Genomic DNA, 144,179 nt, shown 5'->3' with positions numbered 1-144,179 from the left:
CATGTAACTACGACGGTGTTTGCTAGTTCACCTTACGTGCATTAATTTAATAACGTGGTTAGCCTACTCAACGTAAATTACACACGAACAACATTAAGCTACTGACCCAGAGAAGCACGGCTGCTGCTGCCATCATCATCCGTCATCATTTCTGCTACACTGGCAGGGCTAGGGGCCAGGACTCTCCTCTTCGGGTTTTTGGGGGATGTTGCTAACTCCGGGTCCGATAACAGGCACCACACCCGCAGTAGATGTGCTCGGTGTGAGGTCTCGCAGCAAGCTATCAAATACAGTGCATTTCTCAGCTTTTAAAAAAACGCTATGCGTCGCCAGGTGTTTCATCAGATTCGAGATGTTACCTCCTTTGACAGTATCACAGTATCAGCTTAAAGCACTTGTTGCAGGCTGCTGAGTTTGCATCTTTTGCTGTGAAGTACAGCCAGACTTTTGGCCGCTTCGCCTTGGGCATTTTTAATCTGTAGCTGTGCTCTAAAAGAACGTATGTACCTGGGCCCGCCTACTATCCTTGGAAAGGTAAAATGATTGGCTAGAATCCAAAGTGTATGACATCTCAGGAAAAAAAAGCACCGAAATAAAGCACCGAAATAAAGCACTGAAATGTGCGCTGCTTTTCGGTCTGGTTACTACCGTTTATGTCAGAATGATACCGGTACCCATCCCTATCCTTTAGAGGTTTGGATCGATTGGTGCTGAAAATCAATCATAATCCATTTTTCAGATTTAGACCAAAAACTGGATGTGCAGTTGTACACCCTGATCACTCAAGCACATTCCCCTTACATGTTTATTCATTTAGAGGCTGCAAATGAGGCTTTAATTAGTAACTGCGTTTTTAAGGTCTTGCTTGTTGCTGGCTTTGTCCGGCTTTTAACCAAAACACTTCCAAAAAGGTTGATTCTTTTTAATTACAAGTTCTTTCATGATTGCATTTACTGAAAACAGCATTAAGGATGTTGGGAATCCCCCCACTTCTTACATTGCAAATGCTGCAAAAACACTTTGGTGAATCAATCTCAACCGCAACTGTGTTTGTTAGAAGATGGCCATTTAAATTCTGTTTTTTCTTTTCTTTTCTTTCTTTTTTTTTTTTACCATGGTGCCCAACCCCTTAGACTCAATGCCACAATCTTCCCAGGAGTGGACATCCTAGCAAATTCACCCCAAAGTGAGACAAACCAATGCTTAAAGAAACTGCAAAAGACCCAAGAACAACATCTCAGACTCTACATGGCTTCCATGGAAGGGCTGTGTGGGGGGAAGGTCTCTTCTCTCTAAAAAGAACATGGCAGCATGGCTTAGTTCTGCAAAGTTGCATCTGAAAAAAACCACAAGACTTCTGGAACAATGTCCTTTGGACAGACGAGACCAAAGTGAAGATGTTTAGTCATAATGCACAAAACCAAACTGAGTACATCAGCACAAACATCTCATACCAACAAGGTAATGGAGGGGTGTTGATTTTGGCTTGCTTTGCAGCCACAGGACCTGGACACCTTGCAGTCATTGGCTGGACCATGAACTCCTCTGTACACCAAAGTATTCTAGAGTAGGTGTGAGGCCATCTGTCTGACAGGGTCATGTAACAGGACAGTGATCCTAAGCACATCAGCAAATCTACAACAGAATGACTGAAAAAGAAAAGAATCAAAGTGTTGCAATGGTCTCACTAATGTCCAGACCTCAACCTGATTGAAATGCTGTGGTGCGACCATAAGAAACCTTTGGATAAATGAATGTGTGCAAATCTAAATGAAGGACGGATAAAGCCATAGAGAAAATGAGATATCTACATGACTGTGTGTGAATCAGCTGTTTTCATATTGCACTGTTTGTTCTGATTTCCTAAATCTTGCCCCTGACATCTTGCCCTCAGTATTATAATCATTAAAAACACAATGAATCATGGGATCTATGTGTACTGTTACACATAGATGACTATTCTTGTGACTCCAGTTCCTCCAAAGAATTTAACAATGCTCAGAAAGATTTGCTTGCTTTCCCTGCCAACACTGCTCGCTTACTGACTTGCTTGATCCGTGCAGGAAAATAACAACAAAACAATTCATGCGGAAAGAAATTTCCAGAACAAGCAGGATATCATTGTGTTTACAGGTCAGAGGGTTGACTGTTATTTGTACTTGAAGACAATAGAACTGGACTTTTTTTAAATTAAGTTGAAACTGGCTCTTTTCACCATTTTTATTAGCTCTTGGGCTGATATGTGTTTTATTTATTATCAAAGTAAGCAGATTTTAATTTGATTAACTTGCCCATACACAGGTAAGACTGAACGCGGCCTTCAAAACCTTACTTTTAGGCCTTTGGAGGCCCTAAGAAAGGTCTTTGAAGTTTTAAAGAATGAATGGCGTTACCAGTGTTTTCTTTCTGTAAAGCTCTAAATTCATACATTTTAAAGGGATAAACACTGTGATTAAAAACAAAACAGTTTTTCTAAGTGGCTCCCGCATGTCATGGAAAATGTCTGCACATACTTGCTATCAGTTAATAACTGTTCAATCTGACTGTATACTCAACCTTGTTAAAAGCTTATAGTATATGCTTTTAATGGGGTGATAAAGGGCCTAAAATTAGACTAAAACAAGCCGTGTCAAACAGTCACAAACAGTAAATCCTTCAACTGCCTCCCTCGCGTGTAATCAAGGTGTAATTTGCTCTACGGCTTTCAAACGACTCCTTTCAGTCTGTCTCCACGTTGGCGTGATTGTAGGAACAATGGAACAAGCTGAGAGCAGAAACAAGAAACTCTGGTGAATGCTATTAATAAAAGACACATCTCGTCACTCTCAATATGGCAGGCGAACCTAGCAGGCTTTGAAGTCCTCTCCTCTTGCTTAACTTAACCCAGTCTCCACTCATCTCGCGCTCAAATGCTGCCTTTAATGTGGCGAGCTGGCCAGCCTCCTTCTACCGTCCCAACAATCACGTCACTGGACGTCTTCAGAAACGGGATTATTTGCATTTCCTGGTCCGTTTGAGCTTCAATCACACACAAGGGCCCAGGACCGCTGAACAAAAAAAGAAAAAAAGGAAAAGAGCAGGAAAGAAACCACCCCTAAAGTAATGTGGTGCCGCAGAACTCAAACCAGATGAATCTTCTCTATTTTTACCTTTTCCTTTGCCAAGGAAACATCAGGCACATCCTGTACGCTTCAGTGAAGACGGGCTGGCTAAAGCTTTCTAAAGAGCAGACGGAACAAAGATGTTTAACCCCCCCCAACCAACCCCAGACGCATCTCTCCTTTCAATGTTTGCTCGATTCGTTTGTGTGTGATCTTAGAGATGTGGATATTGAAAAGGATATGACACAAACACAGACTCGCATATGAATCCTTTGGGGATCGAGCCAGGTACAAGGCACTCAAACTGTTTTCATGTGGCATGAAAGCAAAGCAAAAAAGGAGGAAACCTGAGCGTTTTGGACAGATGCAGCTGACGCCAAGTAAGCACTTCGAGGCAGTAAATGCTTTAAACTTGTTGCTGAACACCTGATTTCAGATGTTGTTCATGTTGTGGAAGGCGAGCAGCAATGGTTGGAATAAAACAAGATGCACTTTGAGAGAGATTACTTTATGTCCCGCCAGTTCTCCGTGACATGACAGCACAGTACGAGAGATTCATCATCAAGACTACCAACAGAAGTTTGAAAAATAGCAGATTTCATCTCATTAATCCGCAAATTTATATTACAAGGTTTCCATTGCATGCATTGAGTGTGAGATGTAAGTATGAAGCTCCTACCCTGTGTGGGTCTACAAAGAGGCCCAAACTGCTACAACGTAATATATGTCCTAATAACATATGTCCTGCGTGTTTTGTAGCATCAGCGTTAGTCATGAAAAAGACTGATGGTAACAATGTGATGAATTTTAGGGAACACCTTGAACTGCAGCAGCATCTGATACTGGCAATCACAAAGCAACAAACTGACAGATATAAGCTAAAGTTAATGCAAACATGTCATCTCTCATTAGTCAAGTTATTGGTTGTTCTAATCCACAATTAGAAATGTAACACAGAACTTCTGACTGATACTAAACAGCACTATAGCTCAGTCAAGAAAGCCGAATGGGGGAGTTATAAAAATCTTAAAAGTGGACCGTTAAGGTTAGCCATGTTCAGGGAACAATAAAATGTTTTGTGTTTCAAACACAGACCAACAAGGCCGATCGTTTGGGACGGGCTCTGCTAGTGGAGGATGTTCAGGCCTTAATCACACAGGCCTAGAGAGCAATCAGCAACACTTTGGTAACTACAGGCTCAAGGGAATGTGAATTTTCCAACTTGCTGGTGAGTGGTTGCTGGAATTCACTGGATGGTATGAATGTGCTGCACCGAATATTTCCTGGTGATTGCTTTGATCTCTAGCAGATTGCTATGAGTTTGCATGGGAGTATCCAATTTATCTGCAAACACTCGCTTACTAACACAAAGCGGTAGTGAAATTTTCAAAAGTGTAATGCAAACTTGAACCTGGGAATATTTACCTTCAAAGTAAAACGTGGAAACGTGTTGTCTCTTTGCGACTAATTTCATCCAGCAACTGACACCAACCTTCAGCAACCACAACACCTTTTTCCCTATCAACTGGTGGTTACCATGGGGTCTATGACCAGTCGTTTTAGGCCCGTGTGACTGGAGCTTAGCACTAGCACCACTAGCAGCGGATCAGTACATATTTTCCTCCGAGCCACAGGTGGTTACTATGTCGTCACTGAACAGTTTCTAGGCATTCCTGACAAAAGCCTTAGGCATGTGACTGAGCTTCAATCAAGGGTTGCCCCCTGGATACCTTGTAGATGGTATATCTAAACAGACTTTATAAATGGCAGAGAGACCACCAACGCATCAATCTGCAATCAATCTGAGTCAATCTTTGTCTCTATGCAACTGGTTGCCAACTGGTTGTATTCTGGTTATATTGCCATATGACAGTAAGGTTGCAGAAAGATAAGATTGCAAGTTCATATTACAGTGGTAATAATTTTAGTCCTGCCTCGGTCTCTGACCACTGTTTTCCCTAGTATGACTGTAGCATATGTTAAACACCAAAACAGATAACTGCCAGTCTGGTTTAACTCCGCTAATGAGAATATCACTGCCTTTATGAAATGTTTGTGTAACTAAATCTCTGATCTCTTAATAGCATACAACAGCATTTCATTTTGAAAAGACTTTTGTGTGCTCTCTTCCTGCACAAAGAAAAAAAAATCAAAAGCACTCCAGTTATTTTGCAGCAAGTCAGCTTGATTCAAACAACATGGCACCTGTGACTATTCAACAAGGGTACTTTCAAATTGCCCGTCATCAGTAAAAGCTGCAATTTCTGCCACAAAAAAAGTAATAAAGATGCACAGCCGGTGAAAACAGATATGAGCCTTGATCATTGTAATCAGGTGGAAATTGTAAGGCCAGCGCACACATGCCTTCTGCTGCTGCTCCTGCTGCAGTCCGGAGTGCTGATATACAGCCGGGCTGCACACTTTGAGTTTATTATGATCCCAATAATTATTGATTCTCATCTTTGCCTTATCACTTTTAGATTAAGCTGATAGCACAGACAAACATCCCTTTACAGATTTAAAATGTTACTTTTTCACATTTTACTCAGGATATCAGTGAGTGCTCCGTGCACACACTCATTTTTGTAATTGCTTTTTCATATTTTGGTTAATGGCAGTGGCTGCTTCTGTCCAGAAACGCACACACGCACACTTACTCGGATCCATAAATGTGCGAGCGAGCAGCAGAGATTAATGTGTTGTGTTTAAACCTAACCTTTTTCTGTAAGTCAAGCGTTCTGCCGGGTTATTTCTAATTTAAAACTGGAGCTATAGCAGCCGTTAACATCCTCATCCTTATTAAAGACATTTCAGGACACGCTGTAGCCAGGAGGCACAGTTCAAATATATATGATTCAGTGTCATTTGCAGAGGAAATCTGGGTTTTAGAGGAAGTTAATTCTGCCTTTTGCGACAGTCGCTGTGACAGATGTAGTCTGTGGTCCTAGGATCTTTTTAAACTGTACAGTAAGGCTGCTATAGAGCCTGCAAAGTGTCTCTAATTACTCCATGACTGCACTTAATTCAGATTATTCTCTTTTCATGATTTTCTTTCTCTCCTAATCAAACCATTCGACTATCAGATCAGCTGACAAAGCCACTTTTATTCCCCTATCAGCATAAACATTTTAGGAGGTATTGACAAAAAAGTGCGGCGGTGAAAAAAACAGCAAAGTCAGATCAGAAAATGCTGGAAGGGAAAGATAAGTAACCTATTTTGTCATTTCGGTTCTGGAGGACTTGTTGACGATTGCAGTGATATTTTACTCTGCAGAGAAACCACTCTGCTAATTTATGTCCTCTGCTTCTTGCAAACAACTGGCAGCCATCCATCCGTGACCAAACTTTACTCGCAAAAAGACTCATAATTTAAACTTCTTAGAGAACCCATTGGGTGGAGTGTCTCACTCTAAAGGATTCAGAAATCCACTTTTGCAGTGGCTAGAGAAGGGAGTAACCTTTTTTTTCTTTCTGTAAAAATACCACGATGATAAAATGTTCCATTACGGTGAGTAAATCTAAAAAAAAGGAGTCCTTAAAGCTGTGCTAATCGATATTTTCATATCAAGCTTAATGTTGTGTAGTTTTAGCGTATCTATGAAGCCTTTAAGCATGTTTTAGGTAATTGTTTGGATTTAGTCTCATTGTTCACTCAGTGGTGTCGCTTCCAGCAGCAGCACCCACCATCTACCTGCCATGCATTTTCCCATGTGCTCCCAACCAGCATATGCCGGTGCTTAGTTAGGACTTTTAGGAGTTCCCTATTAGTGTCGTTTTCCAGTGTGCAGGGTGTTCCAGATGACTTCAATAGAATTCCCTAAATGTCTGAAGTAAACATCTGTTCTGCAGGTGGTAACAAAGAAAATGGCAGTTAAGCTTGATGGAAGTTGGCCTCTTCCTGTTTGACTGTGAGACGGTGTGTTTTAACCCAAATTATCATCTACATATATATTTTATATGTCTGTACAGGCTATTGCCATTGACAGCTGACAGCCCCATAAATGTGGACCAACAGGTGTGGGCATGAACTTTGTGGTACAGCATTAGCGTTGCATGTGCCGTTGATGGTTTGCCTCAGTCGTAGTTTGATAGGCTAGCAATTAACAGAAAAAGATAAATGTGAATGCAACGGTCACAGATAGGACTCAAACCATGTGCTGATTGTTTGTGCCAACAAAAAGGTTGTGGAAGAGCGAATCAACACTTTAACACTTTTATTTGACTTAAGTGCTTACACAAACCACTGAACTGCTTTCTGTTAGATAAATGCAAGAGAGTAAAGAGAACAACATTTGACATTTTTTTAAAAAGAGCATAATTTATGTTGAGGTGCTCCACAAAGTCAAGTTCAGTCACAATCTGATCAGCTGATCTCAGTGCCAGTCCACAACAGCTGATGGCCTTCTATGTCCCACGCTGCTGACTTTGAGTCCATTGATCAGCGGTTTCTGCTAATTCCAACCTTCAGACTGGCTTCAACAGTCGCAACTCAGAAACTCTGGTCTTATCTCCCACTTCACATTAGGTAATCTTCCTCAGTAACAGTCTTGAAATCATAACTGAAAAGACACTCTTAACTTTTTCAGCTTTTTAATTTACTGTGTCACTTCCCCCAGCGCATCTCTTTTTATTATTATTTTGCTTTTGTATTATTATTTATTATTTATTCATTATCACTCAGTTCTTTACTTAATAAGCTTTTTTTTTCTCAAATCATTTTTATAGTTTCTTTGATAATTTAACTTGATTTGATGATTTTAGTTCCTGTTCAGCGCTTTAGTCAGTGCCTGCTGTGCTTAAAGTTGATATGTAGATAACCTCTGTCCATCTATGCATCCCAGTCACACCTGGAAACTAGCAGATGTAAGGAAAAAGTTAATGTTTCCTGAATGGTTGGTGAGTAGCTTCTGCCAGTCAGTGGGAGAAATTGGTCACAAATTTAGTGCTGCACCAAAATCGCCGTTGTGATTACTTTGGTTGCTCAAAGTTGCATGGAAGACACCAACTTGTCTACAAACACTCGCTAACTAACCACTGACTGGAAGTTAAACTTTAAAAAGTGCAAAGCAAACCAGAAACGGAGGCCTTCAAATTAAAAGCTGGAAATGTATTGGTTCGCATGCACCTTCATGCTTGGAGGGCCCATCCAGTAAAATTTGTTTCTTGGACTGTGAAAAATACAATCTGCAGGGGTTTTTTTTGAAATATTTCACAGAGGGGACTGTAAAACACCCTTTGGAAACTCTGCTTATTGAGCAGCACATACCTGGAATATTAAGCCCACAGTACTAAGGAGCAAAATTCTTTCTCCAGATGTTTAAAGCAATGGTTTCTAGGGTCTTTTTGTAATTAACATCATGGGCTTTTGTTCTGATATGCGAGTTTTGTAAGAATATGATTTTCCATCCATATACTCATGGCTCTTATCTTTGCATCTTTTGCTTTACTGTCTATCAACCTGATGGGACTGCAGATGAAACTGAGCCTGCATGTCTACATCTGGCATATTTACTGTGCATTATTTACCCAAATGTTCACAGTATGAATGTGCAATGACCCTTTAAATAAATAAAAAAGTTCATATAAATAACAATCTTAGTTTGGCTGGCGAGCTTCCCAAGTATACCTTTTGCCTTACCTGCCAGAACCTGAAACAGCGACATAGGAAACTCCGCCTACCTGGCAACAGGACCAGTTTAGAACAAATGCTATGAATTATTTACAGCTTCTACTTCACCCTGTTCTGGTATACATACCCAGTGTGTTTATTTGAAGTGAAAGGGTGTGGCAAAAGCCGGGTAATGAAACCCAGCTGCAGGCAGCAAAAGACACTGGATGGCTTCCTTGACAGCATGGGCCGGAGAGAGGGCTGGCTGAGAGCGTAACACAACAAGAAAATGGAAAAAATACAAACAAAACGAGTGATTTGCACACAAAAGAAAACTGAATCAAGTGCGGCCCGTCCGCTGGAGAGAGGTTCTTGTAAACAAGTGGCCGTGCTAAAACAATACAGCTGGATTTCCTCTCGGTACGCGACGATAATCATCACTCACTGTTTACCGCAGCAGAGAGAGGTTCCAGCCTCAAACAGCCTCAGGTTCCTCAGTAACACAAACGAAGCTGGATTCACTAACTCTATCTCTATGATGATGCATTTCCACATGAAAATTTGGCACCGAGCATCTCGCTACTGTCCAAACACATCAGGAGAAATGTGAATCATGTGTCCTTTCTGTGCACAGAGAGAAAGTTTAGCCTTAGTGCTGTTTTTTTAATCAGAAAACCTGAGTTTCAACATAATTTTGGCATAACTTACCTCCTAACTATGACAAAATTTCTCTCTTTTTTTTAATGTATTCTAAATGTCCTTAATATCTGAGAACCCAGAACACTTTTTCCCCAGCAACATTTCCTAACCATTCCAAAACTAATCATTTCTCTTTATGGAAAAAGAGCTTATCATATGCAAAGTGCTCAACATCAATGTCTTCATATTCTCGTTTGAGAAATTCATTGCGCGGTGAATTCCCTCGGGAACGCTGCCGCCAAGTTTCTGCCTCGCAAAAGTTTTTTTTTTTTTTTTTTTTTCTCTCACTTTAATTCAACTTGGCACGTTATTTCTCAGAAATACCGTCGGGCTCCGGGGAGAAACATAGACGTGGTCTCACTTGTTAGTGCGGGTTTTAGTGCTGAATAAGGATCAGACAATGGCTGAGGGGAGAGGGGGCTGCAGTCTAGCGAGGTATTGACACAGGAGATATTGCCTGAACAAAGTGGATCCGTGAGAAAAGAGAGCGAGCGAGCGTGAAGGAAGAGGGGGGAAAAAAAGAGAAAGATTATCTTAATTATCATTCAGGAGCTGCTTAGTGCAGCACCTGTGCATGAATAATGTCATTTATAGGCACATTGAGATGTGCATAATTCCCCCTTAAATCATACACATTAGCGGCATAACAAGGGATGAACAAGTCGGCCTCTCGCAGGCTCAACTAGGAGCGAGGGGGTTCATTGTCAGCCCTTCACCTCCCCAATAAGAGTGTATTTCTTTATTCAAAGACTCCACTCTTCTCTCATTCAACACTTGCTATTTGGTCCAGGAGAGCTGTGAGGGTACATATCCTGCTTCATATTAACGTGCTGGATTTCATTTGTGCACTGCGTGACTTCAAAATAGAGGATATTTCAGGGCTCACGGTGTGATTTAACAGGCGAGAGGTATGATCGCACTTGTTCGGAAGAAAAAAATAGAAGAAGAAGGCGGGAGCGTCTGCCAGTGCACGCGAACCAGTGTAAAGCTCCTCAGGGTCAGAGCCTGCATGTAGAAATGAAGCTTAGATGTTTAACAGTGGTTGTTACAGATGTTTTGTGTTTTGAGCTTCTTCCTCTAACACACAGAAAGAAAGAAGAAGAAACACATTGTAATTTCTACCCTAAAAACATGCTTTACAAATCACACGTGCACACGCTGGATATCACAAACCAGAACCTCATCGATGAAGGGCCATGTGTCTCTGGCAATGTTGGCAAGTAACTACACTCACAGGCCAATTTTTTAGAGCAAACTACATTTTAATGCAAATATCTAATGAGCCAATCACATGGCAGCAACTCAGTTAGGCATGTAGACATGGTCAAGATGACATGCTGAAGTTCAAACTGAGCATCAGAAAAGAGAAGAAAAGCGATTTAAGTGACTTTGACTGTGTCATGGTTGTTGGTCTGAGCATTTCAGAAAGTCTGATCTGCTGGGATTTTTCCAGACAGCCATCTCCAGGGTTTACAGGAAATGGTCTGAAAAGGAAAAAAATATCCACTGAGCAGCAGTTCTCTGGGTGAAAATGCCTACTTGTACCTGAAAGGAAGGCAACAGTAACTCAAAGAGTCACTTGTTACAACCAAGGAATGCAGAAGAGCATCTCTGAATGCACAACACACTGAACCTTGAAGCTGGTGGCAGAAGACCACACCTGAAGCCACTCCTGTCAGCTAAGAAACCGAGGCTAAAGTTCACACTGGCTCACCAAAACTGGACAACAGAAGAGTTACCTGAGTGTTGTTGCTGACCATGTCCACCCCTCTATGAACACAGTGTACCATCTTCTGATGGCTGCTTCCAGGATATAACACCATGTCACAAAGCTCAAATCATCTCACTGTACTCCAAAGGCCTCCACAGTCACCAGATTTAAGCCCAATAGAGCACCTTTTGTAGATGTGGTAGAATGGGAAGTTCCCATCATGGATGTGCTGGAGACAAATCTGCAGCAAAGGTGTGACGCTGTCATGTCAATATTTACCCAAATCTCTGAGGAATGCTTCCAGCCCCTTGGTGAATATATGCCATGAAGAAGTAAGGCAGCTTTGAAAGAAAACCAAGGTTGGAAGTGTACTTAATAAAGTGACTGGTGCGTGCGTAAAATTTATAAAGAACTTTAAATATGCATTTTTCTAATGGCCAGCAGGAGCTGTCAACTCTGGTTATAAAGGGTTAGGCTATGAGAAAATGACCTAGGCCGTTTCTCAATTCTCAAGTACGCGAGTACGTACTCGCCGAGAACGCACGGGAGTACGTACCCGCCGAGAACGCGAGCACGGACTCGCGATTTGTACAATTGGAACACCTGCGTACATGATGATGTCACAGGTCCGGAGTTTTTACTGCCGTCCCCTCCTAATTTAACTGTGAGTAACATGTTATGAAGCTTAACTTTAATCACAGCCAAACCGGTTTACTCAGGAACAAATAAAACACTGAAATAAACCAAACATTAACATTTAGAAGTGATCTAAGTGACTTATATATCATTTTTAACCTCAGTAGTGAAACCTCTATTAATAAAAATAGTGTACATGTACATACGTGTACATACCTTAATAAAAACAAGCAGGTGAGATGTTAGAACGCTTTTATTTCTATTCTAGTGGACACTCAATACTATAGACAGCTGCTGGGGTTTCTTTAACCTGAGTAGTGAGAAGACCGCGAGCGGGGGGTTGAAAACGATGTGCCGGGAGTCCGCTGTTGAGTTTTGGACGAAATGCATTCTGGGATATTTAGCTGTCCCAAGTCCACACCGATGCATGCTCGATAAAACGGGCGGAGCGAGAACACATCCGGGACTTTTTCGCGTTCTCGGCTTGATGCGTACTTCGAATTGGAACAGTACTTGGTCTCCGACTGATACAGTACACGAGAACGCAAGTACGCACAAGTACGCATATTGAGAAACGCCCCTAGTCTACGATTCGTGCATGTCATGGAGACCTTCAGCCCTGGTGGATGAACCCAGTGTCGCACTATTTGCATTTTTTGCTAAAAGATCCACGTGGGCACTGAGCCAGTTCACTGACGCCGTGGCCACTCTACACAACGGCCCTCATCTGCATCAGCACTGAATGTTCACATTGAGATCAAAACCACATTTCTCCTAAATGTCACCCTGAATAACAGCCTTGTTGCACCACAGCGTACACTCATTCCATTTTAGAGAAAGTGGAGGACTTCAGATCACTACAGCTGGATGGTATTCGTGACGTCGGGGATGTGAATGCTTACACACGAGGTGCTGTTGTTGGTGCACCACTTGTGTGAACTAAAAAGGAGTCCCCGGAGAATAGATTCACGCCCAGCGTATGTCAAACAACCCTTGAAAATAGCTGCTGAGGCTTCACTGGGTGGAGTTCGCCAAAACAGTCCAGAGCCGGAAAGTATTTGTCATCCAAATCAGATTTTTCTGTTGCCAGGGGAGACGTGGGTCCACACAGAGAGGATGCATACAGCACAAAATGAGAGTAGTAACAAGGCTGTCATCACGGAGAAATGTCAAATATTCCACCCCGCTGCCGACTCCTCAGCGCGGTCCGCTGCTGTCGAGGCCCGGCCCACGCAGTCAAAAGTTCACATCAACAACAGAGGGCATTGTGGGTTCTCTCTAATCAGAGGGGCCTCCCCGTTACAGCCGAGCACTTCTGAATTCTAACTATGCCAACAGAGATATGGAGTAGGATTAAACTCGGAGTGTGTGGACCTCCTCCACGCTGGGGTCAAACTGCAATTTTAAAACACTTTGAGCGCTCGCTTGTAGCCCGGGTGGAGGACGGGGTGGGTGCGCTTCATCATTTTGGGAAAATGTCAGTCGGTCACTGAGAGAGTTGTGATTGGATCTCGGAGTGAACTCTGGGGGAGCAAAGCATGCATTCCCTCACATACAATTATCAAAACAGAGGGCCGCTTCAGCCGTCGTTAAACGTGAAACAACACCATCCCGCAGCCAAGACCCGCAAAACTGAAAACAGGGCAAAAAGGCGAATCGCAGCAAACGTGGAGAAGAAGAAGAAGAAGAAGTGTCAGACACCAGTGAGTCATCGCCGTATTCATTTTCAGACATGAGTGAAAACATACAAAACCGCTGTGGCAAAAACAAACTGACCACACAGGCCCGAACGCTTCCCTCCTCAAAGGGGAAAATGAAGAGTTGCTTGAAGCTGCAGGAAGAATGCAAATGACTCAGACTGCAAACACGATTTGAAATGTTTTCTGAGGAAGTGATAAAATATGTTTTCTGAATTAAACTCACAACACAATTTAAAACAAGCTTTTCCCCCCATTTGTACAAAATGAGACAACCCTGAAAAGAACAATAGTTGTAGCTTTTGAATATTGTGAAAGTAAATAAAGTATCAGCTTTATTCATTGTGGACCCTGTAGCTACATGAAATTTCCTGTAGGTCTGCTATTATAAGGCTTTCACCCACATTGTCTGTGGTCACAGTTTGTGGTGATTAGCCCAACCTTAATCTGAACCCTGTTTTTATTAAATTGTTCTTCGAAGTACTTCTCCAAAACAGGATGAGGGACAGGGATAGCAGCCATGATGGCTTATAGGACGGCTTTGTGGCTTTGGAGGAATAGAACTTTCACTCTAGTTTAAAGCAAGTTATTTACAGCATATTAAGAAGTACAGACACATGAATAAATTCTGATGGTTTTAACGTGCATCTTAAGCAGGACAAGCGATCCCGATCAAATCCTCTGCTATGCTAATCTTCAGTTTCATAGATGAAGACACTTTTAGTGAGTCTAAGGATTCTGAATTTATTAACATATGGACAGAGAAATGCAGATAAACAATTCAATTAATAGACAGGCATTATTATAATTTTACATTTTCAAATTATTATTTTTGGGGGTTTGGATGTAAAGAGCAAACGAAACGTCATGAAGGGAAAAAAAACTGCACAAAGAAGTTTTCTAATTTTGAAGGTTTGATTTGCTAACAACTATAATTAACAGCATATACAAGCAAAAATCAACTTTTCTTAAATGCAAAATATGATTTTTATCCTAAAAAAATGATTTAACTTTTTATTTCTCCCTAAACTGTAGAAAGTGACGTTATCTTTTGTCACTGAACCACAGAAAATAAAGTGTTCTGCTACTTCAAAGAGGCACAAATAACTGACCTGACTTATTTTATCTCACTGAACAAAAGCAGCAAATGTCAGGCACTTTTGGCCTCATCCAGTATGTTTTTAACCTCACCAAATAACAGGACATCAAGCCTTTTTAATTTTTTCACTCCTCTTTATAATTTTGAGTTATTTTCTCAAGATTTGAAGTTAATGACTCCTTTAGTCAATTTCAATTTATTTCTCTGCATTTTGAATTAGTAAGTAAGTAAGAATTAGTAAGACCAACCCTACGCTGATTTAGATAAGTTGAAATTTCAAGATGATGACCCTAAATTTTGACTAAATGATGGCAAAAACACATTTTTATCAGTGAGTCCATAGTAATCTTCTCAGATAGGCAGTAATCTATCTTGATCATGTCTTCAACTCTGAAATAAAACCTCCACATGACGATCTGTCTATCGATCTATTCTTCTATCTAGAGACTTTTAACAGGCAGAACTTGAAATTTTAAATAAATAATCAAAGGGCTGTGGAAGTCATATATCCCACGCCGCCAGCTTCTAGCTATTTCACCCTTATACCTGATGACATGGCAGGTTTACCTCTCCATTCTCTATCCTTGTGCCCCCATTCCCACCATCCCAGACCTCTGGAGCAACACAATCATTCATATTCAGATTATTACTCTTAATACCTCTGAGTATTCTGGTAATATCTGATAATTGCAGTGGAGTGACCTTAGGACAAACGCCATTATTAGTTTAAAAGATGACAACTAATCTGAAAGATGTAATTCCCTCTGAACATTCGGAAGACGCTCGATATGATGTTTGAACTCAAGTTTTATTTATCCGCCATTATTTCAGATATTTAAGATAGGGCAATACAAATAAATTATTCATGTCAATTAGCTTTTCATCTTCCAAGATACGAACTTGTGTGATCCCTATAACAACTATTTATTTCATGCTAAAACAGAGCTCTCCCTGGAAGCCCACTGTTATCGCCCGAGGACATGTCTTTTAAATAAAAGCATCAGAGCTTTGCATACCTACAATTTGCATATTAAAGGCACTGGGAGACAGATGATAGAAGAATTGGGTGAAGCAATCTAATCATCACTCAAGTCTGACTGGAATCACAAACTCTTTTGGGTTTGGCCCTCAGAGACACAGCAGAAGCAAAGAAATGCTCACAAATTAGCAAAAAAAACGTTTCAAGTTGTTATTACTGGAGCTCGGTGGTTGCTCCTGGAAGCGATCGGCCGTGGTGGTGTTTTCTTTGTGTTTGACAGTATTTCTGACGACTCAATTCCTCCAACTGCTCGAGCTTTCAAGGCTCACAATGGGGGATGAAAAGAGCAGACATAAATTTAGAAGATGTTTAAGGATAATTTCTATTACAGCTTTTTCCCGTCACAATGTTTGCAGTACCCTATCTTTGTTGCTTATGGCGTCATAGCACTTGCACATGTACAGATCTGGAAACACAGAAGAGACGTTATGTTACAGATTAGCTAAACCGACGATGAGCACATGTGACTTGGTGTTATGATCGCACGAACAACAGCCCTGGGACCCGTAACTGTGGTAGTTGTTTGGTTTTCTTTTGATTTATCCTTTCTGGTCCTAAAGGTTGGGTCTTCCTACCTCATCTACTTCGTTTATGGCAACAGAGGCAGTTCTAACACATTTCCTAAAAGGTAAAGGCCAGATCTTCACTTTACACATGACATCATGTAGAAGAGGTTTGGCTCATTTTAAGGGGAAGAAAGCAGTGGTTGTATCTGCCAATTATTGGTCAACTTGCTGCATCAGCCTTGTTTATATCTACCGATATCAGGGGTTCCAACTCTGGGTCGAGCCAGCTTTTTGGCATGAAGGAATTCCCTGGACCCAGTTCGAGATTAACTACCAGCACCAGTCAAAGTAAAAGAGGATATTAATGAACTCTATTCCTGTACTAAAAACACTTAAATGGAAGGAGAACTCCTTTAAAGCACCCACCCTGATTGGTATTCAACTCAGTTTGATAGAGTTGCTTTAAGATAAGATTAGCTATAAAGATCAAACCTGTTTTTGTAGCAGGTTGCAAACATATTTATTGCTGTTGTAAAGTTGGGCAGTTTAACATGAGAGTCTACGGGCACCGACTGGTTTTTGGAGCCAACTTCAAGTGCCCACCAAAGGAACTGCAGTTTCCACGTTATGGGCAGTTTACGCTTGCGGCTCTCGCCTTCACGAACAACAAAAGTAACACTGGATCCGCTTCCAGTTTTGACTTCTTCTCCTTCTCCACTAGCACCGATGTGGAGGTTTGGTCCAAGTGCCGGTGGTTCAGGAGAATACTGCAGCGAGTCTACGCACCATCAGCACTGGTATTAATGATATGGCACTGCGGTGACGCCACTGTTTGACTGGTAAGCAGTGAACGGGCACTCACTTTCATTTTCCCGCCCTGGAGGTTTCTGCATGTAACTAACTGATGTTCACTGTGACAGATTGCTGAGATCCAACAGTGTGTAAAACATAAACAGTTCCTTTCTTAATATCAGCGGTTTTACATCAGACAGAGATGGGTTTGCGTGTCTCCGGAGGTCGTGGAGTTGGAACTGAATTTGAGTACAACTCTGCAACAGATCCAAAGTAAAGCTGAGTGTGTGTGTGTCTGTGTGTGTGTGTGTCTGTGTGTGTGTGTCTTCTCAGCCTGCATCATCCTGATCACCTCTGATATGCTGCTGCCCCGTGGCTACACATGCCCTGTTTAGTCAGAGACAAGAAGACACCAGCTTATATCATGGTCAAAGACTTAGAGGACTGCAGTTTTAGACTGAATCCAACACGCAATTTGGCTGCATGTGGAGTAAACTGATACTGAACTCATGCAGATATGAGTTTTATGCCATGCGTGTTCGGTTTAGGGAGTATCAGTGTAGGCAAAGGAGCTCTGAACGGAAAATCTGCATGCTGGTGTTAATTAAGAAAATCTTGGACTGAAGCATCTCAAAAAGAAATGTATGGCTAGATGAAAGAAGATGGCAAATCTAGCGAGAGGAAATCAAATAACCGAATTGTAAATTAATAGGACCTTGAAGTCTGATTTTTTTTTTTTATTCACAGAAGCTACAGAAAGAAGGGAGTCAGGAGTGGATGGAAGAAAGTGAAACTTTAAAGGATTCAAGAATTAATGCCAGAAATATAGAAAAAGAAAGCAGGAATAGAAGATGAGGAGGGAAGGCAGACCTAAAGAGGAAAATAAAAGAGAAGCCAAATGAAATAATTATCGGATCGAAACGTCTAATTCTTTTGAGAAATTTGCCGCGGAGCTGCGGCTCCACAGTTTCAGAGAGTGGAGATGAAGTGCAGCGAAGTGCAGGGTAGTAAACTCAACCAGCGTCACTCTGACTTCCTCTGATTTGTTTGCCCCGTGGCTACCGGCGTCCTGCATCGGCCTGGACAGCCAGGACGAGAGCTGCCCTCGAGTCCCTCTACGCCACCGCTAATGGGTCACATCACACGCCGGTGTCACTCGCATGTCCACTCGCTTCGGACCTGACCCACTTCACCAAGTCCACTCCAGCCACCGCAGTCATCATCGTTATCTTCCCTGGATCGGCCGATAGGCCCTGACACCCTCCAATCTGAGCCGAGCGGATAATTAAAGCCTTCAGAGGCAGTAGCCCCCCGTATCATGGACATCGTCACCGACAGCAGATTGATGCTTGGCGAGATCACGCAAATGAGGGTGGCGGGGCGTTTATGAGAAACAGACCGATGTAATAAAGAAAAGTTCTCTGACAAACTTCCGGGAAAGGGCATCAATGAAGGAGGAGAATCAAGTACTATCGGACTCACACGTGTATACCTTTTAGCTTTTTACGGTTACAGATCGAGCCGATCTTGTTCTCTGAGTTTGACGCCAAAAAAAACCACCATGAACATTTAAAATGAACAAAACTCCAGTAAAGGAAACAAAATCTTCATCCATCTCATTGTCACGTCTCGTGTGACACATCGGCCAGACGCCCGGGCTGCATGTTGAGGTCCGAGTGGCGCGCAGGCTTCCTCAGCACACATGGCGGCCATCGCTGCCACCCTCACCCCTCAGCGGCGTCCATTTAGAGCCTCTTTCCTGGAAGGTTGCACCTCGCTTCGCCCAGGGGACAAATGTGAAGCGTTTTACAGTCAGACGGGCTTTTGTTACAAACACTACGGTCTCACTGCTAGCATGCCGGCTGGGCCCTGCTGATAGCTAGTGCCACTGCCAAGGTGGGCTCCAACACACATACACACACACACGCAGTTACACTAGCGAATGCCACAAACTCCTCCAAGCTGCCCAAGAGCACACAAGGCCTGAATGGAGATGTGCAGAAGGAAGCCAAGTACATGTCGACCCTAACGAGAACATTGCTTTTAAAAATCTGAACCAGTGTCCAATTTGGTTTTTAAAACGGAATCAGAAAACAGCTTTGGCACATAAATACAATGTTCAGTGTTTTAAAAGGAGGCACGACAAAGAGAGCGGAATTAAAAATTATCTACTCTGGTCTAATTTGCTTTGCAGGCATTGATAGGAAAGAACAAAAAAGGCAACTCAATGCAAGGTAATTAATCTTTCAGAAAAGAACATAACAGTGTAATTGGTCTGCAGAGATAGTAGCAGGAAATGGAGATGAAACACGAGTTAAAGAGGTGCAAAGTAAAGAAAAAAGAGAGAATCAAGCAACGGAGCTTGTGTGTTTAAAATGGAAGTTCGATATGTTTTGATTGCAACGGCAGCTGCAAAATACTCTGAAAATATAAACACAGGAGATGTAACAACGTTAGATTTATACTAATATACATCTCTTTTTTTCCCCTTAATCAGATACCTCTCATTACAGATGCCATGATAACACAAATGTTTCCAATAACAATACTTTCAGGATATGTAGAGGGGAAAAAAGCAATAGTGCTGTCAGTCAACATCACCTAAAATTTGTGTTTGTTGTGTGTTTTGCACATAAAGTTGTACGGTGATGTGGAAAAGTGTTTCCCTCTTTCTGATTTCTTATTTGTTTTTCTATTTTTGTCACACTTACATGTTTCAGATCATCACATTACAAAAAGATATAAAAAATATAGTTTTTAAATGACCGTTTTATTTATTAAGGGAAAAATCCAAACCTACTTGGCCCTTGTGTAGAAGAATTAACTGCCCCTCTTGTTAAATCATGAATTACCTGGAACTAATTGCATTTTTGGAAAGCTGAGTTCAGTTTCATTTGTCACACTCAGACCTGTTGAGTCAATAAATCACTTAAATAGAACCTGTCTGACAAAGTCAAGCAGGCTAAAAGATTTCAAACACCAACACCTCACGCCACAATTTAAATAAACAGCTGAGAAACAAACTCACTGACATCTATCAGTTTGGAAAGGGTTACAAAGTCATTTCTGAGTCTTTGGGACTCCAGTGAAAACTTGAAACAGCAGTAAAAGGTTACCAGGAGGCCAAAATTACTCCAAGAGTGCACTGATGACTCATCAAGGAGGTCACAAAAGAACCCAGAACAACATTAAAGAACCACAGGCTTCACATCTCTCAGTTAAGGTCAGAGTTCATGATTCAACAGTAAGACAGAGACTGGGCAAAAATGACATCCATGGGAGAGTCCAAAGAGAAAACCATTGCTGACCAAAAAGATCACAAAGGCTCGTGTCACAGTTACCAAAACATCTTGATGATCTCGAAAATATGGGAAAATATTCTGTGGACTGAACTTTCTGGAAGGTTTGAGTCCTGTTACATCTGACATAAAACTAACATAGCGTTTCATAAAAAGATCATCATACCAACAGTCAAACATGGTAGATCCAAGAGCAGAAAAACCTGTGAAAATGAGTGTTTAGAGTAGCCTGAAGTCGAGCTTCTGACTGGTATTAGATGTAGATACACTTATTATGATATGAAATTACACCACCTATCCAGTCCCAGGTTGTGGAGGTAGCAGTATAAGCAAACATGGCCAAGACCTCCCTCTCTGGCTGTTCAGTGAACCTCCAAAGGCCCTCCCAAGCCAGCCAAGAGACATAATCTCTCCACTATATCCTGGTCTCCCCCCAAAAGCACTTCCCTGAAACCCGTCACCTAGGAGGAATCGTAGTCAGGTACCCAAACCTGGGCCTCTGACCATCTACAACTGTACATATAATAGTACACATAAGACAAAGATAAAACAGGATAGGTCCACTCTGAACAAACAAAGTGAAGTCTACCTAACATTTCTTCCAGCAAACTCTTGTATTCAATGGTGTATAATTTGGTGGAGACGTGTCCCAAACAATATCCAGCAGCTATCTTATTGTCTGGAGCAATAATTTTAATATTACAATTACAATTAAAATATTGCAGTGAGTGGTGACTCACTCTCTCTTGAGATCAGAGATATAACGTCTCTCTATTGTTATTTGGGCATTTTGTTTTTATTGAACAGTGAAAATTAAAAAGGAGAGAAAATGCAAGGGGAGAGGGAGCAGGGTTACCACATGTCAACATCCAACCAACCAGGGCCTGAACCAAGAGATCAGCGCTGATGGCAGCTTGGCTATCAGCTCTATCTGAAGACTACACAAAAAACATCTGGTTTTAATAATGTGGTAATGGTTATTAACAGCAACCCACTGCACACATAGTGTCAGAAGTTGCTGACACGCCGACACAGGATACCACAGAAAAACCACTGTTTTAGTGAATTAAAACATATGATGATGAATGTGTGATGTGGTACGGACCATTTGCTATTCTTTACGTACAACTTTGTTGTATTTATGTTGATGACTGTTGATGACTCACCTACTACAAACCGAAACGATCTACCAGTCCAAATGAAGTAACCTGAACCCGAACACCATCTCTAGAATGTGTTCTGTTCTGTATTGTACACTATACAGAAACAGGGGGAAAAAAGGCTCATGTATGACAAATTACACATGAACTAGACTGAAAATCAGTGGCTACAGGTCGGATGGAGTAATGAATCCAACTGAGTGTCTATAGCCAGCTGTAAAACACGGTGGAGGCACTGTCATGGTTTGGAGCTGCGTTTCATCGAGCGGTGTTGAAGATTCATTAAAGTATCATCACATTTGGATCGACCATGGAATACCATCTGGAAAGCATCTGATTGGCTTGTTAGAAATGTAATTGTTTTCCTTGTATATCATATACTATCCTTACATACTACACATTCAGGTATGTTTGTTAATGTGTCAATAAATCGCTGCAGATTTCTCAGCAAAATGTAAATAAATTAGGGTTGGCCACTACTAAGTCACGATTGATACAATCTTTAATACTATGTTGGTCAACTTTAAAATTCTGTTTGTAACTGCACTATTTTGGAAGTAACACGCAACTAAGTCCAAACATGAGGTAACATGGTTGTTTAAAAAGTTAAGTGAGTTTCAATCAAAAATAGATGCTTGAAATTGTTTAAGTCTGGCAGATCTGCCAATCAGCAAATAAGAAATACCCAGGTAAAGCTTAAATTATTTTGAATTTACTTGTAATTTACTTGTAAACTTTAATGTAGGTTTCTTATACAAATGATACTTTTATCATATACTAATGTAAATTGTACAGGACCAATTTACATTAGTAAATTTTTCTGTTTTGTAAGGACGAATTGATCACGATTAATCCATTACGTGCTTAAATTTGGGCTCACCTGTTAATGACTAGTACACCCTCAGACACTGGTAAAAATTAGCAAAATATATTCAGATAAAACAGCATAAACAGCTGCTGGAGGAATTCATTCAAATATTTCTGGATATTTTCTGCAACCTCTTCTTCCTGCAAGTCGTTCAACTTGTTTTTACCAATTACCTTCAAGGCTTTCTACCAGCGAGGACTTCTCCCTGCATTCTTTACATTTATAGTTTATGTACTTGTTATCTGGCAGAGACAGCCTTCCTCTTTCCCCGAACAAATCTTCACTTTTAGTTGGAAAAAAGGACAGAGGAAAATGTTTTTCGAGCTCCGTGTTTGAAAGTTTGAAAGGCTTCAGAAGGTGATTTGGATCTCGGGCGTCTGAGATCGGCGGTAATCAGAAGCGGGTTTTGTAAGAAAAAACAAAAAAACCAAAAAAAAAAAAAAAACAGAAAACACCCACACAAGTTCATATGGCTCTCCCCTTCCCCCTGCCTTCCTGTGCAAATTTGGACATGATTACAAGTGAGAAAAGCCGAGGGGGGTCTGGCTTCACGGCGGAGATGGAAGATACCGCGCCGAGTGTGTGTTTTTGTGTATGCAGAGTTTTGCATGCAAGTGTGTGTGAGAGAAAAAGATCCCCATGCACACACAAATACACACACACATGCACTTCAGCCACGCAGAACAGACAGTCCCAGCAACATGAAATTCCAAGTAGATTTAATATGCACAGTTGCACAAATGGCATGACTCGGAAAGCCTCCAAACCTCTCTTTCTGAGGTGAAAAACCTCCTGTAAGTACTTTAACAATGGCATTTTGCTGGTTTAACATACCAGTTATGATTGAATAATACTTTCTCGTGAGTCTTTGATCTGGAAAAGGCAAGGCAAACCTAAATTTTGTACAGATTAAGGGTTGTTCAAAGCTGCAGAATGACGGCGGTTTCTCTTTTTCCCTTTTTTCCACCTTTTAAGTCGCCTGAGTGGAGAATCATTACACTTCAAAAAAAGTACTGGCCCTTGCTGTAAAAGCCAATCATTAAATAAAAACTTGGGGAAGAAATACACCTAATTACAGGCAGACAAATGCACATAATTCCCCCTGTTTTTTTTTTTTTCTTTACCCTCCCTCCTCCTGGAAGGAGCTCAGAAATGCTTAAAAAATGCACGTCGTCAACCGTTTGGGGGATTAAAACATACAACAGCTCAAGTACTTTTCACTTTACGTGTTTCACCAGCTTGAAGACGGGAGAGAAAGAAAACTAATTCCACGGAGGACAGGAGTTGTAGCCGAGTGAGCGGAGGCGTTGGGAAAAGTGTCTCTGCAACACAGACGGTGAGACTCACTGCAGCGTGGTGCGGCCAACTCATCTCCTCGTGCAATTGTGAATGTACTACGAGCATGTCATGATGGATAAACGCTGTCACGGAGAAAGGTTCGGTGGATCAGAGTCTACACTTCCAAGGATCCTTTTCCATAGTTATTGCCCAACTACAAAAAGAAATGTATAGACCTGTAGAGTTTGACCTAAAGCCTAAGGTTAACATGATTCCACGGCATAAAATATGTATGTTTCCACCACAGACTGAGGGCTCCACTTCGGCTCTATGGCCGGCACCATCTTGTCATCATGATTAACTGCAGAGCAAGTTGTTTTGTCTGTCAGATAATACCATTAAAATGCTCCTCCAGTGGATGTGAGGCCTAGCAGATAGCTAATGGCTACAGCTAACCGCACCCCTAAATTCTAATCCTTTAATTCATCCTGCGTAAATACGTGGTCGGTGTGAACGGCTGCATTAAGAATAGGTGAGTCTGAAACATTTTTTTAGTGCACAAAATGTTTGCGTGAATTTAAAGGCCTTTAGTGTAAATATGTTCACCGTTCTCAGAAGGTGTTAGCTAACATGTTGATTTTCAGGTCTGGTAGTCCTGGTTGTTAGGTGGCCACACTTTTGCCATCAAGCCTCTTAGGTTCAGTACCCGCCTTCAAATCATTCACACTTGCTTGTATTGTATGTATGTAGATTCATCCTTTGTCGCCTATTGTTTTTTATTATCTTTTTAGTCTTTTACTGGTGTTTATGAGCAACGCGTTACTGTAATCCGATTACTTTTTTCAAGTAACTTGACCAACACTGTTTATGAGTCATGTTCTGTTTTGAACTCCATACCTATGTTTTTGCGATTTTCTGTTTTAATTTACTGTCTGAGTATTCTGGTCATGATTTTCCAAGCACTTTAAGATTCATATTATTGTAGTAGTACTGTTATAAGAAACTAAATGAGACTATAGTTGTCAGAGACATTCTTATCATCAAACACAGGAGGTTACAGACGCTGAAATCACGTAACCGTGATGCTGTTGATTACTAAGTAATTTAGGCATAAAGAAACCTGTAAAGTGCAATTAAATTATTAAGGAAAGAATAAAAAACTATCATAAACACTTGTTTGCTGTAGAGTTTCTTTACTTATTTTCTTTTTTCAAAAACCAGAGCACCAACGCAGTGCTGATTTCGTTTGCACAAGCAAAGAAGGAGACGGACCCCTCCGCTGTGAACGCTTCTCTCTGCCTGGTGCTCTCAAAAGCTGTTGAAGCACTTCCATAGTGAATTGTTCGCCTTTCATGTGTGCAACTGACCAAAATACTGACCACACAAAAGCGCAACAACTGCCCCCGCGTTCCCACAATACCGCAATCTGAATATCACATTACTGATTTTACCCACAGACCATTAACCGCTGAACTCCGAAAAGTTCCTTTCACCCATTACTCCTGTCCCACATGTTCATTTTCTTAAGATATTAGGCAATTTAATTACAGTTAAGAGCATTAAGGAGCAATTTTAAGTATAATTTGCAGTTCATGAACTGTTTTTGAAAATTACTCTTAATATAATTAACTTCTGTCATTAGGCCTAATCCCTGCAGGCTACAGAGAGAATGCTTCCTTTAAGAAATTACATACATGTAACGCCACATTCATTCCTTTTCACCAGGAAGGTTGGACTGCGAAAGGTTCGTCTCCTCAATGGAGTAATTATCTATTTCCAGCGAGAGAGTGCAAAACAGTGCTAAGTCCATTAATGGCTGGGAGTCTCTCTAGCATGAATAATCATAAACCAAGCTAAAAAAGTAATTGGACTGTTCGCGAGGCAAAAGAAAAAGAAAAAATACACACAGAAAAAGGGCGTTTGAAGCTTGAGAATTTAGGGTGGAAATGCCCCCTAAAAAAGGAGGGCAAAGGGTAAGATATCATGGATTTTTTATGACCACATTAACCCAGCGTTGAATTGCACTGTCTGGGCTTTCTCTGGTGAAGTATACTGCTTAATTAGAGCAGATATTTCCTTGTCAAAAATAGTGGGGGCCAACGTCTAATTAAATCAAGAGGACAGTGGCGTATTAGTGATGGGAACGCCCAGGCAGGCAGCCATCCACCATTGGCCATGATGCCTTCATAAAAAATGCATGCAGCACCCTGTGAAGAAAGCTCTAATTTACAAAAAAAAAGGAGAGGAAGAGGATGAAAATTCATTCAGGGCTGAGGGTCTCGGCGGGGTGAGCCTCGCACCTTGACGGGTAAGTGATGGTTTGCTTAACGTCTCCTCTGATGAGGTTAAGGACGTGTCACTTTGTCTTTGGCCGAGCTTTAATCAGGCTCCAGCCGGCCCTCTGGCACGAGCCGAGGCTTTGCCGGTGCGTAACTGACCGGTGATTTAGAATGATATGATTACACCTACACCGGCATGCTGCGCAGCCGTGTGAATTAGCCTTCCCCCTTCTAGAAAATGTGTAATGAGCGATGTTCCCCGCGCCCAGCTGGGGCCCCGCAGATTCAGCCATGAGCCGGCATCCTAATCAGCCGTCAGCCAAAAAGCCTGCTATTGCAGGCGCATTAGAATCTGTGTTTGTGCATATCAAAAGATTTCCACAAACGCATTGGCAAAACACATAATCACTTATCCCTCAGAGGGAGGGCAGGCGGAGGGTGGATGGACGACGGACACGCCGACAGAGATCGTTTCCTTTGAGTGTTGGAGGAAATCGCTGTTGTCACGTGACGAGCCTGCAATGACTGCTGGCCGTGCGTGTATGTGTGTGTGTTCAATTGAAGGGCCCGGATATTCCGAAATATCTGAGCAGAGGAAATACACTGAGCTCATGAAAGTTCAGGAATTCCAAAAGCACAAAATAATCAAATCGACTCATTGTTCCTGACATAACCTACAAATTCATGCCATTCCCTAACAGCTGCTTTTCTTTTAATAATAAGAAATGTGATTGGTAGATTACAGCCTATCACTCACTCCCAGCCTTCATATAAACTGACAATAAGATGCAATACAAGAGAGCAACAAATAAAAAATACACATTTTGAAAGTGGTATTTTGTAACCTAGCAATGAGATGTCAGCCCCAAGTCCAGATAAATAGAGAGGGCTGGGTCAGAAAGAGTTCAATACCTGATCAGATGAGGCCCAGGTTCAATATTGGCCATTGGTACTGCAAGGTGCTGGTGGATATAATACAATTCTGTTTCATTTCAGTGTTATTTATGTAGTAGGGGTGGGCAGATCTTTCCAACTATCGATATTATCGATATTAATGCTAGTATCGGTACTGAATCAATAGTAGCACTATAGGATCCATACTACGTATACTCTATGTTCAGTATGTCCCTTATATAAGCTGCCTTTACAGGTTAAAGTATCAGTATTGGCATCCAGGATACTGGTCCTGTATTTACTTTGCATCGGACTGACGCTAAAATTTGCAGTATTGCACAGCAATATTATATAGCACCAAATCACACAACAGCTGCCTCAAGGTGCTTTATTATTGTAGGTTAAAGGACCTGCAATAACAGAGAGAAAAGCCCAACAATCAGCCAAAACCCCTATGAGCAAACACTTGGTGACAGTGGGAAGGAAAAACTGCCTTTTTACAGGAACCAGAAGCAGCCTCAGAGAAGAAAAAGAGCCAGAGTTTAATTATTAAATATGTTAAATAACCAACTATTCAACTGAAATATAATAGGTCATGCATGTACGTTCAAACATTACTGTGTCAACTGCAAAATGAGCTACTTTTCACCAACCAACAGTAATCTATTTACAACTAAACATACTGTGTTTCACCCACATACTTGCACCAAAAGAAGCAAATTATGGGGGAAACGACCACCGATTTCAAAACACCTAAGTAACACACATAAACATTTGTCACTGTCTCTGCTCAGGAGCTCTAGACAATGTAACTGCCACTACAATGCCTAAACCTTTTATAGTATTCAGTGTACTGAATATCTGACTAATAGGACTGTAATAATAGTGACTGTCTTAAAACACTTTCTCTACAAAAGCAGTTGCATTACTACTAGCTTCTTTTTAACCCTTATTTTAACTGCACCTTAACTCGTACAGCTTCTACTTGCTCCGTTTCCTAGACGGTAATTAAAGTTCATCCCAAATGTGACCCACATCACCAATGTTCCATGAGCCACATCTGACCTTAAGTCTGGCTGCCACAAACCATCCACAGGTGCACCTTATATTGCCCAGATGTCGCATGTATTGCAACATTGGGGCAACATCTGGCCCACACAACACTTGCCAGAATCCACATCAATCCCAGCTCACGAGTGTTGGGCCCGTACTTCAGCCACAAGTGCCAAAATAAACCCAGATCTGGCTCAAATGGGTTTTCCTTGTACTCCTATAGTTTTTGCCACGTTCAGTATGAGATGTATCAGCGACCCTAAAGCAACTCACTAGTTTTTGTGGTGGAAGACCTTCTTTTTTCACTTTTCACTGAAATTTCCTCAGTTTTATATCCAAAACTGCCTCAAAATAAACAAAAATCTTGGTTTCCTTTGTTTTGTGTGTGCTACTTCTTTAGTGCCATTTAAAGCAAACCAATAAACTTCCATTGGAGAAGAATTTTACAGGAGCACCAGCAGCAGAGAAGCTATTCCAGATCTCGGCAGGAGCCCTGCCATACCATGACTCCACTGTGCCAAACATGGTGTTTCGGTGGGAGCGAGAGGATAAAACGATAAATGCAAATTAATAAAATTCCACGCGGGGGGTCCTTGCAGAGCTGTCCAACATCACCGCAGTGCACCGAACCCCCTCTGATGGTGAGAGCATTGTTGTCTTTGTGGACGCTCTGCAGCTGCTGTATTCACTGGACGAGGCAGCGATGGCACTCTGTTCCCCTCAGGCTCACACGGTCACCTCCAGCTCGCATGCAGTTCTGCAGAAAATAACCCCAGCACTTCCTAAACAGACACATATATGTCTAAAGGATTTATGTGTAGCGCTTGTGATGGTCCGGACTGTATAGTAAAGACTGAAGCTACCTAGTCACTAAGCATTCTGGGAAACGTAGGACATCAACACTTTAAAAATGAGTATTTGAAGATGTCTTTGCCCCTTACTCCGCAGGAACATGTTTTTTTAAATTAATGTTTGATCAACAACAAGATCAAGAACAGTGACTTGGCTTGGAGATGTTAATCACTACAGGAGCATCAGCCTTTAAAGATACAATTAAAACAGCAGTTCACAACTTTTTTAACCCTGTCAGCGGGAACCCCGACACCACTACTCATGCTCAAATCTGCTCATTTAAATTAATTTTTATAAGGATCTGGATCATGTTCAGCTTACCATTTACTCTTGCTGATTATACCCAACTCAGTATTTACTATTATTATGTTAAGCTACACTGTCAGCTAACATATTTAACAATACTTTTAAACCATTAGTGCTTTTTCTACTATTTAGGCATGCTTTTAGCTAAATATTTAAAGTTTAAAGTGTTTGTTTTTTTATATTTTAGTAATTATTTTAGTTAACCATTTGTCCGGTGTGCTTAGCTAACATTTGTTTTTGTTTTTTTGTTTTTTTTTTTTGTTAATTTATACTGCTGGTTAACAACAGTTTGAACAATTTAAATATTTTATTACTTACAATAATTTTATTTCTCTATTCAGATAGTTCTGGGTTTATTACTTTTACTGTAATTTTAGTGAAACATTTTAACATATACCTATAAAAGTTTCACATTATACTTTCCAGTAATAATGTTGTCATTTTAGCTGGGTATTGATCAACACTGTTAGCCAACAATTTCAACTGCGTATCTACACTCACCTGTGACTTTGTTTGGTTCACCTGTTGAACTGCTGGTTGATGTAATTATCTAATCAGCCATGTGATTGGTGCATTAGGCATGTAGACATGCTCAAGACGACCTGCTGAAGTTCAAACTGAGCATCAGAATTGGGAAAAAAGGTGATTTTAATGACTTTAAATGTGGCCTGGTTGTTTGTCTGGGTGTTTCAGAAGCTGCTGATCTGCTGGGATTTTCTCACAGAGCATCTCTGAATGCACAAACTTGTCCAGCTTTGAAGCAGATGGGCTATAGTGGCAGCAGAAGACTTAGACATGGATACCAAACTTGTCAGCTAAGAACACGAAACTGAGGCTTTAATTCCCACGGGCTCACCAAAACTGGACAATAGAAGATTGGAAAACGGTTACCTGGTGCCCTGCAATATTCAGATGGTAGCGTCAGAATTTGAAACATTTATGAATATATTTTAGCATTCCTTTTACTTTTAGTTAACTCATTATTTTCCATATATTCAAATCTAGTAATTTCTTTAATCAAATGTAAACTCATTTCAGTTTTATTAGCTTTATGTAATGACCTTTTTTATTTTACATTTGTAGACTATGCATGACTCCTGACTCACTTTTACCTTTGCTGTCTTTTACTTAATTGCTTTTTCATTTATGCTCTGTGAAGCATTTTGGACCCATTTCCCAAAATGGCCCATAAATATCTGAGATATTCTTATGTCCCTGGAATATTTATGCATAATAATCGCAGGCAAAGGAAGCACCAGGCAGCCAAAAAAAAAGAAGACACCAAGTCCAAAAGTAATGCATTAACAGCTCTGTATTAGGCAAGGATGGGTTTCTTTTATCGTCATCTTCTTCTTCTTCCCCTCCTTTTTTCCCCTCCTCTGTAGCACCGCTGGCACCGGACTACACCACCTGCTCCACAGCTCTTTTCGCTCCAGCCAGAATGAACAGCTGGCTGCTCTTCTGAAGCTCTGATTGGCTAATCCCTGCTGGTCACTTGCGCTTTTCCTCCCTGCGTGTCATTGAACTTTCTCTCGCCGAGTGCCAGGTCCGAGGAGTGTTTTCTCTCTCTCGTCTTTGCCCAGGCCCGTCCTTCATGTGCCCTGCGAATGGTCCGGGTGGCATATGGGGATATGTAAATAATTTAATGAGGTCAAAAGTGTGAGAGTCTCCTCTATTTTCCCTTCATTCAAACCTTTTTCATGGCATCGATGGCTAAATATGAAACGTGCTTGCTGGGTTGTCAGGAACACCACCTTTACACCTGCTATAACATGCATCTGCATTCACTGGATACTTAATGAAAGCTGTACATGAATGCAAGACCTCCCCCTTCCTCCGCCAGGAAAATTTCAGATGAAAACAGTGTTCAATGCACCTCAAAACACTTCTGAGTTAAGTTGTTTCTAACTTTTTTCACTCAGAGACAAATACAACTCCAATTCCAAAAAAGTTAGGATGCCATTTAAACGAGCTCGGGATCAAACCACCAACCCTCTGGTTAATAGATGACCTCACCCCACCTCCCAAGACACAGCTACCCTGTACTTTACAGCACCTGTTGTTCCCTGAAACTCTCCCATCCAGGTATAAACCAGGCCCGACACTGCTTAGTGTCTGAGATCTGGAGTGCTCAGGGTGGTGTGGCTACTCTCCACTGTGGACATTGATAGCTGGAAATCCGATGGCCGAGTAGTCATTATTGTTGTACTTCTTTGAAGTTCGCCAACTGTCCATGTGGTCACAAAAACAGGCAGGCACCCGGAGAACCACACGGATCCTCGCACTCACCGTCTGATGATGTATGTCCTTTACACAGGAAGTTGTCATCAGCCTCATGCCGATTACGTCCGATCTCTGTTTCTTCACTTGTCAGGCTCACTTGATTTTAACCCCAATAAAACATGTTTCAGTCTCTTTAATGTTGTCTGCCTCGCCAGATTTGAACCTTTACACTACAGCAATGCTCAACAGAAAATAAAAAGCTATTTTTTTAGTGTGTTTTGAAAGTTTGCTCATACTTTAAATGAGCCAACCTGACATGGATGCATTTGGAGCTTTGGGGACTACACAGCCACATTTTCATACTAGTTCTTCTTTACTTGAATTCCAGGTGCATTTCTACTCTTCTTTTGTGCATTTTACTGCCAAGTCTGGATAAATAAAATGACTTAAAACTGTTCTGGACACACCACCGGCTCCAAGGACAGTTCTAGGATCAGCATTAAAAAAGACAAGAGGAGGAGATCACATTTAACTTACACAGTTTTAGATTTTTCCACTGAGGGTGGAAAAACTACAAGAAAGAAAGTTGAACCTGTTTACATGGATGCTAAACCTCTCAGTATCCTTTGCTTCACTTATTGGATTGGCTGGTCTTGTACAGCCTCCACTTCTCCTCATCAAATGCAAAGCTAGCACTGAGTCATATACTCTGAATATTTCAGGGACTAATCTGTTCTCCAGTGGAGCCCAGACTGACTTCAAAATGGAAAAAATGCCCCTCAAATCCTCTGTTGCAACCAAACCTCAAACCTATTTTCATTCACTGGCCTCCGACGTGTTCTGTCATGCTCTATCAGTCATATTTTGTGCATTAAAGCGTGATCTTTTTTTCCCTTACGTCTTCATTTCGCTGTTGATGTTTCATACTCCGGCTCCCTTTTTCCATAATGTAACCCCTCGGCTTCTTAAAGCACATGTACGCGCCGGTTTTGTATTTATAAGCTGGTGTATAAATAGAGTTGATTGACAACCACCTACGGTATTTGACAAATGACCTTTGTGTCTCTCTGAGGATGAGAAATGCAGGTAAAGGAGTGAAGACGATGAATAATACAAGACGGACGAGCATTTTTTAAATGCAAAACGAGTCGATTTTACTACTAAGTGTATCTGTGGAGGCAGCAGAGTAGCCCGAGGCAAAATGTACACTTAGCTTTGGTCTATACAAGGCCCAGCACTGAATCATCAGAGCTCAGCTGTCCAAAATACACCACCAATCTGGCCGAGGCATATGGCTGCATGACACTCGTATGAATTACTACTACACGCTTGTGTTGTTGTTTTTCCTCCCTTTTAAATGTTCTATGAGCCGGGTAGTGCTCCCACCACCGTTTTACATGAGAACAGATCAAAATTGCTGCCCTGATGCCCGAGAAGAGCGGCGAGACAGGTCTGCTTTTTCAGCTTTTTAACACCAGAGAGAGAGAGGTCCGATCAGGCTCAAGGTTTTCACAGATCAGTCTGAAAGATGTAAAAATGAATATTTGTTGGTGATAAAACTGCATTTAAAGCAGCAGTCTTCAAATATGCCTTGATAACAATCGGCCATATTCAGTGACTTTTGTTTTTATTTTTAGGCTCTCTTCATAGTGCATAACTCTGAAGGTCTTTCAATGTTTTTCTCTGCCTTTCTACTCATTTTCAGTCCAGTCCTGATCATCCTCACGTGAATGGTTTTGTTTTTGTTTTGTTTGTTAAGCTATTTTACGCTGACCTATGAATCATTCAAGCATAAGAAAGGCTGATGAACCAGTGTTGTGTCTACACATAACTGCAATATTAGCAAAGAACCAAGCAATAAGGAAGATCTGTAATCACTGGGCTGCCTGCTTTTCTAGCTGTTGTCTACTCTTTACATCTCATGGTATCAAACTCACTGCTGTAGTCCAGCCATCTTCATTCCCACCTTCTACATCCATGCTTGTCTGTCTGTGGTTGGCATCCACGGTCACACCCCTACTACTGCATAATTTTAAGCCCTGAAACAATTGAAATGGGTAAGTTATTAAAAAACTCAAAACCTGTGCAGTTTTCACAAAGATGGGCTTCAGGTATAGAGAAACCTGTTTTCATAACCCTTGTTTTCATAACCCTTTGTAAATGTGTTTATTTCTACTGTAAAGTTGGACCTTTTAACATGGGAGTCTATGTGGAGAGACTCACTGTTGGAGCCAGCCTCTAGTGGCTGCTAGAGGGACTGCAGCTACTGGAATTATTTTCCTCTCTTATTTTTGATTAATTTGTTTTATGTAGTTTTTCTGTGTGATGTGCAGCTTAAAAATTTAAAAGGAGCAAATTTCAATTTTCTGTCAAAACATATTTATAGAAAATTGGTAAGTACACACACACACGAGCATACATACGCACACAGACAGAAAAAAAAAATCAATTCAGGGCACCATCATGCAGCTTGATTGCAATTAAAAGCTGTCCTCCTCTGGGCCCACGGCTAATAGTATGAGACAGTATTGATCAGTAAATGTAAGAGTAGACTGGATCAACATCAGTGTCAGTCAATATTTAAGAGTGACAGCGGGAATTCATACAGATGGAAGAAAAGCGCAGGAACTAGATGGCAGACGCACTTCAGAAATCAGCGGACTCTAATGTAAACAGAAGTGGAAAACTCATCTTCTGCCTTTTGCACCTTTTCCCTGTTTTATTTTCCTCTACACCATCTAATAAGTTGAAATCCTGTCTTTTCGTTCCTCTGTTTCCAATTCACTCTATGCCTCCTTTACTTTAGGGTTGCAGGAACATTTCATCACTCCCATCTCGACCTTTGACCTTCCCCATTAGTGGCTTGTGAAGTCAGAGAGTGGCGAACGCAGTCTTGTATGCAAGTCTAATAGATGTAAAATGCAGAAGTAGAGGAAGGTTGAAAATTTCTCCCTTAATGATAGTGATATACCCCAGAGGATTCCCTCCTCGCCCGCTCATTTTTCCACATGCGTAATTGTCCAGGCGGTTCACGGCACATTATCAAATTCATCAGCTAATCATTTAAGACCCCCTCTTTTATCTGCGAGAAGGTCCGCGCATGATCCGATGGCGTGCCGATCGATAGGAAAATCGGGATATGCAAAGCGCGTTCTGATGTTTGGCATCGCTCAACCTTTGGCGCTTTTATCTCTGCCTTTTGATGTTGCTTTTAATCTGCATAACGCCGCGTGAGTGGATGATAGAAGCGAGCGTCTCCTCCACTGGAGAGGACTCCTCTGCTGGAGTCCACCTGTCAGGGCCGAGGGAAGTTTCAAAAAACAGAGATTCAGGAAATGAGGAGCTGATTTTTGGTTAGGGGAGAAAAAAATGTCAGAAAACGGTGGAAAAATGCAGGTCATGGGTTCAACGTGAAACCTTCAGATGTCTTCTTCAGTCTCGCCACGAGTCCTAACCCAAGAAATCTTTAATGTCATGATAGAAAACAAACAAATACTTACATTTGGCATCCTTGAACCATAATTGCAGTGTTTGTTTTTGTTATATTTAACAAAAACAAACACTTGCAAAAGCTTTAATTTGAAATTGGTAGCTTTATTTTGAAAGGAGAAATTGAGTTAATCCCTGTTTAGAGATCTTTGTAATGTGCCTAAAAAGGTAAAGCCATTTCTTATGTTAGACACGAAATAACCTAGTTAGAAAATGGTAGCTCCACACATTTGATTTGGCAGATTTTTAAAAGTCATTTTTAAACACGAGATATCATTCCAGACGCAGTCCCAAAGGGATTTGCATCTCTCTTCCTGGATCAAACCAGGATCTTTCACTTGTTAGGTGACAAGGAAGACCACCCTGCAATGAACCCCCGGCTAAAGAACCACATTAAGACAGTTAAAATTTGTTGGCAGCTCTGATTTGGACACATGATTTCACAAACTTGTACTTTAATTGTTCAAGCAACTTGCGGGATTGCTCAAGTTTTGACAATCAAGAACGTATAATTAACAGAATATTATGTAATTTCACAACTTTCATATACTGACCCATGTTCAAGAAGCTTTAAAAGAGCTTCTGATTAACCCTGTATGTTGTCTCCATTCAAAATAAATGCTGTCTTGTGCATACAAATAAATATTAAAGGAATAAGTCAGGTGAAAACACACAGTTTCATCAAAGAGAAAGTTTAGTAATTTACCAAAACAGCTGATCACTGTAGTTTACACTTAAGATGAAGTAGTGCGTTTGGACTATTTATAGGTACTGTTTTCAGTACACATGTTATTCTGTAGGCAGTGAATTTAATTATTAGTTGGTTTTTGGTCTTTTTGTTGAATTTTATATTTATCAGTTTGATAGGGTTTAAACCCCGGGTATCAAAAATAAGGCCCGGGGGCCAGAATCGACCCAGCAAAGGCTTTGGAAAATGGGATAAATTTTTAATTTTTACTCTATTTTCTAAGGTTTTACAACTTTTACCTTCTTATAAACACTTCCTTCATGTCCATTCACACTACACCGAAGTAAACAACTGATAGATAAACAATTAAAAGGCAGAAAGCTCCTTTTTTTCACGAGCTGTTATAAAAATGTTCGATTTTTAGAGATGTTTCACTGTAAAACATTACAAAAAATCGAGGTCACAGTGACACTTTTAAATCTGAATGACATTTGTTTGAAGCTGGTAGAACAAAAGCACAAGAGAATTTTAGTCATCAGCTCCTAACATTTGATATTTGAAATAATCCTCACAAAACCATAAAAATCACAGGTTCAGAGTCAAGTGTGAAGCCTTTAAATGTCTCAGTTATTCTTTCCAAGTGTCAACACCCCAAATCTCTTAAGTTTAGTGTGAATATTAAAATTCAATTCAATTCAGTTTTATTTATATAGCGCCAAATCACAACAAAAGTCGCCTCAAGGCGCTTTATATTGTACAATAGATCGCACAATAATAAATACAGAAAAACCCCAACAATCATATCATATGACCCCTATGAGCAAGCACTTTGGCGACAGTGGGAAGGAAAAACTCCCTTTAACAGGAAGAAACCTTCGGCAGAACCAGGCTCAGGGAGGGCGGGGCCATCTGCTGCGACGGTTGGGGTGAAGAAGGAAAACAGGATAAAGACATGCTGTGGAAGAGAGACAGAGATTAATAACAGATATGATTCGATGCAGAGGGTCTATTAACACATAGTGAGTGAGAAAGGTGAGTGGAAAGGAAAAACTCAATGCATCATGGGAATCCCCGGCAGCCTCGTCTATTGCAGCATAACTAAGGGAGGATTCAGGGTCACCTGGTCCAGCCCTAACTATATGCTTTAGCAAAAAGGAAAGTTTTAAGCCTAATCTTGAAAGTAGAGATAGTGTCTGTCTCCCGAATCCAAACTGGAAGCTGGTTCCACAGAAGAGGGGCCTGAAAACTGAAGGCTCTGCCTCCCATTCTACTTTTAAATACTCTAGGAACAACAAGTAGGCCTGCAGAGCGAGAGCGAAGTGCTCTAATAGGGTGATATGGTACTACAAGGTCATTAAGATAAGATGGGGCCTGATTATTTAAGACCTTGTATGTGAGGAGCAGGATTTTGAATTCAATTCTGGATTTAACAGGAAGCCAATGAAGGGAAGCCAATACAGGAGAAATATGCTCTCTCTTCCTAGTCCCTGTCAGTACCCTTGCTGCAGCATTTTGGATCAGCTGAAGACTTTTCAGCGAGTTTTTAGGACATCCTGATAATAAAGAATTACAGTAGTCCAGCCTGGAAGTAATAAATGCATGAACTAGTTTTTCAGCGTCACTCTGAGACAGGATATTTCTAATTTTAGAGATGTTGCACAAATGGAAGAAAGCAGTCTTACATATTTGTTTAATATGTGCGTTAAAGGACATGTCCTGGTCAAAAATGACTCCAAGGTTCCTCACAGTGTTACTGGAGGCCAAGGTAATGCCATCCAGAGTAAGAATCTGCTTAGATACCATATTTCTAAGATTTTCAGGGCCAAGTACAATAACCTCAGTTTTATCTGAATTAAGAAGCAGAAAGTTAGCGGCCATCCAGGTCTTTAAGACATTCCTGCAGTTTAACTAATTGGTCTGTGATACCTGGCTTCATGGATAGATAGAGCTGCGTGTCATCTGCATAGCAGTGAAACTTTATGCTATGTCTTCTAATGATGCTGCCTAGGGGAAGCATGTATAATGTAAACAGAATTGGTCCTAGCACTGAACCCTGTGGAACACCATAATTGACCTTAGTGGGTGAAGAGGACTCTCCATTTACATGTACAAATTGGAGTCTGTTAGATAGATATGATACAAACCACTGCAGTGCAGTACCTGTAATACCTACAGCATGTTCTAATCGCTCTAATAGGATATTATGATCAACAGTATCAAACGCAGCACTAAGGTCTAGCAGGACAAGCACAGAGATGAGTCCACTGTCAGAGGCCAAAAGAAGATTATTTGTAACCTTCACTAAAGCTGTTTCTGTGCTGTGATGAGCTCTGAAACCTGACTGAAACTCTTCAAATAAGCCATTCCTCTGCAGATGATCTGTTAGCTGTTTGACAACTACTCTTTCAAGGATTTTTGATATGAAAGGAAGGTTGGAGATTGGCCTATAATTAGCTAAGACAGCTGGGTCTAGAGATGCTTTTTGAGTAAAGGTTTAACTACAGCCAGCTTGAAGGCCTGTGGTACATAGCCGATTATTAGAGATAGGTTGATCATATTTAAGATCGAAGAATTAATTAATGGCAGGACTTCTTTGAGCAGTTTTGTAGGAATGGGGTCTAAAAGACACGTTGATGGTTTGGAGGAAGTAATTATTGAAGTTAACTCAGAAAGATCAATTGGAGAAAAAGAGTCTAACTTAACATTGATGGTACTAAAAGTAGCTGTAGATAATGTTACATCTGTGGGATGATTATTGGTAATTTTTTCTCTAATGATAAGAATTTTATTAGTGAAGAAGTTCATGAAGTCATTACTAGTTAACGTTAAAGGGATTGTTGGCTCAGTAGAGCTCTGACTTTTTGTCAGCCTGGCTACAGTGCTGAAGAGAAACCTGGGGTTGTTCTTATTTTCTTCAATCAGTGACGAATAGTAAGATGTTCTGGCTTTGCGGAGGGCTTTCTTATAAAGCAGCAAACTATTTCTCCAGGCTAAATGATGATCCTCTAAATTTGTGACACGCCATTTCCTCTCCAGCTTACATGTTATCTGCTTTAGGCTACGTGTTTGAGAATTATACCACGGAGTCAGGTACTTCTGATTTGAGACCTTAGTTTTCACAGGAGCTACAGTATCCAGAGTCATACGTAGTGAGGAGGTAAAATTATTAACAAGATAATCGACCTCTGTTGGGGTTGAGCTGAAATAGCTCAACCCAGCCTAAAGATGATACTTTCTTCCTTAGATGTACTTTCAGCAACTCAGATCAGCTCAAGGTGCTTTAATGTTATGTTGTCATACTTCAAAATAAAAATCACAAAAAAGTTTCTTTACATTTAAAAGCTTCTTCTCTTTTTATCTTGTGTTGTTTCATTGATTTTGTCAGTTTTGTGAAGCCTTTAAAGTAATGTGGGAATGCAGTTGCATTTGCATTTATTTTTTTTATATTGGTTTTTAATTGAAAGTCACATATAGAATATATAGAACTAACCTTTATTCCAAAAATGTGGGGAAACAGCAAAAGATGCCTTTAAATCCCACATCTGTTCTGGTGGAGAGCTATCTGTATATAGTAAAAAATATAGTTAAAGGTTCAATAAACACCATATTTTAATACTTTAATACAAAAACTTCAAAATGTGTTTTGAATTAAACTATTTGTGCCTTTTCAATAATCAGTGTTGATATTGAATGATACATGCAGCATTTTTATTACTGTCATCACTGTAGCTTCTCAGCTGCTTCACTATAACAGGAGGAAGAGGGGGATTTATCATGAACTATTAAATACTATTACACAATCTCATACTTCAAAATAAAAGCTTCGAAAGGAGTTTTAAATAAAACCTTTAAGGGTTTTAAATCCTTTAAATGTGTCTTTGAGTTTTCTTGTAGTAGCTTTTAATCAGTTATTAAGCAGAGGTGGTGTATTTATTTAGAATTAGCAGGGATAAGTGGAGGATTGGTGCATGCTAGATCCTTCAGTTAGTCGGATCACTTCAGTGAAACAACAAGCAGTTTATCAAAAATGTCATGCTTCAAAATAAAAGCTTCAAATGTGCTTTAAAAGCCTTAAATGTGTCTTCACCTTGTGTTTTCTTGCCTTAAACCTGCATTTAAAGTAGTCGTAGTTTTGCTCTGGTGTACATTTGGTCCTCCAATCAGTGGGAGCAACTCAGTGAAACAAAGAAACAAAGCAAATCATTTTCATTCTTAAACTTGCTGACAGCTACATAAGTATATTATCTGCTTTCAGCAATTTGCTCAAGATGCTTTAATTAAAGTGTTAAAATGTCATTCGTTTCAAAAGAAAAGCTTCCAAATATGATTTTAATATTTTTTAAAGGTTTTAAAAAGCTTTTCTTGTCAAAATTAATCATTTGTTTTATAAGTTCAGCATTTTTTAACCTGCAAAAGAACAATTCCAGAACAGCTGGACTCAGCAGATTTCAGCAAATTCAGTAAAAACAGGATGAGACTATTTTCATTGGCAGATTGATTCACATCTAGTTTCCCAGTGACTGGAATCAAAGTTTCAGTCTTTTAATGTGATTTATTAAGACACTAATACAGAATATTTTTGCCTTTATTGTTTAAAGCTTGATTGGTCGTGGCATTTATGTTGTTTTCTCATCTTAAAATAGTGATAATCAGCAGGAGGGCTGGGCTTAGTTGACTTTAATCCATCTGAAAAGAAAGACTTCACCGTGACGACGCCAAGCACACCTCACCGTTTGTGAACAAACACGAAGCCCCGAGGGTTTGGTACTCTGTAATTTGGCTACTTTTATTCGAGCAGGGTCATTTTCAAGAGAAATTACAAATTAAGAATTCAATAATACTTTTACAAAGACATTTCAGGAAAGATTCTTCTTCAGTCATGATATCATACATAGTATTTAACAGTCCCTCTTCATTTTTTTTAGCTTAAAAAAAGAAACAAAGATGAAGAAAGTGGAATTTTTCAGTCGAAAATACAGTGTTTTCACAATTGTATAAAAGTTCCCAAATTTGGAATTTTCCAGTAGCTGGAAAATAAAGGAAAAAAATAAAATAAAATAAGATTAAACTTCGCATTTCACAATGTTTCAAAACACAATAAATGCTCTCTTTACGTAAAATTTGCCCCTATGATCGACACCATGTTCCTTTTTACTAAAATATATCTATATATTGAAGAACTATAGTACTGTACACAACAGTATGAAATAAATAAAATTAGGAAATATAAAATGGGCCACATAAATAATGTTTTTTTTCAACCTACAAATAAATGAAATGCAATTTGTTGTTTTCAAAAAAAAGAGGAAAAAATGGTTTGGTGTAATACTGACAAAGAAAAGAGGTGAGAAAACATTGCACAACATAATGTAAACTAAGGAACTGCTGCCTATAATACTGACACGGGTGCTTCAAAGAACAACGGTGAACCATTTCATCAATACTGAAGCTGGTGAAAAAAAGTAACCTTCCTTTTACACAATACGAGGGTGGCACTTGCAGAAAACACACAGGTTAAAAGGTTTGCATATAAGGCTTCTTTTTTCTTATCAAAAACACCTTACAAAGGCTTCGTCCTTCATTTTTTTTTTGACCCTCCCCAAACGACAACATCTGTCCGTAAAACTGTATTTTCCCTTAAAATGAAGGTCTCTTTTAAAAAAAATAATAAAGAAACAAAAAAAAAACAGGGGAGGGGGGAAAGCTCCTTCACACAGTCTTTGAATTTTAATTCCTTCATTTGATTCAAGAGGCCTAAAACAGTGTGGCTGGAGATGAAAACTAAAGACGACACCGTAGGTAGGTTGGTGATAACAAAGGTAATACCGAAGGACTGTAGTAGTGCAGATCCTACTGCTCTTTTTCCAACACTGTATAAATATATACATAGGCAATACTTTTTATTATTTTTGTTCATGATTATAGAAGCGGAGTGCAATTTGTACAAGTCACTAGTTGTGCTATAAATACTATGGAACACAGGGGTTTTTATTTGAGGAGGTTAGCACCACACATATTTTTAGGCCTTAGTACTGTACATTTTTTGAAATGTATTCATTTATTCATTGTTCGGTTTGCATAATGCAGCTTATTTCACAAACCCAAGCCTCCCCCTTTCCCCTTCAATGCCTCCTTCTTCCTCCTCCTCCTCTTCCGGATTGATTTTTGAGTCCACGCTGAGGAGTCCGTCAAGCTTCCCGGAAGCTTCAGGCACGTGCACGTACAGCTTAAAACACGGCGTTTTAAACCGAGCAGGTAAGAATACTTGAACCGAAAAGAGAGAAACTTAAAAACTTTTTTTCTTTTCTTTTCTTTTGTTTTTTTTTCATTAGTTTTTCTTTTTTTAAACTTCTAAAGATGGGAAGCTTCTGAAGTGTCGCCGTCGATTACACGCCATCCTCCATCGCGTCCTCGTGATCCGATTTGGTTTCCGTTTTGCCGTCCAGCGAGCTATCGTCCATCGAGTGCTCTCCATTCTCCTCCTCGTCCCTCAACGTGTCCGGGTCCGTGTCCATGCTCTTGCTCTCCTCCTCCTCCTCCTCAAACTCGTCATCCCTCCGTCCGATCTTTGCGTACGTTCCATCCACTTCCTTTCGCCCTGCATCTCTGATCCCTCCGTTCACCACGTCGTGCCTCAGGATAGCCTCTCGCTCCGCCAGCTCCGGGTAACCCTGAGGAGTCATGCCCTGCAAGTACGCCCTGCTCATGAGCAGCTCGGTGGGCTCCAGGTGGCCCTTCTCGCGGGCCTCCCTCTCTGCGGCCTCCCGCTCCTCGGCCTCCCGCTTGCAGTAGGAGTAGCGGTGGTTCATGTGCTGCGAGTATGAGCCCGAGTGCGAGAACCTCTTCCCGCACTTGTCGCACTGGTAAGGCTTCTCCCCCGAGTGCAGTCTGGAGTGCTCGATGAGATGGTGTTTGTGTTTGAAGGCTTTCTTGCAGATCTGGCACTGGTGCGGCCTCTTGCCTGCAGAGACACAAAGCAGAGAAAAAAACGAAGGGGACGTGAGAGGCGTCCTGCAGCCACAGCAAATCAAACACACACACACACACAAGTCAGAATCAAAGCAAAATTTTGAGGAAGAACTCTGATGAACTGGATGGCATGGAGTAAAAATGACATCACCGAGCATTAAATCCAACTTACGACTTTGGGCTATTTGTTTATTCAAATTGGGAGCACGATGAGAAAAGCGTGCTCGCATTCACGGGCCTACATTATGGAAATTCCCCTCCCGTGGTTGAAGCATGAAGAAACTGAACCGCAACTACTTATTTTAGGCCCTGCGTGCCACACTGATGAATGCAACATAAATAAACTACTGCAAAAGCAAACAAACAGAGAAGGCGACAAAGGGGTAAACAAACCCGAGATGGGGCTGCGGGGCGGGGAAGGCTCCGAGGGGTAACCCTGCTCATCTCCGATTGCAATTCGAGTTCATGGCGAGGCCTGGGCCTATATTAGGTTTTGAGCTGGAGCTCCTTGCCTACCAAATATGACGGAGCAGCTCAGACGCCAAGGCTCAAAATGAGAAACCCGAGCTGGCCGCGAGTGCGGGGTGAGATAGTTTTATGACACGGGGCCATAAACTCTCTGGCTAAATGGCGCTTTTCCCCCACACTCCTTTACCTAAAAGATACCTGGATTCTTTTTAAGAAGCTACAAAGAAGCCTCTAATTTTGGCATTTCCCTAACTGCTGCTCACCACGTGTGGAAATATGGCTTCCTGCCTCGCACAAATCACATGACTCCCCCCTCTGACAGCTCCGAAACTGCACTCCAGGTCCAACATCTGGCTCGATATTGTTAAAAACACACAGCGACGCATCAGGAGTGGAGATAACGCACCCCCGCGCCCCACCCCATTTTTTTTCTTTTGAATAAAGAGGAGCTCTGACGGTGGAGCCTCCCTCCCTTTTATGTCCAACCAGATAACACGAAGGCTGCGTAAAGTACAGAGCGCTCCTCTACAGATAGTGGATAAAATAAATGATGCAACTTGGTGAAAGAGGATCTCTGTATAATAACTATAATGAAAGACTTGTTATCGGTGCTCTGAAGCTTCTAAGCACTACTCCGCTGATGTGATCTATCGCCAATAATAGGGCCGATAAAGGCATTAAGGGGCTTTTTGCTGGCTTTACATATCTAGGTGAATTGATGTGTGTCTTTAAAGATAGCAAAATGGTTCATACAGGAAGACATGATTGGGAAATAAATGGTACAATCCTGCCTATACCTGCAATAATTACAGAAAAAGAACACACAAAGCCTTTACTCATTCGCTGGATTTCAACCCTGTCAATGAAGAAGCAAGTTAGGTGTGGGTTTACATATATACAACTTAAGGGTTAAACAGAGAAGGAAAGAAGGAGGGAAAAGGGGGATAACATAAAAAAAATTTATATATTAAAATATATTCATACTGATAGGATTTGGCAACACAAACATTTAAAACATAAAAAAAGCATGGGGTTTAAAATAAGGGTCTAGAACAGTATATACCTGTGTGTTCATATTTGTGTCTTAGAAGGGAACTGCTCTTCTGGAATGTTTTGTCGCACAAGTCACACGCGTACATACCACTTTCGGTCTTCTTAATCTTCTTCCGCGACAGACAGGAGTCGGGGTCTGTCATGTCGTCCAGCCCTGACATGTAATCTGGTGTACCGTCGAGCAGGTCCCCCTAAAAAGAAAAAAAATTACAAACAAAAAAAAGGGAGAAAGGATAACACATAAATGAATTTAGTGTGATGAGGAGATGTTGTATATTCTTTTAAAAATGAGAAAACAGTGAGGTGGTCACTGTGTGTGTGGCAAATAACTTGACTCTAGCTTAAGCTAGCTTTATGTAAATGCTAATATCTGTTGCTGACATTATTCCACATGTAATCCCTTTAAATTTTTACTTAAATTATGAGTTTATGTTCTTAATATGACTCAAACACAAATTAATTTATTTATAGTTATGTTTAACCAGAAGACACCCTTTTCTGAAGTGTAAATTGCTAAGCTAACTGTAAATTAAGAGTAAATATCCAAATGCTACATATCGCCTAAAGAGCATACATGTTAAAATCTCAAAAGGTGTGACAATATTTTTTTAGCTAACACAATAAATATTTTTTGAGCTGCTGGGAGTTTTTAACCCATTTAGAAGGGTATTTACCTTATGCCACCGTAGCAAGAAAGCTAATATTAGTTAACACAGTATCTGTTTTTAGTTAAAAGTCGGGTTTATTTTATCTATAAAGCTATAAAACCTATAAGCTCTTTATAAGCAGTGTATATTTTTTTAAATGTGAAAAAAAGTTTATTAGTTGTTTATTTTTTTAGAATATGTATGTTAGAAATGCTAAAGTTTCTTTTTCCTGCTAAATTTATCTTGTTAAAAAAACAACCTTGTAGTAGTAGTTAGATTTTCAAGCTATATAAGCCTTCAATGTGACAGTTAATTATAGCTAAATTAAGGAAAAATAAAATGCCTGTGTTCACGTGCCGGTTTATTAACTCCTAATACTAATTTGACAGAAAGCTAATGTTTACAATTTTAGTTGCAATTTCTTTACATTGATAGTTATATTTAGGTTTGCTATGAAATATCTTGAAAAATTGTATGAAGTTTGGCAAAAAGTTAGCAATTAGGTGTCATGCTAATTGCTAAATTAACAGCTAAGTGTCTGTTAGCTAATTAGTATGCTTTGGGAGTGTCATTTAGCAAAACTACAAACACTTTGTAGCTCAATCTACGTTGGTGGAAAAGCTCATACTTGATACTCATCATTTTAAATGACATTGATTTACATCATTAGCTGAATGTTGTGAGTTTAGGTCATATTACATTAACACAAAGTTGCTGATAGCATGCTAATTTCTAAACTAACTGCTAATTTTAAAGGAAAGTCCAGAAGATCAACGCAAAAAAAAAAAAAAAAGTTATTTAGGGGTGAATATCCTCTTTTCTTTAAACAATAGCTGGTGAAAGATCATAAAAATATCTAGCCTGACACCATTTGTCCACATAGGAATCATTAAACTGAAGCGTTCCTCCCAAACAATCACACAACGCTACATGTTCTCATGCATTTTTGATTACCAGCACATACCGGCGTTTATTTCTTATAAAACTTTCAGCCCTGCAGTAATATCACCCATCTATAACTGACAGGCTCCTCATTATGAAACACCGCCATAATGGTGTATTCAGTGTGGTCTAATTTTGTACACGAGCGTTAATTCTGCACATTCCTTTAAAATTCTCTTTTATGATGAAGATTAGTCTTAAATATGAATTGATGGAGAACAATATTACAACATTAGAGGAGGCACAGTGAGCCATTCTTGACATTGCAAACTCATATAATGATTAAAATCAGAAGGTGCACCTTAATGGCCAATATTGAGCCACCGAAGCTTTCTTTAATGAATATGTGTGTGATAATGTGAGGACAGCGCTGCACTGTGTTTTAAGAAGCGACCACTATCACTCTGCAATCAATTTGAACTAAACGCCTGTAGCTGTATTTTTAAAATCTAATTTAATAACTTAGAATAGGAAACATTATTAATACTTTTTTTCATCAAAATGGTTCCCTCTATGTTAAACAGCCTTCAGCATTCACTGGTAATGAACATGGAGACTGTGCATTATTAATCCACATGTAGAAGCTCATTTTGGCTTTGGCTCTCTTTAAAATGCAGCAAAGTTGCAATGGGAAATTTCAGAGAAGTGCACAGCTCCGGGGCTCACCTTTGTCATTTTTACAAAGGCCTTTCACCCATATTTAATAACAAAATATGTGAGTTCAGGCCAGCTCTGGAGGAGGACTGGAGTCGAGAGCATTAATGTACTCCAGCGGGTAAAATTTACTGTGCAGAGTGGTAACAATTAGAGCTTTAACGAGATTAAACTTTAGGGCCAATATGGGTCCTGTCATATATTTGAACCTGATGCTGTTTGATATTTTGTGCCAGTGTTTTTTTGAGGGTAAAAATTAAAACACCACTAACATTCATAAATCTGCAAATGAAACTCTGGTAGAAGGGCTGGAGGCTCATTAAGACGGGATGAGATAATCCAGTTAAAATGAAGTCAAGGAAGTAGGAGCAATCCTCAAAGCTTTTTCTTTTTCATCACTGAATGATATTACTGCTAAAACAGCTGAACACAGGCTGCACAGGCCCTCCTTTCCTCCCACTAATGACGCCTCACTTTTTCCACCCCGGGGTTGTGTCACAGCTGTTTATCTCCATCGCCTATGCCAGTTCAGTCTACCTCAGGTGAGCGTTTCACTCTCCTAACTCCTGAGTGGTTTTTTAATTAGTACAGAAATGAGTTCAGATCATTTCAGAGAATCTGAGTGAGCCTGGGGCTTTCATAAAACCACAGGTGGCTTATTTACCTGGAAACCTGGTTTCCGCTGGTACTTTCTCCTCTGCTGCATCTCGGCAAGGGTAGCTGCCCCTGCTGCATAAGTGTAGGCCATGTGTGGTAGGAAGCCCATTTGATCCATGCCCGGATAGGGCCTAAGACCTGGTATGCTGGCCTGCATCGGGGGCATGAATGTGGCGGGTGGGAAAGCGCTCTGAGGTGGAAGCGACGTGTACAAGGGTTTGGCCGCAAACGGGTTAATGCCGAAGATGGGGCTAGTGCTTTTTTCTAAGTTTCCATTGTTGGTAGAGCCTGAGAAATCCTTTTTGAGATAGGCCAAGTTCAAAGGCTCTTCGAAGTGCTCTCGGGGAGAAGGGATGCTGTTATGGTCAATGGTAATACTGTTGACTTTAGGTCTGCTTTTGACAGTCAGTGCATGCTTGGGTTCCTTCATGAGTCTCGGCAGAGACAGGTCCAGCGGCTCAGCCTGCAGGTCTTCTGAAGTCAAGCTGTTTGGAGTGTAGGAGCTGCTGTGAGAGTTTTTGGAAGAAGTGGAGGACAGATTTAGCGGGGAGGGGGTGTTGCTGCGGGAGTGGTCCAACTTTTCACCTGTGGGTTTGGTTTGGCTGCCGCTGAACTGGTGGTTTTTCAAATGTCTGAGCGAGTTGTCACAGTTGTTCACGTTGTTATGGAGCTCTGCTATGGAGGGTGATGTGATGCGGTCAGTAGGTTTGATTAGAGACAGTGGCGACCTAGCTGCCAAAGAGTCTTTTGGTGGAGTGTGGTGGTTATTTGTTCCGACAACCATATCCGTGTTGTTCCTGTGCTCTAGTGGTGGGGTCCTGTTAGTGCCGTACTCGTACATCTTTCGCTGCTCAAACCACTCCTTGACAAATTCCTGAGGAAGGCCGACCGCTATGGAAATCTTGAGCAGCTCCTCCGAGTTGGGCTCCATGTTCATGGCAGAGTATGCCTTCAACACAGACATGTGGTCCCTGTAAGGGTTAAGAGGCCCAGTGAGTACCTTGTCAGACAACACGGAGGAGGGTAAGTGAGTGTTCTTCTCCATGAATATCCCTGGTTTATTGGGCATCAAATTCTCACTGGGCTGCAGCACAGCTTTGATCTCCTCGTTCATTTTACACAGGTAGCGTTCGTGCTGATGCAAAGGTATTGGCCCGGGGAAGGTTTCTTTGCAGTATTGGCAAGCGTAAGGTGTAAACATGTTGTTTTCCTGCACCTTCTCATCCACACCTCCTTCAAGCATGTGGTTGGGTTTCTCTCGTTTGATATTGCTAATCTGTCTCTTTGAGTCTGTAGTCAAGCTCTGGAGGCAGGCTTTGGCTTCGTTCACTTTTTCTAATGTGTAGTCGATGATGCTTTTGGTGGCGCCGTTGTGATTGACAAGTGGAAGACCGACCTGAGCCCCGCCTGCCGTTGTCAGCGCTTGTTTCTGCTCCTCTATCTGGCATCCCAGCTCCTTCATGTGGGCCTTGAGCTTGGAGAGCTCTTCTGGCTTGCAGTCCATTTTCTGCCTGCACACAGTGTTGTCCACGATCTGAAGAACCTTCTGTACCTCGCTCAGGTTATTCCCCAGTGGACCCGGGTAGCTCAGGAGCTGCGCTTCAAGTCCGGCCATCCCAAGATGCTGCAAGGGACTCTGGGCTGAGTTGTGGTGGACCCCAAGTGGGCTGTTTCCTCCAACTCCTCCATTCATGAAAGGCCCAGGAGCGGCAAATCCATGAGAAGCCATCATCAGCTTGTAGTCAAAGTCCAGCGGCTCCGTCTTGATGTTCAGGTGGTTGTTGTGCTCGGCGAGGCCGAGTGGCTTGCCGTTCTCGAGCTTTTGCCGCAGCTGGGTGATGGCAGTGTTAGTGGGGGAGGCGGAGGCAGAGGTGGGGGAGGAGCCAGTCTTCATGTTGCTGCGCATCCTGCCATTGACCGCAATCAGGCCAATGCACTTTTTGCTGCTGATGTGGGAACTGTAGGAGCCCGAGTGAGAGAAGCGCTTCTTGCAGTTGGGGCACTCATAAGGTTTTTCACCTGAAACAAGAAATATAGATGGTTAAACAAGGCGTAAAACATGGACTTCTTTTTATTTATAGAGGACACCAGAAAAAAAAACCTCAACATTGACATTTATAGACACAGATAAAAAGACTGATGAGCCCATGACTCCCATCAGTTTTCTGCTGGTTAGCCAAGACCAGTAAACAACCAATTGGCTCAAAGGGGGGTCATGCAATTTTGCTTTTTCACTCATATTATTTTACGGTCTATACCTTACAATATAAAACGCCTTGAGGTGGCTGTTGCTGTGAACTGGTGCTATATAAATAAAACAGAATTGAAATGAATTGAATTGTGCCAAGATATGCAATATGCGCTAGAGCCGGTAATCTGCCAGTGTAGCGTCTGCGTTTTCTTTATTTTCTGCCAACTGAATTGGTTTAGAGATCTTCGCTCTTTTTTTGTACTGCCATGTTTTGAGTTAAAGTAAACCATTCTTTAACATTTATTAGCTTTAAGGTTTTCTGCTCAGCTCAGTGAGCACACAAAGACACTAAACACAAAGGGATGGAAACCTCGCTGACTACTTGTGTTTTGGACGTTTAAAGCATGTTCAAAAAAGTGGGATGGACTTCAAATTATTTTTATTTGATTTTATTTGTAGGAAAAAAGGCTCTCGTCCAATAAACTGTAGGAATTAATTGAAAAAACATTCCTTAAGAGTGGCTGGGACACTGTTAAGAAAATGTAAAAGTTATTTAATTATTCATGTTTTGCTTTGAACCTAAAGTCAATGTAATCTGAGAAAAACTGCATTAAAAATAAATTAAATTATATAAAATAATAAATTATAGTTGAGTAATAGGACTTCCTAGGTAAGGATACTATTTGTTTCATGCTTGTATTACCAGAATAACAGCTCCACAGTACATGAAGTTTTGAAGTAAGTTTAATGTACACATTTGACCTCTGCAACAAAATATTCTTTCTTTAAGGCTGATAAAAAGGAAAGTTTGCGACAAGTAAACAAATAAATTCAATTCAATTTAAAAGCTTCACACACATAACCAAATATTGCACACCCCGAGGACTTCAGTGTCCATTAACAGCCGACGAGTGTCCAAAATAAACCAAAAGGAATTTCTGCGGATCCTTAAATCACCGTTATGAATATTCAAAGAGCAGGGCAGCGTTCTTCCTGCAACTCACCGCTATGAATCCGGAGGTGTTCCTTCAGATGGTGCTTGTATTTGAAGGCCTTGCCGCACTCGGTGCATTTGAACTTGCGGTTGCCGGCCGCTTGGTTGAGCAGTTGGTGCTGCGAGAGAGAAAAAAAAAGAGGGAGAGAGAGAAAGAGATTTTAAAAAAAGAAAAAGGTACAAACATGGAGGGGGTAAGAGTTCAGTTCACGCTACAAGCCAAATGGCTCCTGTCGCAAATGAAGCATCTTGGCTTTCTACTCCCACCTCCGTTGAGCAACTACAGGCAGCGGCGGCGATAACAGAGAGAATCACATACCTTTTAATTTCCTGGCTCCACAGCCAAAGGAGGCCTGCCTTTAGAATTTGGCAGCCCAGAAAATAGAATAAATGAAAAGAGTCTTTTTTTAGAGCGTTTCTCCTTCATTAGAGCTGCCGATGTGATCTACTTTTCATTAATTTGGGGTCTAATCAGTCCAAAATGTATTCAGAATCATCTGTGAGCTCTCTCTCGCCCAGCATACCTGTATTCACACCATCTGAAATGCACTTTTTTTCTTTCCTCCCCTCTGCAAATGTGTTGCAGTAATTAGGTCTTTTTTTTCCCCCCCTAAAACCTCAAATGTCTCTTTAATAATCTTGGGATAAAGAAGCCGGCACATGGGCCCGGCCTTGATTTTGCTGTTCAGAAAAAAAAAAAAAGGTAAACATCAGTTGCAATCCATCACATTTGCAATTCAAACAGAGCCTTCCTCTCTTAAAAAATAGGGAAAGAAAAATCAAAATATAATAATACTCAGCAACAACAACTCGGGGTGTGTAAACCTGGCTCGTCACTCACAAAACAATTAATTCCAAGTGGGAGGTAGGGATGTTAAATGGTTAGTAAATATGGATAAAAAAAAAAGAGAGAGACACATTTTCTCTGAGCTCGCTAGGGGGAAAAGCAGAGCGACTCCCTCCTCCCAGTTCAGCCTTGACAAATGCTGGGGTGTGTGCTGACTCTACCCACATTCCTGGGGAGACAGATGGTGGCGCGCAGGACACTGGGAGGACTGGGAGGAATTGTTCAAACAGCCCCAACCTTCAAAGATCAAGCAGGGAGAGTCGAGGCCCCGCCAAGCGCCGGAGAGGGACCCCACCGCTCGTATGTTGCTGAGTTGCATAAACAAACAGCAACAGCTGCTTCGCTACCTCCGCCCCCACCTCCATTGCCGCCGCCACCACCTTCCTCTTACTTCCCCCTCCCCGAGGACCCCTGCCCGGTAAAGTTTAGTCTCGCCACCACTGCTAATAAGACACAATTGCTCCGCGCTCGTAATTGTGAATGGCACTGGCGAAAACGCTCCGTCTCTGCTTCATGGCTTGTTGTCTGTGTGAACGCCACCACTGCTGTTTGTGGGCGGGGGCCCGACTGGATTGGACTGGATGTTTGCATATGTATAACCTCTAATTAGTCATATTTCAGCTAATTGCTTAAGAGGAGGAGGAGTATTAACGCTTGTAAACATAGCAGACAGAACGGCGCAGCACATGTTTACCTATCAGAACATTACTCTTTATGTTAATCTGACTGCGGCTCGGCTTGTTGTTAATTGCCAAATGTACATCTAATATAAGCAAACAGTGGAGTTTGTCAGTGTCGATAATTAGAGGACAGGCTTAAAAAAACAAGAGCGCCACCTAGGGAAAGGAATCAAAATGAGTAAGACATCACCTCAATCTCATCTGGAGGATTAGCACTTAAACAATCCAGCTCATTTACAAATCAAGATAACCGGCTTTGTAGAAGGAGCCACGGTGCTTGAATAGGAGTCTTTGGCCATTGACTGGACTCCGGAGGGGAGCAGCAACAGCATTGTAATATGAGGATTGGGACAGCGGCTCAGTCGGCCGGCCCATCTGCTCACGTTTACACCCAGCTGGTAGATCAGGTGAAAGTGCTGGCTGCTGACATCTGATCAAATCAGCCACAGTCTGAGCCTGTCATCCTCGCTTCAGAGAGCACAACACAACACCCACGACCTGGGACTGAACACCGCAAAGCATCAGAGTACATGATATCATCTGTTATTGGCTGAATGGCTCAGTTCTTTTTTTATAACTCTACTTGCATTACAAGGTTTTTCTAGCAGAGGAAGTCCAAGAGAAAATTGGACACCGAGACGTGACAGATTATTTTTCTCCAAATGGAGCTGACCCATTTGAGCTGTAGTTTTTCTCTATGTAAAAGAAAAAAGTCTAACATTTTATAATAAACAGCGGTAATAAACGATAAATTGGTAGTTAACTGACCTTTGTGTCTCACCAGGACCAGATCATTCTTCATTTTTCACTTTGTTTGGCTGTTTAAGTACATTACATTCATTTTGGACCCCCTACATTAGTCTAGTTATTATTACTATCCACCAAGTTATTCCTGCTATTAGTTAATAGTAAAATGTTTAACAAAGTTTCTTACTGAGACCCATAAATAATCTGATTATTGGCATGTCTACAATAACCATTGCAACACAGATTTACAACAGTTTTTCTACTTTTAACAAACCACGAAATGACAATATTATTTGCCACTTAATAGTTGGGTTTCTTGTGTTTATAGATGGTTAAACATCATTTCCTGTCTTACTCATTGTTTGGTTTTGTTTGTAGTCTAGGTTCAAATTAGGCTGGGGAAGGCTGTTCAAATCAGGTTGACTGAATCTGTGGTTTTATAGGTGAGCTAAGAAAATGAGGAAAATGATGGTAACATTTATTAATCATTAATAGCTTGTTATATAATCAGAATGTAACTATTACAGAATTGTATTATTTATGTAGTTAAAAATAATAAATTAACAAATTTTAACAAATTATTAGCCAATGATTTCAGGGTGTCTGAGTGAAAAAGTTTTCTGTTCTTTTTTAAAAAAAAATGGCCAATCAGCTGCCTGCTGGAGGTCTCTTCCTGAGAAAAAGGGAGTTCCTTGTCCCCACTTTCATCAAGTGATTGTTCATAGGTGGATCAATGGATTGCTGGCTGAAGTGTCTGTAACTTTTAATACAATACAGTTTGGCATGACTGTTGCATGGCGCTGTTAACATGTCTACATAAGTGGATTCTTTACATTTAGAGATCAAGTCGCAGTCTTTAATAAAGCAAAAATTCTTCAATTATAATTATCCTCCCAAGCAAAAACATCAACTCCATCTACTTTGAAATTTACTGCTCCAGTTTTAGCTTACTGAGAACTTCTAATTATCCCCAAATGTGCAAAAACTCTGAAAGCGTGCAATTTTTTTTGCCACAATCTATCTCACCGCACATCTTCAACTAAAAGCTGACAAGCGAGTTAAACACCCGTAACTGCTGGATGCGTTTTCACCTCACAGAACTTTAAGGTGATTCATGCTAACTGCCAGCGGATTCACATTATATTTCAGACGTACAGGATATAAATCGCGGGAGAAAAAAAATTAAAGTATACACAGATGTTTATGCAGTGCATGAAATTAGAAGTGGAGGGGGTGGAGTTTGATGGAGTGCTACGACTGCGGGCTGCACCAGAAGAACATTAAAGGCCAGGAGTGAAGTGAAGTTAAGGAGCTGATAAAAATTTCCAAATTGGAAATTAACACAATCATTCGATCGTGAACACGAGACTGGAAAATCATATCAGGGAGGGCCATCAAAAAACCATTTAGGGCCTCAATTAAAGTTATTACCATTAAAGGATCTGCATCTTCAAAATGCCATGAAAAATTAATAATGATTGCCAATCAGAAAAAATGATCTCCCTTCTCTGAGGGATCGGGGCACATTAGAAATGAAATGAAACAGGGGACAGACAGAGGAGGAGGAGGAGGGAGGAGGAGGAAGGAGGGAAAAACAGGAAGAAGGGGATGGGATGAGGAAGAAGAAGGAGAAAAAAGAAAGAAAATCCCCCTCACCTGATCCCTCGCAGGCTTGTGTGTGGCCATATGCCGCTCAAGCTGAGTGCGGTAAGCAAACGTGTAGTTGCACAGGGGGCAGGCGAAGTTCTCCTCGTTCTTCTCATGGCGGTACTTGATGTGCTCCTTCAGCGATGTCAAACGCTTGTAGCCCCGGTCGCAGTAGGGGCAGGTCAACAGTTGGGCGAAGGCATCTGGCGTTCCAGGTGGCAGGTCTGCACAGGAGACAGCGGGAGGAGGAGGAGGAGGGAGGAGGAAGGGGAAGGGAAAGCGGGCCAAAAGGTCAGCGAATCAATGGCAACTAACGGGCGGGCTGCCCAGAGTGGTATGGGAGTTATCTCTGCAATCTGCTCCACATGAGAGTCACAGTGTCAGGCTGGCATCCGCTGCACTACGACCTCCTCCCGACTCACACACAGCACTCCCACTCGTTCTCACTTTCCTCCACATAGTTACAAACACGTACACGGTACTGCACGCACACACTATTCCACAGATAGTCCTAATTTCTTTAAACAGCCCTCATTTTCTAGTCCCCCCACACCCAACCACCACCGCTGGCACGTTCATCGTGTCTGCAGCGTGAATCACAATCCCGCTCAAATTCAAGCCCCCCTCTTCCAATTCTTTCCCTCTGGGGAGCTTCAGAGGTGTGCTATCTGATTTCAAGCCCCTGCCCAGCTGTTGCTTAAGACTGTAGGTAAACACCCAGGCATCCGGCGAATCTGTGGGACCAACAGCTGCCCGGTCGTGTCAGCGAGAAGACTTTTTTTTCCCCTTTCTTTTCTTTTTTTTTTTTTTAAACATTTGCTGGGACATTAGCTGAGCAAGCACCCTCAGTTACTGCAGCAGTTATGCTATAAGAGTAGGCCACATGTAAGGCTGGATATCCTTTAAAATGGTCTGGAGTGATAGGAAAGGCTTTTAAATGCATCGGTTTAAAGAACGTTTTAAGACATTCTTCAAGTTTAAAGGTTATTGTGGGTGTCTTTTCTGCAAAAAACATCCACCACGCTGCTGGCAACACATCTAGAGTTAAGAGCAGGGTTTGAGTTAGGTTTTGTCTACTTGGACAACCTTGAACTGAAAAACTATGATGCCAAAACAAATGCATGAGGCTTAATTTGAAAGATATCATATTCTCCTTCCTGAAAATATGCCTGTTTAGCCCTGTGAGGTCTAACCCTAAACCTACTTATGTTTTAGAGAAAAAAACTTTAATAGATTTGATGCTTGCCATCTAGAAGGATCCTTTTTTGTATCCCATGATTGTGAAAATTTGGAGGAACAATTAAAAATCATAATGACAGATTCTGATAGCTTAGGGTTCGGGTTGGGTCAGTGCCAATGACCCCAATGACTTAGACTTTACTTTCTTTTAACACGTGTCTAAAAATAACCTTAACCCTGACTCTGAGAGGTTAAACCTACCTGCAACTCTTCCTTAACACAGGGAACCATAGATAGGTTATCAAAATTAGGTCAAAATTAGCATCAATTCTCAATATTTTCTGAGTCATAGCTGTTCTGGGTTACATCTTATCTTGTTTCCTTCCTCTCACCCTGATCTTTCACCCCAGATCCTTCCTACAAACCCTTGGACAGGACCCGTACCGTTCTCCTCCGGTCCAGTGGCTTCCGGTGTGCCCAGGCGGGACAGCTCCTCGGGGGCTTCCGGGTAGATGATGGCGGTGTCGCCCCGCTGCAGGTACTCGGCGATGCTCACCACGTGGCTGTCGCTGTCGTCCAGCTTCCGCTTGGCAAAGAAGTCCTCCAACTCTGAAGTGCAATCGACGCTCTTGACTGAAGTGACAGAGAGGAAGAGAGAGATGGAGATTGTGAAGGAGGAGACTGAGGACAGGAGGGTGGGGGGGAGGCGAGAGGAATAAATTGGATTCCCTTCGTCCCCAGAGAAATGTCTTACAGGAGGATATTGGGAACATCTTGGTGGAAATGTGATGAGGATAGCCACCCTAAAACATTACAGCCGTGCTTTGGGGAGAATGCATCTAAATTACTGAGCTCGCTTGTCACGCCATGTCGGCTAAAACAAGAACTGTAACTTAATCCGAACAAAAGTTGGGAGATAAACGTGCTACCATGAGCCTCGAAAAAAAACTTCACTGACCTAATTTACACAAATAATTTTTTAAAAAAGAGCCTCACATACATACACATACAGACAAGCCTGGCTTAATCAGCAACAGAGCCACGTTTCTCTGTATCGACTTTCACATATAAGGTCAATCAAGAGGCTGTGGCTTTTGTTGATTCTGTGTTGAACAGATTACCAGGGCCAAACCACAAAAAGAGACGAAAAAAAAGGGAAAGAAAGAGCTAGAGAGGAGAGAGAGTGTGGGGGTGGGGGCGGGGGGCATGCTTTGCCGTAGCTGAGCAGAATGAATCTTAAGCCAACCAAAGTGCTGAGGCCACACAATGCGTTTTCTCAAATTATTTCCCAGTCCCTTCTCTTCAGGGAAACTCTTAAGCTGCAGCGTGGAGATAGCTGCCTCCTAAACAACAAACCGGAGCAAAAAGAAAATCAGCAGCCTTCATTAGTCAAGGGGATGGCCGACTTTCAAAACATCACACGTACGCGCGCACAGACACGCACACGTACTGTTTACAACCTGGAGAGATCCTGGAGGATGTTTGGCGACCAAAATTTTTTTTAAAAAAAAAATCCTCAAAAAACAAAAACAACCAAGTGACGTCTCATCAGACTTCACCCCCCCGTTAATTAGGCTTTTAGACTGCGAGCCAAGGTGAGGTTTAAAGAGCGATTTGTTAGACCGTGATGACTTTGCAGGCCAATTTGCGAAAGGTCAAGGTAGTAGATATTTGGATGTCAAAAATGGCACCGAAATGTCATCGGTGCCAATGGATCGCTTTTGATAACCGTGATGGCATAATTCTCAGTCTTCTCATTAGATGATTCTTTGTGGCTTTGGAGGAAGTGCTAAGCTAATTGTGATGATTGACTGATGATTGACTGGGTGCGGCTCAGTGCAATCAGTTCCTGGACTTAAAGCTGAAAAGCTTCAGGGTAATGAAACATGGTTTATTTTAACATTCAGCTGATGCAAGCGACCAAGCTTCTATCATCAGGAATAATAAAATGAGGACATATTCTGGATGAAAAAACATACATGCGAAGTGTTTCTTTAAGGAGAAAACGACCAGCTTTCTTTCCAACGGAGGAGGAAATCACCTGGATCAAAGTGTGCTTTGGCATCGGGGGACGTGATCAAACTGCTCATGTCTTTAAATGAAATCACATGTGATCTAGTGGCGGGGAGCTTCTACAGCGGTGCCACAGTATTGTTTCCAAAAGTCCTTTAAATGGAAAACATTTGCTGGGGTTGAATTTTCAGAACATGAAGGAGGGAGAGGAGAAAAGAAAGCGAAGAGGAAAACACCAGCAGAAAGTAACGGTAATTAAAGCTGAAGGGAGGATTTTGATTCAGGGCTGCATGGCGTTCTGCGGGGCGAGTTCGGTTTACCATAACGGCGTCCGAGGCCAATTGTCAGGGTGGCCAGGATGATATCATGGAAGGGAGGGTATGTGGCGACAAATCAGCTTTGGTGGCTTAATGAAAAATGGCAGATAGGGTTCGACTCCACCAGAAGAAACACTTAGCTAACTGGGAAAGCTGAAAGTAGCATGTGTAATCAATGGTTATTAAAATCAAAATCACTTCAGCTGCCTATAAACATACACGGGATTGCCTCAGTGATCACTGAGTCAGCAGAGGAAGATTTCCTTTTAATTACAGCGCGCAGTTTGTGGATTTGTTTGCTTTGTTCTGTTCAGGAACTCCTCCAGGGACTGCAAAAAGCTAAAAAGGCCTGTATTAACTTATTAACATTCACCAGGCCACCAGCAACCCATTTAGGTTCGATTTTTCTTTTATCCACATGTTAATTAGGCAAATACCAGTGACCTGGTAGATCTTAAGAGATTCAGGTTCTGTGGTTTAGTGGTTATAACTATTACAACCTTTTATGTTACAGCCAAATTTAGTCTAGTTTTGAACCCAGTTTTGACCTGGAATTAGTCATTTTGACCCCATCAGTCTTCAGCAGGTTATCAATAAACCGTCAAGGTTAGAAATAAAAACTAGTGACCCTTCAAATTAATCAAATGTCTTACATACATTTTGGCATTACAGTTCTTCTTTTTTGAGGTATCCAACTGAGTATCTAAAACAGGCAGAAGTGCCATCAAAGGGCTGGACATTAGCTGAAATCCAACCCTACTGAAACAAGCCACATTCAACCTGATGGCACATCAAAGACTTTCTAACCTCTTAACATCCACCAGGTCACCAGCAACACATCTAGCTAAGAAGGAGGGATTTGTTTAGTTTCAGTCACTTACTAAATAGTCAATTTTTCATAAAGTAGAAACTACAGACATATGCTTAGCCTAACCCTAGATCAGTAGTCGGTGGTTTGAGGTCTTTAAAACTTAGAACTTTAGTTGAGTTTGAACCCAGTTTTGGGTGTGAAATGGTCATGTTGAACGGTTTGCTTTCAGTTTGAGAAGCTCTTAACATCTACCAGGTCCTACAAGTTGTAGTTGAGCTGCAGGAAGTAAATTGTGTGGACACCGAAGAGTTTTTAACCTTTTAACATGACCTGCTAGATGTATAGACGGTAAAAAGCAGTACGAGAAAGAAAACTAAAATATCCAGTCCTTGACGGTAGAGTACCCTTACCCTATATTTTGGAGTTAAAAATGAAGGACTTTTATTATTATGTTTAGGTTAGAGTACTAATCACCAACGATAGGACTGTTAGACCTTAAAGACTTGCAGACCGACAAAGAAACATGCACGTAAGGCACCAGACAAATATGGCTTAACATGAAAGGTTTGACACACATACAGCAAATATCTGAACTCACCTGTACCGTTTCCAACTGTCTGCAAAGTGGTGTCAGGCCCCAGGGTGTCAAAATCATCTTTTATTTCATCTGCACAAAAACAGAAGAAGAAGAAAAAGTGGAGAAGGGAGGGTGAGTACCTCGATGTACCATGCATGCTGACAAACGCTGACAATGAGGCCTTTAAGAAGAAGGTATGGAGAAACCAATAAAGGCACCGCTGTGCATCGCAGTGCACCGCAGCTTTATTCAGCATGCTTAATGAATGCTATCATCTGAGCCAGACAGTGACTTATTTACCTTTAACATGACAACAAGCGGCGGGGGAGGCGAAGAAAGCTTCAATCGCCAAACAGAGCGATTAAATACAACACGGAACACATCCACCTGAGCAATCATAGAGCTCCAGCCAACACGCAGGCTGAGCTTATTACTCCCCGGCTGTGACGCCGCTGCAATCCGCTGCATGCAGGATCACGCTTGTTTTTTATCATATGTCATTTTGGTGGATGCTTTTATCCAAAGCAGCTTGGAGTATTGTGAGCGCGCACATTTTTGTGATTCACCACAAGCCCTGGCAGAGACTTAGTAGTGCCTTGCTCTGAAACTAAAAGGAATACAACCCTTAACCACAAATTAAGAGTTTTAGTTGCACAAACATTTCTCCCGGGCAGAAATAACCTCATTGGTTGGGGTAAACCTCAGGTGGGTGGAGTCAGAAAATAAATAAATTAATGTTTTCTGGTGAGGTATGAAGCCCGACAATACAGAAAAACATGTAAAACAGGAGGAAACTATTATTTCAAAGCCTCGCACACACGATACTGAAGGGGAAAGTGCATTTCTAACCAAAAAAAGACACATTTGATCTGCCCTCTTTACCACTTTTCCAGGCCTTACAGGCCTTTGAATATTCCCTCTTCTGCAGCAACCTATCTGGATTGAAAGCCTTTCATAATAGCCTTTTATTTGAAAGTTATCAAGCAATATTCCTCAGTCTCTGGCTAGATTTTAGGCTCTAAGAATCTGTGGCTTTCTTTTTTTGGCTCCACCTACTCAAGCCTGACCTCAGCTATTCAGATTATTCCTTCATCTCAAAGAAACCCTGCCTCGGAGAAATGTTGGTTTAAGCAGGACAAGTTCTTACTGCCAATCAGGATAATGGCTCCCGGTCTGTGCAGACGGGCAGATATTGCCCTGGCACAGGTGAGGCGACAGTAAATAAAGGGTGGATTGACAAGCTCATAAACAAACCCTCTTTTCCACCTCCACCTCACGGTCGACAGGAGGACACAGACTTGACAATCAGCTTAAGAAGTCCCTGGTCCCTCCTTCCTGCCTCGTCAGTAAAAATTAAATCAAGGTGCTTCCGAGAACATGAGGCCTTTGTCTTACAATAAAAAACAAGAACAAAAAACCTGCATTGTCTTCTTTTCACGCATCTGTTCTTGCTCTGCTGCTCCTGCAAGGAGGTTACAAGTGTTGCATTGTGAGCATTTTTATTTTTTTTCCCAGATGACAGCAGGATCCGATGTATCGGACTATCCCTTGGCTATTAAACCAGGATGAGCGCCTACATAAGAGCAACCTGGCTGAGATAATACAGGAAAGGTGGTGGGTGTGTTGTTGATAATAATGTTATCCTGCTTACATTGCTCTGCACAAAAGCCAGAAGCAAAAAGAGTTTTTATTTGGAGTTGGAAACAATGGGCTTGATCGTTGTGGAATGCTTTCTAAGGCTCGCAATTCGGGGTTTGCTTGAAATTAGAGATTTGGCTTCTGCGGTGAAATGATAAATACCCCTGTCAATGGCTTCAGAGAATAATGACAGACTCTTCTGCAGGGGTATGTCCTAGTTTAACTTTCCCCATGCTGTACATTTGATTGCACGTCTGCCAAACAGCATCAAAACCACAGTCGCACTATGGGAAAATAAATGGGTTTTAAAGAACATAAATTAAAGCTATGACAAAACAAAACAGATAAAAAAATACCTCCACCACAGATTAAAATATACCCACAAGTATCAGATATCAGAATGTAGAAAAGCCTCCCCCCCACCCCGTCCACCCTTTTGTGCTTAAAACTCCCTCACATTTCTGTGTCCTCGTAGGCACCGTGTTTGCTTTGGGTAATCAAATTTGACTGCATACTTTTAGTCTGACGCAAGGGGATGACCAGTGGGATTTACTGGCCCTTCACTCTCCCCTATTTACCTTGGAGAACTTTTGTTATCTGTGGTCTGAAGGGAGGGACGGCTGCTTCCAGTAGGAGGTAGACTAACACCACATACACCTCTCTGCTATGGCCTCTGGCACACATACATGCATAGATCCATGCCAGCGCTGAGCTTCATTCAAATGGGACAAAGTGCCATTGCAGTGAGTGACAGTGGCTCATTGCTCTTTTTGACTTTTTCTGTTTACATATCGCACAGCCCTCTCAGATAGACTCTAATTAGTTCCCTTGTTTTAAAACTGGTACTAAATAGAATAAAAAGGCATTACACTCTATGTAATGCCTTTTTATTCTATTTAGTGATATATTTATAACAATTTAATCATTATGTTAAGTTGTGCTTTTTTTCCCCATGTGATAGGGATCAGTAATAACTGTTACTCCATGTTGTTGTCTGGCTATTTCATTTGTTAATCCACATTTTTAGCTTGGAATTCAAAGTGACTGGTAGCCATACTGTTAAATAAAGAATTTCCAAATTTATTTCCAACTAAAATTTGCAATTTTAGTTCACTGTTTTAAGTGTATATCCAAAGAAACTACGGGCCAAACTGGACTAAAACCATGAAAATATCTTTAAGTCTCTTAGCTATTTCAAACATTCATCTATATTTCTAATAACCTGGCAGCTTTAAAATCTCCATTTCTCTATTCATAATTTCAAGTCATTATTTCAATTGTTATTTATACTTTTACTAAAGAAAATCACTGTCTGTAAATTCTTAATTTTAGCTTCCTATTTCAACTGTTGTCCAAAATTTAAGCTAACTGTTAGCTATATTATTAGCAAAGCTAATAAGCTAGCCAGTTCAATTATACTTAGTTTGTAAAATAAACTGTATTTTCTCCTTTTTCATATTAGCCGGGCTGGGCACAGAATATAGAAACACCCCCTTGGCAATGGATGGGAATTGGCTGGGAATCGCTGCCTTAAACTAATAAAAAGGTCCAACATTAATGTTATTAGCTTCTGTTTAGAGACGAATTCTTAGAAAAGTGAGTTTATCCTTGAAAGGGAGCATAAAAATGTTACATTATGAAAACAAAAACTGCAAGTAATGTCAGAAAAGCAAAAGAAGAGAGGCATCTGATTTCTTCTGGATCCACTTACACCACAAATATGTGCCTATTCTTGGTCATGGAAAGCGTCTTGGATGAAAGTGTCCGCTAAATGGTGGAAAAGTGTGTTTTGTTAGCAGTAAATCACTGAAGACCTGAGGCGGTAAGGTACACACCTCCTTGAAGAGTGATGTTGAGGTTTGAGAGCCGACTCTGGACTCAGGAGGAGTCCAGACTACCTTTGGCCCGACTGTAATTCCACCTATTTTCATAGCAGCTCGGATGCTGTTTATTTTGAAAACATTCCTGTTTTTATGGCCGGTCACCGCAGTCACAGGCGCTTTAAAGTTCTGCCTTTGTGCATTTAGCCTCATTTATCCTGAATCTGTCATGTTTGAGTCAAGCGCCTAATAGTTCTGAATCTCGGAAACAAAACAAAAGTGGCTGGATTAAAGGTTTTAGAAGGCTAATGCAAAATTGGATATTTTTAGACTTGTCAATGGCAGATACTCTGTTCCATCGCTTCGAAATTGAGCATTTAGCAGCCAAAGAACACAGTGTTTTCCTCTGAATTTTATTCTTGGCAGGATGGATAGGCATCTAAAACGCTATGGGAAAGTCCTGGACTACAGTAGGTGTTTAAATGACAAATTAATAACTGCACAACTCGATAGATGTGCAAAGAAAACAAGAACCACTGTTTGATCGAAAACAGAAGGCCAAATTTGGCTAAAAAAATATATTTTTTCGTTTTGTTTTGTTTGCAAACAACACAAACATGAAGCAAACAGCGCTGCTGTCAGAGATCCCCCTGCCCCCCCACCGACGGCTGGGAGAAGGGGTTTAAAAAGGGCAACGGGGGGAAGACAGGTGATTTATTTGAAAACGCCTGTCAGTGATAATGATGTCATGCTTTCCAGCACATCGTGTCCAGCCTCACTGTGGGATTAAGGAATGTCAAGGACAATGCCAGACACAAGACTCTGATTGTGCGGTGGAATCAGACGAGGCTCCGTGATAAACTTTTTCTTTCTTACATGCTGTAGTTGTGTCTGGGAGAGTCACCTCGGCTGTTTTTGCCCCGTACAGTTTCTGTTTTTTGGCCCGAATATTCCCAACCCTTCCCAGGACCTTCATTCACTCACGCTTCCAAGACCTGTGCAAAAACTCTCGATAGGGGAGTGACGACCAAATCAGTCCGAGTAGGAAGGAGGGAGGGTGCTAACTTATCTCAGGCCTGAGTTATGTGCTGAGGTATCACTGTAGACACTTAGGCACCGCGGATGTTAAAAAAAAAAAAAAAGAAAAAAGAGGCAGGCTGGGAAACACAGCACCCGCAAGATTGGGAAAGAGACTCCCAAACGCTCTAATGAACTTGACTTGCTCTCCGAAATATGTCAGACGCTTTATCACACAAGAAGCATATTATCTGGGAATTGCAACATAGTTGAATTACAGACATTATGGCACCGCAGGTCTTTATCAAATAAACAATTACCGTGTGCAATGACAGCTTGTTTATCCTTTATCTTGATTTATTTACCAAACTGTCTTTTCTTTCTTCCACCCCTTAAGGAGGCAATATGAACGGTTATTTAGGAGAAGTGAAAGTTGATACCCGCTAAGTTTCCCCCCCCCCCCCTTATCCCTAATAAATGTGCAATTTTCCCCCATATTAAAATTTAAGACTGCTGAATGTTCCCCCGTTTTTCGGCACTGTGCACAGCTAGTTCATTAGCAGAAATGAATAGCAAAGCCCAGCTCATTTAAATGGGCTGTCTTACATGACTTCTCGCCATACTCTGTTCCTGTCACATGCTTCCAAGAATCATTGACTCTTATTATACATGTAAATGGCTATCATAAAAATAAAAATTTCATTTAAGATTGTTAATGACTTTTTGCAGCAGTCTGGCTTCCTTTAATGATTATACCCTGCCCCCTAATTAAAAGTATTTATCTTTCAAGCATCCGTGACTGGGGCCCCTGCAGAAGGAGTTGCTCAAACAAAAGACGATAAGTCAGTCAAGTTGGGGTAGGTATCACCTGCCTGGGATTAGGCAGCTTGTTAGGGGCGAGACGAATTAAGCAGCATCAGTCACTGCTGGACGTTGCTGAAACGCCATAAAAACACACTAAGATTTCATTTCCTGCAGCTCACAGGCTTCTTCCCCGCCCCACCTCCTCCTTATACATTACTGTAAATATTTTTTTGTTGTTTGGCTTTTCTCTAAGCGTGAACCAAATGGTCTCTGCCGCTCACAGAGAAACTGTTTATCATGTCTGTCTGCTGAGGGAGCGTCATCGGGGCTTCACCGTCAGACCTGGCTCAAGCATTGTTTGCAAAACGCTCCGTGGCGTTTGTTTAAGTCTGCTCGGGCACCAGATGGGTGGGGTTTACAGCATAAGATGATACCACAAGCAGCAGGATGAGCACACATTCACTATAGAGTATCCAAGAGTCAGCTTAGTGGTAGTTTTTCTGACTGACAGCTCACCTGAACCCCACACATCTGGTAAGAAAAGCCAAGAGTTCTTATGGTTCTAAATCTTCCCAACCCCAACCCTAACTCTAAACCAGGTCTGTCAGACTATCAAATTTTTGCTTTTATTAAGTCTTGGCAATCGGGGTACAAAGAAAATAACCATCCTAATTGACCAAAATCAACCAAACTTAACATTTCTTCCAAAAAATGTCCAAAACATAGGCTTAGTGTAGGGTAGGTGTTAGTGTTACCGCCTATAAGAACTTAAACTGCAAAGGGTTAAAAAAAACATGAATGTTTGGATGATTTAAAATATATTCTTCTATCATCTTCTGATATTTCTAATAGTGCAGGTCACGTTTCTCAAATAGTGGATATCCGAGTTTGGAATAAACACCCCCATATGTTTTCTTTGTCATTTCAGGCAACAGATTGCTGCCTGTTTAGGAACCTCAGTGGGCAGATCCACAACTGTTCTAGTCAACAAAACCTAGACTGAAAGCCAAGCAGAATTTAATTAGGAAATCATCAATTTGCCTTTTTGCCAGCTTTACAAGCTCAAGAAAAATCCAGCACAGAGTTACTTTGGGAAGTCACAGAGCTTATCCGCGATCACGACATCAAGCTGATGCCATTCTACACATCTGACAACTGCCAAGGCTCATTTTAAAGTGTCCCATTAAGGTTGCCTCTGCAAGCTGCTTTGGAACCCAACTATTACCAAACTCCTACAGTTGACATGACTGAATTTACTGGTTCTACACTCACCAGTACCGTCCACGGAGGCACTCAGCATGTCATTGTCGGGCCAAATGTGCTCCACGCCGCTGTCCCTCATCTCGTCGTCGTCGTCGTCCTTGTTCAGCAGGCCGTGGCCCTCGATACGCGGCGAGACCTCAGGGTTGGTGAGGCTGGCCGGGCTACCAGTTCCGTTGATCAGAGGGTCCTCCTCGGACACTGGCAGCTTGTCCTCCTCCTCCGTCTCTGATCCGGTCTCCACCACATTCTCGTAGTTGAGAGCTGTGACACAAAGGAAGAACAATTTTGGTCAGCACAGGAAAGCACGGTGGAGAGATAATGCAGTTCTCTACAACTTCTTGTGGATAGATGAATCTGACGAGGGATTTCGACCAGTTTTGTAAAACTGAGGTCTAGCCGCAGATTAAAAGGATAACCCCACATTACTGCTCAATGCAAGGCGTAGGCCCCTTTTTCTTTTGGTGGGTTACACCCCAATTACAGCATCCACGGCTGGAATTTGTGACTAAACCACAGCGGTGGGCAGACAGCTGTCGAGGAGATACGAGCCAAAATAGCCACTAATTTTCAGTCGTGCTCACATGCCACGGATGCCAACGAGCTGCACCTTTCAGGATGGCTCTGCTCCGGAGCATACCGCTCACATTTGAGATGCTCCACATAGCATGTACAATATTACAAATGTTGTTGCTATGCATACAAAAGGCTTAACCTATAGTGATTTAGATTATTCACTGCATGTAGCCCTCGGATGTCTTCACATTTGCATTGCCAGTGAACCATGAACATTAATATAAATGTTTCCTAACATATTAAAATATAAAAGCATGGCAGCGCCTTTAGGCACACACACACACACACACACACACACACACACGCGCGCATTCAAAACTCCAACAGCAGGGCTCGCCCAGTTCCACAACACCCAGGTCCCAGACATATGCCTGCATTTCTTAAAATAGACGGCCTGTAAATAAGGGCTGTGAACTCAATCAAAGGTGGCTCTCGTGCAAATTAGTCACCACCATCGGCTGGTTCTCAGCGAGTACGCGCCACGGCGTAAATCACTGCAGAAAAGGGACGTCAGAGGACTTATTGGAGCAGTGCAGATGGATGGCATCACATGGGGACACACCTCATTGGCAGCTTGTGCAAAAATGTTCTGTGGTGAGAGCCAATCATGGGAGGGCCCAGAGTCTGAGCCACCGAAGTGAAGAGGTGGAGGCTTTCGTTGAATTTATGTTTCCGAGTCATAAAAAAAGCCTTAGCGAGCCCACAAGTCAGCAGAGCTTCGGTGAAAATCAATAGATTTATATCTTGTTTGTGGAAAATATGCAGAACTCCTCACATTGTGACCCTGCGAGGAATCAACAAGCTTAATTAAGGCGGTTTTTATGCCAAAGTTATAGCTACAAGTGTCCCTGCCTCTTGAACTCTCTGAGAATCAGGAGTGCCAACCAGACGAAGTTCATGCACGGCATTTCTGAAAACGTTATACATATCAAAAGATAAGCCTCCCCACATCTCCTTCTGACACGTCTCTGTGCGATTGACTGGTCTGCACTTGCCTTCAGCGAACAACTGCACAACAGGTGCAAATTAAAATGAAAACAGGGCTTTCAAACGTGGGAGGGGAGGCAGTTGGGGGTGGTGGGCAGGGGTGGCAGGCAGGCAGAAAGTGGGGGAGGAGATGAGAAGGAGGACGAGGAGGAGGGTGGGAGTGCGGTGACCTGCCTCGAATACCAATCGACGGAGGAAACAAAACCTTTTCAAGAGGTGTGATCACAAGGGTTTAGGCAAGTTCAGACTCAGTAATGCTCCTTGGGGACGACAAAAAAGGCAACCGAGGCAGGAGACCCACGAGTGGAGAGAGACGTTAGGAGTTCCTGGGTGGTCCACATCCACCTTGGTACAATTGATATTGTGCTTTTATTTGAAAGGTTGGATTGAAAGAGAGCCGTCTATACCTGTCAAATGTCTAGACGTCTGAATGAGATGAAAGTTCGCCAGACTTAGAAATCTCTTAACTTAAAACTTGTTGGAATTCACCTCTCTGCGCCCCTTCACCCCTGAAGTTTTGAACTTTCCTCAGCAATGTCCCATCAGCTCTGTATCCCCCTCCTCCCCAGCTTGCCGAGGAGGGGGCAGCAGCACAGGATTGGTAGAACAAAAGGCCAAGAGGCTTGGGAAGCTATCAACCCGTTGCTGTGAACCTGATCTCTGGATGCAGATTCAATGACGGCCGGGCAGGGGCCGGCTGAATGAAATTATCTAAGGCTGGACAGGTTTTAAAGGGCCTATTCTTCCCTAATAAAAGGAGCTAGGGAGCTTCTTTTTGTTTAGCAACACATCCACCACAGCAATGCACACCGTTCTGACTTCCCACATAAGGAATGAGGGAGCGCAGCAAACTTTTCAGGGCAGGACCGAGAACACCGGACCTCAAAGTAAAGCAAAAAAAAAAAAAAAAAGAGAGAGGGAGAGAGGAGCTTTCTTTTTATTTTTGACACCAGTTTATGTCTCCTGCTGCTTTTTCTTATCTCTCGTGACGTCTTGTCCTCAAGTTTCTGAACAAATTTAAACACAGGGGCGTTGAACTGTCTCCGTGGATGCAATCTTCCCCGAACGTCAGCTGTCTCCTCCGCATTCAACGTATACCTCCAAGAAGGCAAAATGACAGTGGGGTGCTCGTCAAGTCAAACGCGCAGTATTAACGTCAAGAAAGCTGCCATTGTTTAGGTGCCACTGCTGACAAGAGCCTCTCCCTCTCTGAGCATGAAGCATCTATTGGTATTGTGTCAAGCAACAAAGTAATTCTAACCTACTAATATTTCGCAGGCAGTTATTTCATCCCCCTCCCCGAACCTCACTCTTAATCAGTCTTTTGTGTTGCCGAGGAGAGCGAAAGACAAAGAAAAGATAGTGTTTACTTCTCCAGTGTCTCTCCTCTTCTCTCCTTTTCTTACCTTAAGTGTCATCCTCGACAAAAGCAATTACGAACAACGTTTCGCAAACTGTTGCCGCTACCTGTTTGCTTTCTTCTACTCCTCTTAAGGTAAATTAAGTGGGGGGGGGGGGTTCGACTTGCGTTTTTGTTGATAATTAAAGTGACATGTGTAGCAGCGCAATTCTTGTTTAATATCAGGTTTTAAGCTATCTGACATAACCCTTTCACAGTCCCAGCATTATTCTGTCACTCACAAAAAAAGTACAGAGTGAGGACTAATATTGATTAGTATGGCTGGAAGCATCAGCAATGACAGCCTGAGAAAAAAATCAAGAGTGCAAAGGGACAAAGTCTTATTAAAATCTCATCATTTCTTTGATAAAGTCAGGGAGGAAAAAAAAAACAATGGCGCAGGCAATACTTCAGCTGTGACAGTTGCACTCTGCAGACACAGAGAAGCCAGTGGAATTAATTTAGTCCAACTCTAACATGATTGTATTTACAAAGCTTCAGGTTTGACAGGGAACGAGTAGTTCCAGTGATCAAAACACGCTTTTAATGTTGGAATCACAATCGACTCCTGCACACAAAAAAGAAAGAAAAAACCCACCAAAGATAACAGTTGTCAGGCCACATGCTGCGTTCAAAGATGCCCAAAGTCACTTGGAGGAATAGGCAGCTACCAACTTGCGTCTTTGATGTTGACCGCACGCATCTGTTTGTCGGAAAACTTTTGCATATATGATAAGTCTGTACAAGCCGAGCGTGCTTGACACGGAATAAAAAGTCAAAAAAGGGGCTTAAGTTCAGATCCGTTGGGCCTTTGATACCAAAGTTTGCTTTTAAAACATCTGACGAAACCTGATTAAACTCTGTGAGGTCTAAGTCATCACTGGTTATGACCACAACCCTAAATCTAGGCAATTAGAATATCTTTTTTTTTTTTTTTTGCTATTTTTCTGGCAATCAGGATACCACAACAAAAAGGATCATTCTAACTGATATGCATCAAAAAGTCTTTTTTTTCCTTGTCTCCTAGACTCATCATTAGGGATTGGGCTCATCATTTAATTGTGACTTCATCACAAAAAATTACATTACAGTGTCATTACAGTACTTAAACCCAACCCCTAAAATCACCCCAAATCCTACATTTGGCCTATTTTTAACATAGAAAAGTGGTTTTGGCTCCTTAAATAATAGAAATCAGGTTGTAGCGACACATTAACTCTTTGATGACTTAGACTTTGGGCTGAAAATTGACTTTTTTGTTAAAATGTGAACAACTTTTATTGTATGTCATAAATCATTAAATTATTTTCTAATTTAATAAAAGCAAAAATGAGATATTCTGATTGCCTACAAGGTTGCAAATAGATTCAGGGCTGTAGTTTGGGTCATTAGTCCTTAAATCTAACCCCTAAAATCATGCAAACCCATATCTGTGCCTCATTTTAAGCATCAAAACTTGTTTCTGCTTCCTTAAACATCATATATCTGATTGTAGCATCAAGTTAAATGAAGCTGGGTTACAACAAATCAAGAACATTTCTCTTCAATGCCCAAGTACACTGGGTCAGTCTATGCCATAAAATCTACCCTCCTATGCTCTAAAGCCCGAGTTCAGAGGTGTTCCACTTGCGTTCTGCCAAGAAAAACCACTTCACAATGCTAACAGGTATAATCACATTTATTTAACAATCCCAAAGTAGTCATCAGGCGCCCAGAGGAGGCTGCACTAAAAGCCCTTCCTGCTGGAGTCTCCGAGCCAGAGAGGAAAAAGAGCTCTTACTGTTCGGCAGGCCAACGGTGGAGGTGATCGCTGCGGGGAGAATGACTAACACCCACGTTCGCGCTCTCACGCTAACCCCGGCTGACTTTATAGTCAAGTGTCGAGGCTTAGCTCCAGGTGACACGCTCGGCCTCCTACGCCGATAATGAGCCAGGACATTCTCCCTATTGGACGATAACTGCTCGCGCTCGCTCCCTGTCTCATGAATGTGAGCCAAGCGGATCACCTGGATGGCTGCGAGGGAGATGGGGAAGCAGGGGCGCTCTGTTAGTCAGAGTGTGTGCGTGTTTGTGTGTGTGTGGGAGGGCATTAAGGTGGAAGCGAGGTCGCTGCCTTGTGGCTACGGCCAGCGGTAGTGGATTCTCGCGATGACCTTTTGTCTGCCATTGTTCCTGTCTGCAACAGTTTAAGCACTTCCTCGGGTAAGTCTTACTCCTGTCTGATGGAAAGCTCACACCTACAGCGAAGACAGTTAAATCTTTTTTTTTAAAATACATATCCTTAGACAGACTTTATGGCATTTTTTCTGCCTGAAATAAAACTCAAACTGGGCTAATAGCGCTCCTTAAAGAGGAACTATTTTATAGATTATTTCACCTCTGTGTTCAAAACAAGAATACACCCTCCTTCAGTCGCTAAACCAGAGCCACCCCAACCCAAATCAGGCCAGACAAAAGGATAGCAGACATGTTTGGATATTTTGTGCTATCTTGTCTCAGTATAATGGTGTGATCGAGCACAAGGGGCAAATCAGGGCCAAGTCGGTGAAAGGACGGTGGCAGAGGGCAAACAAAAGCTCTGAAAGGAGACAGAGAGGGAGAGTGAGGGGTGAGGGCCGGAGAGAGGGGAGGGAGAGACGATGAATGGTGAAAACTCAGTGAAGTGTAAACGCAACCTGGGAGTGTTTGTGTGTGTGCGTCTGTCTGGGCACTGCATGTGTGCGTCTATAGAGAGGGGGAGGTGTGCTGCTGCAAAGTGAAGTAAGTGACGGATATAAGTTGCTGGGGACGACACCTTTAGGTGTTTAAGAGCTAATTTTGAGTCAGATTTACGAGCAAATAGCAGTAAAAGAAGTCACTGTCGAAGCTTAGTAAGTTAAAGAAAGTCTAACCGTGGACAAGCAGAGTGAGGCGAGCAAAATAAAGTCCAAAAACTGCGACGTGTGAGAGTTTTGACGGAATTTAAATCAGTCTGCTTGCAACAGAGTGAAAAGTAAGTAATACTGCACTGTTTTCATGCCAAGAAAAGCCTCCCAGCATGAGCGTTTTTCAGGAAATTTGCTCCGACTAATGTGTCTGATAAGTCTTGTTGACCAGACGACACTAAAGCATCGCAAAGAGGACCGATTGCGGGGTTCAAATGAGGCAATCGTAGCCCTTTTTTCTTTCGTGTTTGCAGTCATTTAACTTTAATGCGACAGCACTGTAGCACAATAGCTTAGGTTGCCCTGAAAATAAACGGCGCCCATAACTCGATTGTGCATAATTAAGCTGAGATTACAAGAAGGATTTTTACACGGAGACACATAAGGGGGTAAAGAGGCCACCAAATGGCAGATTTTCTTCCTCTGTTAAGAGACTACCAAAGAAAAAACTCGCAGCATCGATATTTGTGGCGTCTTCCGACTCATTTGACTGCGTCGAATCGCCGCTGGGTTTTGTCCACGAGGAGCCCCTCGCAGCAGCCCTGACTCTAATTCAATTAAAGCGCCATTTATTTGCAGAGGAGGCCCGAGCAACAGGCTGGGGAGGGCGAGGGAGGCACAGAAAGCTTCAAGGTTTGCTCAACAGCTCAGAGGTCCCACCTTTGCCGGGTCCTGCATGGATTCACCATCTGTGCCCACCCCTCCCCTTCCTCCTCCTCCTCCTCCCCCAGTTCACACATGTTCCTGCCTCCAACAAATGTTCGAAGAAGTAAACCTCCCCTCCTTCCCCCCACCGCCTGCCTCCTCTTCGTCACACAAGCCAAAGAAGAAGAATAAAAAAGACACACAAAAGCTTCCCCTGGCTGCCCTCAGGACTCCCAGGCCAGGAGAGTGGGAGGGAGGATTCAGAGAAGAAGAACAGAGGAGGGAAAGGTTGGGAGGCAAAGGGGAAGGGGGGAGGATGAGGAGAAGGGGGAGGAGGTTATGGAATATATATATCCATACATATATAAAATGTTTTCTCGGCACAGGTGAGCTTCCCCTTCGCCTCCTCACGTTACCCTGACACTCGTCAAGCAACGGGAAGAAGGGGGAAAAACGGTTAAAATTAGAAAATTTAATTTATTTGATAATTTCCCAGAATAATTAGAGTTAATATGGGTTAATTAATATGCAAATCTCTCAGCAGATGTTCGGCAGCGAGGCTGCGCACGGCTGAGGAAAAACAGCCCCCTTCTACTTTCTCCTGCCTGGTTTTGGCTGTCAGTTATTGGGCCGTAATTACTGTAACTAACCAAACACACACACACACACACACACACACACACATACACACAGAAGGGGGAAAAAAGAAAACGTTTGCTGGGTGAACTGCTTCCAGTTTTGGAGTCGTCACAGGCAAAGCAGGGCTTCTTACACACATAAAGGGAGACCATCGCTAATTTCCCCTCCACTATAAAGGCCCTTTTTAATGCTCGGAGCTGAATGAATGCAGCAAGTGCTTTAAACTATTTGAAATTTGCGGGGCTTTTTCCGTGCGTGCGCGTATTAATGTGAATTGTAAAGAAGAAGAAGAAGAAGAAGAAGCATCCGCGCAGGCAGCGACAAGAGCACCTGCGGGTTAATATGAAGAAGGAAACACAGCAAATAAAACAGATGTGTGGAGTCGCTGCGAGCATAATAAAGAGACGGACATGTTTACACGCGTGTCTGCAGCTGAGCCGAAACACAATGATCGCACGTGGATTCAAACCAGAGTATGGACAAGTACCAGGGCCACGCTAGGGAAGGAGGACTTTCAGTGTTACTGCCATAAGAAACAAAAAGGAAACAAATCAGAAGATCTGATGTTATTCCCACATTTGAACTTTTAGTCCATCGTTATTTTACGTACTTTTAAAAACATTTTATGGATGAGTTGATCATTTCCTCCTCTTTTCATCTTTATTCTTCGAACTTTATACTTTCCAACGTTTTTTATTTACTCTACATTTCCGCTGTCTTCTCTCCATCATTTGTAGTCTCATTATTAAAACTTTTACTTACTTTTTCACGTTTTCTCGACACGCTCATCACATCTTCTACTTTTCATCTTTGTTCTCAGCATTTCTACTTTCTTTTAAAAGTTTTAACTACATCTTCCAACAGTTTGACTTTATTGTACATTTCAACTTTATCTTATCAGTTTCAGTCTTGATATTTTAACTTTTACATACTTTTTAATATTTTTTTTAATATGTTGATTTTCCCCTCAACTTTTTGACTTTATTCTCAAACTTATTCCCACATTTTAACTTTGTTCTTAAAAATGTAACTGTATTTTTTAACATTTTGATTTTAATCTACTTTCCAACTTTCTTCTTCTTTTATCTTTATTCTGAAGTTTTGATTTAATTTTCCTACATTTGTGATTTTATTCTTGATATTTCAACTAGAATCTTGAAAATTACGGTAATTTTTTTCAGTATTTCAACTTTATTTAGGCTTAATTATACTATTTAATGGTGTCATTTTCTTCATATTACACCCGTACTCACATTGTCGTCATTCTCTGTAACATCGTTATATTTAAGCATTCAGAATTTATTCTCAAAATTTTAACTTTACTCCCGATATTAAGATTTTGAAACTTTATTTGTTAAACTTTGTCAACAAGTCAGTTTTGCAAAATTGTTGGTTTTATTAGCAAAAATTTAGATTTTACTCATAATAATTTAACTGTATTCTAAACATTAACGTCAATTCCAACTGATTTCTCTACATTTTGTTTCTACTTTACTTCTGATTTTATTTATTTCTCCTACTTTTCAACTTTATTCTTGACACCTCTCAACTGTAATAAAAAAAATATAGCTAGTTATAATTAATATTTCAATCTATTTCTTCAACTTTATGCTCATTAAAATGAAAAATAAAATAACTCAATTCTCCCTACACATTTTTAAAAAAATATTAACAGGAACTACGCCGTGCTTCTTAATATGAAACCCTTGCACTGAATATAATGCTGGATTTTTTCAAATTTTTTTGTACATGACACAAATATCTGCACACTTTTTACATAACTTAAAAACTTGGTAATCAGAACTTGAAGAAAAGTGCCATCTATTCCTACATGTTAACAGTGTGAAAACATGCTGTTTTAATTTGAACATCTCTGAATTCGGTGCTGACTTTAATTGAGCTCCCACGGCTGACAGTAGAGTGGTTGGGTCTTTTTTAAAACAACTTATTGATCAGCTTACCAAAACAATAATCAGGAGATTGTTTGGTAATGAAAATAATCACCAGTTGCAGGTCCAGACTGAATACGTCTCCCTCTCTCTCTCCCCCTTGTTTGTATTCTTGTGGGAGGAGGAGCGAGTTACCTTTAATAGAAAGATTTAATTCATGAATTCTTCCCTGGGGAGGGAGGAAGAATATAAGAGCCTATCTCGGGGTGCTTGCCAGGGTTCTCCTGTGGTCAGCTCTCTCCAATAATAATGTGTTTCTGATAGCAGCTGTATGTGTGTGTGTGTGTGTGTGTGTGTGTGTGTGTGTGCGTGCCACAAGCTGAGACTGTTATCTAAATCGTTCCTCTTTCTCTCTCTCTCTCCGTCTCCACTCCTCCTCCTCCTGCCCAGTCTCAAAGGGACACTGTGGCTCAATGCCATGAGTCCACGCCCCACAAAAAACACACATGTACACACACACACACACACACACACACACACACACACACACACACACCTTTGCACAGCCGCAACATGCATTCATAAAAATAGCGTTTTTAAATATAGACAAACGTGTTAGCACACACTCAGGTGGAGGAATCTGCTGACGGAGCCTTGGATCAAGTTGGAGGTGGGGGTAACAAATTGATAGAGGCAGCCTTCTGTTATCAGGTCTCCCTGTTTAAACCTGACTTCATCAAATGTGTGTGTGTGTGTGTGTGTGTGTGAGCCCCAGGAGAGCTGGTGTGGCCTTGCAGTACTTTGTGCACAGTGCCACCATGATAACACATCTGCTTTGGGTTCATCTGTTTATGAATCACTCTTATCTCCCCTGCAAGTGTGTGTGCGCGCGCTTGTGTATGTGTGTACATTTGTGTTCCTGTGTACCCAAGTGTGTGTTTCTTTGTAGGCTCGTGTTATTGTGAGCATTTACACGGGAGGAAAACAGCGAGACGAGGAGGAAGGTGGCGTTTTATCAAGTAGCAAACACACCTGAATCCGTTACAGGCCATATTTGCATTTTTATGATAATACAGACCAAAAGGGCGGCAAAGGGTAGCATTCAGTACGGTATGAGGCATTAAAGTGGCATTTAAGGTGCTTTTTTTAATTTGTGAATTTAGCAGGATTACTCAAGAGGTTTGAGCAACATTTTTGCCAAAGTTAGAGCTTAAGTATTAGCTAACTTCCAGGATCAATAAGATTCCAGGAGTCCCTTAAGAATGAGAAAAAGTAAACTACGCAACTGCTTAAATTGCAGTGGGATTGTTGCTATGGCAAGATTCTAGAATGTCAAAACAGACCGAAGGAAGTATTCTAGAATGTTGCTATGGTCACAGGCAAGCAAGTTAGACTTCGCTGGTAATGGAACGTTCCGCTCATTAAAGTGAATGTTTTTTTTTCCAAGAAATTGGTAAATAATTTGAAAACGCTAAAACTTAATCGCACATTACATACTCAAGTCAGTCATTTCAAAGTCTGAAGAGTATTTCTACGACAAACTGGCGCTGCAATAGTTAGGCTGAATTTAAAAACTTGGGGGGCATGTTGGGGGTCAAATGTTCGTGCAGAGGGTGAGTTTGGGGAATTTGGTCTCCATTATGTACGTAGAGGTAAATTCTTAAGAATGAAAGGAAGAAACCCCCCAGTAATAAACTTAAAATGAATACACTTTGAAAGAAAATGGCCATTTTTCTCTGGAAACAACTATTTATGAGTCAAAATGTAAGGAAACCGGAAACTTGCATTGCAGCTTTTCTGAAGCTCTATGTTCAATATACAAATAGGCTCATATCTCAAGCCTTAATAAAAATCTGTAAACCCTAAAACAGCGGTGTTAAAAACACTCCTCCATGGCTCTAATACACAGTGACCTTCAGTGCAGGCAGAGACATTACAAACAACAGGAAACAGGGAGGAAACAGCCTCCTCACAACACCCCGGGCTGCCACCACGTGACCCATCCCCTCCTGTCAGGACAGGTGCTGCGACACCTTTCCTCACACCTAAGAGGAAACCCTTTCCCTCGCAGCACGGAAAGCCAAAAAAACCCCCAGCAATTCCTCATCTCTGACGGCTCCCACGTGCCTCAGTTTAATAAAAAAGAATCTATAAAAATAAATTACTCGCACTAAGTATATGCAAATTCAAATGTAAGCAATCATTGCAAAATTAATTTTGCCAGAACTGATTAAAAGCTTTAATAAATCTATATACAGTATTGCGCCAATCTGATATTGTAAATTTATTACGCTCCCTGTAAGATTAATTAGAAAGCGACGGTAACATATTGCACTGCCAGGCCAGATTACTGTACTTTTTTGTTAATAATAGTTAAGCAGAACCTGAGCTGTAATTACCGGCTAACGGGAGCTTTTTGATGCTGATTTCCTTCACCGTGAGGAAGGAGAATGGGGATGCGGTGAAAGGAAACAAAAATGAAGGCGTCTATTTTGGAGGAATTAATCACGAGGCTTGAAGTTCATCTTTTAATATTGATAAAAATTCCAAAAGCTGGAAAGCTGGAGGACTTCATTTTGTGGAAGAAGTCGTTTAGTCTGCGACTTGAGCAATCGTTGCAAAGGTTAGTGGTTGCAGAACTAGTTGGGCAACACTTTGGGGGTTTGAAAAAGAAAAAAAATTGTTGCAAAAAAAAAGCAGTAAAAGATCAGAGTCTGGTTCATTCTGCTTGCATAAAAGTGTCTGAAGTAATCTCTCCACCCCCTCCAACCCTTTCACAACCAGCCACCTCGCAGCTGCTAGAGACACATCACCGTGGTTACTCTTTTCACCTTTCTCCTCAGACGACAAAACTGTCGCCCTGGCCAGATAGCAGCAAGGGAAAAAACCCCCACAACACACACACACACACACACACTAACACAACAACCGGTTTGATCTGGCCAAGGTTGTTTTGCATTCTTGTCCACAGCGATGGGGCCATGGACGCGTTTATCTCAGCAAAACAGCACCTGAGAGCGAAAGCGAGCACTTCTCAGTCCTCAAAAGCGGCAGCGGCGGCGGAAAGAGAGAGAAAACGCTCCTGTGAAATATTTCTTTGAGCAGAGTGGGACCTCGCGCTGCCATAAAACTCTGCCAATCAGCAGCTGTTTAAAGGTCGATCTGTGTGTATGAGTGTGTGTGTGGAATGAACAGGGAGCTCAGATGGACTAAAGAGATCAGACAGGATGAACCGGGAGGGTGGGGGGTCCAGGTGAGGGGCCACCACGTTAAAGGGAGGAGGAGGTTTGAATCTGCTTCTTCTTCTGTGGTTGAAGCCAATCTGGGGGCCTGGGGCCTCATTCACATGGTAATGAGAGTGTAAAATCACATCTGTTACCCCCTCACACACACACACACACACTGAAGCTCTTTGTCACCTGAATAGCATCCCCACCAGGTATCAAATAAGGACCAGGAAATGGGGAAGTGTGTGTGTGTACATGTGTGTACGTGTGTGTGTGTAACGGTCCCAGCGGGCAAACTGGGCTCTCCCCACACACACACACACACACACATAGAAGAGGTGGCCTGGACCCTTGCAGAGAGGGAAAGCCCTCTGGAGAAAGGCAACTCTCTCTGACACTGTTACCAACTTCCCAATTAGCTACTAGCCAGCCACAGGGAGGAGAGAAAAGAGGAGGTGGATGAGGAGGAGGAGGGGGGGTTAGGGTTTGGGCTGATAGGGGGCACAGCTTATTGTCACAGCAACCACCTGAGCGTCCACAACCATCTCCTACGGGCTCTTTTGTGAGGTGATTTCAGTTAAATCTCAGCAGCATTCAGTGCCAAATATCTGGCTCGGTAGCATTCGAGGTGCCCCTGTAACCCAAAGGTCACGTGATGATCCCCTACAGCATGTCTGCTAGCACTTTATAATATAATAAGCTGCCCTTAAGCGTTACAAAGACCTACAAAATCATAATTATGAATGATAAAAGCTGGTTAAATGGGACCTATTGTGCTTTTTCTTATCTGGTTTCTCACACTGCTGAGATCATGCCAGGTTACCCGTCTTACTTCCAGGCAAAATAAACACATAAAAGTGCTCTAAATATGCTGTTCCTGACAGTTTTCTCTCCTCTTGGAACTTTATGACATCAGAGAAATCATATAACCCTAATATGGTCATCTGACAGAAGCCCCATCCACCTGCTTCCGAGCGGCAGCCAGTTAAAAGAAAGTCGCCTCCTGGGGGGAGGAGCCATAAAGGCTTGATTTGTAAATTATGCAAAGCATGCAAATAGCCCAGGAATAAAAAAAAAAACCACACACACAAAAAGCTTGAACTTGAGGTGAAAAAAATGCTTATAAATATATATTTACAGCCTTCCTCAATTGATTTTAGCTCTTATTTTGATTTCCAGCTGAATGAGATTTTGTACACCTTCATATGCGGAGATCTGTGTGTGTGTGTGTGTTAGATGGTGCCAGCGGCAAGGTACGCCAGGTGTAAGACAGTAGCTAGATGACACAACTTAACCTCTCTCTCGATCTCGGTAAACGGCGCAAACAGGCAGCGCTGAAGTCGGAGGGCCCCAGAGCCCATGACTTACACATGACGTGGGTGGGAGTAAACAGGAGCAGATCGAGGCATTTTGTTTCCTTTCTTCCCTCTTGCCAGATGCTTTTTTTTCATGTTGTACCTGTCTTTCTTATCTAGCTGCAGGAGGGCGAAAGCTACACTTTTAATTACATGGTGGGAGTAGAGGGTGGAAGCAGGCGGGAGCGGTGGAGGGATGGAGGGAAGGAGGGAGGGGTGTGTGTGTGGATACCTTGGGCTCTTTTCAAAACACCTTAATAAGGGAGCTCAGACGTTAACGGCAAAGTTCAAAACAGCAACAGCCTCGATGTGCACAGGTGAAAGCCATTTATTTGATTAGCTTAGCAGTTAACAGCAAAATTAACACCTTTTCTGACTCCTCAAAGCAACACCAAACTATATTTTGTGGACACAGATGCGCAAAAAAACCCTGCAAGATAATTGGCTAAAAACCCCAGAAAGACAACATCTAAGAAAGTTATAATATTTCTAGTTATGTTTTAGGTATTAGGCTGTACTTCTAACCCTATCATTAATCCCTAGATCAAAAAAATACAAGCAATGAAGTAAAGACTTGTGCTTTCGCTTTACTCGATGCAGAGAAAAGTGCAACGGTTAATTCTTGTGGTCCATTTGTTACTGTAATTGCATAAGCTGTGTGGTCACTTCATTAGGTATACGTGTTCAGTTACATTTTAAGGCAAAAATCTAATTATCCAACTATGTGCCGGCCACTTGGTGCATTTAGGGCATGGTGACATGGTGAAGTTCAAACTTAGCATCAGAATGGAGATGAAAGGTGGCCTTGAATCGGGCGTGATGAGTATTTTTCTGCGTCACCCATCACTGGGGTTTACAGAAAACTGGCCAAAAAAGAGAAAAAACTACCCAGCGTGCAGCAGTTCTCAAGGAGAAAATGTCTTGTTGAAGAAGTCAGAAGAGAATGGCCAGACTCCTCGGTCAGCCAAGGTATGCAGAAGAGCATCTCAACAGCAGCAGAAGACCGCACTGTCAGCTAAGAACAAGAAATTGTGAGTACAATTCATGAAAACTGGACAACAGAAGATTAGAATTGGACTCTGATGAGTCTCATCACGCAACATTTAGATGGTAGGGTCAAAATTTCAGATCAACATAATAATCGCATGGATCCATCCACAGTCACCAGATCTCAATCCAACAGAGCACCTTTGGGATGTTGTGAAACGGGAGATTCTCATGTCAATATGCATCAAAATCTCAGAGGAATGTCTCCATCACCTTGTTGAACCAGTGCCATGAAGAATTAAGACAGTTCTGAAGGCAAAAGATGGTCCAACTCAGTACTAGCAAGGTCAACCTAATAAAGTGGCTGGTGAATGTATGTGCTTCTTAAAGTCACCTCCAAACATGATATTTTCCATCATAGTTGCAACAAAAATTCTCCAACCAAATTTCAGGTACTGCTAAGGCTTCTCGTGCAGAGAGAAGAACAAACAAAGGTCACAGTCTAGGCAAAAATTAGAATTTCCTACTATAGGCTATGATTGCATACACTCACTCCCATGCGTGTATGAATGTATATGTATATAGGGCTTACATAATTGAGCAGCTCCATTGGCATGATGTGAATGGCTGAAACTCGGGCACACACTCACTCTACTGTAAGTAAAAAGGAAATTTTGATCTAAGGCTTTTCCCCCCACCTACCCTTGGGTTCTGCCTCCCCGTGTTTCTGTCAATCCTCTGCTTTTTTTTTTTTTTTTTTTTTGATCAGTGGCTTGAAAGAGGCGAGCATGTGTGAGTGCTCAGGTACCTGGGGTATGCAGAGGTGCTAATTAGCTCGGCAGGATAATTGATGTGTAGATTACACCGTCGAACAAATGCTCCGACTTGTTTGTTCTTCGCACTTCTCGGTCGCCGTGCGAGGAAAAAGTAGAAAAAAAAAAGAAAGAAAGACCCCCCCCCCCCTCCCAACCACCCACCTACCCCACCACCATCTCCTTTTACCTCGGCCCTAATGAACAATTTACCTGGCTTGTAAAGGAGGTGGTTAAGCCTGCCAAGGCAGAGGGAAAACAAAGGAGGGGTTGCACCGGAGTTCATTTCCCACAGGTGGAACTACTGTCTCCTGTGCTTCCAGACCTGACTCTGGTCCCTGGTGTTAGTGGAAGAGGGGAATGTGTATATACGCTTTGCCAAACCCTGAAGGAGAGGATGGCGAGCATACATAATTCCAAAAGGGAAACAATTTTCAAAATGAAAGAGCATGCCATTAAGAGTGCCGGTAGGCCTCCATTGTTCTACCCCCTCCTCTTCCACCTTCTCTTCCTATAATGCTATTTCCTCCATCTTTTGTCTTTGGGACGCTATTATTAGCCAACTGTGCACGCGTACAACCCCCCCTCCCCCCGCGTCCGTTCAATAGGGTTTGAATTTGCTCATTAACGGCTAAGAATCCGCAAACACATTCGCCGGAGCTTTTGCTACTGCTAATAAACTAATCATGCCCTCGCGTCTAATTGGGAAATGGAATGAGAGCTTCGCCTGAGGATTTTAGGAGCCCGCTCTCTTAACGGCGGGGAAGTGTGGAAGCGGAGCCCATTAGCAGGACAGATGTAGAGGCAAAAGGTGAGCGGGCTGAGACGGCGGCTCCTCGCCACACTCCCTGGACCGCCCGTAATCTGTCACCCGCACTGGTTTACAAGTTAAACACATTATAGCGCTCGCCGAGGCTCATTTCTAGGATGCATAGCCCCGGCTGCTTTTTCTTTTCTTTTTTTCCCCCTCTCCCTCGTGAGATGCTTACAAACCTGCCAGGGCACTGTCACCAAGCATTTTTCTCAGCAGTCCTGATTATTCAGGCAGAAAAACAGAGACATCTTAGATCTGAGTCTTATTGTTTCCTGATATTTCCCCTCACAAACCGAGCCCGAGGAGGCCCCTCAATCAGCTCGCCGTAGTCTGATCTCCACAGCTCCCGGAAGTCATATCATTTTTATTTTTCCTGTGTAAGAGGCAAATGATTTCAAATGAGAGGAAATGTGTTCAAATGCTCCTGTTAAGTCTGTATTTACCAGTGAATTAAAGCCCACCTCACCACCCCCCAAAAAGCACCACATACACAAACACACACATAGTTCAGCCATGAAAAATGAACTCAATACAACCTTCCTCAAGAAGATCATTTTATTCTCTTGTTATTGTGTCGCTGGCCTTAGGCACCTCCAGTTTGCTATGTCAGTGTGATAAGGAGGAAAAAAGATGAGCCCTCTTCTTTAGATCAACCCTGAACTCCCTGGGACAGATTACCGTGTCATCGAAAACCCGCGGCGGCATGTTTGGACCACACCGGATTGGGAGTCTTGCTGACTAACTGGCAGTTTCCATCGCCAACCTGATAACTCTCCTCTAACATCCCTCACCGCAGCTCAGCCAGCCAGCTAAGCAGGCAGGCACTTTCTTTTTTTTTTTTTTTTTGTTGTCTTTTTGTTTTTCCTCCCTGCCTTTTTCCTGTCGCCATCTCGGTATTTAATCTAACACCGGCAGGCGGCAAGAAGGGTTTACTTTTCCCCCCTCAAAGACAGTTTTGCGAGGCAGAGAAGGCAAAAGTGGAAGGAGGAAGAGAGCCGAGCACTCAGGCGGGGAGGGACAGGGGAGTCTAGGCAAGGCACAGGAAACCTGGGCCAAGCGTCACTTTTAACAAAAGCCTTTCATCTTTCTCTCTGCTTTCCCCCCAAGACAGTGTGCTTCCAGCAGTGGGATCCTTTTAAGTACATACCTGATAAGGAAACTTTTTTCTTCCCTTTCGAGAGTGCATAAAGGAAAGTATCCCCCTCCCACACACATATACGCACACCCCAGTGAGGCTAAAAACCTCTCAGTGCTTTGAACGCCAGATACTGTCCCTTTTATCCCCGGCAAACGGGTTTCCTATGGCTATTAACTCATTCAAAACAGGTAATTACGGCGGGCAAACAGAGACGCCACGGATCAGAGCAAGCTGCTCAGGCCCACTCCACCTTTGCAATCAAACCAGGCGACATCTTGGCTAACAGGATGGAGGTAGTCAAGAATCCATTTGTGGATAACTGTACCTAATCCATTTTAGTCAGGAGTCGCTGTGGCAGGGCTGTGTGCGCATTGGGGGAGGGCCCGTGGGACGGATCTGATGGAGAGGTCATAAATCACGGAGAAGAAGTTGGAAAAGTTGAGCTCCCATGAAGGGAGCGAGATAGGAGAAAAGAGAGGGGGTTTGGGATTGGGAACGCCCCTCAGAGGAAAACAACTAAGTCTATCATCACCTTAGTTAAAATATCAGCAACCTCAGCCCAGTGAGGGTGGGGTCTGCCAAACAATGCCCTCTTCCCTGTAGTTGGAGAGGAGGATACATGCACAACCTCCAGTGGGTGGTTGTTATTGCGGGACAATTCCCTAAAGTGTAGTTAACATAGCCTGAGCCAGTTGGTGGACATTTTTATCTCAAGCATTTTTGCTGCATACAATTTTAGCATGGGTGACACCAGCGGGAGTTAGACTGGTAGTCTGACATTGTTGCTCCTGGAGAGTTGAACCTTTAACCCTGGAGAACCCAGTGCAGAATCACATATTAAACACTTGCAACATATTTTTTTTTAAAAATCATTAATATGGACATGAAGCAATTAAAATGTTAAAACTGTAGGTAAGAGATATTACAATAAAGTAGTGGCTAAAAAGTAAAATGAACACTGAAATAGCAAGTTAAAATTCTTGCTTGCAGTAAAAGCCAACAGTATGAAAAAAGCTCAAACTTTCTGAGCTAACTGTATGGCTAGTAGTTATAATTGTCAGCTAAAAGTATGGACTAGCAGTTGAAATGTTAGCTAAAAGCTGGTATTAGCTAAAAGTATGTTCATTATTGGTAAAACTAGAGAAAGAAAGATGGATTAGTAAAAACAATGGTAAAAAGTAAATAACATCTCAAAATAGCAAGCTAATATTAGCGAACAAATTCCTGAATTGTTGTTAGCTAACAGAAAAAGAGAAAAATGCAATACTAAATGTGGATAACTGGTTGAAACAGATAAAAGCAAGAATTAAAAGTTCAAAATGACCGCTAATAGTTACAACTAGCAATTATTTTTTCTAGCTAGCAGTTCATATTGAATCAAAAAAAAAAAATGGATTAATATATGATTTTTTTTTATAGACACCAGTTGAAGTTGTTACCTAAAGTACCGATCAGTGGTTAAACTTTTTTCCAGTGCTATCAGTTTGTGTTTTTACCTCAAGAATAAAATAACAGTCTAAGCTAAACTGTTAGCTAATCGTATGGCTAAACAAGCAAAACATGACAAATAAGTGGTTAAAATGTGTGACCAAATAAAATGCTTAGTCAATAAAGTAGTAAAAGTAGTCTGTGAATGCGTTATTGAAACTATAAAGCGTTAGCTATGCTAAAGTGATAAATGGTAAACTGAATGTAATACTCAGAGCAAATGCTGAGCTGAAATTAATTCAGATCTAGTTTAAAAATGAGTTTAGATGAAGATATTTGAATTAAGTTGTTCTTCAGTCCATCTGCCAGGACTATGAGGATTTTTGGATGAAAAAGCTTGGACCCATAAAAGATGACAAAGAGCAAGTGGAAAAAAAGAACAGAGAAGAGTGAGAATCTTAACCCAATCTCAGGAGCCAAGTAGTCTTTTTTCACCTATCTCCTCATCTACACAGGAAGTAAATGGCGCCCCAAGGGAGCACTCACTCTTTCCTTCCTCGTCTCCTATTTTTTTTCTACACTGTTTGTTGTTTCAGGTAATGAAAACAGAGTGGCTGACAGAGACATTTTCATGTTGTTTTCGTGACCTGGACAACGTGCCAGAGCCTCCCGCCACGCTTGTTCAAGCCAGAGGTGAGGTTTGACAAGATCCTTAAACATTTTTCCCCCTCTTCTCCTCCTCACCCGCCCTCCACTCAAATTTTGAAGCAAGCTGTTGCGTAAGAAACTCTCTGTATCTATGGTAATGGGCAGCTAATTGATCCCATGGGGCTTCGCTGGCATGGGGAGAACTTATTTACTCTTGCGACACAGGAATATTTCAGCTCAGACATTTTTCTCCCTCCTCTCAAGCTCTTCCTCTAATGTGACTACAACTCTCAAATTCTCTTATCTGTGCAGGGCACGGCGAGGTGCAAAGGAGGACAATGTCTACACATTTTCCCATTTGAGAAACATGTGTTCATGGGGTGACAATCAGCCGCCCGTTGCACCACAGAGAGGAACCAATCAAGCTTTAACACCTTGACTCTTCTCACCGAATGTGGCCGCCGCTGCTGAGCCGCTACACCGCTTCAATGTCAGTGCAACAAATTGGCTTCCAACAGGAATCCAAGGTGCCAAAGAGCCATTAGACGGACAAAGGCTTGAAGTCTACCCGGCGATTAATGCGTCAGAAATCCTTACACTGCAATGAGCCCTCTTTATTAGGTCTTGGTATAAAGGAAAGAGAGGCAATGTCAGTTCACCTCAGCATTTACTATCATTTCAAATGATTTGAAGGTTTTCAAGAGCTTGAGCATTTACCTGATTCCACTTCCACTCAGGGTTACAGATATAAGTCTCTCGAAACCTAGTAATTCAGTGAGGTATTTTAAGATTCTAGGAGTCTAAGAGTCATTGCTGGACACACAATGATGATGAATGCCAGTTCACCTCAGTATTTATCATGATTTCAATGGATCTCAAGGCTGTCAAAAGCTCGAGCATTTATCTGATCCTTCGAGTGGGGGTCACAGATATCAGCCTGCCGAAAACCTAGTAATTCGGGGACCTATTGAATGACTCTAGGAATCTAACCTTCATTGCTAGATGCTCAATGATGATGAAAAGGACCAGTAAAACACCTGCACAACTGAGCAACAACAGGGACGATTGTCAGCGAAGCCCATCTCCAATTAAATAAAGTCATAATCTTCCCCTGACGGAGCAGATTAGGTTTTGTCCTGGAGGGACCCTCATAGAGGGAGGAAGGAGAAGGAGGCGGGGGTTAGCCATGGCCGGCAACTTCATTTCCTGTGAGTACACCCTTGTATCCTCCCGTGAAGTTACCTGACTCAGCGCAGTCTGTCCGGCGGGCAACTGGCTGTCAGCTGACTTGCCTTCCTGCTTGCAGGAATCAAATCCTGTCCAAGATAACGGCTAATCATTTGTCACCCTGAGAAGCAATTCCCCCCAAATCACCCAGGAGGAGAGCGCCACTTTATTCCGTGGTGCTGTCAGGATGGCAAGAAATTACATTCAGCCAAGCTTTCCCTTAAGTCCCCACCCCCCCAAATCTCTCCCGAGTCCCGTTTGGAATGACAGAACAACAGCTGAGAAGACTGGAAGACACTGTCTTTCCAACTCCGAAGACTACACCTGGCAGGATATTCCTTAAAAACAACTGCACTTCCAGGCTTTACCCTAAACCTTGCAAAATATCTGGTGCAATCTTTGCCGTTCTTATGCAAACACATTGCCCCGAACACGTAATCACACAGGGGCTTTGGGAAACTATGGGAAAACACATGCTGGCAATATGCAGGCCCGTATCAAACACACACACACAACCACACACACACAGAAACACTTCAGCCTGTCCATGCAGCTGTTTCCTTTTGGGATTCTTGAGCTGTTACACTGTGACACTTGCTCTGCTTTCTCCCTCAGATGAAACAGCGTCCAAGTTTCAAATTCTGCAAGATCGTCAAAATGTTCAAGAACGCAAACCTAACCTAATCTGCAAACATGACTTCCAAGCTATTTAGGAAAAAAGTCTAAACAATAACCTGCCAGATATCACCAGGATCACATATATCCGCCCGTCCCTTCTCTTTTACAGCAGGCAGCAGCTTCGTGTTTCCCACAGCTTTCCGGTGAACTTTAGCTTTCCATTTTGAAATTATTTTCTTGAGCAACGGGAGCTGTTTTATCATCAAGAAAAGTTGAACTTTGTGCGCCAAACTTATGTTGTGTTTGAAATGTTGCTACAGACAGAGCGTGGCCCACATTTGGCCTCGTGTGACGGCAGGGTGAGTCGTAGCTCCAAGTCCACCTTTTATGAGCCAGATGTGAGGTGTACCGTGTCTTTTGGGCCACCTCTGATCCGCACAATGCTTTCCATAACACATTGGCCTATGTCTGGCTTGTACTACATTTGTCAAGGTTGTAAATGCTCAAAATAGCACTGATTAGATTGAAACGTGTGTGAAAACTGAGCAAACTTGTGCCAACACAACCTGTGTCAAACCTGGCTGGTGATTTTTGGGCCCATGTCTGGCCCACACTGTGTTTGTCAGTGCCGTAGCTGAGCCAAAAGTAGCCCAGATTAGGTTGAAATGCATCACACAAAGCCACACAATACGTATTTATCTAATAGATGCTTTCAACTGTCACATTCGTAGAAAATACATATCAAGTTCAGACAAATAACATCGTAAATCACAACTACAACACAGCTTTTCAGATAAACGCAGCTGGTGTCAGTGCCACAAGAGCTCAGCGATGGAACAGCAAAGCGGTGGCAGTTCATAAGGTTTTTATATTTTGAGTTAGTCAACTGACTGGCTCTGGGACGGCTGCCCGCACAGCATTGGTCATACTTAATTACATTATGCACGGCGTGGGGATATTCATAGCATACATGAGCAGCAAATTAAAAGGAAAAAAGAGACAATATTGCCAGTGTGGAAAAGGACCTCTGACACTGAGCGAATTTGGCGATTTATTTTAAAAAAAGACACCATCCCATTTGATTAGCAATGCTAAATTAACGTCAATTTAGAAAAGGGGAGAAGAAGTCCAACCTGAGAGGAGATCAGTGCGGCGGTGGCGTCTGGGAGACACCAGCTTGTTGATGGCATAATGCTAAGTCTGTGCATTGCAGATAAGAGTGCCATACAGTAGGCCCTAGGCCCAATGCTGTGTGCGTACGGATGTCTCGTGTGTGTGTGTTTGGGGGGGATGTGTGTTTGTACACAGATATATATGAGTGCATGTGTGTTAGCGTGCAAGGCAAATGAGAAAGGTGCTTGATGGCGTGAAGCGACTTATCTCTCATTATGTGGAACAGTGGATGAATAAGGCAGTCGATAGAAAGGAGAAACAATTAGAGGAAGAAAAGTCCAGGGACAGAGTACAGATGGAGCAATTTAAGGTGTGCGTGTGTTATAATTTCTTCTTTAAAGAAGAAACGTGGATCGTTTTGAGTATTTTTTTTTTTATTTTCAATTTGATGCTAGCATTTGGAAAAAGGGAAGAAGGGGAAACATTTGATCTTCCTCGGGTTCAACTGAATAATGTATGCATACTTTCATTCGACGGGCATGATGAAGCAATTTTGGTCTTTACAACCTGCGAGAGAGGCGGTGGGCTTCGCTTCCTTGCACCTTTAAATAATTCAAGTGGCCAGGTGCAGACTCTCAGAATAAACTCCACTGAGTAAAAGGGCTTGATTTCCACAGCACATTTAACATAGATGTAAGCAAAGGAGGTGGTGTTGCACAAACAAAAGCGTGGGTTGTCCTGAATTTATCACACCCATCTGAAATTTTAATTCTTGAATGATGGATTTCAGGGATCAGAAGGTCACCAAACCAGCTCCCCAAATTGTAATAAATACATATAAACCTGACCTTTCCTCCTTCGGCTCGCCTGCTTTTACCTACATCTGACCATTCACGTTCAGCCCCGTCGTTGCACTGTCTCTGCAAGTCACCCTGGATGAGAGCGTCAGCTAAACGGCTCAAATGTAAATGTAAAATGACAGGCCCTGGAGATCTCCCTGCCCTGGATGTGTGTGTGTGTGTTTTCCATGGAGTTCAGGTTTGCCCTTGATAAAAGAGAGAAAGGAGGTGAAAAAAAGGGAAAATATATTTGTGCCGAAGAGGAGAAAAATGAATAGAGGGATTTGGCATCACAAAAGTGTGTCTGACAGGTTGAAGGGCTGGAACCGTGAGCGACTGGACACCTTGGTGGGTTTCCTGAAGTGGCGGCTCTCGAGCAGATATGAAAGAGGGAATATATGATATATATTGGGAACATAGCAGGATGTCCTTTCTGCCTAACTGTTAGGGGGAGTAAGTAACACTCCAACAGCTTGGATTCTCAGTATTTCAACGATATAATGTATTTATTGTGTCCCACCTTCTTGCTGACACTTAAAATTTCCCTCTGGGATAAACAGGCCCGGTATCCAGCAGAGGCCCTGCTGTTTTAACACACAAGCTCACACTGAGCTCTCTGCGAGAAAACTCAGGTACCAGTCCCTGCAGAACCTTCAAATTACTTTGAATCAATGCAGTAAAATAAAGCAAAATGCATAATAATGTGTTAGCGCTCCACTGGGAGCCCAGAAAACGCAGAGAAGACGAGGATAAAGAAGCAAAGGTTTCCTGGGCCACGTAGCTCAGTCGGTTTCTCGGCTTTCGCTCTCAAACTCCAAACGCCCCACGCTGCTCGCTCCGCTCGTTGCCCTCAGTGGCCAAACAAAGAGGAGGATGTTTGTCAGAAAAGTAACGAAAATCAATAAAAGCAAGACCCCACCACCAACCACCTGGCCAAAGGCTCGCCGTGTTCATACACGTTGTTACGAGCACTGCTCCTTTCCCTCCTAGGTTTTTCCTTCCTACGCTAGCTACCGCATAGAGGAGCTGGGAAGAGGAGACCACGGGGAGCCACACAGGAGGCCTGAGGAGCTGCTGGGCTCCTCCCACAGTGTTGCCCGCGGGCTGTCTGCACTGCTCTCGAGTCAGGGCAGAAGGCCACAGAGCATTTGGACACTATTACCATCAGCACTACTACCTACAGTCAGATTCAAGGTATTTAAAGCGATGGTTGTAAAGTCAAAATCCTTGCTGTTTCCATCTCTGGTGCTAAGTGGTCTTTGTTGAGGTATTTTGAGCTGAGATCACTTGGCAGTCTAATAGTGTGGGTGGTACTGTGTGAACTACATTCTGCAAATGAAAGGTGGGTGAAGCAAACCAGAGTTTGGGAGGGTTTACTTAAATATCAAAACCAAATATCTTAAGCACTTCTATAAGAAAGTTTTTAAAGGCCCAGCAAGAAAAAAAAATAGAGTTTTAGTTGTACAATATAGCAAAAAACATTCAATAAAACACATCGACCTCTCTGAGAAGTTGCTGCATTTGTTCCGAGTCCAAAGGATCTTTATTTGGAAAGTTTCTTTGCTTACATCAGGTCTTTTGTTTTTACTTTTGAGGTCAGACGTTGTTTAGCAACTATCAAGAAATCTTATCAGCTTTCCTTGGCTTGCCTCGCTGGTAGTTTTCTCGAGATTATTCAGTGTTTGTTTTTAAATTATTCGTTTTGGCTGTGGATTTCTAACTTATTCACATCCACCAGGTTGCCAGTGACCCAAAGTAAGGGTTAGGGTTATACACCTTTGATTAAGATTGGTTCCCGAAACTAGGGTTGTTTAACATGTGGCCTCAATGCAGCCAAACCCTTGATGTAATGTGTCAAGGGTTAAAGGTAGGGTCAGGGTTATGTTTACCTATTAGATGAAAACTCATAAGAACTGCCAAAATGGCTGAATTAGAGCAGTTTGGTAACATCTTTTAGCTTTTGAAACTAGGCTTGTTTAGCATCTGACTCCAGCGCAAGCAAACCCTAAGTGGTTTGCGAACAACCTGTTGGGGCTAAGGGTAGGATTCAGATCTATTCCTCTGACATACTCAAATGTGAACTGGAAGGCCACGTTTTTTCTAGAAAGGCTTCAGTTGTAAGGTAACATCTTCTAGTTTCTGAAACTAGGCTTGTTTATAAGGTCTAAAAACCAACCATTATTGGTTTGCTAGTTCAGGTTAGCATCCACAAGTGTTGTTGAGAAGTTAAGACCAACTCCACTAGTCTGACCAAACCAACAAAGCACTAAAGCTACAGTTAAAAATGTGTTCAACAACCAGCAACTGCCAATATATCTACTGATGTCTATCTGAATCCAAAGCAGTTACTTTGAAAGCAGTTATTTATTGAACTGGAATCTCAGCGAGGTATCCATCCACCCATCTTGTTAACTCTCTAAGGTCTAAAATGCCATCAATGATATCCCAACCTTAAGGCAGAAGTCTAAATTGCTAGATGAAGTGAGAGAAAATACCAAAACGTTGCTGATCAATAATCAATAGATTCGTCCTGTTGTCCAACCCTTACAGAGACATTAATGTCTTATTGCTTTGAGGTGACTGTGATATAAGCAAGCCTTATATAAAGACTCTGAGGTGTTTGCACTTTCCCTTTTTCCTGTACTTTTCAACCTCTGGCTCTTTTACAGCTTTTAATTTCTTCAGCGGCTTGTGCCAAACCCAGTTACTTCAGTTTCAGTCAGAAACCCTTCCTCGCTGGCTGTTTCAGAGTATTTCCCTCTGACATCATGCATGAGCTCCTCTGGATAACAGTTGAATGGCTAAAATCAAAATATGACTCAACACTCCCTCCCTCCTTCCCTCTCACTCTCTCTCTTCCACTCTGACACACTGTTCTGGCAACATATGGCAAAACAACATAAAACCCCTAATGCACTCCAACTGTGACTCGCCCTAAAATGCTGCTGCACCCTGCAAAGAGAGTACTTGTTTCCTCCCACACAATATGAGAGTGCGACTTAATCTCAATTACACCTAGAGGTGAGCACCATTTTACTTCCCCACCTGAGTGATTGGCGAACAACAACCAGCTGAACTCTTAAGAGCGGTGCTTTTCTGCACTGCTCGACTCCACTTACCCGGCGAGAGGAGAGAGTATTGTGGTTGAGGTCAGCAGAAACGGCCTCTTATGGTTCCTCATTCCTGCACTGCAATCTGTATTAGAGCGTCTTAAAGGAAGGATTTTAGTGACCAGGAGAATTTTCCTTCATTTTTTTTTCTTCCAAAGGTTTTGGCTCTGGATGCCAGCAATCCCCTGGATGCTGGGATGTTACAGCAGAGGCCTGCCCACGCCGAGACCGCATCACGGCCAACTGCTATAAGGGTCACAGCTACTGCCCTCGGCCGTCGAGCTGAGCGATGTAGGTGGAGGTTACGCTGGAGAACTAAAACTTTTCTGGCGGTCTGATTGTTTGGTAGTTTGTTTTTAGCCATTATTTCCCCAGGAATTAAAAAATTTACTTTAAAAGAAAAGTTGGCTTATTATTACAGAGTATTTCAACTACTTCTGTATATCATGTCTTAAAAGTTACTCAATTTAACAGGTTTTTTGTGTGTTTAGTAACCAGTTCTCCCACTTACATTGTCAGCCAACAATTATTGTTATTAATTCACATTGTTAGCCAACAATTTCTACTGTTTATATCTATATTCATACTTATAAGTATGTTTCTGTCCATTAATGTCTCAATTTTAGCTAACTATTTCTGCCAATAATCCATTATGTTTATCTATAAGTTTAAATAGTTAGTCCGGTTAGTTAGTCCAGTTTTTTTATTCCAAATTTTACTTTTACTTTAGATTTTAGTTAATTCAACAGTTAATCTGTTATCAGTAAGTAATTTTAGCTAGCTATGTCATGTATTATTCGTCATGTTTAGCCAGCCATTTGTAGCTAATAGCATCAACTGATAGCAATACTGCTAGCTAAGAATCTTTTAATTCATAATTAGCTTAGTATTAGCTATCAGTTTCCTCTATTGACAATAATTCTAGCTATTCAAATATTTATATTTGGTTTTTGACCACTACTTTCATATATTACTTCTGCTCATCCATACTTTTAGGCTCACTGTTAACTTGTTAACTGAACTAGACCCCTGGAGTAGTCTACTTATATCCCTGATTGGAAATCATTGCACTTAAAACATTCAAATTGCTCTCACTCTCATTCAACTCCAACGTTTTCTGTCTCCCACTGAATAGAGAAAACAGTCCAGCTTAAAATCCTGGTTGCACTCCTCCACAACTCTTACCTGCCTCCCCCCTTTCACATAGAAAAGAGAGAGAGTGCGAGTGGGTTTTAAGGACAAGGACAGGCACCATGTTTTTGTATTTTAAATAAACATGACCCTTGTGGTTTCTCCCAAGGCGAAGCATTTAAAAAAAAGAGAGAGAAAGAGAAGGGCTCTCAACAACAACAACAACAACAATGATACCTTCGCCTGGACAAAAAGAGACGAGGAGAGTTATCAGAGAGGGGAGGCACAAGTGCCATTCAGAGCCACTCAGACCTGCACTCTCTAAAAATAGCACAAAGTTAACCTCATTGCACTCAGGACAGGAGAAATAAAAAAAAGAAATCCTATATTGCAAGAGTATTTTCATCATTCAAGAGTATAATCTTAGCATTTGAGCTGTTTATAAGACCACAGTGTGCCTGCAGATAGAGCGTATCAGGCAAAAATAACAATCATAGTTCAACAGGTAAAAGTTGAGACTCTCCGTCTCCTTAGATTAGCTAATCTTGTTTTCAGGGGCGCTCAAATTGTCTGTGCATGTACAGTAGCAACAACAGACATAGCAACGCAACAAATATATTTTTACCCGAAGAAACTTTGCTGAAAGTGCCCCATTTTCCTGCATTTTAGCGGACATTGGTGCGTTACGTTAAATGCAGGAGAGGTAATGTATAGGAGGGTGACGGCGAGAGCGAGGGTCTGCTTTCTGAAACCTCTGCTGAAATCTTCCAATAAGGGATTATGACACAGATCATAAATATACTCAACCTTATAAATATTTGAGCTTGGCTACTCCCCTTGCTTAATGTGCTGTACAGGCCCTAATTAAGCTAGTATCTGATAGATGCCACTGCATAATGATGTGCTGGTGTCTGGGGGTGGACTGGTAAAAGGCGGCGGCGGCGGCAATGGCGGCGGCGGCGGCAGCTGGGGAAACAAGTATGATCCGAACTGCTCGCTTTGTAATAATAATAGCAATGTTAATGATGGCACTGCTGCTTCAATTAAAACTACTTAGCTACTACAGCTGACCCCGACAGAGCCTGTGAGAGCGGAGAGGTAAGCTAGTCCTCCGTCTCCCTCGTTCACGGGAAAAAATCCTCCTTTTATCATCAGGTCATTTGGAGTCTATTGTGGAGCCTAATTCTCTTAAACCAAGTGAGAATATTTTCAATAGAGATCGACTGGTTTCCAGAACAGTTTGGGATGAAGGGTCATTTGGCGCTGTTCTAGCGTTATTATACCTACTTTAGAGATAATCACAGGGATTAAAGTGGCACTAGTTTGCTAAAATCAAGTGCAGGTCAGGATCTGACAGCATGTTGAGGGCAAACATCTGCAGTAAAAATAAAGTTCTGGAAGTAATTTACTGTGAACACTGATTTTGTTTTGATAAAACCGATATATTAGGGCTCAAACGCAGACTAAAACAGCCGATTGGATGGAGGATTTCTATCTTACACTCAGTTGTTTTTGCTTGGCAGTAACATCCAAAAGTTTGATTTAACCCTTTGTTTTCTGACATTTTTACCTGAAAAGCCCTGGACTCCCTGTATGGATTTAAATGCCATAAGTCTCTTAATGGTGCGAGTCCCAGCTGTTACCAACTTAACTTTCCCAAATATGTTTTCCCAAGTTTAGTCAGTAACAGCTGCAAAGCTGTAAAACCTTGGACTGGAAAAACAATATCCCTTGAAAAACTTTGATAATATGTATTTAAGGATTCAATAACAGGCAAAACTAACCAATCTTTGCCTTTTTATCTTTTGGTCCTCTAAATACCTACCTTGTACACTACGAGAGACATGGGAGAATACAGTTGTTACACCAACTTAAAAGATAATAACACAACATACAGTGCTGGATTTTACCTACAATCAGTATCCCAAAAAATCCCTGAAATGCATTAACAGCATTGAAAAAGGTAATTTTCTACATCGCCTTTATGTAATTACTAATCGTGTTTCAATAAAATTTTCTTTTCAAGTGTTAAAAATAGTCAAAATTAACTTAGAAGACAGAGAATTTCCTTCTGTGTCGCATCATTCAAGCTTGACTTGAAGAAAACTTTTGAAATAAATGAAGCACTTTCAAAGCGGCTGACAAAACAAACGTAAAGAAGACTAACGCACAGCAAAAGCTGCTAATTAGTGATGGAAGAAAGCCATAATGGGACAATAACACTGACTTATTACTGATAACTAAAATCCGAAAGTGAAATTTTGTGCAAGCAAGAAAACGTATAGTGCATTGTTGCTCTATTTTCAAGGCAGTTCTAGACTTTCTGTAACTTTCAAGTCTACGTAGAGCTTCTCAGACTCATCCTGTCTTCTTTCAAAATGTTTTCAGAGCTAATATTATTGTTTCCGAATCAGCTTGAGTATCTAGAAATAGGACAACATGAGGCAAAATGGCAAAAGAAGTTAAAAGTTAGGTGTTAAATTCTTGTATTGTGTTAGAAAGAGGTTGACATGAAAAGGATTTTCACTTGATTTAAGAAAAAAGACACACATACGCACACACACAGCTCCTATCTGGATGAGATAGAGCAGGCATTGATTTACACGTCTCACTTTCACTCCCTCCTCTCTCCCCTTCACTGCAGCCGACTACCTTCTCCCGCCATCCGTGCCTGTAAAGGGACGCCGTTACTCCCCCTGCACATATTTGTACATTTCCTGCTAAATCCTGCAGCAGTGAACGCGGCTTGACTTTTTTTTTTTTCTGCTGACAAGGTCCGTTTGCGCCTCACGTGCCGCACTTGCCTTGCCAAGCACTATCTGAGCCGCAATTCGCTCGCCAGCGTGCTATCCAGGTCTCACAAAGAGGAAGTTTCCCACTCCTGACCAGTAAATTATTCTAATAAAAGAACGATAAAAGGTGGCCATTTTTAAAACTCGCGAGCGCGGCTTTTATTGCTCATGCTGAAAGCTCTAAACAATCCAAATAAAGAGAGGAAACCTGACCCAGTTTGGAGTCTTGAAGCGGTTTATAATAAGAAAATAGATGCAGAAAAGTTTTTTACGACGCTCCTCCGGGGAGCTGATTCTTCTGAGCTTCCCCTAATTTAAAAGCTCAACTTGTAACCTTCATTAAGACCCGAGACTGACTCGTCACCTCGAGTTCAAAATGTTAAAGCATTGTCTGGCCAACCCGTGCTGCCACGGACCATCGGGAGAGACGCACAGAGCGAGCGTGGAGTGGGGCGGGTTGGGTGGGAAGGAAGGGGGGCACCTGAAAACTTCATGACTCAATTATTCCCGGCATTTGATTCATGTGCTAACCAGATGATCAATGCAGATTAATTATGTAATAGTCGTTTTGGCGGAGTGCCACTTGCAGCAGAGGTAAAAAAAAAAAAAAAGAAAAAGAAAGAAAAGAAGCTGTAGACCCTTGGCTTGAATCGGGGTTTAAAAGCCACGTGGGCTGCAGGCTTGCTCAGGTACTTATTCAATTACTGCTCTGCAGAGCAGTGCTGGAAGCGTACACGCTCCCCTTCTCTCTCCGCTGCCCTGGCCTGCTTCTGACAGGCTCTTATTACTGAGCAAACATGCCTGCCAAGTAGCCATGAAGCAGATCCTAATGAGCACATTATTGTATTTACCTTAGATAAGGTGAGCCGCCCGAGGTGATAACAGACAGATTACGCTGTGTTTGGATAGCGGACGTATACACGCGGCGGATCTTTTGGTATTTGGCGAGCAGGTTGAACGAGGAATGTGATACACCTGGATCAAAGGGGAGACAGGGAGTGGGCTATTATTTAACTGCCACCCCGCAGTGAGCCCTACCACAACAAATGGAGTTGTCATATCAGTTTAAGAGTTTAATATTTCAGGGATAATAATGTTGTAGTCATTGCAAATACACCTGTAAAAATAAATATATTTGCTGTGTCAATAGTGCACAACGTGGAATTGTTGTTTTTGTATGATTTTCAAGATTATATTTAATTTAAAGTATAAAAAATAGTAATAACTAGACTAGTTCCCCCCTGGTTTTGGTCTTTTCCAATTTTTCTGATCACACATTGGTGCATTTGTTAGATTAGATTGGTACTGGCATTATTTTTTAAATTTGTCATAGAAATTGTTTAAATATCATTATATACTTGTGAAGTTAAAGCCTAATGTCATTAAAGTCCAGCTATGAATCAGTGGTTAATATAATAGTATGGTCTTAAAAAGCGCCGCCTCCACCAATCGCAGCATGTTTTTTTCCACTAGCTACTATTCCCTAACTCCTCCTAACTTAAATCAAAAGAAATGTGAGACACTGATCTGTACTTCTTCCTCTCAGCAGAGTCAAACATAATCACTCTTGTAACCACACTGCATTCTGTTGGCTCCATTACCTCCCTGGTTGAATTTTGTGCTTCAGTGCGGGGCTGCCGTATCTCCTAATGTGCATTTATGGAGGCAGGTGGTCTGCCCACAATTAAAATTATTATAGCTCGCTGATTTTTCAATTTTCAAGTGGGCTAGTTTGGTATTTATCACTGATTACTGATAATTTTCTAATTTCACCCTCCCCCCACCCAGCTGGGTTGTGGTCCCCCCATTCAAAGAAATCCTAGAAACGCCCCTGAACAGTCAACAATCACAGAAAATCTGATTGAAATCTTAAAAAAAAACAAAAAACTAAATCCTTCAGAATCCGGGAAAGGGTCAGTAGGTTGTAAGTGGCCTGATGCTCTGACGCTGGAGGTGAAAGGTCACCGTTGACGCCTTTTTATTTTACCTCAGCTGGCCTGCTGCTTCCTTACCCCTGGAGAGCTCACATTTAAAGTACTGCAAAGAGCCCCTGTCAGATTTATCACCTATTGACCGCAGTTCACGGCAAAGTCATAAATCCTCGCTGCTGCCTCTACAGATGGAGCTCTGTCAGCTCCATAATACAAACGGGATCCAGGCAGAGAAGAAGAACAGAAAGCTATGAACTCGCTCTTGTGTGAAAAGGTATCCGCCGCTGTCAATCCCGTGCATTCGCAGCTTCCTGATTTGGAGTTTTTTGTCCTCCGGTGGCACCTATAGTGTGCCAGATGTGCGTTACCACCACCCCCCCAACCCCTTCTGCCGATCCTCCCTCCCCACTTCCACTCCAACTCCCGTCCTCCTGCATGTGACCTGAGACAGGCCCGGGGCTGAATTCTGGGTAATTTCTCGCTCACATCCTACACCGTCGATTGCGGCGCCTTTTTGAGGTGAGGGAAAGTGACAGCACCGACTCTCCAGGGCAGAGCTTCCCAGTTGAGTGGATCAGCGGTCTGAAAATCGCTTATGAATAGTCATTAGGGCCTTCATTACAAAGCCCCTCACTACCCACTTCTTCCTGTGCAACCAAATGCCTCTTGTCATCTTCACAAGGTGTATCATTTAATTGCCAATTGATTTTTCTTCGCCCCCCATCCACCTCCTCCTCCTCTCCGCATATGACAACATGTCACATAGCAAAATGCAGTCCTCGACCAGCCCAAGGCGGCCACATATTCTTGGCATCCCAAGCAGCCTGTGAATATTCCTCAAAAAAAAAAAAGAGAGAAAAAAGAGAAACAGGGAGAGAGCTTAAGCGCCTCACACAATAATTAAACTCAATACATGTGAAGACAGAAAGAGAAAAACGCTCTTTGTGCGGCGGATTGTTTCTTTGTGACCCATTTTCCGTTTCGGAGGCCACAAAGCTTTAGAGAGAGTGCACGTTCACCCCTCTTCTTTCTTTCTTTTTTTTTGTTATTTAAACATACAGGGTGACTCGTCATGGTGGCATTTTCTCCTTCTTTAAAAAAATCTGTATATTTTCCACTGACATGCCTGTTTGCTGCTTCACAGTCGCTGTCAGTGCCATTAGCACGAGTGACACACCTATTTTGTCTCAAAGTAAATGTGGGACAATCGTCTCTGATCGCAAAAGAGTGAATCTACTGTAAAAAAAAAAAAGAAGGAAAAAGGAGGAAGAAAGAGGAGGAAGGGAAAAAAGCAACATTTCAGTGACAGCTCGACACACGTCCGCTCAAATCTCTCAGCGTTTTCTGTCAGCCTGCCGCGAAACCCCTCAGGTTTTTGCGCCCAGAAACTATGGAGCATTTGAAGTCAGAGGAAGGACGCAAATGGCCTCCTCCTCCCTTTAACATGCTTCCTCGCTCATCAGATGCTGCTTGTTGTGTTTTCTTTTCTGTCTTTTCTTTTTTAAATATGTGTGTCTGTGCTGACGGATTGCTGCGGCCCACTGTTGCAATGACATCCAAATCGGCGGGGTTATCTGTCAGGTGCACTTCGCCTCGGGTTCGACTACGGGGAGGAGCGTGCATTGTGTCACGGAAAGACAGAGAAAAAAAAGCAGCATTACACGTCGCCTGTATTTACAGAGCAATTTCATCCCGCCTGCAATGCGTGGAGGATTGAGCTCGGAGCCTTGTCTAGCCTTCAAATGTGGCAAATCAGCACAGTCGCCCCCTTTGACACGAAATGCGGCACGATTATCGAGTTGGTGCAGCCTTAATAAGCTGAATAATGAGGGAATTTCAGAAATGCCCAAGCGCCATTATACCCCAACAATAAGAGCTAGGAGTGAGTAAACCAGTGCAGGGCAGAAGGTAGGCGTCGGGGATATAATGAGGCTACTGTGTAAGTAATGTAGTCTCTATTGTATACCCATGTAAATGCCCATTTCTTCACATGCACAGCAACGACGGCATTAAGCCAGTCAGAGATTTCTGGAAGAATGGCACACACAGTGGCGCTCTCTTTTCTACTTCACCCCTCTCTCTCTTTTTTTTCTTTTCTCTCTGCCTCGCTTCTTTCTCTCTCCCTCTCTCTCTCGTTTTATTTTTTTCCTGCTCGTCCCGGTGACAGCCAGTGACAGTGGCTGGCAGCCGCCCGGCTTCTTGAAGGCAAACATTACAGCGAAAGATGAGCTGCAGGTGTGCCAGACTTGTAAACATGCGCTAATTACACATTTTTCCAGTGGATGACAATGAGGTCACTGAAATAATTGCTGTTTTTTTATGTTGTTTTTTTGTTTTTTATAACCGCACAGCGTAATGTAAGTAACAACGACAGGCGTACGAATCCTGCTCCGCTGCTGGGCTCCAGAAAAAGTGTAGCGCCTACAAATTAAGTGATTAAAAAACAAAAGAACAAAGAAAAACAAGAACCAGTGTTTTTACCTGTTGCAGGGATTTCTGGACAGATTTTATGACAGATAACTCGTTTGACTATCAAACTGAGCCCGTGAAGAATTATTTTAAGGTAACTCCTAATGTACGCTGATGGTTTTAAGAAACGCAGTTCCTCAAATGGCCACTAGAGGCTCGCTCGGGAAGTAAGTCAATCCCCAGAGACTACCATGTTAAAAAGCCTACCTTTTACAACAGAAATAAACACATTTATCACCTGCCACGACAAACAGGTTTGCTTTATAAAGCTAATTTACACCCTTGTGAGAGCTTTAAGGGTAGTGAATCACCCCCATAAGTGCATTAGGGCTTAGAGTTAGGCACAGGCCATAGCTTCATGCTAGGCTCACCTCAGCCAATTCAAATTACTGAAGATGACCTCTCTGCCCTGCGATTTTGAAGCCTTCTGGAGCTCATTTAGTGCAATTACCTGAGTTCAGTGAGTATTCATCAGGGGTGTGCATCTGTGGACACAGCTTGCCAACCAACCTATCGAAGCATTAGCCAATCAGTTAGCACCCTTGCCTCCAAATAAGTTCAGGTTTGATCTTATTTTTTTAAATACAAAATTAAAAACCATAGGGTGGTCACAGCCATAAATCTAGAGCCCAGGCTTCAAAACCAGAGGGTGGGATCTCAGGGGCTACATCCATCTTTTATATTGAGTCTGAGGGATTCTGCCCTTTGCCCTGTTTTGCTTTGTAACCCTGAACACAAAGCCCGATCACTATTTTATATCTGCTAAATGCATGAATGGGGTAAGTGGGCGAACAATTTCCGCACGATCATGATCGCCATTAATTATATTGGCGGTTCATTCAATACCGTTTGTCCTCATCTTTTGAAATATGAGTCGCCCGGACAGTAAATGATGTCAGGTACCTCACAAATCATGCCTGTGGCCGGCTAAGTTGCTTCAGCTGGGAGATGGCGGGGGAGGTCTGTTTGAAGAAAACAATCTCCCTCCTGCATTGTCAGACATGGTGGTGGTGGGGGGGGTGGGGGTTACACAGCGAATAGGCACATACATCAAAAGAACTGCCAAACAATTGTCTGTTTTTTATTAATAAGCTTCGAATATTGCTGCTGGACAAGGCCAGGAGAAGTGCCTGGCTTGCACTTTTTTTTTCTTCCCCCCCCCCTCCTGCAACACAATACAGGTGCAGCTCGGTGGTGTGGATTTTCCTGCAGCATAAAGAGGCTTGTAAAACGTCCTAATCTGTCAGGCTGCGTTGTGGCTCAGCTCTATTGAAGAGGGAGATAGGCCTTCGCCAGGACGCCTGCTCCTTTTCAAGCCGAGGTCACAAAAAATCCAGGTGGATCGTGTTCGCCAGCCAAGTCCCCCCACATTTATTCCCCTAACGCAGTTAAAGACATGAATACAGATCTCCCTGAGCCTGCAGGGCCTGGCAATCCTCCACAGTGGAGCTAGTGTGAACAAACTCCATCTCAGCGAGTCACTTCTGACTAAAATTGACTCCTAGGAGACTCGTTTAAAAAAAAAAAAAATTTCTAGAAATGACCTAGAGTGGATAATAAAGCAGGAGAATCAAGAAATAAAATCAAAAGCAGGGGTTTTTTGGTTTGTTTTTTTTTACTGATGTTTTCTTTTTTAACTTATATATCACTAGTTTATGTTTCTGTGAAGTTATTTTTGTTTATATTCAAATTATAAATGCTTAAATATATAATATCTGATCCAGTTGAACTTTGAGTCTCATTAATATATTGATAAAAAGATACTTCTGTTGCACACGCAGTAAAAACTCCAAGTTTTTTGAGGGACCGTTCACCTCCAAAACCAAATTTACATATTTCTCCTGTGGTTTGGAGGCTGTAGAGATGTCCACCTACTATTGGATATGAAGGAACTAAATACCGCTCACCTTGTAGCGCTTAAATCTACCAAAAAGAAACCAAAAATTAAAACCTCAGCAGAAATCATGACCTAGTTACTCCACAAACCTTACTGTGAGCAGTTTCATGTAGGAACTGGTTTCTTTCTACCAAAGAAGCATGGAGTTGGGTTTTCTTTTGAGTGAACTGTCTCTTTAAATGTCCACAATGTCCCTGCTAAAGCCTCCGTCTTAAACATTTTTCTCCGATACACATCAACCGAAACAAAAGACACTGGTTTTAACGAAATGTAAGCAAATGCATACTTTTGTTGGTTGGCGGATGTAGACTGTGGGAAAAAAGTAGTTCCTGTATGAAGATGTATTGGTACTTTTTGATTCCTGGAGGATTTCAGAAGAGTGCATCTATTATATTGAAGACATCTCCCCAAAACAGCTCCACAGGCCAATGGGAAAAAGCATGAATTGGACGAGTCAAGTCTTTCCACTCGACTGGTGGATATCATTTTCAGAAATATCCACCTGCTGCCTCTCTAACCACCACCTTTTCAGCGAGACAAACGCTGGAGTTTCTATCTGATCTGCTACACTTTGTTTAAGTATCTCTTTCCATTTGTTGGGGGGAGGCTAATCCTTTGCCGTACTCTTTACAAGCTGTTAATATTGATTGCCGCCGCGGATGAGAGAGGGGGCGGCTCAATCTCAATAACAGCATTCCATTATATGGCAGACGACAGCCGTGCCGAGTGTGCATCTTCCATGCGGCCACGCATTTAGGGTATTATCAAATTGATAGTGACTCAAATTGATTTGGATAATGAAGGTCGCCGCACCTTGAAATATAATGGCCACTTATTGTAATTACCATCACAATTATCAAGGTCACCGCATCAAAAACAAAAGGGGGCTGACATTGTGACCGGAGCAATAGAGTCTGATGAGCCTTTATTATGAATCCTGATCATAGAGAAGGGGGGTGGGGGGTGATGCTGTTATATGTGATGGCGATAAATACAGATAAAGGCTCGAGTGTTTTATCTTTGTATGTAGGTCAATAATTTCCAAAAAACTAAAAAAAGGCTCAAAATTCTGGTTTCATTTAAGGTGAAAAGGCAAAAAAAACATTTCACACACAGATATCTACTCCTGTAAGATTTTGACTTCTACTGCCCTTCACCCTCCCTCTTCTCTTTTCTTTTTTCCTCGCTGCCGCTGACGCCCGTCAACATGTCAGGGAAAACGGGGATGACATCCCAACACGAGTGAACTGTCACGCTCGACACTTCGGCTGGGGCGCTCGCGGGCGCGACTGAAAAAATCCACACAGAAAAAAAAATAAAATAAAACCCCACATCAAAACAAAACCCACATCTCTCGGTTCAGATGTAAACCGACCTGCTTGATAGCGATAATATGGCCGTACAAGCATTCAGAGGAAGCAGCAGGGATGGCTGCCGACTATCTCCGAGAATCAAACAATGTTGGAGTGTGTTTCCTTTCACACAGTCGGGCATGCAATAAACCCTTGGCCTTTGTTTCGACTACGCTGAGCAGAAGGATGACCTCAGCTTTGAAACAATAAAGGGCCTGTAATGGTCTCTCATGAGGCCTGCTGCCTCAACTTTGTTTCTCCTGAAAGTGTGAGAAGCCAGGGAGAGAAAAAAAAGAAAGAAAAAGGGCCGGGTTATAAACTTTTCCTGCTCTTTAACCGACTGTGCCCATCGGTGCCACCTAGAAGATACATGATAGCGATAGCAAAGATTTTAAGTCTAGACCAGGGGTGTCAAAACCAGCCCACTGGATGGATACGGAAAATGTGAAAGCTTTAGACTTTTGACTGAATGACTGGCATGCTACACCCAAGTAAAAGGTAAACCATTAAATGAGCAAAAGGTTCCTGATTTCTTACCATTTATCTTTTCAGTTCGGTCCACAGTCAAAAAAGAAAAGGACATACTCTGAATTACAAGTCATTTTTTCTGGTCTCCAAAGTACAAGGTTCTGGGTAAGGGTTGAAGTCATCATTTGAGCTCAACTTAGACCTCAATGTGTTAAAATCTTTAATTCAACGCACCCGAGAAATCACACAAAGCCATATAATTGCCACAGCTTAACATCCAAGACTGGCTTCTACTTTGTTAAATGGCAGATATCTAGTTATAGCATCAAGTTAACCCTTTGAGGTCAAAGATATCATTGGTCATGCAACCCTAACCCCCAACTCTAGACAATCAGGGTTGTTCCCAGTTTTTCCGTTCAGGGAACAAAGAAAATAATTATTCTATCAAAAACATCCTTAAAAACTAGAGACATATTGCCAAGAAAGTCACTTTTTGCATCTGCAAAATACAAGGTTAGGGCAGGATTAGGATTATCACCTATGATGCCTTAAACCTCAGATTCTCGAATTCTCAGGGTGTTTTTATCATCAGTTTTTTAAATCAATGATTTATTAAATGTCTGAATAAACTTTTTTTCCACTATGATAACTCATTTGCAGGTGCTTTTTTGTAGGTTATTAGGCAATATATCCCCTGGTCTGGCCTACTTAAGACCCACAAACTAAAATAAGTTTGACACCTCGGCTTTAAACAATCACAGAAAAGTGTTTCCCACCCTGCTGGGAGGTAACAGTGCTCAAAACAAACACGCTGAGGTTATTTTCTAACAGGTGACAAGAGAAAATGAGAGAAAGAGCAAATGAAAGTGTGTATGTGTGTGTTAATAGTCGTAGTAATAGTGGTGGAGGGTACTAAGGGGGCGGAGGCATGGCAAACTGCTAAGAGGATCAAATATCGAAGCACAACAAAAGCTGTGTCACAGGGGCGTTTGAGTCACAAGTCTCCCTTCGACAAACCCCTCCTCCGCCACCCACCTCTCCCCCCCGCCCGCCCGCCCGGCACCCCGTACCTCTAACCTCCTGTTACCACGACAGCGCTCTGCCACAAAGACGGCCCCCGATATGACAAAGAACAAAACGGCAGACAGATGTAGGTATTGTCATGCAGAATGTTCCCTCCCTCCGCCTCCTCCTCCATCCTCCACCTCCTCCTCCTTCTTCTCTCACAGAGAAAACCTGCTCTTCTTTGCCTCGAAAAAAAGAAAAAGAAAAAAAGAGCAACCGAGTCGCTGCCCCAGAGTCGCCGCCGCTGGAACTTGGAGGCGGCCATGTCGGTCAGCGATCAGGCCAACTCTCTGGTCACGTCTCTGCAGCCCAGTGGTGGCGTGGAGTGACACAGAGGTGAAGCCAGATGTTTTTAAAAAACTGCAAAGGTGGTAGTTTGCGCTGATATTTTGGTGCATGTAATGTGGGCGCTCACGGTGCCAAAAAAAATCCAAAGATTCCTGCTTGTTTTATTCTTAGGGGAGAAAGCCACAGAGCTCAGGCCTCGCTATCACGGCACACGAGAGCTCTGGAGTGGAAGTTTGCAGCAGCTCCTTAAGGCCGGTGAGGCCAGCTGATGCATTGATCTAGTTTCAACATCAAACAGGTTTTATTTTTAGCTTGTTGGTAAACTGGGTGAGACTGAATGCTCTCATTTCGCTCTCAAATCACAGACGGATAAGAGCGGACTATATTTGGTTTGAACTTTCCGTCATGAGTAGAAAGTTTAGTTTAGAAGGGAAAAAAAAGAGTCTTTAGGACTCTTCAGTGTCCTTCTATTCAGGTGTTGGGTCATCTGACCCGTGGGCTCTTGGTGAAGCCGGGGCATATTATTACAGCTGGGAGACCCAGAGGAGATGTTAGCGTGGGGACGAGGTCCTGATTGATTCAGACCAGATGGGCGTCCCAACACGTTGCAAAAAGCCACGACCGAAAATAGCTCCTACGCCGTCTTGCTGCATTCCACGGGAACACATTGTGCACTTCATGGCAGAAGATCTACAAGTTGCTCCCCATAGGGACGGATGGGAGGGGGGGAGGGGGGGCAACCTTAAATCCAGCTTTTTAATATCCACACCGATCGCTTATCAGAGTTGGACAAGAAGTGAGACGCTTAGATCAACAGATATTACAGGAGGAGGTTTAAAATCAACAACCTTTCTTTCCACACCCACGTTGGGTGATTAATCACCTGAGCAGAGCCATGCCAGCTACAGTACATGACTAAACAAACAATCCTCAAATCTGCGGTTTCCAAGCACTCCGGCATGATTCAACTTTTCAGAGGTAAATTAACACCTATAATCGTGCTCGTCGCTATTGTTCCAACCAATGAGCGTGCGCACCAAAATAACACATTGCTTAACACTGTGGGAGTTGCAATGGCCAGAGAGGTACCTTAAATTAGCTGGGGATTTAGCCTAATTGGTGAAAGTCATCTGCCTCAACCTTCACTCTGCTAAATCCCCCCTCTGCTCTGCAGTCTAGACTGAATTCTTGACGGCACTAATGTCCCAGGCCGCCGCCGGCTGCAGCAGCAGCAGCAGAGGGACAAATGCAGAGAGGCAGGCCAATCTGACATGAAGCCCGTCTCCGGGGCTTTAATGCAGGGTGGCAGCAAAGGCCTCTTTTTTAAGGAAATCAATTAAGGTTTAAAAAGGTGATTCCTGGACGCAGTGTCTGGCTTTATTCCTGGGAGGGAATGAAGGGGAAAGGAGGAGGCAGGCAGGAGGAAAAGAATGGAAGGGTAGTCCCATGGGGGTAAAATAGAAACCACACACACACATATAATCACACACCTCAATGGCACCATTGTCGTAAGCAAAGCACATAACTGTGAATCTGGCAGAGCCGTTTCGCCTGATCTGCAAGTTTACACGGTTGTTTTAGTGTTGATTGACTCTTGGACCCTAGGAACGTGCTGAAAGTTTAACTTCTTTACATCTTTCATCCCTCAACAGAGTTTTCTTGACAGCTCGGATAGGCTTCAGCCTCCCCGTGACCTTAAGTTGGATAAGCGGCTAAGAAAATGTTTGTATGTGGGTGTTAGGATGGACAGAGAGGTATCTAAATTAGCCTTCATGCTACATCGTGGACAGGTCACCAATCCACGTTTGGCAGTCTAGACAAAAAAATAAAAAATCTCCTCTAGACAGAAGGCCTGGAGACATCAAGCGAGCTCTAGTGCAGACTGCCAAACATGTGAGGAAAACATGGTGCCTAAAAATATGACGACGACTTTCCTGCGTGATTCTAAACTTGTGACACTTTTGAACACAAAGTGGCTCTAGCAGAAGTCATGGGCCCAATTTGAAAGCAGAGATCACTCAAGTAGAAAACTGAAAACAGCTGAGTTGATTTGGCTCGGGCTTTTGCTGGTGCTAAAACGCCTATTTTCCTAATGAACTTTGGGTCACCCTGTCACCCTCCATTTAAAACCACTAGCCTCTTTCCAAGTAGCCCTCTGTTTCTGTTTTCAATATAGCTCACATCTGATACCGCTATCACTCGCCACCAAAACTTTCAAACCTGTGGGAAAGGGTAGGAAGGGTTTTAGCCTCATTCTGCACCGTTTAGCAGTGAGCTTGTTGGATTTCACTCGGTTACACCATGTATCAAAGGGAAGGCGTCTTTACCAACACAAAGGTGCCTCTACACCTTAGCAGCGACTTTAATCTCCGCCCCGAGGCGCCAGACGAACTATTCTTTCCTCAGCGAGGCACCTTGCATAAGATGTCGAAATCAGCTTACGACATGATCTTTTAAGAAAGCTTGCTCTTGTGTGCAGGTTTCAGACAAGGTGAGATGTGCAGGGGTAGAGTAAATACCATTGTGGTCTCTGAAAGATATATATCCTCCTCAGCTCCCGATCACAAGCCTTCAGCGCTCAGCTACACATAAACAAATCCAGGGAGTCTGGCTTAATGCATAACTCTTATTTATGTCATTCAATTTAGCCCCGGTCGCTTGGCAATTCATTTTCATGATCAATTACAAAACCTTAAGGCATCTGTAATGCATTTGGCTTGACAGGGCGCGTTCACAGATGCTCGCTCAAACACAGCTGTAAAATATTCAACCCCAGCGCCTATGAGAACAGGCTGAATTGGCTAATTTTCCTCTCTTTTCATTGAGTATTTGTTTATATTTATCCCCCGGGAGTCAACAGTTACCTACACCTTTGATGCTAATAGCAGGCTTTGTGTTGTGTTGAACTCGCACACTCGTGTGAGGTGTGTCTGCAGCTGACTGAGCTCGTATGAAACGAGATGAGAAACAAGCTGCAAAGTGGTAATTTGTACGGCAAAGATGCAAAGAACAGGGTTGATTCTGGATATCTGACTTGAGCAAATAATGGCCAGTTTCAGCTCAGGGACAAAGAAGATATATATATCTCGCGGTGGGTAAAATGATTATTAACTACTTTATGTGCCTGATTATCAACATTACCACCAATTAGGATGTATAAAAATGGCAAAAATAAAACTTGGACCCAACTATGACCTGTTGTTGTTGATCTGCCACTCAAGATGATATAATTAAGCTTATATTGATGTCTTAGCATATTCTGCATTGGCTCACCATTGTTTAGTCTCTTAAAAGGGAATTTCTGGGTTGGCCCTTTATCTGGCTAATTGAGTGGTCTGTCTATCTCAGAAATTTGGCTTTACCAAATCCCAACCTTTAACCTTTGGACGTAACTTTGACCTTTTCTGTTTGAAGTTGATATGTTACGGCCACACTGACATCTCTTTAGATTAAAGCATTGGGTGAATGGGGATCTCTGTCGGCTATCAGCAATAGGCTAACACTGTGGGAGTTGCAATGGCCAGAGAGGTACCTTAAATTAGCTGGGGATTTAGCCTAATTGGTGAAAGTCATCTGCCTCAACCTTCACCCTGCTAAATCCCCCCTCTGCTCTGCAGTCTAGACTGAATTCTTGACGGCACTAATGTCCCAGGCCGCCGCCAACATTTAAGCATGTTGGTCTTTCAGAGGTGATTTTTGCTTTTGGTTGTTTGATTTTTGCCTGGTGGAGAATTTTTCTTAATCCAGACCTTTGACCTTTGGACGTGACTTTGACCACTTTGTTTCTCAAACACTGTGCAACTGGGCAACTCTATGGGTTATCAGCAATTTACCAAATCCATCACAGGTTGGTCCTTTAAAGAAGATTTGTGGCGTGACTTTCCATTTTATTTCTCCTTGCTTAAGAGTTGGGCCTTACCTAATCCTGATCTTTCATCTTTGTGCCTAACTTTGACCTTTTCTTGTTTCATCTGGTACTCAAATTGAGAACCAAATCATGTAATGTGAGAAATGGCCAGTTGTTGGACTGACGGTAGCTTGTTTGGAAATATCTAGTCAGTGTCATCCACCTTTGAGCTGTTGATGATTTTTAGATTCATTCAAAGTCTTAAAGCTTCTTGGACCTTTATATAATTGACTATCAAATTAATTAACTGTTATTGAAAAGCTTCTAACACAGAGAGACTCATGTATCTAGGTTTTAGTGATGTTGGGCGCCCAGTGATGGGTAGGATGAAAAATCCAGAGGAAATATTTAAAAATTTTAGCAGATAAATACCAGCGCTTGAATTATCTGCTGCCTGTAGTAAGAAAAAAAGTTCCTAGTATGAAAGGGCAAAAGCCTCAGCAGCTCAACAGCAGATGTAGAAAATAAACAAAACATTTGAAAACCACAAGGCTGTCCTGTTATTCTGCTGTTTCTCTTTTCTCTCCTCACACCGAGTTCCTCCTTCAAACAGGTTCGATTTTATGAATCACTGCTTGCTCCTCAAGGGAACACATTGTGCATTCCTAAAGCCACGGCTCCGGCCGTCTATGCTCATATAACTGGGAAAATTCATTTCAATATTTATCTCCATGAATATTTTTCGTTTTCTTCATCCTTTTTTTTTTCTTTGTGAGGTGAAAAATAACGTGGAAATCACAAAACGGGTTTGGGGGATGCGCGCCTGGCTGCAGCGTGGAGGTGGGAAGCTTGGAGGAGATCATCAGAAAGGGAAATTGTGCACAGCGGGAAGAAAAATCATTGTGTTACCCCAGGTGAAAAATATTGTTGCTTTGCTTAAAAGTGCATGCAAGGCGAGCTACATTATTAGAATGTTTAAATATTAATTCTTCTGCTGGGTAGTAAAGATGATGGAGTCGCGGAGTCAACTACTTTGTTTTTCCTCCCCCCGCTTGTAGGCCACAGCTGCATTATTTTTTTTTTCCCATCTAACCTCGCTTTGTTCCCTGTTCCTGCAGAAAAATACACTTTCCTCTTTGCACCCAGGGTCACTCTGCAGATTCCTTTCACAGCTCAACATGTTAATTTTTGATATTTAAGCAGAACGTTGTACCGCACGTGATAATACTGAAAGGATCCGGAGGGTTTAACATGTCATCTGAGCAACTTTGATCTGAAAATCAATACTTCTCGTCTTGACCGAAGGTGAGGTCACATTTCAAGTGCTACAACAACATGCACTTGATGTAAAAGACTCCTTTTGAGACGCAGTCACAAACGGCAGCTTACGGTGGCTAAAAAGTGCTTTTTTTTTCTTTTTTTTTTTTGTCAAGGTGACTGTCATCTCACAGAGTGGACATGAAGTGGTTTCAGTCCAAAAACACTATGAATAAATTTCAAAAAGTAATTATCACCTGATGCTCATTTCCACAGCCTCACTTCTACAGATATCATTCGGTAAAATATTAATATTTCTTGTGCAAATGACTCCAGATTGCTGATAACTTCCACGCAGCAGCAGCTCGCTTCATTTCGAAATGAAACCCCTCAGACGTTAAGAAGTGCTTACAGGGTGTTACCGAGAAGAAAGGAGGGGAAAGTGTTTGCCCAACAAAGCCAGGTGTGATTTAGAAGGATCTCCACCGCCACTCAGGTAAAGTGGAGGGAAGCTAAGTTCCCTTGTTATGTCAGAAAGAGATTTCAAAGCCGACAGCTTAAAGGTGGGTATTAACTTGCTCACATCTGAAATACTTTGGGATCCTTCAGACTGAAATGGATAAAGATACAAAGAGCTGAGGGCAGGGGGGAGGTGGGAAGGGAGGAGAAGGGGGTGGAAGTGAGAAGGATGGCGAGGGAGGCAAAGGCAGACCTAGAAAAGGAGAGGCTGCATTCACACTGCAGCTGAGGGTTTAACTCATGTTTTCTAACTTGTCTGGAAGGAGCACTAGACCATATAATCTGGGCTATATGCTATGTCAGTGATTTCAACCATACCTGTGGTGTATATTTACTATACCTCCATGTTCGTTTAGTTAATTTTTTATTGTGATTTCATTTTGAGTTTAGCTTTTTAAATTAGTTTAGCTTCTAATAGTTTTAAATGTTTTATTTTTAGTTTATTTTTATTAGTTTCTATGTTAGCTTATATGACAGGCATAATTTGAGGTTTTAGTCGGCTAAAATATCCCCAAGCTAGCTAAAATTAGGAATATAAAGTTAGGAAAAAATAACATTTAACAACTTGCAGTTTAATTTTAGCTAAAACTGAAGCTAGCAGTTAACATAAACTGTTAACTAAAAGTACAAATAGCAGATAAATTATTAGCTCACAGTGTAACAAACGTAATGTAAAATTATGTTCAAACTGTATAGCTAGCACTCAAAATTGTTAGCTAAAAGTAAATCTTGTGGTTGAAAATGTAAATAAGGCATCAGAATGAATCCTATTAGCAAAAAATGTGGTTAGAAAAACTAAAACTAGTGGCTAAAAGTTTCGATTAAGGTTATTAGCTAAACACAATAAAAACAAAAATATTAAAAATAGCCTAGTAAAATTAAAAACAATATGATCTTGGAGTCAAATTATTAGTTAATGTCAAAAGGTAACTGTTAAACTTTAAGCTGAACGTATCGATTAGCATCTGAAATTATAAGCTAACAACACAAATAAAGAAAGACGTAGCAAGACAAGGAAAAACTGGTAAATACACTACTAAAAGAGGGTGAAAGGTTTGATTAGTAATATGGCCCAGATCAACTTTAAAGTGAGCTCAAAGAGGTTTGAGTTAATTTGAAAGTGCTTAGGGGGTCCATAATGAGAAAGGTTGGGAGCCACTGGTACATATGGTACTAAACCAGACCTGGAGTACAGGTGGCTGCCTTTAGTTGCTTTTGTCACCTTCCAGTGGTAAGATAAAAGCTCACTTGGAGGTAGATAAAGAAGTTCTGTGAAAAGTCTCTGTTACCTGCAGGTTAACACAGACTGTACCCTGAGTTTAATTTTCCTCTCTTGAGCCCATTTATGTTGGAAACGGGTTAAAACTGGGTTTGCAGGACTTGCTGCGATGGCTCTTTTTCCCAATATGTGAATGCAACCTGACACCATCAGAGCAGTGACACAAGGAAAGCCAAAGGGAGGGACTGAGCAGAGACAAAGCAGACCACAGATAGTGACATGAAGGCCTCCAGTGTATGAAAGTGAGAGTGCTGTCACTCTCGGGCACCCCTGCCAGCCGTCCTCACCCTTCCAGCTCTCTGAACCACCCCACCTGAGAGCGATTGCGATGCATGTTCTAGTCACTCATGCGGGAGAAGCAATACATAAGTTGGGTGTACAGCCACTTTAAAAGCTCATCAAGCACATACTCGGCTTGTAGGAAATACCTTATTCATGACGGAGCTGGCTGAGGCCTAGGTAATTACTTGAATCAAGGTGGCCTCGGAAATGTTTAAATCTACAAGGACTGGGAAAAGGCATGAATAATGCAAAATAATTTGCATCTAAATTTTTTAAGTGTGCTTTATTCGAAAAAACTAAAACGTGGGCTCCGATTAAACTTTGATGAGTGAAAGCTGAGAGCATGCAGGCGGGTTCGGGCGGACGGGCGTGCGTGCTTGTAGTAGAGAAAACCTCCTCATTTGTAGAAATTATTTAGAGGGAAAGGGACAGAGGTAGTGCCAATAAATAATAATTAAGAGAGAGGTATTACAGCGGCAGGGTGTCTAGAGGACGGGATGAAGAGTATCCGCTGTTGTGCAGTCAAACAGGTTGCAGTCGCACTCTTACATTTATGCTGAGCATCTTGTTTGGAGACTTTTTCCCCTCCTCATACACACGTTTTTACAGCTTCGCTTGTGCTGAATATTTATGAGATTGTGTTGTGCACAGAGCAGTATTTCCCTCTTAGTTATAGCTCGGGAATCTATCGGGCCTAGATAGCCAGGTCTGTGTGGATTATGTGAAACCAAAGGGGTAATGCAGGTGCAGTTTAAATAATGTAGCATGCGTGAGGAGATGAAATGCTTACCTGCTTTGGAGTGAAGAGGCACAGGTGGATGGAGTCCATGGACCAGGAGCACAAAAAAAAGAGAAAGACAAAGAGGAAATTGATTAATAAATGACCACTTTAAAGCTTTCAGTCATTTTTTGAGCCCTGGAATTTGTCTCACAACCTCCCAGCAGCTTGTCAATGGCTGCCCAACTGAACCAACATCAACTTTCAGTGAACAATATGATTTTCAGATTTTTTAAAATCCTGATAAATCACTGAATAATTGTCAGCTTCTGACTCTGGTGAAACACAAATATTTATTATTGGCACACAATATCATCCGTTCAAATCCAAAGTGTCCAAAAATCTGTCACCGTGATTCCAAATTTTTTTTAAAAAGCACTGAAAGGATGCACACACACACCTCTCTCTTTGTTAAACAAACCATATATCTCTTCTTTTCTCTCCCTGTTTGGCCTGGACTGGGAGGTGATGGAGGAGTAGGGGGGAGGAGAAGGAGGAGGCGGCGGTGGGTATTTTTAAACGGAGGCTGGAAACAAAGGCCCCTCCTGAGGCCGGCCCCCTGCCCGGAGGATCACCTAGTCCCAGGCTACCCTGCTCCACTTTTCCCACGCTAACCTCCGGCCTCATTTGCATCCCCTGCTGCCCCTCGTAGCGATTATTTTCAGGTGAGCTGCTCTGTATAGGCGGCCCGGCTTAAGTACGTGTGTGAACGTCTACGTGCATGTGTGTATCTTTGCCATTTTATGTCCCTAGGTCTATCTGTATGTGTGCGCCCACCCCCTGATCCTGCTCTTAATTACGACTGACTGGCACCAGACACAATTGCCCCCTTGATTCAGTCAGCTTGCCCCCCAACCCCCCCGAAACAAGCAGCCCGCAGTGACCCGAATCATCTCCCAGCAGCTGGAGGAGGAAAACCTTGTCTGCACACGATTACGAGCCCAAACAGAGATAGCTGAGACAGACTTGCGCTGTCTTTCTCCTCAGCTAACACAGCTCGGACACTGCTTAGGCTGTCACTGCTATTAAAAAGGCTTTCTATAGGTTACAACAGCCCCCTGTGTGCTACTGTATCATCCCAGCAGAGGAGCAGCAGTGTTGTCCTATTCATTGATTAACGCAGCTGTCACACATGTTAACTAGATTCACCAGTCAACTGTTACATATTAACACTAAAGGCTACAGCACAGTAATATACTGCTCTAATGGTTACTACAACACACGCTTTAAGGTGGGAACAGAAGATTCTTACCACACTTAGTCTCTGCAGATTAGTAAACTTGATGATAAAACTTGCTACATCATTTAGCCACACATTACCATACACAAGGCTCCAGCACGCTCCCTATAAAAGGATCCTGTCCAGTAACATGTGCACTTATCCGACACAATTTCAAATTCCCATATCAGATGTACTATTCAACATTAAACACACAATGACGCTATATTATAATGCATGCAACAGACTTGCCAACAGTAACGGTGCGATACTGTTGTTTTACATTGAGCAGACTGTGATCAACAATAATAGTGTCGTACTGTAAAACAAAACAGTGGTTTACAGGGTCTGCACTGTAATCTACAACAGCAGATCATCACTGTGAAACTTTTCTATAGGAAACCGTTATTTTACAGTGTCCCTACTTCACTCTACTGTAACATGCTGTATAGATTTAAAGAGTTAAAATGCAATCATTTTTTTAATTAATTTTACTGTTAGTATAGAGACCAAAAGCTAACAACATAAATAGTAATCCAATGTTTCTTTTACAGTCTTCAATGCAATCCACGACAAATGTTTCCTGTAAAAACATTTTTCTTATATTATGGGGACATTTAAAAATGCAGCAATAACAGGTGTTTTAAATGGTCTCCACTGTAATCTACAACAGTTAACAACCTTATAAAATATAACAGTTGTTTTACACTGTGTGGACAACAACAGTTTCCCACTTAGAAAACATAACGGTAATAGCAAGACGCTGTTGTTTTACAGCACTTTAATCTAACAACAGCTTTATATTTAAGACATTTTACAGTAAAACACATTGTTTTACACTGTCTGTGTAATCTATAACAAAAGCGTCCTACTTTAACAAATATAACAGTAAAATAGAGTTGTTTTACATTGTGTGGACTATAATCTACAAAAACTGATTCTTAATCTTAAAAAATGACAGTAAGAGTTTTTTTCTTACAATACTATAAGTTGCAACAACAGTCAACTACGAAAACACGTCAACAGTAAACGTCCCCCACTTTAAAAATATACCAATAACAGTTATGTGCATTAGTTTGTGTGATCTACAGCAACTTTGATGTAGTTCGAGCACGCCATATAAGACTCTATATTAGATGAACTGTAAGAAATTATGTAAAAATGTCCCCATATTTCGTGTTGCTGTCCCAAATAGACCCGAACCCTTTCACCCCAGCTGTGTTAGTGCCTTGTTCTTCCCACTGAGCAACACATACAGTCAGCCCACTGATCTCAGCCACAGCAGCGCTTTATAGAGATAGCAAACAGACAAAAACAATGTTTGTCCTGCTACAGCCGGGAGCCGCACACATAACTACACCTTATTATTTCATATCATCATGAGCTTCGAACTCTCTCAGCTGTGGTATGGGGAAAGGTAGCTACAAGGCAGCGTACAGGGATTTACACATACAGAGAAACAAACACACACATGCCTAATATAATTGTCAGCGTCTGTCCCTCCCCGTCTCAGAGTGAAGTCCCAGCGTTCACAGAGAAGGGTAATTATCGTGTATCCGAATGGGAGGATGCAACCATCTCTGGCTCTGATTAAAGGGGACAGGAGAGGAGTGTCGCCTCCCTTTTTGCAAGCCACCGTTTACGGGGAGGCGCACCTTTCACTGTCCAAACAATGTCTGTCAGCCACTATCAATAGCTGCCGTGGGAGGAAACAGTAGCCAAGGTGCCTGGACTGCAATACAGACTGAGAAATGGATATAAATTGGGTGAAAAGTGCATTACAAGGCTCTGGTAACCCCACAAATCCCCGCGTGGAGGCGGAGCGTAGCGGCGTAGCAGAAAATGTTGTACAAATGTCCCTTTGCACTTGCAGCAGGTTTCCATTATAAATCACCGTGCCATACTTTCTAAATCTCAGTTATGTTGCACCTGCAAGTGATGATCGAGCACATAAAACAAGAAGTAAATGAATGATTTTTTTGTTTAGTTTTTTTAGTCGGCCTGTATGTCACGCTACGCTCCTCTTCCCTCTTCCTGCTTCACTCCCTTCACCTCATTTCGCCTCCCCAGAGGTTACCATCTGTACCCGCTCCCCTCCTCTCCCTGCCTTTTGCTGCACATTTCAGCTTCATCTTTCATTCTGCGCCCCCCTTGTTTTAATATTTTTCCTATAATTGTCTTTTTATTTAAGGCGCTACCTTTTCGCGGGCTGAAAGTCTCAAAGAAGAGTGCAAACTTAATGTGCCGACTGCCTTTGAAGTTCAAGGAAAAGGAAGTTACACGCCACTTGAGATGTCATAGCTAATTGTCCATTGCATACAAGATCATAGAGCAAAGTGAAGAAGAAGGAGAAGAAGAAAAAAAGAGGGGGATAATGACAAAACAGAGAAAGGAAGAAAAGAAGTGAGGGGACATATGTGAAGGTGTCATTTAGTAAATAAATGAGCTAAAGGGGGAAAAGGAAGCTCGCCTTACACACAGCCTGAGCTGAGTTAACGCATCGCAGAAGATGATCGTCTCGACTCAATTTCTGAAAATTGCCACTGCTCCTACACCCCCACCCCCTCCCCACCCCACGAGAGAGAGAGGGAGAGAGAGGGAGAGACAGAGTAGAGGAAAAAGAAAAGAGGAAAAAAAACTTATCAGCAGTTACTCCTCCTTCATTTTATTTCATTTATGAATTACAAGGAAAGATGCCATTATATATTATTAATTCTCTGCTGTTGCTTTGGCTCTGGCTGCTGCAGCGGTGAGCTGCGGATGTCGGCGGCGGTGTAATTACGTTCTAGCCGGGCAGCCATCCGTTTCCTTTCAAAAATTTACAGGATTCTTAATCACGTTGCTCATTTGGGTGCACGGTGGCGGGGATGGCGAAACACAAACAGGGGCACGTCTGTTTGCACGGGAACACCTGCTTAGCATTGATAGCAGATGTCAGTCAGTGAACTGAACAAAAAAAAAAAAAAAGTGCAGAGAGGGGAGGGGGTGGAATTAAAAATGCAAGCATCACCAACTTCTTATTATTTACTTACTCCAAAAATGAACTACTGGAATGGGAGAAGGAAAATCCTGGCAAACGCCAGGGAAGCTGGGCCTCGTAATTGTGCTGCTGCTGCTGCCGATGCCTCCCTAACTCCTCTTCCTCCTCTTCTCCTCTCCTCCTTCCTGTCAATCTCCTTCTCCCTTTCAAATCCAGCTAAGTAGTGAGCATCAAGAGGCATTTTTTAACCTTTTCCCTTTCCTTTCCCCCCACTTTTTCCTTCTCTCTCTGTCTCTCTCTCACATTCCCCTATTGAGCGCAGGAGTCTTATATTTCTATCCGTTTGCATCAGTCTTTGCTGCATTATTCATTTGCATTATAGCGCTGGATGGTAATTAAATCTTGCCTGGGATGCTGTTGTATTTAAATGAAATGTGAATATTTTAGCGGGGGAAATGCAGAATGCTTAATCTGCCCCCTCCCCAACCCACCCACCCACTCTCTATCCTTTTCTTTTTTGCCTTTTAAGAGCTCGACTATTGGCCGAGCTTTAAAACTGTTTATTGTTCTCGCAGATTTTTTTCCTGAGAATAATAGTGTTGAGTCAACAGCTGCATTGATGAGCATATTTCAGCTGATGCATTTGCCTGTGCAGGGTTATTTGATACCTCGGAGACCCACATGCTTGCATGCAGCTTCCTCTTCCACACGCATGTATGGAGGCATACAAAATCTGGCCCACAAAATGGCCACTGAGGACCTTCGACTCGCAGAAAGAGAGACGGCGAGAGAGGGAGACCTTGATAATGTAGTAAAAGATCACGAGAGAGAGTTAAGGAATTAGGGAGGAAGAGACAGAAAGATAACAAGAGGGACGACCGACAGAAGTGAGGCGATAAGAAGACAGCGAGAGGGGGCGGGAGACTTGTGTCATACATTCGAAGGATAAGCAAAACCAATAATGAGTTTGGAACCTGTAAACTTTTAAAAACTTGCCTGCACATCAGTCTGGTATCATGAAATGACATATGAGTAACACGTCATTACTTTGCTTTTTGTTCGTCATTTTCCCCCTTCAACGACACCCTAACCTTGACCTGTAATCGGTAACAACATAACCCTACCCCTAGGTAGTTCATCACGAACCAAGTGGATATTAAAGGGGTTGGAACCTGCCTACACAATAGCTTTTCATATTGTCATGAACAGTTACATTTAACTAAACCATTTTTTGTCTTTTCCTTTGTAACGTGAAACCATGAACTTTAGCCCTAACCCTGACCATAATCTTTTTCCTTGTCCAAGTAATGTTTATATCTTGTATGATATCTTTGACATACCCAAATGGAAATGGAAAAAAATACTTATAAAATGTGTTGTGGAGACTGCCTGCCCTCTTTTGCATCCATGACATAAGCCAGAAAGCATCGTCAGCTAATTAGCAGGTACCTTTAACCTCTTAATTTCCACCAGGTTGTTGGCAGCATGTTAGAGATGCGGTTAGATTTGCATTGTTTTTACCCTAGAACTCCAGTACAGGAGTCTAGCTTAGCCTGCGCGTTAAAGTGGTAAAATGAGCCAGCCCTGTAACTTCAGCAGATTTATCCAGTCACCAAAATACTCCAGAAATAACCACAAAAACACTTGTTAGGTCAATCAAACTCCCCTCTAAATGTAACAGCTTTTAGTTGCTGGACAGTTTTTAACTGTAAATATACTTTTACTGATAATTTCAGAATCAAGGCCAAATGACGACAGCCCTCACTGAATGAACCTAAGTGAGACTAGTTTACAGAACACCTTAAAGAAACCTTTGGCTCGAACACAACAAAGCTCAAAACCCTTTATTTGCAACAAACAACAAAAATCACCAGTTTAATTACGCCATCTCTAAACGATCTCTTTATATGGAATCTGCACCCGGTTGACCTGCCCAAATGGAAACTTGCAAGGCCAGATTTTAATCTGAGAGGTAACATATTCTAGTTTGTGAAACAGGCTTGTTTAGCATGTGGTTAAAATGCAACAAAACCGAAATAGTACCCCAAATTTGTTAGCTATCAACCTTTCGGTAGATTAATCCATTTTTTTCTGCTATTTTGAGTCAAGCACAACCACCATTCAGTGTATAGTTTTGCCAACAATAAATGTGATAATAAAGGGGAAAATGGCTGTTTTCCTGTTTGTAAGGAGGGCTTCCCATGAATGACCTGAAAACATTAGGGTGGCTGCCTTCCTTTTGTAAATGTGTTCAGAATTGGTCGGCTTAGTCCAACTAACACAGTGAGGCTGACAAAGAAACAGTAAAACGCTGAGGGGAGAGGAGGGAGGCAATAAACCTTTGTCAAACATTTGCAGATAGTAAGAAAAAAAAGAAAACAACGGGAGGAATCGGAGAGCGAAAGAAGCAGCAGAAAATGAAAAAAAAAGAGAAAGAAAGACAGAGATATAGAGACCCTGCGAATGAGATGACAGAACAGAGAGAGAGAGGTTGAGAAGCAGAGGGATGAGCTGTGCCTTTAATGCCCATCTGGCCCGGAGATGTAATAAAATTGACATATTGATTCCTTTGAATTTACGAATGCCTGTTTCATAAACTCCATTTCCAAAGCCGAGGCCTCTTTAGAGCCCTGTCATTTTTCCCCCAAATGGATCAATTATGTGCCCACGTAATCCTGTTACCTGAGAAACCCACGCATACTTCTCCCATTTGCGGCGCTTCACCGGGCGCACAGACTCGCATTATGTGCACATAAACAAACTCTAGGTTTTCTTTTGTGTGTATGTGTGTGTGTGTGTGTGAGTGTCTTCACCTCCTTCCCCCCCTGCCACCTCTCCTCCTAATATTAGCGATTGTTTTCTCCCCCCTGGTGTCGTTGTGTGAGTCTCTCCCGGAGGGGTTTTAGGGAGGCTTTTCCTCTTGTTCCTCCTCTGGCTTGTTTTTGAAGTTGTAGAAAATCCCTTTCACCCCCTTTTATAAACTGCAATTCTGCCACCGCTACATCAACACTAACATCACATCCTATCCTCCGTTAAAAGCCATATAAAAGCATAAATTTCATTTTCAGCTGAAGGGAGGGAAAAAATGGCCGCTTCAGATCTTCTTTAAAACGTTAATCACAAAGGAAGACAGTTACAAGCTACAGGATGATTTTCTTTGATAAATACACCTTCTTCTCTCAACTGCGCCTCGAGCAATAAACAGAGAGTTTGCAGTACTACACACAGGAGGTTTACCCCATCGCCTGTAAGATAAATACTCTTTTGTGGCACTGAGTAGCTGGTTATGAAGGCGAGACACTAACTCAGCCAAGGATTGGGGATTTATTACTCGAGATGGTCACCTATAAGAGTAGCAGCAGCAAAAGTGAGCCTTGCAAACCATGTTTTAGCACATGAGAGGATGAAAAAGAATATTTAAGGATCTTTCCTCGAGAAATCAACCCCTTTAAGCTAGCGCCATGAGCTAGGAACTTGAAATCTTTTCTTTTTTCTTTTTCTTTTATAGACACAAAACTTTCTATACATTCACGTGACATTGCTGCAGTACATATATTCTGATAGCACAGGTTATCCTGAAACAAATGATGCATAGAACTTGGTTATGCATTATAGCTGTAAGATTATACAAGCATTTTTTCACAAAGAGGCTAGATGGATCGAAACCATGGAAAAGACCTCACAAAGTTAAAGGATATCCCTTAATAATACTCAATGAAAGTGGCTTTTTTTTCCAATCTTGCAAGTGTATCTACAGGGATTTCCTCATGTAGTCCATAAAACAAACTGGTTTCAGGGAACAAGAAGAAACACAAGTGGAATTTGGCCTCTTCTCATTGGTGCAGAAACCCGTTGACAACAGTTTCTGACCCGTTCTGACACTACAGGGACGGCACTCATGCCTAACCCCGGTGAAAACAGAGGAGTCAGTATGGCTACCGCCTGGCCGGTAATAGCATAATAGGCAGCTACAAGTGGTCACGGGTCAAACCGGTGCGAGTGTAAATGTTGGAGCAATACAGCGGGCTGTCAGGTGGAACGGAAATGTATGAAGAGCGACAGCAACGTCGGAGCACAGGAGCGAGCGCTCACTGAGCCACTGGATATCTATTTTACTATCTTACATTGTTGTAAAACCAAGACGGAGACAGAAAGGGAGGGAGAAAGGAGGGAGGTAGTGGGAGAAAGAAAAAAAAACAGTCCTCGATCTTATTTTCCACACTCCGGCGAGCTACAAGCGGCTCAGTTACACTACACTTGCACTGAACAATCAGTCTGGCAAAGGTTCACAAAACGACGAAATACCTTGTCACTTACTGCCTGACCTGTTCAGCGAAGTGACTCAGAGAGGGGAAAAAAGGAAGACGAGGAAGAAGATGGACAAGGATGTAGAGGAAGGAGACGTTGGGGAGGGGGGGGGGTCATAAAATAATCATGAAGGAGCTCTGCTATGGGTGATGTCCATGGAACTGTTTCAGCAAATTCCTTCACGTTCTAATTCCTGTTTTGGAATATACTTGTAAGACATGTATTCCAGTTTTTCCTTTTCTTTGTTTCACCATAAAGCTGCCTCAAAGTCTTGAAAATATCAAACCTAGGATAATTTTTTTCCCAATGCACCACGTGGAAAAGGTCAAAACGGCTTCTAAATGAGTGGTGCCCAACTTTATTTCACCAGATGTAACCTCAGAGGCCTGTCAGATGTTCAGAAACTAATTTGAAACTTTATCTGGACTACTTTTACGTAACATCATTTAGCACTTAGGTTTAGGAAAATCACTTACTGACTTCAAAGCCTAATCCATTTAACTGCTATATATTATATTTACCGACTAATTTAAGCTCTAATCCATCATGTTTAGCTTTGATTTGTTCCTTTAGCTATATTTCTACCTAACTACAAAACCGCTAATCTATAGCTTTAGCTAACTTCAACTGTTAGCATAAATAAATAGCAACATTTCATTTTAGTTTGAGGTATTTTAACTTAGGAGCAATCTTGTTCATCCATTCTATTTTAGCTGTTATCAGTTTAGGCCCAAGTTATCAAGTTAGTTTAAAGTAAAAGGTTTTGCTAACTATTCACCTGCTATCATTTTAGCTAACAATTTTGTTTGTTTATTAACATTGTTAGCTAGCAATAGCAATACTGATAGCTCGTGTGACTGATTTCAGTGTGTTAATCTTAAGTTTTAGCAATCCATTTCCACTTTTAGCCATTAAATCCAATATTTTATATACCATTTTAACTAATAGTTTATCGAGTATCTGTAGTTTACAATTTTATTAGCTGATCTAAACTGCTAGATAACGATTACAATGGCTTTTCCACATTTCTAGCAAAAACTTCCAAAAGTTTTCATTACTATTAACTAACAATTATAGCTGTTAGCCATACTTGTAGAGAGCTATTTCAATTAGTATTATTATTATTATTATTTTAAACTTTAATCATATATGCATTTAGTCTGTTTCAATTGCAGGTCTGTTATATTACAGCTTAAACTTGTTCAGGACCAGTCAGTTCTTGTAATTAAAACCAATCTGTCCACATACTCCATGAGTCCTGCAGGAATACTGATGTCCATGCTTTGGAATCACTGTTCTGAATTATATACATAAATATTCCCCCACAAATTCATCCTGACATTTTCAGTATGTTTGAACAAATTACAACCACTGTGAGGCTTTAACACTAGACACCTCATGTTTTAGGATGAGAGAACTCCAGTGGATGCTGCAACAAGCATCTCTGGTGTCAAAAGCAGGGGGTAAGAGGGGTATAAAGTAGATGATTTGTCACATAGCAGCTGTGGAAAGTTAGGGGAGCTTTGAGGCTGAGTGAGAGAGGCGATTGTTAAAAAGTGAAGAGGAGGAAGAGGAGGAGGGGGGCTTAACGGGCTGACAGGCGGCTGGGTTCTGCTCACTGGACTTAATCTAAAAGAAAAAGGCCCCAGTTATGATGAAAGGTCGACAGAGTATGTCTCAGCAAATTGGCTTTCCTAGTTTTTTTTTTTCTTTAAACCTTGCGCTGGCTGATGCTTCAGCTCCACCGCTGTGGAAGCCTAATGATCTCCGGCCTGCTAGCTCACCCCCTTCCTCCCACCTGTCCAACCCCCTTTCTCGGTTCAAAAACGCCAATTTCTGTGAAAACTTTGGCTCCTGATGCCACTGAAGTTTTTTTTTTTTTTTCCAAAAACTACTGCTGGTGACAAATCAGAAAAGGTCAAGCATCAAAGAAGAATTTTTTTTTATTCGGGAGCAAGGCCTGTCTTTGTCAAAGAAGAGCCACTGACAGAAGCATGTAAACTTATGCAAACTCTGACACGTTTCAAGAGAGACAGATAAAGCAGATAAATGAGACGGATAGGTCAACGGGGCGAGTTCAGAAACGGGAGATGTGACCCAGTTGCGGCCAAGTTCAGAACACGCTGGAACAGCTTGGCTCGGTCTCGTTCCAGGCCTGACATTTCTCCAAGGCCAACTATAATGATGGACAATGACAGGTAATTACTAGTGTTGGGAGGGGTGGAGAGCGTACAACGAGAACTCGAGATCAGCGGTATCTGTGAAGTTTCTGGAAACTCTGAGTGGGACGGAGGACGCCGGCCAACAAAGCCCGAGCGGGAAAAAAAAACCCACAGCACCGCAGCTTCGATGTCGTGTTTTCCCTGACTTGGATTGAAAGATTTACAACCACCATTTGAGCGCTGCTACAACCAAAAAACTTCTAGGCAGATTTAGGATGCAACCTCTCCTTCCTACTTCCTCAACCCCCCTCTTATCTTAGTGCTTGGAAGCGATTCTCCTGACTCCCTTTTTTTAACCTCTTGGAAAGAAATTACGTGTTTGCCTTTACTCCTAAAGCGGCGGTAACTAAGACAGAATACCAAGCGGCTTCGATGTTTTCCAAACAGCTTCACCTGCACACTGGGAAACCAGTTATGTGGATGGAGGGGTTGGAGTGAGGTGCAGTGGGGTGGGGGAGTCCATGTTGCAATCTCAGCCTCTCCTTGGCGCTCCCCCTTTATAAATTACCTCATCAGTGACTGAAATTAACACCGATTCTTGCAGGCAATTTCTCAATTTCCAATGCTAATTAGCTTTCTCTCTTTACTTTTAAATTCTGTAGCACCTGTTTAGGGGGAAGACATCTTAGGCAGTGCAGGCGCATTTAATCACAATTTTAATTAACCATCCCTGTAGATGTGAAAGAGAAGCAATTATAATGCAGATGAATGATGATTTTTCCACATTAAATTGTTTTGTTTCTTCGTTATGTTGATTGCATAAATACGGAGCGACGTTCAGTTTTTATCTACTGTAATTTTGTAATTGTTTTGCGGGGAGGGAGGCGGGGGGGTCGAAAAAAAGGCAAAAACCAGCAGTGGAAAAAAGGGGGTTTGGATAGACTCGTCTGTTGACAAATTGTTTCATTTAGTTAACCCGTTAATCGCCGCCGCAGTATGGGGAGGATTTGGCAGGAAGTGTCTTATTTACTTTCTTCCCCACCACCACCTCGGAACAACTGCCATCAACTTCCTCACTTGTCAATCATCCCGAGGTTTTAAGGCTTTTCCAGGAAGGGCGTGTGGATTAAACCATCTCGTTTGACCTTAACAAACTATCTAACCGAGTGAAAGTCACCGGCGCGTCTTAACTCTGCCTCCCCCCTTTAACTGCTCGGCATATAGTCGCAAATGAAAGCACAGATGGGGTGCGACCGAAATGGACTCATAATCTTTATGCGCTCGTGAAAATATCATTGGGTTCGATGACGGCGCTTTCGACTGCGTTTACGGCCCCTTGTTCTCGGAAACTTTGATTTTAATGTCCGAGTCACTTGAGGCGAAAATAAATAAATAAAGCAAACGCGCCACGTTGCGGTGGAAATGCTTGTGTAAGGTTGGAGTTGCAACTTTTTTACTCGGAGCCACAAAAGTCAAATTTTGGTGTTTCCTCTGGCCTGTTGCAGGTGTTTCTGGTGTGAGTTGCACAGTTTTGGAGTGATTCATTTGAGTAAAATGGCGCTAAAAGGACCTCATGAAGGACCTTTGCAAGGAAAAGGTCGCTGGTTTGATTCCAGCAGGAGACACTAATCCTTTCAAGGTTGTGTCAGAAGCCGAATCAAAGGAGGAGGAAGCAGCTGAAAGTAGCTTTTCATGACCAGGTTATTCAAAAAATCCACAAACATTGTGTGAGCAGTAGCTTTTAGCATGCAGGAACTATTTTCTGTCTGCTATCTACATCCGCCAGCCAAATTGAGAGGGAAGCCATTAATGAGTACGCCCTCTCATCAAAGGTAGATAAACGCTTTTTTCTGTAGAGTGATGCAGGTGGCGAATGTAGACAGAAGACAGAGACCTGCTAGAGGAAAAATGTGATATATATATATATATATATATATATATATTTGTATTTTAACTTGTAGATTTATTTATTTATGCGCTCCATGCAAATTAAGCACCTTTCTTTAAAACTCCCAGTTTGCCAGGTTACATTTTTGGTAAATGATTTGCTATCAGGTGCGATCAGGATCTAGGATTTTTTTGTACGCACCCTTTAGGAAGCAGTTGTTTTCTCTCTTTAGCAGATTGCTGCTATAGCACAGGGAAAAAAAAACCTCCCAGAATCCTCTTGTGTTTTGCCCCCCTTCCGCCCACCCTCCGCCACCCCAGCAACACTCATTCTCTAATCCCACTGAGCACTGCTTTCAGTTTGCCCAAAGACCATGCAGGGTAACTCCAACGGACCAGACACACTCACACACACACACACACACACACACACACACACACACACACACACACACGTTCCCTCTGTGTGACACACACACATACACTTGTTCCCTATCTCTCTCCCAGTCGCCGTCAGTCTCGCTGTTTGCAAAAAGCATTTGGTGTTATTTTAAAGATTTATGGGATTCGCAGGAAGTTTGAGATGTATATAAGGAGCATGCCACTGCTTCCGTACAACTACAGGCCCGAGGTTGACAGTTTGCTTTGAATACAACTTCCTTTTATGATTTTCGATGGATACCCTGCGTGACACTCCTCTACGAGCAAGCCCGCAGTTCTTTCTCCTTCTTTCTCTTTTTTGAGGGATCTATCATAAAGGAAGAAGCTCCTCTTTGAATATTAGTGGCGATTGGCTGGAGGTAAACAGAGCATTAAATCCTGCAAAACTGTGGCAAGGCCAATATGGGGACGGGGGGGTAAGGGGGGGGGACGACAATGGCTTGGCCCCGGCATCTCCGAGGCCTTTGTTCTCGGCTTAACAAAACTCTGCCGTCACACCGTTTTACCTCAATGCTGCCCTGTCGCAACAGCCCATCAGCCCATCGGAGGCACATGCAAAGCCGAGGACAGGGAGGCAGGGAACGGGGATGAGAGAAAGAGAGAAAATATGAGGGGTAGGCTAGGGAGGAGGAGGAGAAGGGGGTGGGGGGGAGAGAGAGATTAAGATAGAAGGTGGGAGAAAAGGAGAAAGTGGCGAGGAAGGAGCAAAGATGACGCAAGCAGATGAAGATAAAGAGGGAGAAGGTGTGACGGGGCGATGCAAGAGTGAAGAAGGAGCGTCAAAAATCCTCAGAGGCCGTTAAAGGGGCAAGAAAAAAACAACAAAAAAAGAGAAAACGAGCACTCACCTCTCTCGCTTAATAAAAATATATAGCAGCTGTGAGGAGGGAGGCGAGGGGGGTTTGAGCTTCGTGTGACGTGGCTGCGACAGAACTGGAGCAAATGCGAAGAGTCGCTAAAAGTTTCATCACTAAAAATCCCTCAGCGGGCCGCAGCAAGGTTCAGGAGGAGAGGAAAACATGCACATCTGCCTGCCAGTGAGCATGCACACATGGGTGGCGTATAAATACATGTGTCCAAAAATATGCAAATATGGAAGCATGTTTGTGGCCCCTCTTTAAGAAAATGCCCACCACCCCCTATGCAAAATAAAAACTCCTTTGACTTCCTTTTTCTCCCAGCTGGTAATTAATATTCATACTTTCCTTAAAATTTATGTTTTTTGCTACGTCGTGGCTCCGAGCCGGTGGGAAAACTGCTCGTGTCAGTGGTTCCAAGCAAGAAGAAATGTTGCAATCTGGCCCAGTAAATATCCAAACTGTTAGCTATATTCTCGCTAATAAGATTTGATTCCGAGCTGACTTATTAGCACTTAACCTCAAAGCTTGACCTCCCGATCACCATCTTGGATGTAGTTCAGGTCTCTCCTCGTGTGCCGTGATTTGCCTGCTTCTTCCCTCCCTCCCTTCCTTCGTTTTCTCCTCCACTGTCAGGTTCTGGCCTGCCAATTTCCACTTGAAGCTTGACTGGGTCTGATTTGATGCAAACTACCTTGGGGTGAGTTAGGGGAGAGAGAGGGCGGCGGTGGTGGCGGTGGCAGCAGCGGGGAGGACTGAAACTGATGAACAGTTATGTCAAGTCAATTTTGCACCGTTGGGAAAAGGTAACCTCTCCGTCGGGGAGGAGAAAAAGGTAACAGGGAAAAAGCAGAAAAGGGGGGCAAAAGAAGAAAAAGACAAGTGGAGTAAAGGCTGCAAGCTGTGGAGGGGGGGTAGGTAGGGTGGCAGAGGGGCGTGTAATCGCACCGGGGTGCACCCAACCCACCCTTCGCTACCTCACCTCGACTCCCTCTGCTTACCGCCGCTAACTGAAACGCTAACTGTCAGCGCGAGTACTAATTGCAGATGTGCCAGTCTGCCATCATAATAAAATCAGAGGCAGGGCGGACATTAAGCATGGCTGGCTCATTTGTGAGACCGCTGAAAAGGTAGCATAAATGAATATTTCATTACCTTAATTACTAAGGAATACTCCTTTCCGCCAGTCGTGGAATGAGTGTTGCTGTAACTAATTATGAAAAGTAATAACATTAGGGATACTGTGATTGCCAGTTTATAAGGCGGCGTCTGCTTGCTGTTGAGGTATAAACCATGTTGGGTAACATACGGCGAGGAGCGGAAGGAAGGAAGGAAGCGAGGGCGAACCCGTACATCTGCAAAAAAAAAAAAAGGGGGGAAGCAAAAAAAAAAGAAAGTGGGGTTTGTGGGGATGAATGGAGCACTGATTATTTACCCCAGGATGCTTGAGATTGCCAAGTGGAGGTTTTAACAGGTATGAAGGAGCTGGTGAGGTTGTGAAACCGGCTCGGTGCGTAAATGACAGCTTTCTGGCAGCGCAGGAAGCCCTTTAGTGTGCCGTTTTCTATAAATACAAACATGGCAATATGAAAGGACACATGCAATACCTGGACCGCCGAGTGCAATTTGACTAATCCTTTACCACGCAGCCCTCGAGTACCTGCACGGCTACAAAGGCCACAAGCTGCACATTTGCATCGCTTCATCATCCCACACGTCTTTGAAGTCGGCTCGATACCTCTGTCCGTTATTCACCTCTGCGGCCCGTGGGCACGTCCCCCCCCATGCCCGACTGTAATGTATGACCACAGATAAGGTCGTGAGGGGGTGTGTGAGAAAAAAGGCAGAGTACAAGGTCTGCTTTGATGGCCATGCTAATTCCAATACCCCTAAGTAGTAAGAATAACAAAGTGGTGGAGAATTTATCTCAGGAATGCCGGAGCAAGACGGCCAGGCGATAAGGAAGTAGCTTCCCTTGGGTGGGGGAGAAGTAATTAGAGACGGCTGACTGATTAGATGACTGACTGGGATGGATGGAAGTAGAGGTAAGGGGAAATGGACTGGTTGGGCGACACAAAGGGGGGGCGGGGGGCAAAAAGGAGAGTTAGATTCCCTCTGGTTGTTCATGTTTACAGTTGAGGCACCGAACTAATGACTTGATAGTGCAACCCAAGTCTAACCTGAAGGTTTTCCAACCAAAAATGAGAAGGAGAAACACAGAAGAGAAGAGGTGAACCCTTGACTTGATAGCTACCCCCTACGGAATTCGTAAGATTTTTGAAAACCCCAAAGAATAAACCCTCAGTGATGTACAAAAACATCCCCAGGCTCTCAAGCCATAAAATGTTGGCTCAACCAAAGACCAGGCTGTGTCTTAGACTGAGTCACAAGGCCAAGTATGAACTCGAGTCTTCATATCGGACCCGATCTAAGTTGTCTCCCGCAAGGTTTCTAGGTCAGGAAATACCCTTTCGTCCCAACAATCCAGCGTGAATAGCATGCCATAGCCGAAAGGTCTCATCGGATTTCTCAAGGCCTCAAAAGCAAGCAGCAGCTACAACCACACAAACCTTGGGTTTATCACCTCATCATGACTTCTAAAGGTCGATAATAATTCAGCCTCAGAGCTTTTTCCAATCCAAAACCAGAGTCGTGCTCTGACTCCCGAAAACCAAAACTGCAACCACAACCACAAAAAGCTCGACCCTGTCAAACCTAAGCCTCCAGCTCCAAAAATCCTTAATTTACCGTCATGTATTTTACACTCGAACCCACGACCTCTTTGCCAGACCACCTTGCCGAAAAACCTTGACCTGCGCTCTTGCCAGAAAAAGCTTTTCTCTGTTGCAGCCCCCCCCATCCTGTTCGTCCTGCGCGTCAGAAAGGCTGAGGACAGGCCTGTCGGTGTGATTATCCCCCCTCTACCTGAGGAGGTGTTTGTTTGACATTCGTGTTTGACAGCAACGGGACACGAGGCGTTCAGGGGAGGGGGCTCCCTCTCCAGTCAGAACCCATTAACACGTGGATTCACCTCTCAGAGTCCACTGCCTGCACCACAGATGACATTTAAAAGGGGGTGGGGGGGAGATGTGCTCCCTGTCCGTGTTCCAGCTCTCCTTCATGCCAAAAGGTTAAACGTATGTCTGAATAACAAGGAGGTCGGGGCAATTTCTGACCATCTCCCTCTTTGCGCTGCAACCTCCGGTTAAGAAGGTGCTTGATCAACAGCGAGATGAAAGTGAGTGAAATTTGTGCAACCGCAAAATGACCTAATTTTGTCCTAATCTCACTTGGCAATCTGGTGCAATTAAATTGAGATAACACATCTGAATTTACTTCCACGCAAGACGGGATTGGAGCTGGGAGGGGGGAAACCGGAGCACAAAGAGAAGCGGACAGCAAGTCCTCGTTAGAAGGAAAGAAAAAAGAGGAAAAGGTAACAAGAGGGGCGCACTTAGGTGGCAGAGAAGCGGGACACCTTCTGAATAATGAACTACGGTAAGAAAGCGAGCCCCCTGATCAAATAGCATGTTCTATTATCCAGAATTAAAGGTGGGATGGAAGCACGAAGGCGAACGTGGAAAAAGGGCCCTAGATTTCCAGATGTCACCGTGCCTTAATCTGCCGATCTGTTATTGATTGTTCCACGCGGCCGTGACCTTGCCAGAAGAGCTCTTCCACCCGACAATCAAACATACATCAAAGAGTGTGTGTGTTTCCTACTAAATGTGTGTGTGTGTGTGTGTGTGTGAGAGAGAGAGTGTGCACATGTGGCAGCGAGCAGGCGCTTGCAGATCAGCAGCGCCGACATCAGAGCAGAAAAACTGGAGGCTCCTTTCAACACTTGTTTGCACAAAGGTGTCATCTCTGAAGCAGCTGCCACCAAATAAAAAAAACGGGGAGAGAAGAAGAAGAAATGGGGAAAAAATTATTTTAATAGATTATTTCATGAAGCTGTGCCCTGCTTTACGCTTGACAGCAGCAGCGATAAGTCACGCACGCGTGCTAGCACACGAGCTCAAAGCAGCTGTGAGGTGTTTGCTCTTTTGATTAAATCTATATTTGATTCTTTGTTGCTCTATTAAGACTCAATCTTGTTTGTTAAAAGCGCTTCATAATCGGAGCTGACGCCTCGCCTCCCCCCCGTTATGATCGATATTTGTGGTGTGTGGGGGGGGGAGTCTGAGCCGCAGTAGTCATGATGAATGTGCAGAGAAACGGGACATTTTAGAAGAGTTGCCGTGCACGCAGACAGTGTTTTTGAAGTTGTCTCTCCTTTCTTTCTTTCTCTTCGTCTTCTTTTTTTTCTGTTTTTGCCTCCCCTCGCATCCCCCCCTCCCTCCCGTTTAATTATGAAATCTGAACGTTAGTTTACACCTGCTCAGCAACCTGTCGCCTGTCGCGCCCAGACTCCCTCGCAAATGGGAAAAAAGTCGTGGAAAGAATGTCGAAAAGCATTTTTAAAAAAAGAAAAAACAGAAAAATCACAGGCGTAGAAAACGCAACGACTGAATAAGTGCAAACAGCAGGAACGAGATGGAACGGATGGGCCAAATAAAGACTTTGCATTTTCACTTGAGAAAGACTCAAATGAGGCATGATATTTTTTTTTAAAAAAGGGAAAAAAATGAGAAAATGCATGTTTTATTCCTCCCTCCTCCTCCTCCTCCTACCATCTTTCCTACGCGATGCATAAAACATGCCTGGGCTTAGGGTAAAGAGTGTAAATGAAAAGTCCAAATGCATGCAATTATTTGCCGGACCAGTGAAGTTTCAATTTCTGTGTTTGCTTATTTTTTTTTTTTTTTTGTCCCCCCCAAAAAATGAGACAGAAAAAACAAGAGGTGGAAGAAAACAAGCATGGAGGCATGAAATAAAGTCAGGGAAGCAGGAGAAAGACATCTGAGTGCAACTTTTAGAGCGAGGAGGAGGAGGAGGGTGGAGGGGAAGTTGATAGGAGCTGTCAAATTCAGGGATGGTGGTGGGGGAATAAAAAAAATAATAAGGAAGGAGGGGACAAGCCGGCTGCCACAAACACCTTGAAGTCTGCCACCTTTGCTCCATCTTTACTGCTGCTGCTGCCGCCGCCTTCACGCCACCACGAACCACCAGAGTCCGAGCACACCGAGCTCGACCGGTTCAGGGAACAGATACAGTAAAAAGTTTTTTTAAAAACAGTTGCTTTTCTTTGGTCTGACATGTCAATGCGAGCGGGTTTAAAAGCATAAAGGAAGTCAGAGAGGGGCAGAGTTGGCTCACTATTGGCTGATTCATGCCTCGGTGTTAGTCAGGCAACGGATCCCGGCCACCGCTCTCGCTCGCTTTCATCGTTCTTGGCAGTTGCTGCGTGTTTGTGTGAGTGTGCATCAGCCCAAATACATTCTGCATGAAAAAAATATATATATATGCGAGTCGAATTTTTTCAAAATTACAGGAATTTTTTTTTACCAAAACCAGAAAACAAGAGAGGAGGAGAGGGAGGAGGAGGCGGCAAGGATGGTCACAGCGCTCTCATGCAAAGCGTTAACCCCTCCACCCCTGTTTTCTCCAAAGCACGGGTTAATATCGTGGCTGCCTGGTAAGGCATTATCCAGAACCTCTCCGAACAAAAGGCCCCTTTTGCAAACAGACTCCTATTTCTCTCTCCCTCTCACCCCCCCATCCACCACCACCACCAACAAGCGCCAGTGTCCAAAGGTGTTTGCTGAAGTAAATCTGCCTAAATCCTGCGCAGCTTGGGCCAGGAGGGAGGGAGGGAAGGTGTACCGATAATCCTTCTTCTTAACCGAAAAGAAAGAGGAAAGAAAAAAAATAAAGAGAGGAAAGTTCTGGGTGAGGAAGGGATGAAAGGAAAACTGAAATCCAGATCACATGATACCCCCACCTCTCCATCCATCTATCCATCCAACACTTTGCAGCTCTGGCAATCCGACGATAACAAAGATAAATAATTAAAGACTGCGGCTACTATTTTATTTATTTATTTGAATTCACGTGCAAAGTTGCCGAGAAGTTGGTGCCAAACAGAGGAAGAAGAAGCAGAGGGAAAAAAAGCGCATCGTGCAGACACCTGCTCCCGACTCTTATCTCCTTCTTTGTGCACAATCCAATCGGTCGCAGCCAGGATCTTTTTCTTTTTTCTTTTTTTTTATACCTCTCTCTTCTTCTTCTCCTTCTTCTTAAGTGTGAGTGGCCACGAATAGTGTGGGCATCTCGTAACACTATCTGTCTGTCAGGAGGGGCCCGGGGACCCTTGCTTGGAGTAAGGGAGGCTATAAAAGGCTTGTAACCAGGGGACAACCAACAAACAACCACAAACACCCTAGTTATTTCTCTCCCACCACCCACCCACCCACCTCTAGTTTTCCCCCCTTTCCTCTTCTCCCTTTTTTCTCTCCTCTCTCTCCCTCTCTCTCTCTCACCCCCCTTTTCATCTCAGGCCCTTTTTTTTTTCTTCCTGATGCTGAATGCAAATGTGCGAGCCCCGCTGCTGGCGGCGAAAGGGGCTGAATTGTGATTAAGAGGGAGAAGAAGGAGGAGAAGAAGAAGGAGAAGAAGAAGAAGGAGAAGAGGAGCTCCTTTTCTTTGTTCCCCCCCACCCCTCTCTACTCTCCTCTCCCTCCCTCCTCCTCCCCCCGGGGGGATGTTTACCAGGAGAGACGCGGCGGATCAGATATGAAAGGCATTCAGGTCAGCATTGATGTGAGCGAAAGTGAAATCGTACCTAAGGCATTCCAAAGACCCGCGGTGTCAGGGGGTCCGGGCTCGCCGTGCCTCTGCGAGTGTGTGTTCTCTGGCCGCCAGGCGGAAAAAATATCTTCACACAAGTAGGCAGGGCGGTCGAGGAGGAAGGAGGAAGAAGAGGAGGAAGGAGTTTTTTTTTTTTTTTTTTTAAGAAAAGAAGTGTCAAAAAAAATGCCTTTTTTTCCCTGGGGTGTGTGTGTGTGTGTGTGTGTGTGGGGGGGGGGGATATGAAGGTAATATGATAATAAAAATTAAAAGAAGGTGGAGGAGGGGATTGATGAAAGTTTGCTGTCCGGCGTTTAGGATGAAGGTGAGATGATCATTAGCTTCTACTTCTACTTTAAAGTGTGTGTGTGTGTGTGTGTGTGTGTGTGTGTGTGTGTTGGGGGGAGGGGGGGTACAGCCACAAGCCATGCTATTTGCTTTTATCTGCCTTATCAAAGCATGAAAAAAAGAGGAAGAAGAAGAGAAAAAAAACGTGCATGTGTGGAAATGCCGCAGCCTGAGCAACATTCCTGATTTAATTCCTGGTGGAAAGGACACGCTAAGAGGAACAGACATCACACCGCGTCTCCGAAATAAATCCCACTCACAGGAATTTTATAAGGAATAAAAAGTCCCTCCTTTTCTATTTTCCTTTGAATACATTTTTGTTTATGTTTTTGCTTTTGCTCTCTCCACAGCGATCTCATTCACGGACATATTTAGCTCCGTGCAGGAGGAATATCGGGCCTCTCGGTGCCGAAGCAGTGACAGGCAGGAGGCTCGGAGGAGTCATCCCTGCCTGATGTCATCATTTCACTTAAAGAAAATAACGCACAGCTGAACTCTTTCTCTCTGTTCTTTCTTTCTTTCTTTCTTCTTCTGCTCTGGCTGCTGGTGCACAACAATCGCCAGCCCGTATGGGAATGGCAGCAGTGAATGGCGTGCCGTGGACACCCCCCCCCTCTTTCGCCACTATTGACGGTATAAACATGTAAATGAAACACATTACCGCTGACAATCAATTGTCCGTGAGCGCCCCGCGAAACCTCCTCCTCCTCCTCCTCACCCCCAACCCCTTCCTTCTCTTTTTGCTTAGTCGCCCTCACCCCCCTAAATTTTTGACTGCAGATGCTCTAAACACAACATTAAAAAAAACAAGCAGAAGAAGAATAAAAAGATGGTTTCTTCCTCCGTTTTACTCGTAAATATGTGACAACATTCGCACGACTGAGGAGAAAGAGTCAGCGATAGATAGAGAGCAGGCTGCCTGCTTCGGATTATGTAATCGGCGTATTTTGGAGGGTGAAGAATCACCGAAAAAGAAAAAAAGGAAAAAAGAAAGCAGGACGGGAAGAGCACCTGCAACATCTGCAACATGTCTGTTTCCTCCTTCCTCCTCTGCTCGTACAGGGAGTCCAAACTGCAAAAACACAGCCGAGCTTTTCGTGGTTTCTTTTTTGTTTTTGATGCTGGTTGAGTAATAAGAAAATAAGGACAGGTGTGCGTATGTCTGTGTGTGTCCGTGTGTGTGTGTGAGAGTGTGTGTGCTGTCACAGCTGGATGTGACAAGCAACACCTGGCGAAGGCCAAACTCTCAAACGCTTCACGCTGCTGCGATCGAGTTTCACAGCAGGAAGAAGAGACCCTCTCTCTCTCTTCTCCTTCTCTCTGCGGTGGTTCTAACAGTCGTGTGAGAATAAAAAAATGTCATTTCTGCCCTTTTTCATAAAAGATATTTTCCTCGGAAATCTGCAAGAGAGGTGGGGGGGTTTTTGGGAGAGGGATAAGTGGCGAACTGCGCTGTTAAATACCACATGACGTGAGAGCGAGCGCAGCAACTCCAACCCTGAAGGCCAACAGTCATCTGGAGGAGAATGTCAAAGAGGGGCTCCAAGAAAGCGCTCCACCGAGGAGGAGGAGGAGGAGGAGGAGGAGGAAGGGGTGTGTGTGTGTGTTATTTCTATTTTTAAAAAAATAGTAAAAAAAAAAAAACATAACAAAACAGGTGGCACACAAATTAGAATTAGCACACCGCCGCCTCAGAGACACCAGCTCTAATTCGACGTATATCGCATTTGTGTACATTCATCTGATTTGCCAGTTAGCGTGCCTAACTCGACATCCATCTGCTGGAATATTTAGCATTCCTCCTTCTTCTTCTTCTTCATTTTTAAATCTGTGTTTTGCTTTGTTTTTAAGTGTGGCAGCCGGGCCGTAAACAAGCCGCCATCCCCTCCGAGCGACCCGAGCCCGGGCAGGAAGAGGACACAGAGAGGAGAGAGTGGCCAAGCCTCAATAAGCCTCTGAATTCCCAGAGGAGGGGGGGGGGGGGTGTGTGAGGGGTTGAGGAGTGAGGAGGAGGAGGAGGAAGGGAAGAGTAGGGGGGGTGTCATCAGAGAGAGCTTGTTTGTCATTTTTTTTTTTTTTTTTTAATAAATGTACTTTCTCTTAAAATGAGGAAAGAAGAAGAAGACGGGAATACGCTGCATGCTTTTCCTACAACGGATAAAAATAATCTCCCCGCAGCCGTGCCAGAGCTCCGTCAGGTTTAAGGGTGTGAAAATGATATTTGTGCTCCTATTATTACTATTATTATTATTTTTATTTCCTCTTTAACCAAAACAGGTGGCCAAGGCTAAAACACACACACACACACACACCATCACATCTCCTCCGTCCTCGTTATTCCATCTTGCCGCAGATCCAGAACGTGAGAGATCTCCTGCACTGTTGTGAGGCTCTTTAAGCGTGGAACAAAATGCTTGTCTGCCATCGATTGCGCGGGATCAATAAGTGAAATCTGATCTAGATAAATAACCTGTGGGGGCACAGTTTTCTCTCTCTGTCTGTCTTTCCTTTCTTTTAGAATTAAAAACTGCAAATAAAAACCTGCTGAATCACACACACTTCCACACACACACTCTCTCTCTCTGAGCCTGTATGGAATAATCAGGAATAACGGGGGCCAGGAAATGTCACTGCAGATTTGCCTCTTGTGGGGAAAAGTGTGGTGCAGTCAAATGGAGGAAGAAAAGCAACAAATCTCCACCTCCAGCGCTCCCCAGTCCAGACCCAATTAATGTCCAGCATTTATCGGACATGTCACCCTATTTATACAAGCCTCTCGTGCTGCCTTCACTTACTGATAGGAAAATAAAGTTGTTGTTGTTTTTTTAATCGCTTAAAAAAAATTCAAAAAAGGAAAAAAGTGAGCCAGAGAAGCCAAGTGCCACCTCCTGTGAGATATGTCCCGAAAAAGCAGCGACAGTGAGGCGTTCAAAGACTTTGAAAAATACTAATGAAAAAGAAAGAGAAAATAAAGGCCCATAAGCGTGGATTTATTATAGAAATAGAAGGGGAAAGTGTGTGTGTTTTTGTGTGTGTGGTGGTCACGGAGTGCCAGCGCGTGGATTAAAAACTCAAAGTCACAAGACTGGACTTTTTTTCCTCCACAGCCAGTGACCGCTACACTCAGGCAGACACTCAGTCCTCCCCCATGGCGGATTTTTCTTGTCTTTTCTCTTTTTTTCCCCCAAGAGAAAGCAGCCGGCAACCGCCAAACTTTCCAACATCCACAAGTTTATTCTCACTATTTAACATTTTGGGACTTTTTTTTTTTTTTTTTTGAAAACACAAGCCTCCTGACAATCTTCACCCCCTCCACCCTCCCCCTCGCTTCACCACAATTAAAAGCCGCTATTATTTCAAATTATAAATAACTAAAAAAACAGAAACAAAAAAAAAAACAAAAAAGGACAGAGAAACTGAATCCTCGGACGCATTTACGCACACTTTCTCTCCCGGGGTAGCGCTCTCTTTACATCCACGCGTAAAAACTAAATAAACTAAATAGTCATAATAATTTTTTTTTAAAGCCCGAATGAACGCGGACTCTCTCTCTCACACACACACCCCTGAACCGCAGCGAGAAGCCTTGAAAGCAGGCTTACATCCAAAGATACCACCACCTCTACACTACACACACAACCACCACCACCATCACTAACACCACAACAACAACAGCAGCAGCTTTGCGTCCCGTCATCTTTTCTCTTACCGTTTTTCCGTCTCGGGTTGGCTTGTTTTCGCCTCTTACACCTGGGGCCATCCGCCATGATCTCCTGCTTCATTGATAAGTGTGTGTATGGGATCAGATGGCAGCTCGCATGGACTCGATTCCTTGATTTCAGCTTGAGATCTGAAAACACACACAGACACACACACACACACACCAGCACCAACAATGTGAGTTGGGGTTGGGGTGAAGGGAAGGAGGAGGTAGTGGTGGTGGTGGTGAAGTAGTAGAAGGAGGAGGAGGAGGGGTGTGAGAGTGATCCACATCCACTTGCGACGCGGACGAGAAGCTGAAAATGCGTGTTGGATCGGAGGGACAGATCGTTTCAAAGAGAGAGAGGAGGAAAGAAAAAAGGGGAGAAAGAGGGGAAAGGAAGGAGAGGAGAGGTGAGGTGGAGGGGTGGAGGGTGGGGGGAAGATCCGTGTCCGTCTAATTTAGATTTTCAGCTGATCGGCTCAGAGAGCAGGGCTGAGGACGAGAAGCGGAATTCTTCTTATTTAAAATCAGAAAAGTTTCACAGCCCGTTCTCTGCCTCCTCATCCTCCTCTCCGATGTAAGCAAAATATTTAAAAAAAATCCACTTCTTTTAATTAAACTTCAAAACAATCATTTTCCTAGTTTTTTGCGCTTTTTTTTAGGGAGAACAAACTCACATTTCAGTCACTCTGTTCTTTTAAAAAACGGAGGGCTTTCCCTGGGATTTAAAAGTCACGCAACTCCCGATAAACACTTGAGCAAAAATTGCTCTTTCAGGTTTAATAAAGTGAATCCAAACTCTGCTAATAAATAACAGATGGACAGAGGGGGGGGGGGGATAATTGTTCAAATGTGCCAAAAGAAGAAGAAGAAGAAGAAAGAGGAGAGAGGAAAGAAAGCTTTAAGGCACAAATGGCGCATAAACATAAAAGAAGTAGAAGAAGCGATTAGAGCCAAATTGCGCGTTTCGCCTGCGAATCTATCAGCGCAAATCGCCGTTACTGGGAGAAGTGGGTATTGGAGTGGAGAGCTGAGTGAGCGAGCGAGTGGGAGAAATGGTTCAAATAAGATCCAGAACGAGAGGAAATAAATAAATGAATTTAAAAAAAAAAATAAAGACACCCGTACGGAATCGCCTTTTTTCTCCGGGTCTCCGGGGCTGTGCGGCGACAGACGCCCGACAAAAAGCAGCTTCTCCCCGGCTGTCACAACCCCGCAGGACGCCTCTACAGGACACCGCGGAGGGAGACGACGAGCAGAGCGCAGGGAGGCGTGTGTCTGCGTGTGTGTGTGTGGGAAAAATGTAAAAAGCGGATGGATTTTTTTTTCCTTTAAAGAAAATTAAATAAATATTTTTTTTAAACCCAAGCGCACCTTTCTCCACCTGCGCAGGTAAGTCGAAGTTTCGGAGCTCCCAAACTCTGGCGCGAGCGCGTGGAAGTTGTAATATCCGACACAATTTGTCCGCGAGACAGCGAGCGACAGCGCGAGAGCGACAGAGAGAGAGAGAGAGAGAGAGGGAGAGAGAGCGCGAGAGAGGAGGAATATAAAAGAAAAAAAGAGTGGAAATGATAGAAAAGTAAGGATGCACATACCTGCTCGGCTCTGTTTTTTTCTCTTTTGGGTTTTTCTTTTTGTTGTTTTGTTCTTTTTTTTGCTTTTTTAAAAAAAAGGAGGGTCCAAAGGCTTCTTTTTGCGGGGAAGAGGAGCTGCGAGGACGGGCTGATAGCGGGAGCTTGGCGGCGGTGAGCGGGTCCTGTTCCACCGGTGATGATAAAGCCTTAGAAATAAAAGCCTTAGAAATAGTTGGGAGGAGGGAGGGACCGCTATTCCTGCTAGGGCAGGTTTACAACTGATGTCTTACACCCACTCCAGGAAACAAACCTGGGTAGGGACTGACGTGTTACGCCTCTTCTAATGACATTTTTTTTTTCCCTTTCCACCTCCTTTTCTTTGCCGTGCAAACACACAGAGAGAGGAGAAGCCCCCTGAAACGCACGCCACCTATCTTCACGGGAGGGGATAATTGAGGAGAGCCAAACGTGAGCATCTTTCTGGGCTCAAGTTCCCCCCCCCCTCCCCCCATTCTCCCTCTCTCTCTCTCTCTACCCTCCCTCCCTCTCTCTCTTCTTCTTCGTCTTCTGTTTTTTTCCCTTTTTTCTTCTTCTTATTTTTTTTGGAGAGTGAAACCAACTATGTCGGGCTTCGACACGGAGTAAGAACCAGGCGACAGTGAGTTTGTGCTTCTTTTTTTTAACCCCTGTCTTCTGAGTGTTTGTGTTGCAGAGAGAGAACATAGGTGGAGGAGGTGAGGTGGTGGTGGGGGGGGGGACAAAAGAAAAAAAAAACTCCTAAGGATGATTCATTTTTATATGTGTTCGCTCGTGGAAATGTGTGCCTGTTGTTAGGAGTAATGTGGTTTAAGTCGCAGAAACAGGAGGGGGATGCTGGAGCTGGGGGGGGGGGGGAGTCAGTTACATGTGTTCTTTATTTAATTATCATTATTATTATTTTTATTATTATCATTATTTTGTAATTGGCTGCAAAAGACTGGAGGATGTTCGGGTTTTATTTACGCTGTAAAAATGTGCAAATTTGGTGAAAATGCAGCTTTTCCTCAATTTTATTATTTTTGGGGTTCTGAAAAAAATGTTTTCGTTTTTTAGTTAAAAATGTTAGAAATGATCAGTTTCTTGTTTTCGGCTCGTCTTAATTCTTTTATTTTTTTTTCCCTCGTATTTATTTTTTGATGCTTTTGGAACAAGTTTTGCTTTTTTTTGCGGTTCGCTTCTGGAGGTGCGTTTAAATCGATGCACCTGTGCGCAAATTCGGCGCATTGTCCAACTTAAAAAACTGAAAATAAATCACGAAAAAAAAAAATAGTCCCATGTTTGCCGGTTTGCAGGAGTCCTCGCCGTTTGTTTCCTCGATGCTTGCCGCGCAGCTTCAGCGCGTGTGTGAAGGGAGGGGAAAAATCATTACATTTTTTTTGTTTGTTTGTTTTTATTTTAAAAAAAAAGACCCCAACTGGAATGAAGTGAGTGTGATGTCACAACGCCACAGCCGCACGAGCCCGCGCAGGAATATCAGAGGAATATTCCGGGATGGTTCGAGTGATTTTTCCCTCTCTGTCTCTGTCTGTGTGTGTGTGCGTGTGTGTTTCTGGACGCCACTTAACAGGATGAATCCCGCATTTATTACAGAAGTCAACCATCTCTGCACCACTCACACACAGAGAGAGAGAGGAAGAGAGAGAGAGAGAGGGAGGGAGAGAGGGAGGAAGCTCCACCTTTGCAGTGCTCTGATTGGTTATGTAAATAAAGCATTATTTTGCGTCCTGTCCTCCCTGCAGTTCGCCACTGTATGGCTAATTAAATCATCAATCAAGGGGCTGAACTGGTTGATTCACCCCCACCTCACCTCAACCTCCCCATCACCTCCACCACCTCCACCCCTATGCACCCCCCCCCCCCCACAACACACACACCAAAAAAACAAAACAAAAACAATCAGATGTTGCAAAAGAAACTTTTGCATAGAAACCCGTCCTCTGTATTATTATTGTTATCATTATCATTATTATTATTATTATTGTTATTATTATTATTGTTATTGTTGTTGTTGTCTGCAAGGGGAGGAAGTGTCCTCTTTCTCATTATTTTTGTTTTTCTGTATTTTTTTAATCACTTCCACCGTTTCTTCTCGTCTCCTTCCTTAAACCCTGATGAGGATGATGTCGTAGGAGGAAGACAAGGAACCTGAGCATGAGGAGGACCAGCGAAGCTGCTTCGCCCCACCATAGCTGTTGCTGCTCGGGGTCCAGAGTGGTTCTGGTTCTGGGTGAATTGTTGTCACGCGTAATTTGCTACCACCGTGTAAACCAAGCAGTCACGCCATAACCCCCCTTTCCTCCTCTTTCACTCTCTCTCTTACACACACACACACACACACACACACACTTGAACCACAGCTCCAACTCTGCCCCCACTGAGTGGCACCTCTCCCACACCCCCACCCCTCCATCGTCCGTGGGGCCACCACATATTCACCGTGAAAACGGATTACAGTCGGTGTGTGACCTATAGGGGGACCTTGTGCTTAATGAATATATTGGTTTCAATGAAGGGAGGGGAGGGGAGGGGAGGGGAAGGGAGGGGGGGTGCCCAAAACAACACATGCATGATTCATCATTTTGTGTGTGTGCGCATTACCTGCAGAATAAAAAGTGTGAGATAACTGTGCAGGTTTGAGGTGAAAATGATCAAAACGTGTGTTTTTTATGGCTTTTTTTTTCTTTTCTGGAAATAAAAACCGGAACATTTCACAGCACATTACCTGCTGTTGCTTTTTTTTGCTTTCTTTCTTTTTTCTTTCTTTCCTCCTTCCTGAAGTTGAATTGTTGCCCCAGAAAAATCAATAAGTGGGAAATTCACTTGGGTTTTAATGGTTTTTAATGTCCGACGCCTAAATTGGAGCTCTGCAGTTCTGCAGCTGCCCGCCTCAGGCATGACTGCTGATTACCGAGATTATAATCCTAATTTTCTCTCCCAGCCTCAGTGTGTGAGTGAGTGAGCGTGTGTGTGTGTGTGTGTGTGTGTGTGTGTGTGTGTGAGAGAGAGAGAGAGAGGCCCACCACTTTTAGTTTTTTTTCGACGGCATAAACACACAAAGACAGCAGTGCAGAGGCTTCTGCAAGAACGTCTTGCAGTATTTGGAGGATCTGTCGGTCTAATTACGGCTTCTGTTTGTGCGACTGTTGAGCAGTCGGGTTACGCTCGCTGTCAGCTGCTGTTACAAAAAAAAAGAGAGAGAAAAAACCCTCCGTGTTAATAATAACAAACGTCACTCATAGGATGCAACTTTGAGATCACGGGCAGCGAATGGGGGAGGTCAGAGGTCAAAGCAGCTGACTTTTATTGGGTTTTCTGCAGGTCGTTTTTGCCCACAGCGACTGAGTCCTCAGAAGATTTCACAAAAACGACCACAAATCAAACCTCCAACACGCGGCGTATTTACCGCTAACGGGGCAGGAGAGAAAATCAGCAATAAGAAGCCGAATCAGAGGCAGAGATGCGTGCTGTGCTTCAAGCAAAAAAATTCAAAATAAATAAAATAATAATAAGAAAAAGCGCTTTGCTGGAATTAGAGAAGAATCTGTGATAGACGCTGTTCGGTGTTACTTTCACCCGATGCTGCGAACTTCCTGCTCTAGAAGAAGCGTGCAGGGATCCGTCTGTAACAAGCTGACCTGTTAGACACGTTCCTGCACTTGCGGCTTAACTTCTGTCCGTGCAGGTATCCTTTGAGAAGTGATCCTCTTACAGCTCACTTTTAAACCCCAGCCTTATTCTCAAAAGCTTTTATAAACATGTAATCTTTTTCTCTTTTTTTTTTTTGCCTTGTGAAAATTTAATCTGCAATCTCTCTGAAAGAAAACAGAGACTATACACACACACACATACATGTATGTGCTAATATTTACTTCTCCTCTGGCTTCCAATTGTTCAATCAATCAAGGTTTTTTTTTTTAGGTTTGTAAAAATTTGCATGTGATTTTGTCCTTTGAAAATATTAATTTGCATACCTCTGTCAGTGTAAATGTGTTGGTACTTATATTAATTTCTACTCGGAGCACACACACCCCACACACACAATGAGGGATCTGTCAGCAGCAGTCTGAGGTTCAGTATTTTTGCCCGGGGTCGCTCCGACATCTCGATTAGAAGACGGCTAGATCTTCGTCCTGGAAGCTTCCTGATTTCGTGTCGGGTGGTGTTCTCCGGTCTCTCAGTGTAACAGTGTGCACTCACCCTAAACGGACAAGGAGGAAGCAAAAAATAAAGTCTTAATGTGCCAAATATAATAAAAATATAATATTATAATCTGCACTAACTGAATAAGATACAAACCCTAACCCTCACAAAAAAGGTGATTTTTGGGGGAGGGGGCTTTTGAAAATTACTCTTCTCAGTCTTTGCAATCAGAGAACTAAAACAAATTATTATTTATAGTATTTTTACATTTACACCCCCTAAAAAAAATCAGCTGCCATTTGTCTCAGACATGCAGGGTTGGGATTAGGGTTACACATTGAGGATTACAGGTGTGCTACAACCCACTCCATCCCTGTTTTTGCCTGCAAATTACACCCTTCACTCTGGTGTAAATCCAATTCACTTAATCTGGAATAGTGTAAATAACTAAGAAAAACCCTCCAGGATCTACATCCACCTGTTTCCAACCTTAAATGACCAAACGACTCCCGTCTCCTCCCTGATTGATGCGGTCGCTTGTGTTACAGCCGTGCCCATTCTCCCCTCTCCGTGGCCGACATCGCTGGCCATCTGATGCCGCCGGTGTGTGTGTGTGTGTGTGTGTGTGTGTGTGTGTGTGTGTGTGTGTGTGTGTGTTTATTAACGAGGCCCACAATGTGCTAGGGATATATTTGCAGGGATCAACGTGTCTGTGTGCGTCTCTGGTTTTTGCTGCACGCTGAAATAAGACAAGAAGGGAGTCAGAGCGAGAGAGAGGGATGCCATTGCAGAACACTTGCAGCCTCGGGACTGTTGCATGTACATGCTGTGCATTCAACAACTCAGCCGCCAG

The 144,179-nt window shown here is 42.5% G+C and overlaps 1 protein-coding gene and 2 long non-coding RNA genes across 9 annotated transcripts; 2 read left to right on the top strand and 1 right to left on the bottom strand.

The window, feature by feature from the left end:
- Positions 1-22,736: 22,736 nt before the first annotated feature.
- On the top strand, positions 22,737-24,663 carry LOC120436444. Its single transcript, XR_005610426.1, has 2 exons — positions 22,737-23,009; positions 23,454-24,663. It is a non-coding gene; the product is annotated as an uncharacterized LOC120436444 (long non-coding RNA).
- Positions 24,664-40,041: 15,378 nt separating this feature from the next.
- On the bottom strand, positions 40,042-139,306 carry zeb2b (zinc finger E-box binding homeobox 2b). 6 transcript variants are annotated; one of them, XM_039606710.1, is made up of 10 exons: positions 139,169-139,306; positions 137,580-137,720; positions 65,222-65,476; positions 58,692-58,760; positions 55,397-55,585; positions 53,783-53,997; positions 49,863-49,971; positions 46,675-48,686; positions 43,778-43,958; positions 40,042-42,238 (listed from the first exon to the last, which is right to left on the bottom strand). In XM_039606710.1, the coding sequence occupies exons 2-10, from the start codon at positions 137,650-137,652 to the stop codon at positions 41,664-41,666; spliced, it is 3,678 nt and encodes a 1,225-aa protein (XP_039462644.1). In that variant the 5' UTR covers positions 137,653-137,720; positions 139,169-139,306; the 3' UTR covers positions 40,042-41,663. The 6 variants fall into 6 exon arrangements, with proteins under 6 accessions (XP_039462644.1, XP_039462645.1, XP_039462641.1 ...); XM_039606711.1 differs by lacking the exon at positions 139,169-139,306 and adding an exon at positions 138,948-139,031; XM_039606707.1 differs by lacking the exon at positions 139,169-139,306 and adding an exon at positions 138,702-138,830.
- Positions 139,178-141,472, top strand: LOC120436203. 2 transcript variants are annotated; one of them, XR_005610233.1, is made up of 3 exons: positions 139,178-139,318; positions 139,546-139,805; positions 141,303-141,472. It is a non-coding gene; the product is annotated as an uncharacterized LOC120436203 (long non-coding RNA). The 2 variants fall into 2 exon arrangements; XR_005610232.1 differs by having other exon boundaries at positions 139,218-139,340.
- Positions 141,473-144,179: the final 2,707 nt, after the last annotated feature.

Source organism: Oreochromis aureus, linkage group 23, assembly GCF_013358895.1.
Source record: "Oreochromis aureus strain Israel breed Guangdong linkage group 23, ZZ_aureus, whole genome shotgun sequence".
Taxonomy (NCBI): Eukaryota; Metazoa; Chordata; class Actinopteri; order Cichliformes; family Cichlidae; genus Oreochromis; species Oreochromis aureus.
The sequence above is the reverse complement of the archived record's forward strand: the minus strand, read 5'-3'. Positions and strand labels throughout refer to the sequence as shown.

Bases quoted from the DNA above. Each gene is read 5' to 3' on its own strand.
- zeb2b (XM_039606710.1), bottom strand. From the start codon at position 137,652: ATGAAGCAGGAGATCATGGCGGATGGCCCCAGGTGTAAGAGGCGAAAA. The intron at 65,477-137,579 runs GTAAGAGAAAAG...TCCTTTGTGTCA, and splicing joins CAACCCGAGACGGAAAAACG to CAGCTCTCAACTACGAGAAT. The intron at 43,959-46,674 runs GTAAATAAGCCA...TTTTCTTTTTAG, and splicing joins AGCGGAAACCAGGTTTCCAG to GGGGACCTGCTCGACGGTAC.